The sequence below is a fragment of the Capricornis sumatraensis genome, chromosome 21 (genome assembly GCF_032405125.1).
Source record: "Capricornis sumatraensis isolate serow.1 chromosome 21, serow.2, whole genome shotgun sequence".
NCBI classification, from domain to species: Eukaryota; Metazoa; Chordata; class Mammalia; order Artiodactyla; family Bovidae; genus Capricornis; species Capricornis sumatraensis.
The window spans coordinates 33,195,033-33,339,211 of NC_091089.1; the positions used below are offsets into that span (position 1 = coordinate 33,195,033).

Sequence of the window (144,179 nt, forward strand, 5' to 3'; positions counted from 1 at the left end):
ACTCTTTTGGCTCTCCTCCCTCTGGCCTCTCTGCCATCCAGGTGGGTGAGTTTGAGAAACATGGGCAGCCAGGAAATGCAGCATGAACTTGACCTGGATCAGGCTCTCATACTCTAGATAGCAGCCCGGTCCTCCGTGTCAAACCACTGGTCCTGATTTTAAGTAGGAGACACGGCACCGTGGGACCACAGTGACCTTCCCTCTGCCCATCTGAATGGATGCTCTACTTGGAGACCTTCCTGGGAGTACTTCCTGTCCCACACTGAGGTGCAGAACCACCGCCTTTCCTCCTTCCTCTGTGTTTCGGAGCCTCTGACATGTGTGGTCTCTGAGTCCCTCCGCCAGCCTCACTCCTCCCCACCTCCCCCAGCCCCCACCACAACCTCCTGGCCCTCTTTGTAATTCAGGGCTTCCCTTCCAGCCTGGATGGCGTCAGCAGCATCAGCAGGGCTGCCTGGATCTCAGGGTACTCATCTCCCTCGCCCCTGGCCCCCATAAATGCACATCTGATCCCACATAACCCTCCTGGGGCTCAGTCAGCAGCCTACTGTGGTATCTGGGAGGGATTTCTTCTCTCAAAGTCTCCACAGTGGACAGACTAGGCTTCTAGGCCATGAATGAGTCCTCCCGCCCCACTCCTTCCAAAAGAGTGACCCGGGAGCCTGGGGCGGGTTAACGGGCCTCTAGTGGGAGCCCAGGGTCTCCACTTACGGATCGAAGGGCCCAGAAGTAAGACAGGTCCTCCCATTGTGATTGTGCAGCTGGAGGTGTCGTTCCCAGGACAACAGGGTGCGGAGAGGGGAAAACTCAGAGCTTCCCTCCTCAGTTCTTCCTTCTGAGAGGTAACGTCCAACCCCGTGAGGGAGAAATGGCTGGGACCCCACACGACCCCCGACGGGAGGAGGGGAAGGGGCGGTGAGAAGAGCCAGGTTTCTGTTACAGAACACGCCTGGAGGTGCTTAACCAGAGTCCTTGGCTTAAATGGCACAAGCGACCTGCTGGTGGCGGCTTCGAGGAAGTGACGTAAGAGGGTTCTGAACTCAGAGGACCCACCTAAGCCCGTGCAGGAAGAGCCCAGAACCGTGCCGTGCCCGTGACTCAGAGGTAGCGAGTGCTGCTGCCAACAGTCAGGAGAACCGCCCCAACACCCCGCCCACCACCCCGCCCAGCTAGTTTGCTCCTGCTGATTTCCAGAAATTCCATTCCAGGGGAGCTAAAAAGAAAAAAAAAGATCAAGTCCCTAATGACAGCATCTGTAGGCACTTCCTCCTCCAGGCTCAGGCTACTGGGCAGGCAGCTAGGAAGCTCCCCAGATCCCAGTGCCTGGCGAGGGGACCCCTGCTCTTGCTGAGCCCCACCCCCTCAGTCCCACCAGGGCTGACAAGCCCTGCCTTGAGCTTCATACCTCTAAAACCAGACCTGGGCGCCCCCCACCAAGTGAGGCCGCAGCAAAGGGGCCCCTTGCTTGCTTGTTCCCATGGCACAAGTCATGTGGGGCCCCCGTGGCCCCACCACACGTGAGGCCGTGTGCAGACAGCCCGGAGCTGTGTCCTCACCCATCCCCCGGTACCCTCACGGAGGAGGAGGGTGGGCATGGGGCAGAGGAGCCCCTGGAAGCAGGCTCCAGGGTCTGACGTGGCAGCGGCTTGGGCAGCTGGGTGGTGACTCACCCCCTGGCTGCTCTCTTGGTGGTGGTGCCAGGCAGGCAGGGCGGCCGTGAGGTGCTTTATCCTTAGTCCCGCTGCCATGACTGCTGTGTGGGTGTGAATGGTGGGCAAAGGCGGAGACTATGTGAAAGCTGAGCCTCTCTCATGCTTAAATTGCAGCAGGCCTTACCTCTCAGAAAGCCTGCGTGGGTACCATCAATGTGTCATCATTTAAAGGGCGTATATCGTGTATATCATTTACAGAGGCAAGGGCGTCTGGGATGTGTGCCCTGTGCAACCACCGGAGGGTTGATCCCATACTCCTCAGATGGCTTATGAAAGATGTCTGTCTGCACTTTCTCCTGATGTGCTCCAGCCTCAAGAATTGAATAAGTCCTCAAATAAAGATATGTCATGGACCTTTGCCTTTTGCCTGGACAACCTTCCTTCTCCTAGGACTCTAGGTAAAGTGAAAGTGAGAGTGTTAGTCACCCAGTTTTGTCTGACTCTTTGTGACCCCATGACCTATGGTCTGCCAGGATTCTGTCCTCGGGATTCTCCAGGCAAGAATACTGGAGTGGGTTGCCATTTTCTCCTCCAGGGGATCTTCCCAACCCAGGGGTCAAACCCGGATCTCCTGCATTGCACGCAGATTCTTTACCATCTGAGCCAGTAGGGAACTCCTGGGTAGCTCCTAAATTTCCCAAGTCTCTCCCGGAGCAGGCCCCCTCCCTGTGCACCCGACAGGGCCTTGCATGCCTCCCGTCCCAGTACTGAGCACACCCCATGCAGCTATTTGATGACAAGTTTGTCACCTGTCAAGGATATAGTTCACCTCTGTGTACCCATCACCTTGCTTGGGGACAAGGACATATGATAAAATAAAACCAGATATTACTATTCCTAGGTTGGGAAGATTCCCTAGAGAAGGAAATGGCAACCCACTCCAGTATTCTTGCCTAGAGAATTCCATGGACAGAGGAGCCTGGAGGGCTACAGTCCATGGGGTCATGAAGAGTTGGACACAACTGAGCAACTAAACCGGAGAAGGTGATGGCACCCCACTCCAGTACTCTTGCCTGGAAAATCCCATGGACGGAGGAGCTTGGTAGGCTGCGGTCCATGGGGTAGCAAAGAGTCAGACATGATTGAGCGACTTCCCTTTCACTTTTCACTTTCATGCATTGGAGAAGGAAATGGCAACCCACTCCAGTGTTCTTGCCTGGAGAATCCCAGGGATGGGGGAGCCTGGTGGGCTGCCGTCTATGGGGTCACACAGAGTTGGACACGACTGAAGCGACTCAGCAGAGCAACTAAACAATAAAAACAATGAATTACTATCCTTGAACTATTTGATATTTATTTGTTTTCAAGAAGGAAAAGAAACTGAAAGAAAAGACAGAAAGTGAAAGAAGTAGAGTTGATACAAACAAGGATGAAAGCCCTCCCACTGCACTGGGTTCACCCTGGGCCCTCTCCACACTGTGTTCCAGCCACTTGCCTCCCATATGTCTCATCTAGGCGCTCTAGGGGCAGAGCATGTGTCTCCTTCATCCTAGAATACTACTGTATGAGATGTAGTGCCTGGTACACAGTAGGCACCAAATAAATGTCTGCTGGATGTTTGGCAAAACCAGTGAATGCAAGAAATCCACAGACAGGAGCAGCAACTACATGTTGAGGGGGAATGGTGGAGTGCCTTGGGGTATATCCAGCCTACAACCAAGACACCTGTACACTTGGAAGCAAGAGCCACAGCTAAGACTGTTGCTGGGGATCGGGGTTAAGTATTTTGCCAGGCAGCTCAAGCAAATGCCCATGATGGCAGGCTCTCAGGCTCCCAAGGCCAAGTTCATGGCCAAAGGGGACACCCTACTAACTTGATAAATGATTCAAACCTCTGTCCCCCTGGGCACCAGTTGTCTGTTTTGCTACTGACCATTTATTGGCATTATTCTTATCTGTAAAAAGAGGTGCCTGTTCTAGGCTCTCAAACATCCCTTAGCCTGCTCCTGTGTATAATTTCACCCCCTCAAAAGCTCTGCAAAGGGGATATTCTGTAGCTAAATTTATTTATTTATGGCTGTGCTGAGTCTTCATTGCTGTGTGTGGGCTACTCTCTAGTTGCAGTGCATGAGCTTCTCATTGCAGTGGCTTCTCTTGTTGCTGAGCAACGGGCTCTAGGGTATGTGGGCTTCAGTAGTTGTGGCACATGGGCTTAGTTGCGGCAAAGCATGTGGGATCTTCCTGGGCCTGGTATCGAACCCATGTCTCAGATTGGCAGGCAGATTCTTAACCATTGGGCCACCAGGGAAGTCTTCCATAGCTAAATACTGAATGAACAGTGACCACTACAAAACCTTAGAAAAGTATTTTAGACCATAAGATCTATTTATGAGTGGAAAATTCATCAGGGAAAACAGGATTGCAATGGTACTTTTTTTAAGAGTCATACTATCAGAGCAACATACATAGTTCATTCATATAGTAGATCTGAAATGCTCTACTATTATTGCTACCAATGCCACTACTACAAATGCTTTTATTATCAAGGTGTCCATTTAGATCAAAGGCATTCTGATACAAATAAAAATGGAAATTTAAAATATAAAAGAGGTGGGAGAATTTCTTAGAAATGGGATAGATGTTAATAATCTCTCCTAGGAGGGTAAGACCAGATAGTGTGACTCTCCAAGCCAAGTGTTGGCCCCTGTAACTGGAAGCAGGGTGATGTTTCTCTTTGGCAGACAATCCTTCCAACTTCTCTCCAATCCTCCACTCACCCCTCTGAATGCAGTTCCTGTATGCAGTCAGGTAATTTGTCCATTGCTTTAATAAGTTTAGGCCCAGTTCTCACGTTCATCTGGATCTGAAACTGACTCAGTTATTGCTAGGTTGCATAAGAAGATAATTTTTAAAAATACTACCCGTATTTCTAGACAATTGTGCATCATTAAGTTCATTCTAGTACTGTGCCCTCAGGCAAACTAATTTCTAAAGGGTTTCAGTTTATCATCCTGAAATCTAACTGAATGGCTAAGGCTCAGTACGTCTTTAAAATCCTAAGCTTGGATCTTATCTGACCCACAGGGGTGTGCAGTTTTAAGCAAACTTGCATGCATGCGTGCTAAGTTGCTTTAGTTGTGTCCGACTCTTCATGACCCCATGGACTGTAACCCATCAGGCTCCTCTGTCCATGGGATTCTCCAGGCAAGAACACTGGAGTAGGCTGCCATGCCCTTCTCCAGGGGATGTTCCTGACCCAGGGATTGAACCTGTGTCCTGCACTGGCAAGCAGGTTCTCTACCGCAAGTGCCACCTTAATATGAGTTTGCACCTTAAGTGCAAACTTAATATTTAGAAAAATCCAAATTTACTAAAGATCAATGAAGGCAGTGATAGGTAGAGCAGTGCTTCTGAAACTTAGTTCAGTTCAGTTCAATTCAGTCCAGTTGCTCAGTCGTGTCCGACTCTTTGCGACCCCATGAATTGCAGCACACCAGGCCTCCCTGCCTATCACCAACTCCCGGAGTTCACTCAAACTCACATCCATCGAGTCGGTGATGCCATCCAGCCATCTCATCCTCTGTCGTCCCCTTCTCCTCCTGCCCCCAATCCCTCCCAGCATCAGAGTCTTTTCCAATGAGTCAACTCTTCTCATGAGGTGGCCAAAGTACTGGAGTTTCAGCTTTAGCATCATTCCTTCCAAAGAAATCCCAAGGCTGATCTCCTTTAGAATGGACTGGTTGGATCTCCTTGCAGTCCAAGGGACTCTCAAGAGTCTTCTCCAACACCACAGTTCAAAAGCATCAATTCTTCGGCGCTCAGCCTTCTTCAAAGTCCAACTCTCACATCCATACATGACCACAGGAAAAACCATAGCCTTGACTCGACGGACCTTTGTTGGCAAAGTAATGTCTCTGCTTTTGAATATGCTATCTAGGTTGGTCATAACTTTCCTTCCAAGGAGTAAGCGTCTTTTAATTTCATGGCTGCAGTCACCATCAGCAGTGATTTTGGAGCCCAAAAAGATAAAGTCTGACACTGTTTCCACTGTTTCCCCATCTATTTCCATGAAGTGATGGGACCGGATGCCATGATCTTCGTTTTTTGAATGTTGAGATTTAAGCCAACTTTTTCACTCTCCTCTTTCACTTTCATCAAGAGGCTTTTTAGTTCCTCTTCACTTTCTGCCATAAGGGTGGTGTCATCTGCATATCTGAGGTTATTGATATTTCTCCTGGCAATCTTGATTCCAGCTTGTGCTTCTTCCAGTCCAGCGTTTCTCATGATGTACTCTGCATATAAGTTAAATAAGCAGGGTGACCATATACAGCCTTGATGTACTCCTTTTCCTATTTGGAACTAGTCTGTTGTTCCATGTCCAGTTCTAACTGTTGCTTCCTGACCTGCATATAGGTTTCTCAAGAGGCAGGTCAGGTGGTCTGGTACACCCATCTCTCTCAGAATTTTCCACAGTTTATTGTGATCCACACAGTCAAAGGCTTTGGCACAGTCAATAAAGCAGAAATAGATGTTTTTCTGGAACTCTCTTGCTTTTTCGATGATCCAGCGGATGTTGGCAATTTGATCTCTGGTTCCTCTGCCAGAGAGGAAAATCCCCTGGGCATCTTGTTAAAATGTAGATTCTGACTGAGCAACTCAGGGGTGCGGCCAAGGTCCTGTATTTAACAAGCTCCTGGTGAGGCCTGTGCTGCAGGTCCCAGGACCACAGCTTGAGTGGCAAGGGTATAGCATGTCTGCTATGCTCAAGCCTTCCTGTAAACAACACTGCAATTGCCACTTCCTCACGCTCTTGTCTTGCGTTATACCTGTGACACAGCTTTCTGACCCAGGGACCAGCCCTGACCCCAGAGCAACCATCTATAGGCTGGCCAGTCACCTGTGGGATAGTTTAGCACAAAAACATTATCCAAAAGGTATGCATGTCCAAAAGGAAGAGCATTTATTTAATCCACCCACATGTTTCCTCTGTCTTGGGTGGTTTGAATGTGACACCCAGATGCACACGGGTGCAGGGAGGACACATTTGCAGGGAACAGAGAGCAAGACAGCAGCAGAAAGTCAGCAGGAGAGGCAGGGACTGGGATTCCAGAGAAAGGGGCTGAAGTCGAGGGGATAGGACGACAGGACTGCTAGAGGCTGTGCTGTATGGTGAGGACTTTTCATTCTCCCAGAAGCCTGGCCACAGGTGTGTGGTATTCTGGAGTATCCCGTAAGCTTTGATTAAAGCCCATGAACGCACATGCCTTGACCATTTCTCTGTACCTTGTGACCCTAGAAGTGATCCTGCCCTTTGAATCAATTCTTTATTTCATCTAGGTCGTTACCGGAGTAAACGGCCCAGAGGCATTTTAGTTAGCATCACCTAAGCCCATGTTTCTCACACAAACAGAAAGGTACCACTTCAGATCTTCTCACGGGAGCCAGATGACCACTTCTACCAAAAAGCCACGGCAGGGGCTTCCCTGGCGGTTCAGTGGTTAAGCATCTGATTGCGATGTGGGGGAACATCCTGGTAAGATCTGGTAAGATTTTACATGCCACAGGGTAACCAAGCCTGCGAGTCACAACAACTGACTCCATACACCCTAGAACCCATGCTCGACACCAAGAGAAGCCACTGCAATGAGATGCCTGCACATCGAAACTAGACAGTAACTTCCACTTGCTGCAACTGGAGAAAGCCTGTACAGCAATGAGAACCTAGCGCATCCAAAAAAAAAATAAAAATAAAGAAAATAGACTGATGTTTGAGGGCGGCAACCAGTTTCATGGTCTCAAAGCCAGCCCCATCTTGTTCGACACACTTCTGGGCAGATAGAATGAACACAGAAGGCACGCTGATGCAACGTGTAGGTGACACAAGGCTGAACAGGGTAGTGGGTCGCACAGTGGATTGAGTCACTTGAACTCAAATGTCTTCACTGAGTGACAATCAAATGTAAATGATTAGGACCTGCTAGAACAGGCCAAAACTAACAACACAAGGCAAGCAGCACGTAGTAAGGCTCTTCTTAGGTTGATAGAGGCAACTGACAGCCAAGTGCGTCTCCAACTGCAGTGAGGACGGGACACACCTGGGGTTCTCTCTAAAAGGCAGGTTCTGACTCAGCAGGTTTGCAGTGCGGGCTTCAAAGCCTGCTTTTTTGACAAGTTGCTGGGTGAAGAGGGTGCTGCGGGAGCACTGGCTACTCTCTGAGTGCTAAGTCAGTCATGTCCGACTCTTTGTGACCCCATGGACTGTAGCCCACCAGGCTCCTCTGTCCATGGGATTCTCCAGGTAAGAATACTGGAGCGGGGATGCCCTTCTTTCCGACCTGGGGATGAATAGCGAGGCTGAGAAAGCCCTGAGCGGTTTGTCAACGATATGCTCGCATGACCACCATTAGATTTCACACGAATGAATGGCCCTACTAACCTCTGATGCCCCAGCCCCTTCTGCTGTATTGCATTTAGGACAGAAAACCACGTTTTAATGTGGCCTTTAGGGGAGTAGAATGTGACCAAGAGAACAAATAAAATTCTGAGACATCTAGAATCTACGTGGTGAGAATGGGAAGAACTGGGATGCTTCAGCCGACAGAAGGGAACACCATGTGCAGGATATGATATAGTCGCTATCACTAGATATTTAAAATGCTGTGAAGAGCTCCAGAGCATTAGAAAAACAGACTGAAACGTGACACAACAACCAGGCTCCTCCATCCATGGGATTCTCCAGGCAAGAATACTGGAGTGGGTTGCCATGCCCTCCTCCAGGGGATCTTCCCCACCCAGGGGCCGAATCTGTGTCTCTTTAGTCTCCTGCCTTGACAGGGTGGTTCTTTACTACTAGCTCCACCTGGGAAAGCCCATATTACATATATAGTTATTAGCAATTAATTGCTATGATAGTTACATCATGTTAGTGATTTACACATTATATGTCTATTTCTCAGTTGTGAATAGTCTAAAATGGATGTTCTTGGGACTTCCTTGGTGGTCCAGTGGTTAAGACTCTGAGCTTCCAATGCAGGGGTTCAATCCCTGGTCAGGGAACTAAGATCCAACATTCCACATGGTGCGGCCAAGTAAATAAATAAATAAAATAGGTATCTTTGATTAGCAGTTAGCTTTGCTCCAATTGGCCACAATTCAGTGACCACTGCTCCTTCCATGTGGAGGCTCTGCCAACGTCATGAACCTTGCAGGGTCTTGATAGAAAGGAAAAGAGCAAGCAGGTCACGCACAGCAGGTTGTCAGGAGCCAGCTCTCACAGGTGACACATCGCTTCTGCCTGCACGTGACTGGCCAGACCTCAGAAACAAGGTCACATTCAGTGACAGGGAGACTCAGAAACGTGGTTAAGCCCAGGAAGAAACGGATGTGGTGAACAGCCAGCTACTCCCAGCTGCTTTCTCTCCTAAGGCTGCTCTGAGGGTGATGCTTTAAACACCGCAGAGAGAATGCTGAGTTTGGCTTAGTCCCTGTTACAGTTGTCGCTCAACAAATTGCTGTTATCATTTAACTTTAGAGAACAAATGTAGTTCCCAGATATTAAATTACAGGGAGACAGATTTCAGATTGAACCAAGACAAAACAAAGAAATAATAGTTCAATTATGGATTCTGTGATGACAGTAAGATTCCCATCACTGGAGCTATTCAAGTAGAGGACCTTGGCTTCAGGGAGGCCAAATGGAGTTTCTTTATTCATTGAATATTGGACCAGCTAACCTTTGAATAGCCTCAGAAATATCAAGAACCTTGGGCTGCAAATAAGTGTTTTGATTCTCAGCAGATTTGCACACAAATGTGGTAGATGGGACCACATCAACATCCTTGTTTTATGGACTCTCATCTTTGGAACCTAGCCTGCACCTCAGCAATGGATGTCACTCAGTAGCCTTGAAACAAGTGAAACCAGTTAAGAGGATCCAACACCCTACCTGCCGGGGTCCAGCCCCGGTGGTTCCAGGGAATTTGAAGGGGAGACAATGTGGTGAGGAAAAACTTATTTATTTAGAAATATAAAAGAAATTAGGAAAGAATAGTATAGTAGGAAAATTTAGTGAAGAAAAGAGGCTGAATAACTTGGGTTTATGTGGAAAGCCAATAAAGTTCCAGACAAGGTCCTCTTGAATAGTGGGGGGCGCCCCACCTTGGGCTCCCTCTCTCGTGGATCTTAAAAGCCAGGGCAAGTAAATAGACATGGTGAGCCTCCATGCCCCAGATGGGAATTCAGCCAGAAAAGGAGGGAGAGAGAGAGCCGACACGGGGGAAACCAGTCCAGTGACTGGCCCACCCTCTATTGTTGTAAAGGCTTTTTATACCTTTTTTTGTACATAGAGATCAATGGATAATATAAAATTATGCAGCATCAGCAGCCCTGACTCTTATCGAGACCAGGCTTTCTCTCTGCATACCTAGTTGTATACATAAGTATTAGGTGATTTACATCATCTTCTGGCCAGAAGGCCAATTAACATTTTACAGCCCTTTTCTGATAAGGGTTTGTCAACCAAAAGAGTTATTTGTGTTGTTCTTCCCAAAGTCTGGTGCCACTCTCAGAAAGCACTAAATAAAGTTATATTCTTACATAGCAAAGACGCAACAATTTATAACAATGAAAGAAGTACAGCGAGTACTTTTCTCTTATAACAAAGAGAAAAGTAATTAACTCAAATGTCTAGTGTTGCTAACATCAAAAACTACTATATTCCTATTTCTATATCCCAATTACATTGATTAATATCCTCCAGGTGCCTTTAAGATGAAGAATATGGAGGCCTGGCAGCAGTCATTGACTCAACAGTGAAACCCATCACCAGTATAATTTTTAGCTCTTTAGAAAAGGCTCTGTATCTTTAAGATGCTTTAAGCTTCGTGCCTCTCGCGGTTAGGGGGCTGTAAACAATTCACAAGTTGTAAAAGTCCCCAACTGTTAGGCAGGTTAGAGAGCCATCAAAGGAGTTTGAGCTGAAACATACTTTTCATATGCAGGAGACTGTTAACTGAAGCCCTGAGTTAACTTTTTCCAGAGAAAAGGTGGTAATGTCAGAAGAGTATGGTATAGCAGAGAGTAAACAGACAGATTTTGGTTTCGGGGTAGATGCTCAGACAGAGGACCCCTCAAGACCTGACTCGCCTTGCCCATCAGGCCTCTCCGCATGACCTTGTCATGGGTGGGATCTCCCGTGCTGGCTCCCGGCACCTACCCTTTGGCTTGACTTGATATCTTCTCCTTATCTCATGCCTGTGTCTGCATCTGTTAAAAAGATGGATTAAAATTTCATCCTTGGAACCTGAGATTTGAATCCTCCCTTGAGATAACTGCAGACTATGTCATGAAAACAAGTTTGAGAATCTGCTAGATGACTGATCCTACATTAACATTTCAGGCAGATCCTGCTGGTTTCTGACCTTTACAGATTACACTTGATAGATTTTTCTGTGGGGTTCTACCTAGAATATATGCAGATTTCTTCTAAGGGCCTTTCCCCCAAACCCCTAGCAACTGTTTTGCCTATTTAGTGAATCCATAAGAAGTAGACAGAAGCTGGCCTTTGAAAGCTTCAGTAGGCAAAGCACATTCTTTAACAAGTTAAACAAGGCATGCCTGTAATCTCTTGAAGTTCTTGCAGAAGGGGCCCAAGTGCACATTTATTAAAAAAAAATAAAGTCTAATACTTGACACCTGTTAGAATCTGCATTTCCACATGAAATAAACTTATGATTTGCTCACAGTATGGAAAATTTACATAAGAACAGTCAACATGTACATAACATGCAAAACGTCAAAAGGCTTCAGAAGACAGTCACTTGAAGATACTTCTGTAAACAGCAGAATGGCAGTCTACACCACATCAAAGACATGTTGCTCAGAACAGAGTCACCTACTAGAAACTTCTGAGCCTAAAGAGGAGAGACGCGGGAGAAGGGGAAGACAAGGGTCTTGACAGACCACCAGACTCTAATAAGTTACCTGTTCCAGGAGACACAAAATCAACCAATCCCTTTTCATTTTAACGACCATGACATTTTTTCATTACTCTTCAAGTCAGAGGCAGAAAATAAAGTATTAGGAATATAAATCATATACAGTATTCATCCTACACCCTGTAGTAGAGTGAATAGTGTCTCCCCTCCCAAATTCATGTCCACTTGGAGCCTCGGAATGGGACCTGATCTAGAAATAGGGTTTTTGTCTACTGTGGAGCATATGTTACGTGGCAGCCTGGATGGGAGGAGAGTTTGGGGGAGAATGGATACATGTGTATGTATGGCCGAGTCCCTTTGCTGTTCACCTGAAACTATCACATTGTTAACTGGTTATAGCCCAATACAAAATAAAAAGTTAAAAAATAAATAAAAATTACAAAAAAAAAAAAAAAAAACAGAAATAGGGTCTTTGCAGATGTTAGCTGAGGGTCAAGATGGGATCAGACCAGACTACAGTGGGCTCTGAATTCCATGCCTGGTGTCCTTATAAGCAGAGGCGAGGACACAGAGACCTGGTGAAGAGGGAAGCAGACTCTGGAGTTCTGCTGCCACAGCCAAGGCCAGCAGAAACCACCGGAGGTCAGAAGGGCAAAGGTTCTCCAAGAGCCTCTGGAGGGAGTGTGGGACTGCCGTGGGACCTTGATTTCAGACTTCTGGCCCCCAGAACTGTAAGAAAACTTCACTGTTTTTAGCCACCCAGTTGTGGTAATTTGTTATGGCAGCCGTGGGAACCTCATCCAGCTCAGGAGAGATGAAGAAGGGCACTTGAATGGTTCTTTGGTCGGGGTCTGTCCAGTACCACGTGCAACTTACACTTCTCGATAACAGCAGAAGACACAGAGAAGATAAGATGCACCATTTACTCAACTGTTCTCCTCGGCATTAACAGCAAACTGTCTACTCTGACAGGAATTAACACTCCCAGGAAGCATCCTGTGAGATACTCATATCTCCATCTGAAAGTTAAAAGGTTCCTTGGAGACCGCCTGGCACAACTTCACACCTCTATCTGGGGAAATGAAAACCTAAGACAGGCTTCCCAGGTGGTGTAGTGGTAAAGAATCTGTCTGCCAAGGCAGGAGAGGCAAGGGTCGTGGGTTTGATCCCTGGGTCAGAAAGATCCCCTGGAGAAGGAAAGAAGGAAACGGGAACCCACTCCAGTATTCTTGCCTAGAGAATTCCATGGACAGAGGAGCCTGGCGGGCTACAGTCCATGGGGTTACAAAGAGTCAGACACGACTGAACATGCATACACACGTGTAAACCCAAGTCAGGAGATTTCAAGAAATCAACCAGCAAATCTTTATCTTCCTCTCATCTTCAGGTAAAGCCTCCATTAAAATTACAAACCATAAAGTTATGAGTTCTACGGTCTAAATCTCATAGGTAACATTTCCGCACTAGCTTTGATTCTGCTCAGTAGTTTCTATGTAGAATTTTGGCAATTCTTCTCCTACATCACCTTCTCACATAGAGGCCCAATACAAATAACGAGACACCTCTCTTCAGGGAATATATGCTACTTCACATTATTAGTGTGTTTATGTATCTTGAGTCTGTATCTCTGACTAGAGAATCCCTCGAGGACATGGACTCTGTCTTATGCATCTTTGTTCCCATGCTTAGTCCCTCAGTCGTGTCCGACTCTTTGCGACCCCATGGACTCTAGCCTGCCAGCCTCCACTGTCTGAGAGGATTCTCCAGGCAAGAATACTGAAGTAGGTTGCCATGCCTCCTCCAGGGGATCTTCCCAACCCATGGATCGAACCCAGGTCTCCCACATTGCAGGCAGACTCTTAACTGTCTGAGCCACCAGGCAAGCCCTTGTTCCCCATAGTGCAGAATATTTTTACAAGTTTGCCAAATGAATATTTCGGGATCAAGCAATTCCTTCAGGGATCACTCCCGGGAACCCAAATTTAGATCATCCCTGTTAAGATCTCCCAGGTTCGATCCCTGGGTTGGGAAGATCTCCTGGAGAAGGAAATGGCAATCCACTCCATGGCTGTTGCCTGGAAAATCCCATGGACAGAGGAACCTGGTAGGCTACAGTCCATGGGGTCGCAAAGAGTCGGACACGACTGAGCGACTTGACTTTCTTTCTTTCACTTTCTATTAAGATCTACTTATTACCTTTAAATGAAGAATGTCAATCTTACAAAAAAAGAGGCTGGAGTGACCCTCAATTCAGGTTAACTTACAATCCTAGTGTTCATGGTGGGAGGGTCCTGTCAGTGAAACTTTATAACTGGTACACTCAGTTCTTAGCTTAAGTGATTTTTCCCCTTTCCTTCTCCCTACCTCCTGCCAGAGGAAACCTCTACTCCCCTTGCTGATTTTTTTCATGATGCCTGTTTGGTAGAGGAACATTGCTGACACACTCAGATAAGACTGGATTCTTCTAGTGAGAAAAGAAAATTTACTAAACAGTGAGAAAATCTGAGACTAAAATCCCTCAAGGAAAATTTCAGTGTAGTTTTCCCAAAGATTTGCATCAAGATTTTTCTAGGATTCCTGGCCTTGGACACAGTATAAACTGAATAAGAATAATGAGATTGTGAAAATGGCAATGGATAGATCAGTATGCTCCCATACGTAAATAAAGGAAGAATCCACAACTACATGCTTATGTGTATACAGACTATGTCTGGTGAGAGAGATATGAAACTGGAAAAAGTGGGTGAACCGAGGGAGGGGAGCACAGGACCTCTGCAGTCTGTTAGTAGAATTACTTTGGCATGCTCTGATATACGGTTTGATTGTTCACAATATCTATAATAGTTTCAATGAAAAATTTTAAAATAACAGGACGGCTTCATTACTACTTCCAACCCTACAAGAAACTTAACAGGCAATGCCATGGACATAAGAATTACTCTGCTTATTAGATGTAAACTGTGCTTAAATGTTTAAAAGAAAAAAAGCTGTTTCAGTGCAGCAAGGCATATGAAAATATCTGAAAAGAAAATGACATTAAAAACAAAAATTGGATACCAGGTCATATATAAACATAGGCTATATTATACTTTTATTTCCTGTAGAATCACTGACTCCTGCTAACATTAAAGTTTCACAAACACTTGGTTCATTGTACAAGTAGGTATGAAGTCCAACTCAATCATCCTGAGATCCTGGTTCCTTATTTTTCTAAAGAATATGCCCTAATACTGCTTGTGGGTTTTTGTTTATTGCTGCAACTATGACATAACTAGTATAAATGCTTTTAATTCTAAATAAAGTTCTGCCAAAATTCTAATGAAACAAAATTTACCTCAAAGCAGATTTCAAGAAATACAGGCTTTAATTTTTATTCAACATAATTTTGGAAATTCTAGCCACAGAATCATAAAAGAAATAAAAGGAATCTAGATTAAAGGAAGAAGTAAAACTGTCACTGTTTGTAGATGACACATTACGAAAAAGATGCTATCAGAAAACTAGAGCTCACCAATGAATTTGATAAATTTGCAGGACACAAAATTAATATACATAAATCTGTTGCATTTCTATACACTAACAATGAACTATCAGAAATTAAGGAACAAGCTCATTGACCACTGTATAAAAAACAATAAAACACCTAGGAATAAACCTACCTAAGAAGTAAAAGACCTGTACTTGGGAAACTATAAGACACTGATGAAAGAAACTGAAGATGACACCAACAAATGGAAAGATATACTATGTTCTTGAATTGGAAGAATTAATGTTGTTTAAATGACCATACTATTCAAGGCACTGACTCTACAGATTCAATGCAATCCCTATCAAAATACCTATGGCATTTTTCACAACTGCAAATAATCTTAAAATTTGTAAGGGAACACAAAAAATCCCAATAGCTACAACAATCCTGAGAAAAAATAACAAGAGCTGGATGAATCATACTCCTTGACTTCAGACTATACTACAAAGCTGCAATAATCAAAACAGTATGGTACTGGCACAAAAACAGACACACAGATCAACAGAACAGGAAATAAACACATACATGATGGTCAATTAATTTATGAAAAAGGCTGCAAGAATATACAATGGAGAAAAGACAGTCTCTTTAATAAATGGTGTTGGGAAAACCAGACAGCTACTTGTAAAAAAATTAAATTAGAAATTCTCTAACACCATTTACAAAGATAAACTTCAAAATGGATTAAAGACCTAAATGTAAGACTGAATACTATAAAACTCCTAGAGGAAAACACAGGCAGAATACCCTTTGACATAAATTGCAGCAATATTTTTTGGATCTGTCTCCTAAAGCAAAGGAAACAAAAGAAAAAATAAACAAATGGAACCTAATTAAATTTAAAAGCTTTTGCCCAGCAAAGGAAACCATCAATAAAATAAAAGGACAACCTGCTGAATGGGAGAAAATACTTGCAAATGATATGACTAATAAAATATCCAACATATATGAACAACTCATATAACTCAACATCAAAAAACAACAGAAACAACAAAAAACCCAATTAAAAAGTGGGCAGAAGAACATTTTTCCAAAGAGGAAATGCAGATGGCCAACAGGCATATGAAAATATGTTCAACATCACTAGTCATCAGGGAAATACAAACTAAAACCACAATGAGATATCACTTCACACCTGTCAGAATGGGTATCACCCAAAAAAACAAACCAACCAACCAACCCACAAGTAACAAATGTTGGTGAGGATATGGAGAAAAGGGAACCCTCATACACTGTTGGTGGGAATGTAAATTGGTGCAGCCAACTGTGGAAAAATGAAGGTTTTTCAAAAAGCTAAAACTAGAGCTTATCATATGACCCTGCAATTCCACTCTTGGGTATAGATTAAAAAAAAAAAAAAAACCCAAAATGCTAATTTAAAAAGATACATGCACCCCAATGTTCATAGCAGCATTATTTATAATTGCCAAGGTATGGAGGGAACCAAAATGTCCATCAACAGATGAAAGAATAGAGATGTGGTGTGTATATATATAGGTATATACACACAATGGAATACTACTTAGCCATAAAAAGAATGAAAATTTGCATTTGCAGTAACATGGATGGGAGGGCATTAAGCTAAGTGAAATAAGTCAGAGAAAGACAAATACCATATGATATTACTTACGAATGGAAATCTAACTAGTGAATAAAAACAAAAAAGAAGCAGCCTCATAGATATAGAGAGCAAACTAGTAGTTACCAGTAGAGAGAGGGAAGGGGACAAAAAAGGAGTAGGGAAAAAAGGGTTATTATAGAATTACATGAAGTCATATGTGTGAAACTTCTGAAAATTGTAAAACACTAAAGCACTATAGAATTGAAACTTCCAATTAAAAAAAGAAAAAGACAAATACAGGCTTTGAAAGAATGTTAAATTCACTTTTTTAAAAGAGACAAATCTTATAGATATCCGTGAAGAAATAATTTAAAAGGTTCATCAGTCATATTAAAATTAAACGAATAAAATGGTGAATTTTATATGTAAAACATGTTTCAATAAAGTTGCTTAAATACAGTAAATAGATGGAGAATTTCTGGCACTTTGGTCTTTTGGTTTTCATCACACAAAGTAAATCTATTATGAAGGCAGAGAGCCTGAAACGCCAGTGCTTAAAGGGATCAGGCAAGGGATTGTGAGCTCACGCCCTCACATCTGAAGTGGATGGCCAGTGGTTTGACTCCAGAAGGTCGTCACACAAACGGGTACAACGAATGACTCCAGATCATCTAATTTTTCAAAAGAACTGGAAATATTCTTTTGTGAAGTAAAATATTGGCAGCAACATGTGAGTTACAGAGAATTCACTTAAGAGATCAAATTGGCCCAAGGGCCACCATTCTGCAAACTGGAGGAATACCTTGGGTCCACTGTGTTTGTCCTTTTATGTGTAAGATCTACTCCATGACCCTAAGTTTAAAATGTATAATAAATATAAATTTGGAAAAAGGAATAGCTTTGTAAGAAAACTTTGACGGGTCAAGAAAAGCTTTTGTAATGAATATGCGTAGCTTTCATTGTGAGTCAAATACCATGCAAATTTACAATTATGTCAAAGAAAGTGATACAGGAGCTTGGATCTGAAGTGAGGTTCTAGAATGCTCATTCTCCAGAGTAACAATCCGAGCCAAGAAAGATTCACTGCCCAGCCCCCAGCTTCATGGGCAGAGTTCCAGAGATGTTGCCCAAGTCAGTGATTGTGCAACGTTATTCTTATAATAAAATAATTATTTTAATGAAGTATTTGCAATAATTTTAAACATCTGATCAAGAAGATTATACACAAATATGGGAGTGTGCTGCACTTTACCAAAAAATAAAGCTAAGCATTTAAATATACAAAAACAACTTTAGGTATAGATCTCTTCTTAAAGGACTTTTTTTAAACATATACATAATTTATAGCATTTTTACATAATAACTTGCTGAAACAGAAAATGTGGCCAATTTAAAACTTACTACAGTACAGAGTATGGCCATAACAGTCCCAGAGGGAAGAACAGGATGAAGAATAACATACTTGAGGTTTTTTTTTTTCCCCCTTAACTCTTTTTCTAAGAAGCACAGCTTCCTCCCCCACCCACTTATTTAAAAAACCTTCTTTGGAGGATTTACTAACTCTTTCTGTATGTGATTCTAACTACAGTTATTTTTTCACCAGCCACATGCCACAAAAGTTGAATTAAAAAAAAAAAAAAGGGCTTGCTTTGAAAAATGTCAGCCTCCTCTTCAGAGGAGTATACATGTAACATGCTTCTCATAATATATGCAGAGCCAAGATCTCCAGAGTAAGATGCTGACATTACCTTTTGTGTACAGAACCCAAAATGGAATCCATTGTTAAAAATTTCTAATCATCAATTAGGATTTTTTTTTTAAAGTGCAATAAGATGCTTAAAACTTAGGCTAAAAGAGTTTATAAAACTATCTTTCTTGAGATTTAAAGCAATACACAAAACAAAGAATAACTTCTTTCTTTTGAAATACTGTAATTTGAAAATGTTTGACACATTTTCCTTTTTGGTTGGGCTGTGATTTTTTTTTTTCCCCCTGTCAACAAAACATGTACTGGCTGCTTTGGAGTTCCAATTTGATCTGCTCCTCTTAGGTGTATAAAGCATATTTCCTGTTATGAGTCTATTTTCATTTTCCCTCCATCAGTTTGAAGGCAGTACCCCATCATTCCTTCGTATACTATCTTTTCCATTTTTCAATGAGGTGTACCAGCAGCTTCAATGTATAGCATCCTTCCCTGACAAGGATGTCCCCTTGGTATCAGAAGCAACACATAGTGACATGAACCAGGGAACCTCGGGCACAAACTATCACCATTGGTCAATGTTTTGACATCAATGGGTCTCAGCTGACCAAAGTCACCACTGGGCCTTTCCCTGTGGCTTGTCACCTTCAACCGCAGAAGGTGACTGTCATAGTTAGCTTAGCAACTTCTGATTCCAGCCCAGCAAACCTAACGCTTTGAGTCAGGTTCCATGTAGGATGAAATACATACAGTTTTCTGGTAAGTAAAGACTCCTCCTCTTGTCCCCCTGCATCTCAGTGCAGAATGTAACAGGGAGAGACACCTTACCTGTTAACAAGTGAAGCAGGCAGTAACAAACAAAGCTTTGCTGTAATTAAACACGTACGAAGGCAGAGGCCTACTACGGTGTAAACCATATGTCACAACCAATTTTCAGGAGACAAAGCTGAATCCTAGTCATTAAGAACCTCATGGGATATATAAGCACGATTTAGTAAAAGTTTGTAACTGTAAACAATGGTCTCCCCTACTGGTGATTATCTTCTAGAAACTGAAATGTGCAACAACGCTCTTGACGTCTTCTTTGGCAGTAAAGTAGCAAGGGTCTGGATGACGGGGCTGTGGTCACTTCAGGAGGGCCAGGTACAGAGCTCGGGAATACTTCATATCCCTCTCCTGCTCCATACAGAAGATCAGGTCCCTGAGGCAGATTCTTGTGATTCTTGGACGAACCAGCTGCTTGCTGGCTGCCAGACTGGACGTCCCAGAAGCAAACAGGTTGTCTTTTAAACCCTAAACAAAATAAAGGGAGAAGCAAGTTTAAAGTAAGCCATCTTTCAAAGAGAATCTGTCAGTTCAGCAAGAGGCTGCCCTCCGCTAGCTCATGAGTTGGGTGCTGGAGGTCACATCACGATGGAGCTCGACCTGGTCCTCCAGCAGTGCACGCTGTCAGGGGAGGCTGTGGCCGGCACACCTGCTTCATGCCCTCACTCTTTTTCTTACCTGGACCACAGCCGCAGCCTCTTAACTGACTTCTCCACTGCACTCTGTTCTTTGCCCACACAGCAGGGCTGACTGTTCTCTTTCAAGGTCCTACAAAACCTTTTGGGAGTGCTGGATGTGGTCATAACTCGACTGTGGCAATGATGTCACTGGTGTGTATTTGTGGAAGAAACTTTCAAATCACACACTTTAAATGTGTGCCATCTTTTGTATGTCAATTATAAAAGTAGTATATATACGTAGTAGGATATATACTGTGAGAGCTATACTTCTGCACAGGATCTCATCTTTCCAACAATGCTGTGGCAAGTTACATGGGCACTGTCACCACTAAGTAAATGAGAAACTTTAGCTTGGATAGATTGACACAACCTGTTTAAGGTCAGACAGCAACACTGAGCAGAGACTCAATTTTTAACTTGGTCTAAAGTGAATGCTCTTGGTCTGTTCTATGTTGTGTTGCTTAGTTACTTAGCTGTGTCCAATTCTGCAACCTCACGGACTCTAGTCTCCCAGGCTCTTCTGTCCATGGGACTTCCCAGGCAAGAATATTGGAGTGGGTTGCCAGTTCCTTCTCCAGGGATCTTCCCAGACCAATTATTGAACCTGCATCTCCTGCCTTGGCAGGTAGATTCTTTACCACTGTGTCACCTGGAATACCATATCAGGTACAAACTCATTACCTGCTTCCCTTTAGCCTTACTTCTCACTGCCAAGATCAGCAAAAGGCCATTCCAGGCCAATCTACTTATCCTTTAAGACTCACTTTAAATGGGTCTACTTGCCTTCTCCTTTCCTGCAAGAATTCTCTTTGTGGCAATTGCTTTACACTGTAATTTGTACATGCCATATCCACTAGATTGTAAGCTTTCTGAGGACAGGGACTATTACTTCTATGTCATCTAGGGCTTAGCCAAGTACACAGGACAACACAAATTATCAGCAATACTTTCTCAATTGAACGTACTGATTTAAAACAGAACAATCTCCAGTGTGAGTTCTAAATGTCACTCAAAATAGAATGAAATCTATAAATTCTCTTAGCAGTATGTCTATATATCACTATTTAAAAAAAGACTGGAAGAAGAAATAAAAATATAGAATACTCAGAATAATTTGGCAAAGATGAATCTTTTATTCTCTCATTATTTTCTTTATTTTTACTATACTTTGTTTCAAAACCATCTCAACTGGAATGGCAACTCTCCTTTCCCTACTCAAAAGACTTTCTTCTAAAGGAAAGCTATCTACCTAACATGGGAAGTGAATCTGATGGTTCCATTACTATATTTTTATAACCATCAAATTTTAATTATTCCCTCTTTCTGTTTTTTTTCTTCTTTATTTTGATGGAAGGTAAGGAAATTCCCTTGAAAGTCTCCAAAACACTATGGTCAAAGCAAGTCAACTTAATTCCATACATGTTCACAGAATGACTGGGAACATTTTATTTCACAAATAAACTTTCCTTCAAAGATACTATTCCCTTTCGAAGGCATATGATATCACAATCACATTTCTACACTCATTAGGTTAAACTTATTCAGAAGCATTCAGGAAACAAGTTTTGGAAAGTCCTGACTTTAAAAAAAGAACAAAAAGACTACTCTTGGCTACACAATTGTCTGGTTACTTCTCCTGGAGACCCTCTATGGTGTAGAGCCTGTTTCTCATCATCTTTGCAGGTGTCTTGGTATAAATCTGTACAAATATGAGTACCAGCCTCTGTAGCTCTGACTAAGCATGACAGTCAAGCACCAGCACATCACTCTTTCCTGCTTTTAGAGCACTGCTACTTAGAGGCCGTGTAACAAACATGAAATCTTAACTCTTGTAAATTATCACCATCAAATATTCTGGTAAGATTTTTACAGAATGGGCCCACCTACTCAGCTTTGAAATGCTGGATAAAAGTTCACATTAGGAAGAAAGTTAATAAAACACATGAGTGAGAGGCAATTTTGTTGTATATAGGAGTTATCTGTTTAAAACTACTGCACATTTAAGTAGAGGCATTTTTCAAAGCCAAAGATTAGACATGCTGAAGCTGAATCTATATGTTTACAAATATTTCCTAACAAGAATTCACCAAAAATCATCCACGCAGTGTTTGATGTGAAATTTAAATGGTTAGATGGATACACTAAGTCTTGGCAATTTCATTTCTATGTAAATATCCAGAAATATGTCATGTCTTTTTATCAAAAGACATGTATGAGCACATCTGCAGTACCATTCATAATGGCCCTAAACTAGAAACAATCCAAATGTCCATGAAGAACAGAATAAACTCGGGACTATGCACATAAATGGACTACTACACGGCAGGAATAAACAGATTGACATGGACAAGTCACAAAGATGTTCAATGAAAGGTTATAGGTGCAAAGGAATACACATGGTTTGATTCCATTTCTAGATTTAAAAAACAGGCAAAGCTGTAGAAGTCAGGATAATGATTCTCTTTAAGGGAGAAGAATGGTAACCAAAAAAGGGGACAGGAGAAGTTTGCTGGGATTCTGGTGATGTTCTCTTCCTTGTCCCGAGGACTGTCTGCATGGGTATGTTCATGCTGTGAAAATTCAGTGAGCTGACTTATGATCTGTGTACTTCTCTGCATTGATGGTATAGTTCAATAAAAGAACTTAAATTGCTACCCAAAGTCTTGTGTATGTAGGAAATAAAAAGGGAAGTGAAGAGGAAAAAGAGGACAGAAAATAAGGCAAAATTATTAAATAGAAAAAAAAATGAAGGAAAACTAATCATCTGGGTAAGGAACAAAGGGGTCACAGTTCATGTTGATCACGTGAGCAGCCTGAAGGATCCCCGGGAAAGAGCCACATTGCAGCTGCCAGCACAGGGTTGAAAAGGAGGTCATTCCAACAGGATGCCGCAGAAGGCCTGAGGCAATGTTATAAATGAAACAAACCCCAAGGGACATGCAGTAACCCAACAGAAATGTCTTTTATAATTCACAACTTTACGAAGGTGACAGCGTTCTCTTCTCCCAAACCAGTGGCTGGCTTGGAAAGCCAGTCTTTCTTGAACTTAGATACAAATATATAGCAATTTTATTCCTAGGCTGATGATGTGGGCAAATCCACAGTCTGACTTGTCAGCTTCCCACTGACCTGGCCAGAACAGTCAGCTACCTCTTAATTATCCATGGTAAGCAGGGTGGAACCCAGAGCTGTAAAAACTCAAAATCTGCCCTCACCATCAGTTTTCATTTTCTTCTTTCTCACCAAGTCTTTTTGCCCAAAGTTGTCTAGGACTGATTTCTGGTTATGCTATTCAGTCAGTGCCAAAGAACACAAATGTAGTTAGGAGACAAGAAGTTTTAAGAAGAAAACAAAACAAAACAAAACAAAAACCTCTTGGGACAATGTACTATTTGTTTCTGAAATAGAAGGTTTTCCCGATCGACTTTCTACATGAAGATACTCCTTAATTTGTATTCTTCATTTAGATGAAAAGAGGGGGAAAGAGAAGATGAAATTCAATGAAGATGAAAGAAATAATTCACTTACTAAGTGTACAACAGATGTTTTCAGAATCATAACCAAACCTAAATGTAAGCATTCTCTAAAACTGCCAGGTCAATTACGTTAGCCTTCATTCAGTTCAGTTCAGTTGCTCAGTCATGTCCGACTCTTTGCGACCAAGTGAATCACAGCACACCAGGCCTCCCTGTCCATCTCCAACTCCTGGAGTTCACTCAGACTGATGTGCATCGAGTCAGTGATGCCATCCAGCCATCTCATCCTCAGTTGTCCCCTTATCCTCCTGCCCCCAATCCCTCCCAGCATCAGGGTCTTTTCCAATGAGTCAACTCTTTGCATGAGGTGGCCAAAGTATTGGAGTTTCAGCCTTAGCATCAGTCCTTCCAATGAATAGCCTTAAGTTGTTCAATTATATCAGTAAACAAAGTTGCATATTTTTAGAGGAACTTTTTTGATCTTTTTTTGATCCTTTTTTGATAAGGAACACTTGAACAGTGTCAGTTATCAATAAGTAATTAAAAATAACCAATTATCCATATTTCTCAATACAGCAGGTAGGTGCTGTGAGGTAAACTTTTAAAAGAGTCTCTACCTATGTTTTCTTAAATTATGTTACTGCTATACTAGTGAATTCACGCTAGCCCATGTACTAATTCAATTCAAGTTATCTGTGGGACTTCCCGGGTGGTCTAGTGGTTAAGAATCCATCTGCCAATGCAGGGGACATGGTTTTGATCCCTGGTCTGGGAAGATTCAACATGCTATGGAGCAACTAAGTCTACATGCCACAACTATTGAGCCTGTGCATCCCTAGGGTCCATGCTCTGCAACAAGAGAAGCCACTGCAATGAGAAGCCCAGACCCTGCAACTATAGAGTAGCCACTGCTCACCACTAGAGAAAGCCTATATGCAGCAATGAAGCCTCAGCAGAGTCAAAAATAAATTAGTTTAATAAATAAACGAAAAAATTAAAATACAGAGGAAGATTGAATGGTGGTGCATATAGGTTGTCTCCTCCACAGTAACCTCAGAAAAATTACTTAACTTTTCTGTGCTTTAGTTTTCTAATCTGCAAAACACGAATAGTAACTGAGATTATAAGATTGGCCTAAGGACTAAATAGGAACAATGCCTGGCATACAGTATATTCTCTATAAATGTCATTTGTCAGATGGGAGGCGGTTTGTAAATCGGAAACAGTGTAACCCTAGTTCCAAGATCTTTCTTGCACCCCCTAGTTAAATCTAATTAAACGTTCCTGCCTAAGTCCTATTCTTCTAAGTCCTGGTTAGTTTAAAGAAATATTGATAATTTGTCCTGCCACCCCAACCATGTCCCTCTTTGTGAAAATTTTAAATTTAAGTTAAGCTTTGAATGCTTAAAGCTACAAAGGAAACTAATGGGTATTACAGACATACAGCAAGTGGATGAAGGATGTGTCCTGGGACAGGAGGTTTTCATGAGCTCCTCAAATCAAATAGTGGAGGAGTGGCAGTGCTGCCTTACAGAACCAACCAGGCGTATCAGCACTATCTCCATGAGCCAATGTCCATTCCTTCCATTCTAGTCTCTGAATCGTAAGACCAAGAAAAACACAAACATATCCTTGAATCTTAACAGTTAACCAGGAACAAAAGCTGGACATTCGTACCTCTAGAAGGCAAAGAGCCATTACATTTCTCAGACTCTCTTCATATTATTCTAACCCCATGTCACCATGGCAGCTCGTAAGGGATGTAGTCTTAAACTTTAAGGAAAAATAAGAACCAGACAGAGGGAACAGTGAGTGGAAAGCAGATCTGGCTCCAGAACAAAACCCAAACATCTTCTAAGTCTTGGAAGCAAGGATAGATAAAAGTGTCCTGGATGCCTGGCCTTCGTGTAAGAAGAACACCAAAAGTCTATACTAGAAGGCCTGAGCTTCCAGGCCTGAAGGGCAACACAGAGCAGAAGTTATGGATACTGAGCCGCGTTGTTGCCTGCCCTCTGCTGGTCAACAAGCAGAACTCTTGAAGTAATAGATCCTTCACCTCTATCACCTTTATTTCAGAACACAGACAACTCTGCATGGTAATTTCCACCCTAGAATTTTGTCACCTCTAGCTTTCTGTGTTTCAGCAGTCTTTTACAGAAGTAATATGTCTAAATGGACTGATGTGACACGTAATCCTGGGTTCTGAATTCTAACTCCAGGCTTCCATTGTGGCTCAGCTGGTAAAGCTGAATTCTAATTCTAGTGGTGCAATTATGAGAGCTATGAAGACAATACTGGTTGCCCTGTGCTAATAACCACTCTCATCTTTATCTCCAAAAGAACACCTTCTTCAGTTCTAGACCTCACTGTTCAACTTCCTAATAAAGAATGCGGCAAATCATTTTTGTTGTTTAGTCACTCAGTTGTGTCAGACTCTTCTGCGAGTGGCCCGCCAGGCTCCTCTGTCCATGGGATTTCCCAGGCAAGAATACTGGAGTATGTTGCCATTTCCTTCTCGAGGGGATCTTCCCAACCCAGGGATCAAACCTGTGTTTCCTGCATTAGCAGGTGGATTCTTTACCAGAGGCTGGGGAAGACAGCTGTAAGTCATTACTTCTGTTTTCCTCTTCTCTTTCTCACTTAAAGGAATGGTAAAACCATTCACCTCCAATGCCTAAGCCAGAAAACTGGGTGTCACCCTCAAACCTACCTTCTATATCCCAACTATCATTTATTAGTTCTATCTCCTTAATAGTTTCCAAATAATCCACATCTTTTTACATTTTCACTTCCATGCCTGAGATTACTTCATCAGCCTTCTAAGAAATCTTCCTATTTTCAGCATTAATAGCGTTCACACTGCAGTGAGAAGGATCTTTCTCAAATAAATAATCTGGTAATACCATTTTCCTATTTAAAACACTCCAGTGGCTAAAAATCTTCTCCAGGACCAGGTCCAAGTATCTAACCATGACACAGTCAACCACGAGCACGCCAAAGCCTCTCTCCACATTCTCATCTCTCGTTTCCTTCCTACTACTCAAACTATTGATCAGGCCATAGAATGTGTTTTCCAGTTTGTTCCGAGAGTTACTTCTCTCCTCCTGGGATTCCTTCTCCAGTCTCTGTCCTACCCTTGTATCACAGCACCTGACTAAGTTCTTCAAGACTCAACTCAGGTAACGTGTTTTTCCAATGTTACAAACACACTTAGCCCTGGCTGAGGTGAGGGGCATCTCCCGGGGACTTCAGTGCTCTCTACTTTACCATTACATGTGTTCAATGCAACACAACTACCTAATAACTTGCCCACTCACTGGAAAGGAAGGATTTTGGACTTGTGAATATTTTATATATATGGCACTTAGCTGCTATCCAATCAACATGTTGTACACTTCTGCACAAAGTATGACTCAATAATATCAGTTATGTGAATGACCAAAACAGTGAAAATGAGCCATACTAAGGGCTTTTAAATCAAGATCCTGCTGCTATTCTTACCTTTTAGCCAAATAAATCTGGGAGAAGACCTGAAAGGTAAAGTCTTTTGATGACTTGTTCTTCTACATTACTCATCCCCACAAAGCTGCCACCAGACGGTATTTACTCAAAAGGCTATTTTCTGTCACTTTCTCCAAACAGTCAGCAAGTCTTCAACCCACCAACTAATACAACATACAAGAACAGCAAGCAACCAAATAAATGTCAATTCTGGAAAGCAGTAACTTACTGCAAGCTGAAAAGCCTGTATCAGTAGGATTTTCCTCTTCATACTCTGGTTATTTTTTTTAACCTTTAATTAAGACACTTACAAAGTCCTCCAAAAACTCAAGTAAACTATGTCTAGAAACAAGTTTTATCTATTATTCTATGAGAATTTCTTTAAAGGATTGCCAGTAAAAGATTTTTCTTTCAGAGCCAGCTTTAATTTTATCCTTTCAGGATTGTAAATGTTTTAAAAAAAAACCAGCTACAGTATCTGTAAGGATTGCTGTGCCTCACAAGTAAAGGTAGGTTTACCAGTATATTTAAAGGTATTAATAGTAGCTTTGTCTAATTGAAACTCTGGTAATTCTAGTGTTGACTAATTGCATATAGACTGATGGAAAATGATACTAGAAAGAAATGAATTTATAGGGAAAATGAAAGAGCACTAGAAATGATAAATGTTAAAAAGCTGTTTTTATTTTCATAAGTTCTTTAAGTGATATATGATCAAGTAATAACAATGTACTATGGAGGTTAAAAACATACAGAAGTAAAACAGGTGAAGACAAGTAACACAAAGGATGGGAGGGATTTATATAATGGAATTCTACGCTAAAAGGTTTTTACATGGTATGTGAAGTGGCATTAATTCAAGATTGAGTGTAAGCAGTTAACAATACATACTGTACCTTTAGACAGATCTGTATAGCAACCATTAAAAAAAAATAAAAGAGGAATAGTTAAAAAGTTAAAAGAGGATATAGAATGGTATACTAAAACACTACTTGATTAACTCAAAAGATGAAAAGGAGAAATAATAACAGCAACAAAAATAAGGACAAACAAATTAGCAACATGGTAGACTCAAATCCAATCACAGTAATAACTTCATTAAATGTAAATGAACTCAATTGTCCAAATAAATTTTCATACTGGATACAAATCCAAAACTCAATTACATGCTACTTTAGGCGGCACTAGTGGTAAAGAACCCTGCTGCCAATGCAGGAGACGAAGAGATGCAGGTTTGATCCCTGGGAAGATGCCCTGGAGGAGGGCACAGCAGCCCACTCTAGCATTCTTGCCTGGAGAACCCCACGGACAGAGGACATGACTGAAAGGTCTATAGGGAGGCAAAGAGTCCATGACTGAAGTGACTTAGCCCTAGCCATAAGAAACCAGCTTTAAATAAAGACACAGATAGGTTGGAAGTAAAAGAACGGAGAAACGATAAATCATGCAAATACTAAGCATAAGACGTGCTGGTGTGGTATATGAATTTATCTCAACTAAAAATACAAACAACTGGCACAGTTTGATAAGTCAAATAAACAAGTTAAAGCAAATATTTCAATAACGACTTATATTTACTGTTTTTAATCTCTGGAAAATTTTAAAGATCCAACTAAAATTCAGATTTATGTTTAAGTCATTTATGAAAAAGAGGCAGATTTGTTAATGAAAGTGTGAGCAAAATTAAATGTGAAAAAATATACCTCAAAACATAAAAAGCTTCTTTATCTAAAATGACATGTTCTCAATTCTAATGTATCTACATGATATTTATAGAAACAAATCTGTTGAAATATCTAATTCTGTTTGTCCCCTAGTAGATTTTAAACTGCTGTGTTCCCCGAATCATTTCACGCTTAATATTTTAATTATAATCTACTTACACCCTCAAATCATGAAAACTAGTAAATATGGTAAACAAAATAACATCTATGTAAGATCGCGGAGAAGGCAATGGCAACCCACTCCAGTACTCTTGCCTGGAAAATCCCATGGATGGAGGAGCCTGGTAGGCTGCAGTCCATGGGGTCGCGAAGAGTCAGACACGACTGAGTGACTTCACTTTCACTTTTCACTTTCATGCATTGGAGAAGGAAATGGCAACCCACTCTAGTACTCTTGCCTGGAGAATCCCAGGGACGGAGGGCCTGGTGGGCTGCCGTCTATGGGGTCGCACGGAGTCAGACACGACTGAAGCAACTTAGCAGCAGCATGTAAGACAGATCATTCAAATACCCTTAAGAATTCAACTCGGTTGTCTGTTTCAAAATACACCCATTTCTAAGGTATGAAAAAAAGTGTCCATAAATAATTTTTAATGCTTAAATAAAATTTTAAAAACCCAAGTAATCTCCTTATAGGTTATCTTAGAGGTTGACACACTCATGCACCATGTTCCATACATAAATAGAACCTCAACCTTTGAAGAGGGCAGAGAGAAGTGGTATAGATACAATAAATGAAAAGTTGTAGAAACTGGAACATTTTGAAATGTCTGATCACATCTGTTACTAATAAAGGAATGGGAAAACAGGCATTCACGCAGTGGTGGAAACTGGCATAAACTTCTTGGAAAGTAACATGGAAATACCTATTAAATTTAAGATGTGAATATCCTTTGACCCAGAAGTCCCACTTCTAGAAATCGTCTGCAAAATAAATGGGTACATGATGACAGAGAATGCTAACTATTTATAATAAACAAATGAAAATATTTTAAATGTCTATCAGTGGATAACAGAATTATAGCACAAAAGTATGTAACCAGCACAGGAAAATGTCCATATACATTGTTTCACAAGTTGTAAAACAGTACTTTTAGGATGATCCCATTATAGTGGTTAAGAGTACAGAGAAACATCAAATTTTTTGATATGTATCTGGGGTTCTCCACTTACTAACTACAGAACTCTGGAAAAGTCATCTTCCTTAAACCTAAATTTTTTCATTTAGAGAAAATAATAGTAGAGGAGTTAACAAAAAGATAATACATTCTAAGTCCTTGATAAAGGTAAACTATAGTTATTAATATGCAATTGTGTGTGTGTGTGTATATATATATATATTTGATCGTAGGTGTGGAATTGCCAATACCTGTTAGATTTTCATCTATGAAAATGGCAAGTTGATAGGGTTTAACCTAATATAGGCATGGATATTTCTAGAAAGGGTAACCCAAGAAACATAAAGAGTTGTTTTTAATACTTTTATATCATTTTGACATTTTTCAACATGATCAGAGTTAACATTCCTTCTCCCAAATAAAAAGCTATTTACTCTAGCAGACACAGGAGACCTCTTTCTTACCCCCTCAATCAATAATCTACCTTTTGATTATACTCTTCTAGAAACTGTGTCCTCTTCATTTCATAAGAAACTTGTACGTACTGGAAAGGATCTTAAGAGATTACATATGTAAGTAAACTCATACTAGTTTAAACAATGGAAGAAAGTTACCACTGAAATCTGTCTAATATTATATTCCAAAGAGCTTTGGTTTTAATAATTCTATATAACTATCCTTATATAAAGGTGGGTGGGAATTGAGAAGAAAAGTTAAGAAATGAAAACAAAATAACATTTTCTGACAGGTACAAAGAAATCTGTGGGCACTCTGTGTTCGAGATCACAGGCCTAGTGCTTTGAAAGCCCTAGCCTGCTCCGTGTTGAAATGATTCTTTTATTTTAAATTTATTTATTTATTTGGCTATGCCAGGTCTTAGTTGTGGCATGTGGGATTTAGTTCCCTGACCAGAGACTGAACCCAAGCCCCCTGCACTGGAAGCTTGGAATCTTAGCTACTGGACTACCAAGGAAATCCCTGAAATGATTCTTAAAAAAGTAATAATTAGGAGAATTAGTAATATAATCCAGAAATTCTCTAACCATCTTCTCTGAAGAAGACAAAGAATGGAACCCATCTCACTCTGCCTGCTGATGTTTCCTCTTATGTGACAGACACACAAAACCACCATAGTTCCATTTGTTCTTGAATAGAACACTTTCTGGTACCATCATTACCTTTCCAGGATGTCCCACCTTTCCCAGACCTCATTTGTGGCTATGAGCAGGAAGTTGCTGCTGAGTCCTTGTTTTAAAAAACAGGTACATCATTACCTGGCACTTAACTAGCTAATTTTCACTTCCTTGAAGGGGCATACCAGCAAGGAACAGAAATAATGGGAGGGGGACAGGAAATACTGTTATTAGGATTAGCATGGAGGGAAAAAAATGGCTACCTACCACACAGATTTCTTCAGAAACTCAGAGATAGTTCTTGGACTCCACTAAGCTATTCTTTTATTGAATAGGTGCAGGCATTCTAAGACACTGAGGTGTTGTTATTTAGTGTTGCTAAGTCATGTTACTCCTTCCAATCACATGGACTGTAGCCCACCAGGCTCCTCTGTCTATGGGATTGTCCAGGCAAGAATACTGGAGTGGGTTGCTATTTCTTTCTCCAGGGGATCTTCCCAATCCAGGGATCGAACCTGCCTCTCCTACACTGGCAGGTGGATTCTATACCATTGAGCCACGTGGGAAGCTCAAGACACTAAGGATTTAATATCAAATCACGAGGAAAGGCAAATGTTTGTGCCACTATGGTAAATTTTTTCTCAGGTATATTCAAATCAGTATAATGCTCAAGTGATTTCAGCCTGTCTATGAAGTGACTATAATATTTTTTACTTTTCATAAGAATGAAAATTTCAAAACAGTAAGCACTTAATATAAATTTATGAAATTAATGCAAATTATTTCTTCTGAGTTATCTCAAACCTTGTCACATACTTATTATGTAACAGCTCTAGAACATTCTTTTCAAAATAAGGCATTTTATCACTTGTTACATTGCTTCAACCCTGCTTCATAGTACACTGTGATTTTTTTTCAAACAATTTCAGTTTCTTTTCTTAAAAAAGCTTTATTTCCCACTTGATTTTTAAAATTTTATACCAGGTGCCCAAAAAATAAACAGGTGAATTTTCAAGCCTTAAGATATCTTTACTTAAAACAGCTCGGGCCCTATTAATGTACGTTGCCCTTCAGAGGACTAGGCTTCTAGCAGAGTAGGGCCCCTCTATGTTAAGGGCAACCAGATACAGGCTAAAATAAAAGAAAACATACGGGAAAGATACCATCATTATTTATTTCTTTACCCTGAGTTTTTTCATTGCTATTTGCCCATAGTCTTCTGAAAATCCCCTTCCCTCTCCATACCCTGTTCCCCCTCAAATCAAAGTACTCTAATACTTTAAACATCCAATTGGAGCTAAAGAGAAAGGCAGGTTGCTACAACAGATACTATCACAAGACTCTCAAATTCTGTACAAAAAAGTTCTAATAATATCTACAGCAAACTGTTACAAAACACTATTTGAGGTATAGGATTTTTTCAAAAGTTCATCTCTAAATACACATAAAAATTAATACAACTTTCTCAGAAATCACACTTCTATAAGCTATGGCATGAAATATTCTTGCCAATGGAATTCAATACCCTATTTCTCTTTCCCTTTTAACTTTTTTACTTACTGTCATATTCCTAATGCTTAGAACAATTCCTGGCATATAAGCAGGCAAATATAGACTTCAATATTTCTCTTTTAAAAATTTTATTCATTTTTAATTGAAGCATAACTGGTATTGTCAACATACTATTCTAAAATGGTCCTTTCTCACCTTTTTTCCCCTATACATCTACTCACAAAATACTACAATGGGATGATTTCTATTATTAATGTTACAGAGAGGCCATTAACCAATAAAGGGCTAAGCATATAGATTTACAGTTCTGCTGCAGAATCATTTTATAGGTTCTGTCCAAATAAAATTTGCTTGGCTAATAATATTTAAAGAATCCTTGGTTTAATAATAGTTACAAGTCTGCTTAAATGATATGCCTTATTTTGAAGGTATACACCTTCAAAATAAAAGTGCAATAAAGAAGAAATTAATTTTAGGCATGTATCTTTAATAGCTGGGAGAAATAGCAAAACTGTTACATTCTCTGACATTCATTTCTGAATTAGAATTCAACTGTGGGGAAAAAAAATGTATTTGTCTAAAAGCAATTCTGATTCAATAAAATTTGTATTTATTACTAAGTAAAGTTTCAAAAAAGTCCCTTTTCTTCCCCTAAAATCTTCACAATTTTACAGGGCAGTAGTCTAACCAGTTTCTAGACAGAAAGAGTATACACTTATCTATGTGGCAATAATTTCTTTGCTTTGTTTAGCAAACAAACACTCTTTAAAGAAACACATACTAGGCATATAAATACTATAAGCACCATGTAGTTATCTGACACTGTAACCACTTAATCTTAAAAGGAATACCAGCATTTTCAAGCCAATGTGTTATAAGGTCAAACAAAATCTATCTTTATTTTCAACAAAATAAATACTGTTATGATGGCTGGATCATTAGTAAGTTAGGTAAACTATTTGAAATTATTGCTAATTGACAAATCAAGGAAGAAGTCAAAAAGGAAATCAAAGTATGCATAGAAACAAATGAAAATGAAAACACAACAACCCAAAACCTATGGAATTCAGTAAAAGCAGTGCTAAGGGGAAGGTTCATAGCAATACAAGCTTACCTCAAGAAACAAGAGAAAAATCAAATAAATAACCTAACTTTACACTTAAAGTAACTAGGAAAAGAAGAAATGAAGAACCCCAGGGTTAGTAGAAGGAAAGAAATCATAAAAATTAGAGCAGAAATAAATGAAAAAGAAATAAAGGAGACTAAAGCAAAAATCAACAAAACTGAAAACTGGTTCTTTGAGAAGATAAATAAGATACGCAAACCACTAGCCATACTCATCAAGAAAAAAAGGGAGAAGAATAAAATAAACAGATTTAGAAATGAAAATGGAGAAATCACAACTGACAACACAGAAATACAAAGGATCATAAGCAACTATATGCCACTAGAACGGACAATTTGGAAGAAATGGACGAATTCTTAGAAAAGTATAACCTTCCAAAACTGAACCAGAAAGAAACAGAAAATCTTAACAGACCTAACACAAGCATGGAAATTCAAACTGTAATCAAAAATCTTTCAACAAACAAAAGCCCAGGACCAGATGGCTTCACAGGTAAATTAGACCAAAAATTTAAAGAGCTAACACCTATCCTACTCAAACTCTTCGAGAAAATTGCAGAGGAAGATAAATGCCCAAACTCATTCTATGAGGCCACCATCACCCTAATACCAAAACCAGACAAAGATGCCACAAAAAAAGAAAACTACAGGCCAATATCACTGATGAACATAGATGTAAAAATCCTCAACAAAATTCTAGTAAACAGAATCTAACAACACATTAAAAAGATCATACATCATGATCAAGTGGGCTTAATCCCAGGGATGCAAGGATTCTTCAAGATTTGCAAAGCAATCAATGTGATATATACACCATATAAACAAATTGAAAGATAAAACCCAAATGAATACTTCAATAGACGCAGAGAAAGCCTTTAACAAAATTCAACATCCATTTATGATAAAAACTCTCCAGAAAGCAGGCATAGAAGGAACATACTTCAACATAATAAAAGTCATATATGATAAATCCACAGCAAACATTACCCTCAGTGGTGAAAATTTGAAAGCATTTCCCCTAAAATCAGGAAGAAGACAAGGGTGCCCACTCTCACCACTACTATTCAACATAGTTTTGGTAGTTTTAGCCGTAGTAATCAGAGAAGAAAAAGAAATAAAAGGAATCCAGATTGGAAAAGAAGTAAAACTCTCATTGTTTGCAGATGACATGATCCTCTACATAGAAAACCCTAAAGACAACACCAGAAAATTACTAGAGCTAATCAATGAATATAGTAAAGTTGCAGGATATAAAATTAATACAAAGAAATGCCTTGCATTCCTATACACTAACAATGAGAAACCAGAAAGCAAAATTAAGGAAGCAATCCCACTCACCATTGAGATGAAAAGAATAAAATACTTAGGAATAAATCTACTGAAAGAAACAAAAGACCTATATATAGAAAACTATAAAATACTGATGAAAGAAATCAAAGATGACACAAATTGATGGAGAAATATACCATGTTCATGGATCAGAAGAATCAATTTAGTGAAAATGAGTATACTACCCAAAGCAATCTACAGATTCAATGCAATCCCTATCAAGCTCCCAACGGTAGTTTTCAGAGAACTAGGACAAATAATTTCACAATTTGTATGGAAATACAAAAAACCTCGAATAGCCAAAGCAATCTTGAGAAAGAAGAATGGAACTAGAGGAATTAGCCTGCCTGACTTCAGGCTCTACTACAAAGCTATGATCATCAAGACAGTATGGTTCTGGCACAAAGACAGAAATAAAGATCAATGGAACAAAACAGAAAGCCCAGAGATAAATCCACGCACCTATGGACACCTTATCTTTGACAAAGGAGGCAAGAATATACAATGGAGAAAAGACAATCTCTTTAGGAAGTGGTGCTGGGAAAACTGGTCAACCACCTGTAAAAGAATGAAACTAGAACACTTTCTAACACCATACACAAAAATAAACTCAAAATGGATTAAAGATCTAAACCTAAGACCAGAAACTATAAAACTCCTAGAGGAAAACATAGGTAAAACACTTTCTGACATAAATTACAGCAAGTACCTCTATGACCCACCTCCCAGAATAATGGAAATAAAAGCAAAAATAAACAAATGGGACCGAATTAAACCTAAAAGCTTTTGCACAACAAAGGAAACCATAAGCAAGGTGAAAAGACAGCCTTCAGAATGGGAGAAAATAATAGCAAATGAAGCAACTGACAAATAATTAATCTCAAAAATATATGAGCAGCTTGTTCAGCTCAATACCAGAAAAATAAATGACCCAATCAAAAAATGGGCGAAAGAACTAAACAGATATTTCTTCAAAGAAGACATCTGTATAGATGGGTAACAAACATATGAAAAGCTACTCAACATCACTCATTATCAGAGAAATGCAAATCAAAACCACAATGAGGAACCATCTCACGCTGGTCAGAACAGCTGCTATCAAAAAGTCTACAAACAATAAATGCTGGAGAGGGTGTGGAGAAAAGGGAACCCTCTTGTACTGTTGTTGGGAATGCAAACTAGTACAGCCACTATGGAGAACAGTGTGGAGATTCCTTAAAAAACTGGAAATAGAACTGCCATACAACCCAGCAATCCCACTGCTGGGCATACACACGAAGGAAATCAGAATTGAAAGAGACACGTGTACCCCAATGTTCATCGCAGCACTGTTTATAATAGCTAGGACATGGAAGCAACCTAGATGTTTATTAGCAGATGAATGGATAAGAAAGCTGTGGTACATATACACAATGGAATATTAGTCAGCTATTAAAAAGAAAGCATTTGAATCAGTTCTAATGAGGTAGATGAAACTGGAGCCTATTAAACAGAGTGAAGTAGTCAGCAAGAAAAACACCAATACAGAATATTGACACCTATATATGGAATTTAGAAAGATGGCAATGATGACCCTATACGCAGGACAGCAAAAGAGACAGTGATATAAAGAACAGACTTTTGGACTCTGTTTGGAGAAAGCAAGGGTGGGATGATTTGAGAGAATAGCACTGAAACATTTATATTATCATATGTGAAATAGATGATCAGTCCAAGTTTGATGCATGAAACAGGGCACTCAAAGCTGGTGCACTGGGACAACCCAGAGGGATGGGATGGGGAGGGAGAAGGAAGAGGGGTTTGGGATGGGGGACACATGTACACCCATGGCTGATTCATGTCAATGTATGGCAAAAACCACCACAATACTGTAAAGTAATTAGCCTCCAACTAATATAAATAAATAATTTTTTTTTAAAGTATTGCTAATCCAAAAAAGAGATTCTTTCTAATCCAAGGACCTAAAATTAATGGAGGAAGAAAAGTTATTCATGACTTAACATTCCAAAGACATCACCTAAGCAATATACATACAAAACGCACACATGCAAACATTCTAAATCTTTAAGTAGGTTCTAGATTACTGCATAGGTATCCATACAATCTATATTAATCTAAGAACTAATTTCATACACTTATCTTCTTATATATAATTTCAATGCACAGAAGTAAATTAAGGAGAAACTAAATACTCCAAAGTAGCAAATTTTAACAGTTCCCCTCTCTTAGACACAATAGGCTTATGGAATAGTTGGTTCTAAATGATAATTGGTACTTGTTGCTTTTTGCCAGAGTAACACCTGGAGACAGTGGCTGATGCTATTCAACTTTAGCAAGACTTCTAAGAATATTAAATGTAAATCTACATAGAGGATAGTTATATAAATTATACAATTAGAAAGATTTTTGAAGGATAAGAGGGAGTTTGCATAACAGAAAAAAATTCTAAAGGAAGAAGGTCTAAAACAAATTTCTCCAAATTTATTTTTGTTGATTTGTTATCAGCAAAAATGATAAGCTATGAATGCTGAATGTTCTAAGTTTAATTCTCTGAAATTTATAGTTTTAAAAATTGCCACCACTTTATGCAGTGTTCCAAACTGAAAGCTCTCCTCTTCAGTACTAGAAAAACCTGCATTTGAGCCAAGGATTTACTCCTCAAAGAGCAAGACTCCACCTCACTCCCCTCTGGAATTTTATGCTTATTCCAGCAAATTCAGACCAAACAGGCAACATTTCAGGTTTCCATCTATAAAGAAAGAGGCAGACAATAAGTAGACCCTCAATTTTTAGGTACAGAGTAATAAAAATATAAATGGTTTAAAATATCAATTTTCTGATATTTGTGAGAATAAAAAATTCAAATTGTTAAAGGGTTTTTAACAATCTGATTCATGCAATTTAAGTGACTGGAGGGGCAAATCAATCAGCAGTTTATGTAAACACTGAAAGAGCATATAGGAGGGTTCTCTCCAGTTTCCCATTTTTCAAAGAAAATTGCCTTTAAAGTTAAAACACCATGAATACAAATCAACACAAAAAAAGAGGTTTTCAGCTAATTTCAAAATAAAGATTGTACTAAAATGTCACCAGCTCATTAAAGAAATGGACATTTTCAATTCAGGTTGGATTACTTAATGTACTGGCTGTTTATAGTTCAGAAAAAGTCTGACAACGATCTAAGTTAAAAATACAGGAATAAAGGGGAAAACATATATGCCTAAATTCTCAAAACTGAAGAAGCACCAAGCAAACAAATACTTCAATATATTTATAGCCAAGTTAGAACATATATCTGTTCTGAAATTTAAAAATTAAATTAAAATTTTAAATTTAATTTAAATTTCCATCAAATAAATAAAAATTAAATAAATTTCCATTTTAATACTGATATCTGTTCTGAAATTTAAAAATTAAATTAAAAATTTAAATTTAATTTAAATTTCCATCAAATAAATAAAAATTAAATAAATTTCCATTTTAATACTGATATAAACTGATTTTTTAAAAATCACCATTCTGAATATCAATAGTACATTTCATTTCTGCCCCCTGTAACCTACAGACTTTCTCAGATTTAAACATACAATAAATGAAAAGTAGTTTGTAATCTTTGATTATTAGAAACCAGGGAATCTTTAATGTTTCTGAGATTTGTGACAAACTCAAACGACACATAAAAATGAAGCTTTGAAAAAATTAATCAAAAAGTAGGGCAGGAACTCAGACATTCCTGTATCTTTCTCAAAGGAGTTATAATATTATAAAGAATAACTATGTGGATGAAGAAATTTACAAATAACTGTTCTGCCAAAAAGAAAAAAGTATGCTAATGAGGCCATATTTATAGGAATGTGCTTAATGATGAAATACCATGCCCCACTTTTAATAAAATATTTGCACACATTTATATACAAATAGATCAATAATAAAGGACAGTGGGTCATCCTGTGGTAGAGAAGTTGGAACATAAAAATTTCTACTGGACTAGTTTTACCATATTTTAAAAATATACTAGTATTTGGAACCTCGAGGTCACAAAAAGACAAATACTGTATGATTCATTCCACTTACATGAGGAATCTAAGTAGTCAAATTCACAGAATCAAAGCAGAGTATTGCTTACCAGGGTCTGGGAAAGGGGAAGATGGGGAGTTGTTAATGGGTATTGAGTTTCAGTTTTGCGAGATGAAAAAGTTCTGGGGGTGTGGGGCCCAGCAACGTGAATATGCTTAACATCACTGATCTGTGCACTTAAAAATGGTTGAGATGGTTAAGAAAAAAGATTCGGCAGCAATACATAAATAATCATAAACAGGTATAAATAATCTATAAACAGTAGACTGGTCCCATGCACTTATATGCAGCTACTAGTCACATGTGCCTATTAAAATTTACATTAACTTTTTAAAGTTAAAATTTCATTTCCTCAATCACAGTAGCCACAGCCCAACTGCTAAACAGCTGTTGGGTAGCTGTTGAGGGCAGCTCAGACTCGGTAAGTGTTCATCACAGGAAGTTCTATTAGATAGCACTGGGTCAGACTCAAATACATATGGGAATCTGTATTTGACACAAAACTGTCTGTGAGAAAGGTGGCACAACAAATTGGTGGGGAAAGAATTATTGAGGAAACAGTTGGTACAGTCTGCTCGTCTGGACAACGAGGAGGGAGAAAGGGAGTAAAGCTAACGGCAGATCTCACCTATTATTCCGAGCAAATTCTGAATGAGTCAGAGATTTATACTTTAAAGCTGAAATGATAAGAGGACTAACTTATAAGTCTAATTATTAAGAAAGGGCTTTCCAAACACAATGGAATTCAAGAAGGACAAAAGAAAACGACCGATTTTTTTTTTAATTTAACAAAATACAAACTTTCATATGAATAAAGCCCAGACAAACTGAAAGAAAAGTGAAGAGGGGTGTGGAGTGTTCCATTTTTAAAAATCTATTAAAGAACATAACATGAGGGGTAGAAAATAAATTGAAAGTGTCAATATACCCATGAAAAAATTGCTCAGTTTCACTTGGAATTTAAACACTATTAAAAATTGCACTTCCAATCATCAGATGGAAAAGATAATCCCCAGGGTTAATGACTGTGTGGAAAAACAGGCATGAATGGATGCAAAACTTCATACAAATCATTCAGGGGGCAATTTAAAAATATTTATCAAAAATGAAAAGCAACAAATAATTTATGGGTAAAATGATATTGAATCTAGGATTGTGTTGAAAATAACCAGAGGAGTAAAAATCTTACCTTCTTGGTGCAGATATAAATAAAACAAAATCTGGCATAAAATGATAGTAGTTGCATGGGCATGGTAAGTATGTAGGGGATTCATTATACTACTCTATCTTTGAATATGTTTGAATTTTTCCAAAGTTGTTCCTTTCAGGCACTCTTTAACCCAGGAATTTCATTTTTAGGAATTCAGCTTATAGATACCACTGAACAAGCACAACAGTGGAAGTACAAGGACACTCTCTGAGGTAATAGAAGCATCCGGAAACAACCTAAATTTCCATTAGAGAATCAGCTGAATAAATTGTTTATCTAAACACGGTGATGTAACATATCTTTAAAAAATATGGAGGTAAATTATATGAGAGAGATTATGGAAAAGGGGAAAAGTATCAAGAGCAAAACAATAGATACAATTTGATTGCATTTGGTAGAAACAAAATCAAATGTGAATCTGTGAAGGCACATGAGATACACGTCCATATGCATAATAAATTCTATAAGGATATGTGGAAATCTGAAAGGTGGGTATATCTGGTTGGGCAGGGGATGGGGGACTAGAAATCTGGGAGGAGGAAACTCATCTTTTCCAAACATTTTTATACTATGAATTTTTTTGCATGAGAACGTATTATTCCATTACATTTTTATTAATAAAAAGAACTAGACTTTTAAAATCTTTCCTCTATAGAGATGACTATCATTCATCAGGAACTGTTAATGTTTTGGGTCAGCTGGGAAGAGCTTGTCCCAGATCACATTTAAGTTTTATAGAGCAGAACAGAGGAGCCACAGTTTCTCTATTACTGACCCAACTCAGGGCTCTTTCTCACTCTTGTATCTTAGCCCCAATGACCAATCTGAAAATCTAGCATTATAGATTAATTAATCTAGAATAATTGCTCTAAAGATGTAGGTAAGATCCTTCCTTGGTGTTAATCAAATAATTAATGATATTTATTGAATATATATTAATATGTACCTGGTCCTGTGGAAGATTCAAAGGAAAAGGATTACAGTCTTGCTCAAGAAGTTCATAATCTCTCATAATAAACCAAAGAGAAAATATTCATGTGAGGAGCAGAGAACGGTTACTGCCATGCAAACACATTACATGCAGAGAAAAAGAGAAGTTAGTGTGGGTATGCAGAATCAGGGTCATGGTAGAAAAAAGAGGGCAGACTTGATCTTAACAGATGAGCTGGATTTAGACACCCAGCGAGGAGAAAATTATATTAAACTGCCTGGAAGAATGTACAGGAAAAAACCGAGATAGTGAAACTCAGTATGACCAGTGGTGGGGGACGGGAAGAAGTATAAAACAAGTAGTAAGTTGGAGGAAAGTTCAAGGTGATACATATTTTTAAGAACAAGCAAAAATTAAGATTTTATAAAATAGGCAAAGGAGAGCTTTAACAAGCATTTGGCAGCAACAGTGTGCACGGTAGAGTAAATTATCTGCATTCTCTGCTTCCTTTAGGCCTGCTTTTCTGACATGACAAATAAAAGGACAAACATTGTTTCCATACCTCACTTCCAGACCCGAACTCTAGTGGTCTCTTCTTTCTTGGTCCAATAGCTGCAAGAGCTGTGAGATTAGCATCTCTCTGCTGTATCTGTGCGAGCTCCAACTGTTGTAACTGGAAGACAGAATTAAAAAAAAAAAAAAATCGGTGTTTACACACAGCCATGCTCAGGGACAGGGGAGCCTGTTGGGCTGCCGTCTATGGGGTTCGCGCGGAGTCGGACACGACTGAAGCGACTTGGCAGCAGCAGCAGCAGCATGTTCAGAGAGGGGAAAGAAACTGACCACTAAGCCCACTTCTCTGTTCTTTCCCAAATACGTGACAGTGCAAAATAAATATCAGATCAAAATAAATAACAGATTCCCCTAACAGCCAAGTGTATATCATATTCTGATTCCTTTCCTCTGATAAACTCCTTAGTCCTGAATCTCTAAACAGAAGAGGCAGAATTTAGGTAAGGAAGAAGTATAGAATAGAACAGAAGAAAGACATCTTAGAGCTTAATCTCTCCTTAAGTTTAAGCACAGATAAGAAATGCCTATCGAGTAAGTTGAACCATAAATTGGACTGAAAGCGGCCAAACTACAGTCAAACTTTTCAGATTAAAAGTGAATTACAGTTGACCCTTGAACAATGAATGTGGGGTTAGAGGTGCTGACTACCTATGTGGCAGAAAATTTACATATAACTTATAGGTGGCGTTCCATATACTTTATAACTAACATATAACTAAATTAAGGAATCTGCCTGTGAGCAGGAGACGGGGTTCTAACTCTGGGTCAGGGAGACACCCTGGAGAAGGGAATGGCTCCCCACTCCAGTATTCTTGCCTGGAGAATTCCATGGACAGAGGAGTCTGGCAGGATACAGGCTATGGGGTTGCAAAGAGTTGGACATGACTGAGCAACTAATACACAACACATAATTAAATTTACATACAACTTATAGAGGTTTCTGCATATCTACGTATCCATTAACTCAATGAACTGCAAGTCATGTAGTACTAGGTAGTCAGTGAAAAAAATATACATTTAAGCATAGTTCAAATCTGTGTTGTTCAAAGGTCAACTGTACTTAAAAACAGTTTTATGTATTATAGGAAATAGTTCGTAAATATATGATTTACAAAGCACTTCCTTAAAATTAATTCATTTAACCCTTACAATCACATTGAAAGGTATATATTGTTTTAACAACATGAAAAGTATACACGTACTTTTTTTTTAAACTAAGGGAGACAGTGAGGCTTTAAAGAGGTTGGGAAAACATCATAAAGGTCACACAAATAATAAGTGATTAAAAACAGAACTCAGAGCCATAAAAACCTTTTTAATATATCACATTTTTTATGGATTTACTCTATATTTATCTTCATGTGAAAAATTGAAAGTGAGTCAGTACTGTTTTGATGTACTGCTATCACTATGGTTAAACCAGAATGATGAAATCTACAAGGTATAATTTTTTGATATTTGGGCACTAAGCCGTACCTATCAAAGATGTCCTATTAAGGTAAATAACTTTAATATACTAAAATTGAGAAATAAATGCATGAAAAACTGCATCATTTCACCAAGGCAAGTGCCAAACAGTATTCTTTTTTTTAAAAAAAAAAAAAAGGTGAAGAAATCAAAATAAAATATCACTACACAGATCCTTGGGCTTTTCCAGAGGAGAAATAATGTTCAATTCCTACCAAAAATCTTGTTACTGTGGAGAAAAAGGGAGAAAGAACTAGGTAGTGATTGCTAGATAAATATTCAAACAAGATCAGACTCCAAGATAGTCAACTGAAGTAACCTACTGGGGAACCATAAATATATCCTGAGAATATTCTTCTAAAAGAGAACTAACCAAATTTTTAACACTAAAAAAAAAAAAAGACCAGATGAAAGCAGGAAAGTTTGGGATGAAGTAGGCCATCTCAGAGAGAGCACTTCAGATTACTTTATAATATCAAAGGAAAGACAAAGAATAAGCCAGGAAGCTATAGGTAACTGAGTCTAACAAAGCAGAAAAGTTTGACTTAACTGAAGAAAGTGAACTAGGAACCACTTTCCTTTTACTCCACAAATTACAGGGCAGAAATCTGCCCTTTAAACTATGTATATACGTATATATAAACTGTTAGAAAACTATTTTGGGGAGTTGTAAACTATCTTTTATTGAGGCTGGTCTTTTAAATAAAATATACAGTTTTAGAGTCTGACGCTGTCACAATATAGAACTTCAGGGTAACAAAATACAATTTTAGCGAATCTACCCTGCAGCACAAATCAAACGACCAGCTATATTTTACAGTCTTTCCCTGTAGAGAAATGGTATCTGTAAGACAGTCACATCAGTTTTAAAATTGACCTCTGTCATCATATTCCTCTCCCTATAAAGTAAAATATTTTCTCTCTGCAAATTATACTTGTGGTTTTCAGAAATCTCACATACAATGTTTTAGAAAATTTTGCAAAACTCTTAACAAAAATAGAAACTGACCATAGTTTGGTGGGTCCTGTATTTACAATAAACTTTCTTAAACTCAATATATCTTGGCCAGCACAATACACTGTGGATGAAGACATGTAAACTTTCTGTGTGATAAAAGCAGTCACTGATTTAGAGGTTTCCTAGTGGAAACAAGATTGCAAATGACATGATTATTTACACAGAAAATTTCAAGGTAGTTATAAAAAACAAAATTAAAGAACTTCCTAGGACTAATAATGACTTTAAGCGAGGCTACAAGATGCAAGTCAATACATGCAATAATCACATTTCTAAATACCATTAAGGTAAAGTCAGAAACTTAAATTTTTTAAAAATGCCACTTAAAATAACTTTTCCCTGAATGAAATAAGTGTAAATCTAATACATACAGATACTTGTATGCTATAAACCACAAGATGCAGATGAAAGAAATAAAAGAAAAAAATAGATAAATGGAGAGATACACTGTGTTCATGGACTGTAAGATTTAACAATCCATGGATTGTAAGAAACAGTAAAGGTTCAATTCTCTCCAAACTGACCTTCAGACAACATAATTCCAATAAAAAAATTTTTTGTAGATATGTATAAGTTGATAGTAAAATTTATATGGAAAGTGAAGCCAGAAGCTAAATCAATTTTTTGGGGGGAAAAAAGGGAACAAAATTGGAAGAATTACACCATTCAATTTTAAGAATTACTTATATAAGGCTATAGTAACCAAAATAATGTGGCATTGACAAAGGAATGGGCACAGATTAATGAGACAGGATAGGGAATCGAGAAACAGATTCACATAAACATGGCCAGTTTATTTTTGACCAAGGTGAAAAACAACTCAATTGAGAAAGCAGTTATTTCAACAAATTGAGCGACTGACCATTCATAGGCAAAAAAAAAAAAAAAAAAAGAATCTTGAACCTCACACATTATACAAAAATTAACCTCAAAATGTAAGCTCTAAATTTTTAACAAAAAGCATAAGGAAAAGCTTTCATGACTTATGGCCCAGCAAAGAATTTTCGGCCATTGACGGTCTAGTTTTTTTTTTTTTTACATATTTGACTTCATAAAAATTAAAAACTTTTGCTTTGTAAAAGACAGTTAATAGAATGAAAGGACACACTACTTTTCTCTTCAATCTATATGCTTTTTCTTTTTTTGCCTTATTGTACTAGCAATATAATGTTTCCTAATCTTTAGAAGATAGCATTCAGACTTTTGATCATTAAGAATGGTATTAGTGGGAGGGTTTTAACAGAGGTCCTATATCAGACTGAGGAAGTCCCTTCTATTTCTAGATTGCTTAGAGTTTTATTAATAATGCATGGTGAAATCTGCAAACATAGTTCTGCCTCAGCTGATATGGTCACATGGTTTTTCTTTCTTAGACAATTACTATGTTCAGTTCAGTTGCTCAGTCATGTCCGACTCTTTGTGACCCCATGAACTGCAGCACACCAGGCCTCCCTGCCCATCACCAACTCCCAGAGTCCATCCAAACCCATGTCCATCGAGTTGGTGATGCCATCCAACCATCTCATTCTCTGTTGTCCCCTTCTCCTCCTGCCCTCAATCTTTCCCAGCATCAGGGTCTTTTCCAATGAGTCAACTCTTCGCATGAGGTGGCCAAAGTATTGGAGTTTCAGCTTTAGCATCATTCCTTCCAATGAACACCCAGGACTGATCTCCTTTAGAATGGACTGGTTGGATCTCCTTGCAGTCCAAGGGATTCTCAAGAACCTTCTTCAACACCACAGTTCAAAAGCATCAATTCTTTGGCGCTCAGCTTTCTTCACAGTCCAACTCTCACATCCATACATGATCACAGGAAAACCATAGCCTTGACTAGATGGACCTTGATTGGCAAAGGAATGTCTCTGCTTTTGAATATGCTGTCTAGGTTGGTCATAACTTTTCTTCCAAGGAGTAAGCGTCTTTTAATTTCATGGCTGCAGTCACCATCTGCAGTGATTTTGGAGCCCCCCAAAATAAAGTCGGCCACTCTTTCCACTGTTTCCCCATCTATTTCCCAGGAAGTGATGGGACTGGATGCCATGATCTTCATTTTCTGAATGTTGAGCTTTAAGCCAACTTTCTCACTCTCCTCTTTCACTTTCATCCAGAGGCTTTTTAGTTCTTCTGCACTTTCTGCCATAAGGGTGGTGTCATCTGCATATCTGAGGTTATTGATATTTCTCCCAGCAATCTTGATTCTAGCTTGTGCTTCCTCCAGACCAGCGTTTCTCATGATATACTCTGCATTTAAGTTAAATAAGCAAGGTGACAATATATAGCCTTGATGTACTCCTTTTCCTATTTGGAACCAGTCTGTTGTTCCATGTCCAGTTCTAACTGTTGCTTCCTGACCTGCATATAGGTTTCTCAAGAGGCAGGTCAGGTGGTGTGGTATTCCCATCTCTTTCAGAATTTTCCACAGTTTATTGTGATCCACACAGTCAAAGCCTTTGGCATACTAATTTTTGAATACTGAACCAGCTTTGCCTTCCTGGGATAAACTCTTCTTGGTCAAGATGTATTATTTTTAGGTATCACTGGATTTGACTTGCTAATATTTTGGTGAAGATGTTTACACTTAGGTTCATGAGGCATACTGATCTATACTGTTGGCTGGTATGCAGATTAGGTCAGGGTCACATATGATAAGTGTGTAGCTCGAGTGGGAACAAGAAATAAACAGAAGAATATGGGGTTGCTTTCCTGAGCTCCTCCCTTTCTACCTCCCCTTCCCAGTAATTCTTGGTTCCTTGGGGCTCACTCCTCTTTTTGCCTCTCTGGCTATAAGGCTGGGGCTTTAGTTACTCCTCTTGGCCATGTAGTTCTGTGACTGTGTCCAAGTCTAGGATCAAGCAGCAAGCATGAAAACAGAAACCGAATTAGAATTAGAGGAGCTATCTTGCTAGTTAGCCTTTATAATTCAACCTCACCCTTCAGGAAAATAGTATATTCCACATAATCTCAACTGGACACTTCCCCCCTTACACTCAAACACAGTTCTTTATATACTGTTGAAAAGAAATATAATGTACTATATTGATATGGACTTACAGAACTTTTTTCCCAGTTCTTACTCTTATATTCTTTTTTTATTCTCAACCTCTAAGAAACCACTCCCACAACACACACATACAAAATTGGTATGTTAGTTTTTGGAAACAGACATCCATGGTCAATCTCAGGCTTATATTTAAAAGCCTGATGGCATCTTTCTTAAAGGTCTCCATAGCTAATGTTTTTAAGCTACTGGTTTTCCCTCTAATACCTCACCTTTCCCTAAATGATGACAGTTCTGTAATACAAGCAGAGTATATATTGTTATATTCATTTTAAATACAAGAAAATGGGTAAGTTCAAAAAGGTCAAGTGATTTTCCCACAGAGAAATCGAGACAGTGGTAGACTGAATCTAGCATCTAAGACTCCTGACTCCTATCTCAATGCTCCCTCCGCTATAATACATACATTTTCCTACAAAAGGAAAACATGTCTCTCAAGACACACAGATCCCATATTCAAAATTAAAGATGCATACTCCCTTCTGAAGAAGCTCTAAATAAAAAAATGTCTTTTTTTTACGTACACCAATCCAGAGATACAACCAATAAAGGTCTCTTGTGAAAATATCCATTAAAAAACCTACTGTAGCTTTCCTGTGTCCAAAAAGAACTAAGTGAATGGTAACTGGATGGGGACTGAACTATGCCAATTCAAGATGCCAATTCTCAGATTCCCCAAATCATAGTATTTACTTTAACCTTCTGTAACTATATAGTCAATGGAAAAAGAAAAGTTATAGATTTCAAAGGTCACTTTCTTTCTCCTCCTGGACCAAGGATTATAAGTGTGGTCTCCAGAGCAGCAACAGCAATTGCAAAATCAGTGGAAATTGGTCAGAAATGTGAATTCTCATGCTTCACCCAGGCCTGCTGTATCATAGGTACCTGGGACCCAGCAATCTGTGTTTTAATGAGTCCTCCAGATAATTCTTATGTATACCTAAGTTTGAGAACCACTTAGACTACCAATGCTTTGAAACATGGCAATTCTGTTTCTCTGCTATGTATACAAGTTCTTTATAACTTGTCCTTTTAAGAACACCTTCTCCATACTACATTAATTTGATTGCTAGAATGTACTTTTAATGACAAATTTCATTTTGCCCTGTTCAGTGTTCCATGAATTTTTACTCCTGTAGAACTAGCATAAAGTTTAAACACAAGTTGCTATAATTTAACAGTTAGCCTTTACCATCACATTTCATTGACTCCATATCTTTTAAAATTTCATTATAAAAAAGTCCCTTACCCTTCTTATATCTAAATAATATATTTTCTAATCAGTAATGAGTCTTATGAGTCACTATTCTATTTATTGTACAATAATGTTTTATGGAGAATTATATTTCTTATAGTTCTTATATCTTATACAAACAAAAATCCCAAGTACTTCAGGCTACTGTTATGCATTTTAATCATTTAATACTTATTTTTGTAGTTTCTAGAGGTAGTACGGTAAAACTAATGTGCCAGTGGCTACATGTCTTGCATTCCTTTTTCTTTCTTCTACTGTCTGATAACAAATGAAAATGGGAATGCTAGGAATTGTTATAAAGAAAATGAGTTCTTTGTCTCACTCTGCACAGATGTACTGAATTCACATTCCCACAAGAGAAAGAAGATATTTAAAAGGAAATAAGGGTCACAATATATATAACAAATGTTTGAGGAGTCAGGGTGTTTGAACTCCAAGGTCAGATGGCGTGTTCCACAGAATTCTGGATAATGTGGTAAGAAAGGAAAACACTGAAGGCTAGATGGTAATATAGGACACACAGTACACACTTCAGACAAGTCTGCAGATGCACTGAACAAAACTGCCCCTGCTTGTTTGAAGTCACAATCTGGCAATTAGTAATCTATTTAAGACCTTTCACAAATGGACAGTGAAATGGAAGAATGTCAGTACTTACATTTTAGTAAAAGTATCTAAGGGAATAAAAAAGCCATCACAATTTAAAAGTGGCCATATTTAAAATATAAAGTTGCAATAAAGAGAGAAGACATGTATAATGATGTTTTTCTAGGAAAAAACAGAAAACAGGAAAAAGATGGCCCCAAAGTTGGAATCAGAATTCAAGAGGGAAGGGATATAGGGATATATGTATTCTTATGGCTGATTTGCATTGTTGTATGGCAGACACCCCCACAACACTGTAAAGCAACTATCCTCCAATAAAAATAAATTTAAAGAAAGTTTGATATCCACAGACATTTTAGCCAGACAACAAGGTTTTCAAATAGACAGATAACCTGTCAGGTCAATAAGAATAGAATGTATCAGGAGCTACTTCACTGGATGGAGATTAAGCTGAAGGCAAACCCAAAGGCAGCCTACTTTATATTTACTTGGCTGTACTGGATCTTACTTGGGGCATATGAGATCTAGTTTCCCCAACCAGGGATCGATCCCAGGCCCCTGGCAATGGGAGCGTAGGGTCTTAGCTACTGGACCACCAGGGAAGTACCCAGTTTACTTTTTTTTAACGTGCTGAATGAGAATGACAAAATTGGAAGACATCAACAGGAAGGATGAAAAGAAATTAGACATCTTTATAAAAACCTGCTCAATCGAACACAGTTTGTCAAGAAGGAATGCATAGATTCTAAAACAGTATTAGAGACAAGAAAACCAAGCGGAGAAATGACCAAGATCACAAGTCTAGCCCTTAACAACTAAAAGCAATCATGAAGTATGAGCCTATGTACAAAGGGGACTCAAGCTGTGATTTAATATTTATATGACAGACATCATTGCTAAAACATTTCTCAGGATCAATAAAGCCTACAGCCTCTTTAAATAGTTCTTTGGAGTTTTATATTTGTAAGATACGGTCATTAATATATTTCCTGTGCCCAGCTTGGTAGGTAGGTAATTACCTGGAAAAGGAGAGCAAACCAGTTTTAATTGAGAAATTGGAAGGCATCTGTACCAATTTTCGTGACTGGACAGTGAAAACTTCCTAAACAGCCAAATACCAAAACATTACAAACCAAAGCTTTATAGTTTATACCAATGTGATAACAATTAGCATATTCCAAGTGATAACCTTACAAATTACCATATAACAATTCAACTCTATCAGACAGGGTCAATGATTATTGCAACCAAACAAAATACGGTGTTTTGCTATATTTAAAATGGATAAACAACAAGGACCTAGTGAAGAGCACGTGGAACTCTGTTATGTGGCAGCCTTGATGCAAGGGGAGTTGGGGGAAAATGGATACATGTTTATGTATAGCTGAGTCCCTTTGCTGTCCACTGAAACTATCACAACATTGTTAACTGGTTATATCACCAATACAAAATGAAAGTTTTTTCTTAAAAAAATATGGTATATTTGATTCTAAACTAGAGGCCCTAAGAATATTAGTTATCAAGAGCTCTAGGGGGCAAAGGGATGATAAAAATGACAATATTTTACTTTCATTAAACACTTGCAATGAATACAGGGTGGCCCTGTTCTTGGAACTGAGCCAATGTATTTGATTCTTTTTTTAATCAAAGAGGATTTAGAATAGGAAGCAACCAGAAAACTTTCCAAATATTTTGGAAAGAAAATATATGGTCTTTTAAATCTTGCTAGGAAAAAGAAATAAATGGAGCTGCAAAAAGAGTGGGGAGAAAAAAGAACAGGTTTGCCACCACCTGCTCTCATGGAGAACTTTTTTCCCCTTCATATTTGCTTGTAGACTTTTTTTTGAAAAATCCTATCCAACTATTCATCCCTCAGGGAATTTAAAACACACACACACACACACACACACACACACACACACACACAATTAAAAGAAAAACCAACCAACCAACCAAAACCATTCCATACAAACCTGAAGGAAAATTTAATCTAATCATCCAGATGTTTGAAGGTTTATGAAGGAAGAATAGACAGGATAAGGCCTTTAATGATAAAAGGGTAAGCTTTCTGATACATATTTTCCAAAAGTGGCTGGAATTGGAAGCAAGATAAGCATCTAATCAGTCCTAATGAAAACAAAGAGGACCACTCATGATTCAAAGCAACCACAGAGTGCCCATCCCCACATAATCCACCATCAAGCCAGGCTTACTGAAAGGGTATAGGTATAGTTCTTGTGGTTCCTTTTCTCAGGTGATATTTTTAGGTTAATTTTCCACTGGAAAGAAATGAGTACCAGAAATCTTTCTGTTGTTGAAATAAAATGATTCTGGTTTCAAATCATTTTTAATGTCCTCCTTTTATAGTTCTCTTCACCCTAATCCGGAAACTCCTCCATCCAGAGTTCAGGTTTTCTTCCTTTTCTGTTTCAGTGAAAACACACCACATTGATTGTAAGGATCTTACTAGATTTCCATTTGTTTTGCCTCAGCTCCTACATTAATCCAAACAATAAGGGCCCTTAAAACATTCATAAATAACCTGCTGCTGCTGGCACCTAGGAGCCGAGTGCAGCAATGTTAAGCAACAACAAATTTCATAGTTCAAGAGGCACAGTTAAGGAAAAAGGTTGCTCAGGAAATCACTCTTATTTAGCACAAAGATCCTTAAAAATTGCATGAAATCAGTCAAGTAACTATAGAAACCAATTTCTTCAGCTCCATATCACACGTCTCACACCTCAATTGTCTTTATTATCGTCTGCTGTCAGATCCTTAATCAGAAATGTGAACAGGCTTGATGATTTATTCAGCAGGGAAAAGAATCTGTAGGTCAAGTGAAAAATTTCACACACACACACACCCACCCACCCTTCCACACACACTCCATCTTCAACCTTAGGTACTTTCATTTCCTTCTGTTCTCAGCAGCTCTGGGGGCAACTCCAGTGAGATCCAATATTAAGGCTCAATTAAAATAAGCTCCAATTAGTGGAGCTTTTTTCTCTGGGGCTAGAAAAGTCAGGAAATGGATATTGGGAAATGTAAAAAGTCAGCTACTGAGAGGAGGCTGCAGACATAAATGAACTTATTTGTTGATTTCTACAGTTGCTATGCAGAGGCCTCTGGGAGTAAAAGCTTAACCAGTCTAAGCTATAAACTAAAACCCCTGCAGCTAAACATGAACTGTGTGAAACAAGGGCTCCATTCCAGAACAGAAAACTGCTGGGCCCAGAAAATTAAAAGCCAGAGGCGTTTTCCATTTAAAACTAAATCCCAGTACCACCTCCCAGCCAAAGAATTATAAGCAGTATCAGATTTACAAAACGAACAATTACCCTGGAAAAATGTAGCCTATTGTACAGTCCCAGATGCTAAATCTCAGAAGTTTCTTTTTTTCTTTTTTTTTTTTTTAATCCCACATTATATTCCTCCAACTGGGCTGCTGGAGTTTACAAAGAGCCATTGCTAGACAGGCCTAAGCCTTGAAAATAAATTTTAAAAAGAGAGCACATAACTCATTGACCTCATTTGAAGCACTGCCCTTGCCTTAAGCAGTTCCTGTCCTTCCCCAAGGCTTCGGCAAATGGTATGCAACAGCAAAATAAACCCTGACCTAATTGCCAGGAGAGAGCTGCCAACCTTCCCTTCAACACAAAGACAAGCATGGTAACTTGAAAGTCCTACCTCTTTGGCTTTCTGCTTTAATCTCAGCTGTTCTGGATCTTCTTTATTGGAACGACTCTATCAAAGGAAAAGAAAATTTTAATAGAAATTACTAGCATCTAAACACCATAGTTGCCGTTAAATATTTAATAAATGACAATTTTCTCTTGTGATTGAAAACCTTAGCTCTGGGGGAAAATGCCTCAATCCAGTCCCGTGCTCCCCCTACCTCCTCCCACCTCTTCATCTGGGCTGGCTGCTGCAGTTCTAGCCTGGAGGAAGTTTATACAGAAAATGATGCTAACAATGTCGGTCAGGTCCAGTTGAGGCATGACGTTGTTCTTGTTGGAACACTAAAAACTGAAAAATGGATGGTACAGAGGAAGGAAAGCAAAGGAGGATAACTGTTGGCTTAAATGGATGAAAACAATCAACACTGGCTAATCCTCAGGTGAAGCCATTTTGGTAAAACATATAGTATTTCAAAGACTATTAAAATCAAGAAACTGACAGTCTTTGAACTGAATTTCTCTCTCTTCAAAAGTGTAATTTTTAAGAATTAAGGAAGAAATACATCCCAGTGTTTTCACTAGAGTATGTTATCTTCTTTGGATTCTCTGTTGCACTTAGTTGAATGCTGTGCCCAAGTAAAAGTTCAAAAACATTACTGAATGTTTCTTTCCATGCTAATTCAGTTCAACGCTCCAAAAATGAGTAATTTTGGAAGACTGCTCTAAGAAGAGAGCTACCTTCTACATGTAATGCTATGATGGATCAAAAGGTAAGGAAGGAATTTCATTTTTGACACCATGGACATTTGTCTGCTGAAAAAGATGCTATGGACAGGTGTATCCTTTTTCTCATTCTAACAAAATTACTTAATTCCTTATAAATCTGAATACTTATTCTATAAAATAAAACATTAGCTAACTAAAGGTAGGCTAACAAAATAAAAGCTAAATGTATTTTCCTAATTTGATAGAATTTTGTTAAAGGAAAACACCAGAAACTGTTTAGATTGAGTGCCTTCCAATTTTAAACACCTTAATACTTACATAAGATTCTATTCAAAGTAATTTTTTCTTCATTTTGTGTCCAGTCTAATAGAACAACTTCACTCCAACTGAAACTAAGAAAACTCCTTTATTATTATATTTACATTAGGAGAGAATGAGTATGTGTATGTATGTATTCATACAGAAACGTGTGTATATGTGTGCGTGTACATGTTTGTGTATATAATGCTTTGCCTCAGTATAAAACGGGCACATTTTGTTATCAAGTCTTTGTCAGTCAACCAACATTTACTGACTACCCATAGTATGTATCCTACTTGACTTGTCACTGTTCTAGGCCTCGGAGATACAGAAATGAGATGACAAGACAAAGTCCCTGCCTAAGAAGATAAAAATAATAAAATTTACAGAAATTAAACACAGCTGTGAAACATAAAAATATTTATGATGGAGAAAAATAAAAAATGACTGAGAATGGTAAGTGCTATAAAGAAAACAGGATCACGTGACTGAAGCGGGGGAGTACTTCTACAGCCAGAATGGGATGGAATCCATCGCTAAAGAGTGAAAACTGAGTAGAGATCTGAATGACAAGCCGGAGGCAGCCACACAAAGATCTGAGGGAAAACACCCCAAGCAGAAGGCAGAAGTCACTGCAGAAGCCAAACAATGGGAATCTGGTTGGCACACTTGAGGAACAAAGGAGGCTGCTGTGGCTGGATACCAGGGGCCGCCTTGCAGGCCACGGTAAGGAGTTGGGGTTTGAGTCTTCTTATAAGAAAAAGCAACTGGAGGATTTGAAGCACAGGTGTGACACGCCACCGACAAGACACTTTTGAAAGGCCGTGTACAGGGTGCACTGAAGGGACCCAAGACTAGAGGCACAGAAACACAGAGCAATTAGGAGGCTGTTCTAAGACAACCGTTGTGAATACAAGACTGGGACAGAGATGAGGATGATTTAAGCCGGCATCAGAGCAGAGAAGGTGACAATAAATAATTAGATTGAAACATATGTTGGGGGCAGAGCCAACCACATTTACAGGACTGGACACAGGATGTGAAGTAAAGAGAGGAGTCAGGGATGACGCCTAGGACTGTGGTCTAAGTAACTGGAAGGATAATAGTTCCAACTTTCGGAGGAGGTCAAAACTGCACTAGATCTGCGGAAGGGAACTCAGCGATCAGTTTTGGATGCCTCATCAGTAGTCTAGGATACAAACTTGGAGCGCAATGAAAGGTCACTGTGACAGGAGCTGAATGAGCCAAGAAGGGAAAATCACAAGGCAAGGTCAGAGAGGGAGGTGGGTGCCTCTTAAAATTTGGTAAGAAGTTTGGATTTTAATTTAAGTGCAAGGGGAAGCCACTGAAGGAATTTTATGCAACAGAGACACACACATGATTTGTTATGAAAACATTATCCTGACAACAGTATGAAAAATGGATTGTAGAAAGAAAAGGATGTTAGTTAGAAGATATTATAAGTGTTCAAGGGCAACATGACTTAGAGTGGTGACAACAGTGATAAAGAGAGGGTGATGGATACATTTTGGGAACTTAGTAGGAAGTGACTGGATGCAGGACAAGAAGAGAGGAAAGGAGTTGATGATGACATCCTAGGTTTCTTGGCTTGAACAGCTGGGTGAGTAACAATGTTGTTTACTGGGTAAGAAAACCTGCAAGACTACAAGGTGAAAAGAAGGGAAAGTGAGAATATAATATACTACATCCAATAAGAACTAAACAAGTATTTAATAGTTTATAACCTTGTTTACAGCACAGTAATTGGAAATAAAATCCCAATAAACCACCTCGTTACAGAGGCTGCATGTTTGCTTATGACACTCACGGGCTCAGGAAAGAGCATCTGCCTGTCCCAGCTGCCTTTCCCAGTGCAAGAGGGGTCAAGATGGGGACTGAGACTGTGGGCAGTGAGAAGCTGCTCAGTTACACGGCTCTGGTGCACCCTGACACATGAAGGTGCAGACCAGAGGTCAAGAAAGAAGGGAGATGAAGGGCTGCAGAGGCTCGCCAAGGCAAGGGCCAGCAGGCATGGCGGCCAATTACATGGGCCATGAAATGAGGGTAGGGATAACAGTGGTAGCAGACAGAAGAGTCAGTCAACATGGCTGCTTGAAAGATTAGTTACACTGATCAAATAAGTAAATAGCAAATATAAGTAAATATATCAAGGATAATGAGAGCCAAGTTTCTGACTACAGAGTAAATACTTATAAACATGGAAAGGTTAAGGCTAGGAAGAATCCTAAGATATAAAATAGAGTCAAAGGTATTCATATAAAAAATTATAGTTTTATAATATAAATTTATGGTTTTATAACATATACACACAGAAAAATATTGATCTATGTGTGTTTATATGCATATGTACACATATATACATACCATACATATACTTCCTAACTCTGTCTATTTGACAGGGTCTACATGTAATAATACCCTCTGAGCAAGGAGCACACAGTAGGCTCTAATCTTGTTTCTGGGTATCATCCTCAACCAAAAAAATACAGGGTTCCTGGGAGAAATGACTGATTCTATGGCTGGGGAGGATGAATGAAAGCTGGGCCTGGAGTATCTTGTGCCTGAAAGTAAGGACATGTTCAGTGAATGATGTTAATAAGACAAAAGCAGGTGCCAGCTGCAAGGGTCTCCCACTCAAGAGATCTCAGCATCAGAATAAATCATGACAGTACTAGGTTACAACCTGTTGAATCAAACAGAAATCTGAGAGGGCATACTGTTAAAAATGAGTGAATGAATGAATGAGAGAGAGAAAAGCTCTTCCATAGAAGACAGTACTAACAAATGTGGAAGAGGTGACAAGAATAAAGAATCACCACTTGGCAGCCATCGTAGATGTAGCTGATTCATAGGTATCATCTATAGATGCTAAAGTTGCTAAGTGGAGTTTGATAAGGTATGGGATTATTGGTACAATCCTATAATACCTTTCTACAAAAAACTAACTGATTACAAAGGGGAAAGGGGCAAGTTTAAAATAGAACTGATCAAGTTTGCCTTTTGAAAGAATCAGCTGAGAAGAATGCAGCATCATTTCTATGTATGTATAACCACCAAGAATGCATGACCTAAATCAAATCGCGAGGAAACACAAGATGAACTTCGGTTCAGTCACCTACAGAAGGAAAGGCCTGTACTCTTGAAACCTGTCAAAGACATGAAAGGAAAAGGGTGAGGAGATCTGAAAGAAGGAGTCTGAAAAGAGATGACAACTGAACAGACACATATAACTGAATGGGAAAATGGACCTTGAAGGAAAAAGATTTGGGACAGTTGGTGAAATCTGGCTGGGGTCTAAGGACTTAGATGGTCGTGTCATGTTAGTCACATCCTGACATGGAAGGTTATACAGGAGAATGTCCCTGATTTTCCAAACACATGCTAGAATGTTCAGGAGTGATGATGAGATGTCATGTCTAAAGCTTGCTTTCAAAGGTTCAGAGAAAGACTAGAGAAACCAGTACGAGAAACCTCTGAATTGAAAGAGAAAAAGAACAGAAGAAAAGAATAATGATGATGGGAGTGTGTACCTGTTTCCAGAAACAGTGGAGATGGAGCAAGTACACTAAAATCTTAAAAATGGGAACCTCAATGGAAAAGGAGATGTGTTGTTCTGGCAACCTTTCTATAAGCATGGATGATTTCAAAATAAATAAACTTTTAAAAACTATTCCATTTTAAGAAATCCTTCAGAGACAGCTAATGCCCTAACAAAACCAAGACAGTCAACCAATGATAAAGCTGATTCTGACCTCCTTGCCAAGCCATGTTCACTCATACATCACAAAGGATCTTACCTTGGCTGCTTTAAGTAACATTTCTCTTTCTTCTAAATCCTTTCTCTGCTTCTCCAGTTGATCTAGCTTTTCAAGAAATTTGAGCTGTGATCTGGTGTCATTAGACAGGATGTAATTTTCACTTGCCTGGGGAAAAAAAAGAGTCTTCTGATGATCTAAGGCAACACATTCTACATTAGGTCTTGTTATAAATCAACTAAAGACAGTTACACCAAGATACATAGGGAGGTAAATTTTCAGGAGGTAATGTTATTTCTGCTAAACAAAGCAAGTATGTTAATCATTCTTAAAATCTGAGAGGCAATTTAAAAAGAAGTTTGAAAGTCCCTCAGTCATGTCCAACTCTTTGCAATCCCATGGACTGTAGCCCTCCAGGCTCCTCTGTCTATGGAAGTCTCCAGGCAAGAATACTGGGGTGGGTTGCCATTCCCTCCTGCAGTGGATCTTCCTGACCCAGGGATGGAATCTGGGTCTCCTGAATTGCAGGCAGATTCTTTACTGCCTGAACCACTAGAGAAGCCCTCATTCTTAAAATGTGAGATGCGATTAAGCAAAAATTTCAAAGAGCTTTCCTAGTAAGCTTTGTCCAGAGGGGAGGAAAAAGGAATTAGCCCAGCAGATACTGATAATAGGAATAGAAAGCAAAACAGTGTATTGTTTACCTATCATCTAAATCTTTTTAGTTAAACTACTGTCAATCTCATCAGACTTTAATGATTAATTAAATCTGAGGCCCATAAAAGAAAAAAATAAATAATCACTTCCCTGAAAAATATACCAAAGATGAAAGTTATTACCTCTGCTTCTATTGTTGAATTGGTCTAACTTTGACAAACAAATGCAACTTCTATCAAAAGACAACATAAGACCAAATGGCAAACATTAAAATCCTAAACACTGTGCAACTTCTATCAAAAGACAACATAAGATCAAATGGCAAACATTAAAATCCTACACACTACTGTGAGGATTTCCTTAAGCTATGGACTTGGGCAGAAACTTGCATAAATCAGAGTCATAACAAGAAGTGTAATTATTCATCTTCAATGTTCCATAAAAGGATAAAGTTTACAGTTTCATTTATTCTGATATGCTAAACTATAAAACAGTGCTTTACAATCTAAATACATTGTTATTTTGTTCATCTGATATGACCACCCGTCTCTCTGAATATTAATACATATATGCTTGTGGGGGTGGGGAGTGACTTCCTGGCATCTATTCATCTCAGTAATTCAGACATCTAAGCTATAGGAGGGAGACTGTATAACAGGAAAACTGAATGTTTTTAAACATTTAGTCCAACAGTCAGTGCCTGGCTTGGAAATCTGGTTACAGTACCATTCCCATCTTTGTTTTATCCCATGCTCATGGATGATTCAATTAACTGGGACTGAGAGATTTCATATGCCCAAGATTCTTTTTAAATTAAATTTTTATTGTTGGTATTTAACCGGATCAAAGGAGTATTACATAGTATAACGAACAAGGATGTATTAGTGCTACTTATTTTACTTTGTGTTTAATACAAAGAAGAATTCTCAAATGTTTTTTAAAGTTAAATAAAATACAAGATAGAATATGGAATACATTATGGGCCAACCATACAGGCATAAACAAAATAACCAGTGGTTTCTTAAATACTTCATTTTTACCATTTTTGTGTTCACACACTCTGGAGATAGTTTACTGAGAGGATTTAATTTAAAAGGACAACAAATGCTAAATTAAAAAGGGGCACAGACTTTCTAAATTTGAACCCAATCTCATTTCCATGCTAAGATTTCTTCTCTCTCTCTCTCTTCCAGCTCAGTGAAACTACCTCTTGCTTAATGCATTCTTCCTTTACCCTTCCAGATCCTAAACAAATCAGTGTCTTCACTATTTCTACTGAGTCTCTAATTTTATCTAAATAACAGTAACCCCAATGTTATCATGATCTCTCCTGTCTGTCCAGCTGGCCTAACTGAAGTCTTCTTGGATCACAGAGGAGGGTGGTTTAGTAATGAAAATACAAGGATTCAGACCAAGTGATAACATCATCAAGTGAATCCCATCTAAAGAAAGCACTACAGCCCTTTTCAGCTGCAAAACACTGAAGCTTTTCCACAGCCACTGGCACTAGAAGACTCTAATATATCTTCAGTGGGGAAAAACCTGGCAGCAAGATCAGAAGCTTTGCATCACATGTGTTTTACTTTCCACTTCTTTATTTAAACTTCAACTTATGACTATGATTAGTTAGAGAATTATATCTAACCAGGTGAAAGATTATTGAAAGTAGATGGATTTCAAATCGAAAGAGATGGCGGGATTTTGCTTTTAATAAAAATAGCTCATTGTTATGAAATTCATGGAGTAAATTTTCCCACACAGATAAAAACAAATCCTATCAGGATGAACTGAAATATAAGGACAAGGCTCAATCTGTGACACAAAAGTTATTATAATCAGAGTCCACAAACTAAGTATAATTTTGAATTAGGATTCAAAAATAATTAAATGATTATCATTTGCATTTAAAGAAGGATGATCATGTAGCTGCCTTTCTATATGCATGAACTCACACAGTGGCATTAGGTATATTAAAGAGTAAGTGTGGAGAAAGGCAGAAGAGAGAAAAATCAATCAGGATAGACAATATTAAGGCAGAAAGTTAAGGCGGTATTAGCTTAAAGCTAAGTTACTGAGTTTCTAAGTGGAGTAGATACTATCCATTTTGCCTGGGGCAACTAAATCCTTGGAATATGTGCTGCTGACGTACCTTACAAGAACTGCTCCATCTGAAGGTTATATATAATAAGGCTTTGGATGGTATTTGGGATAGTAAACATTACACTGGAAATAAATGGAAACCATTCCATTACAATCAATCATTGGAAAAATTCTATCCCATACTAAATGTACATGCTACATTTTGTACAGAAACTGCCTGCTGTAAATGAAAGTACACTCATGTATCTCTGAAACAACAGGGTGAGGAAAAGGGGAGAATTCAGACAGAGACAGTTTTACAACAGTAGTTGAAGTCTTTAATACCTTACTTTCAATACTGGATTGAATAGTTAGACAGAATATCAATATGAAAACAGAGGACTAACACTATAAACCAACTAGATCTAGCAGACAAACTGAACAACTCCTCCCCAACAACAGCAGAATATACATTCTTCTTAAGTGTGCACGGAATAGCCTCTAGGAAAGGTCATATGTTAGGCCACAAAACAAGCCTCACTACATTTAAACTGACTGAATTGTGCTAAGAATATTCTCTGACAACAATGGGATGAAGCTAGAAATCAACAGAAAGAACACTGGAAATTTCACAAATACATGGAAATTAAACAACATACTTTTAAATAACCAACAGATAAAAGAAGTCTCAAGGGAAATTAGAAAATAACTAAAAGATAAATGAAAACAAAAACACAATGCACCAAAACTTTTTGAATGCAGCAAAAGCAGTGTTTAGAGGGAATTTTATAGCAATAAAGAAATGCCTACATTAAAAGAGGAGATTGTAAATAAGTAACCAACCTTATACCTTCAGGAAACAAAATGAGAAAAGAAAGTAGGATCATTATCACTGACCTTACAAAAATAAAAAGGATTACCAGAGAATATTATGAACAACGGTATGCCAATAAATTAAAAAACCCAAAAGAAATGGACAAATTCTGCAAGTACACAGAAATAAATACTGACATTAGGGGTCTTTTTTTTCATTTTTTTCTGAAGCAGAAAGGGGAGAAAATAGAATGACTTCCTCCAGGGAATTTACCATAAGCATAGCTGATATCTCCCTAGATTCCTTTTAACCTATGTCTAGGACATCATGACAATGACCATTCTTGCAAACTCAAAACCTTCTAAGGTTACCCATGTACCATGCTGTATAAAATCTAGCTGTGAACACTTCTTGATATGAGGGGAAAGGTTATCTTTTTCTTTTTTAACCCTCATCAACCAATATATTTGTTCTCCATCGAAACCATAATACAAATAAATCTAGTGCTTTCATCCTGATGATGGCAAGGGATTTGGTTCATACCACTAGGAATAAGACAAGGCTATTTGTGCATGTAATTTTTAAAATAAAAGTCCTCAATGCAATCACTTAACTCACTGAAAGAAAATGGGAGCTGCCAGCAGAGTACGGATCACTGAAGAGAACACAGCTACCCAATATATCCTTCTAACACATCCTCCCCTTTCCAGTCAAGAGCTTTAGGAAGAGAAGCCTCAGGCATAACAGATGCGTCTTTCAGTCTACACTAACACAGAAGCTTTGGATACTACTGAAACTCTATTTATTTGTCATGTAAACATATCTACATAAGGCACATTAGGAATGAGATTTTGATTTTCTACCAATATGAATTATGTCTCAACCACTTCCTTGAAAAATGTACCTAGAATATGAATTCATATCAAAAAGCTACCTTTAACAGAACAAAAAGGAGAGAGAAGAGTTTGGTCTTTGCTAATGGTTTCCTTTACCTTGTAAGTGGTCATTCGATGCTGAGCAATTGTCGTCAGCTTTTCTAGAAGGCCTCGTAATCGCTCCTGTGTTGCATGGGAGATCAAGTTCACAGCATCAGAATTAAGTTCCGTAATGTCATGCTTTTTACCTGTGGAAGCAGGGAAAATCCATTACGTGTTTTAGTAGAGGCTGATAATTGAAATAATTAGCACAGCAGGTATTCTGTTCCCCCTGGAAGTCATACCCATTATGAATAAAGGTTTGGAGATTATGATTTTCCTGGTAAAGTCACAACTTCAAAGATCTTAGACATTACATTAATAAAACCTAGCCTGGAGCCTCAGAAAATATAGACATTGTTTCACTTAGCCTCTAGAATCATTCTCCTTGCAAGGTCATTTATAGGACAAAGTTAATAAGAACACAAATCAAGTCTAGTGTTCAGGGAGGAAAATGGTAACTGCAGAAATTAGTGCTGTATTCTGCTAATTTTAGTAATTAAAAAAATAGAAAATTACATTTTGCCCTGTTTGACACTGTTAGCAATTTACAACATTTATTTCCATGAATTCAGATTGTGAGTCTATGTTAATAACTTGTCTACACGACACACCTATACTTTTTGTCCAATACCAATCATGCTTACTTTGCACTAACTCATGTTCTATAAATTGACTTGATAATTACAAGTTGAAAAGAATTCGAAGCCTCATCATTTTACTCATCAATTTTAAAAACTTCTCTTTCACTATATCTTTTTCTATAAATAAACCAAACTTCTCTTCTTCCTTCTGCTAACTAGGAAGAAAGTTTCAGGAAAACAATTTAGACTACATAGCCCAAAGCAGAAGCTCATTTATAAAACAACCTCATCAGTATTTAAATAGCAGTTCTCCAGCTCAGTGAAACCACCTGTCTCATCAGAGATGATAACCCTAAAGATACACGCAATTACGTAATCTCATCTAAATGAGTTTTCTAAGTGCTATTGTGCTATTGTGTTTGTTTTTAACATATGCATTTACACAAATTTAAAAATATAATATTTAATTTGCAATCTATCTGAAATGCATTCTTATATACTCAAAGTGTGAATAAGGATTGCAAAAAAATAAACTTTAATTTAAAAAGCCAACAAATCTTAAATATATTGTTTGATCATAAGAAATGCTGCCATAAGAAATGTTGAACTTTAGTTCAAAACATGGGCTATGTTAAATCAGACAGAAAAAGAATATAAAACGATTCAGCTTCATCTGTACCAAACATTCAACACGTAGTTCATTACTTCGTAGCAAAACTGAATTCATCACCAATACACGATTCAAGGAAGGGGAAAAAACTGGAAAGTCAAATCCACTTTACTAAAACGTCAGCATAAATAAATAGTGGGGCCTTGTATAGCAGCAATAATACAATTTCAAAACAACCCAGTGGTTAAAATTATAAGTAAACACGGGTATGTAGAGGATGATATGCCAGTTGATACTTTAAGAAAAATGAACATTTAATAATACAATGTCTGGGAAAAAACTTTGAAGATAACTTCATATGTATATAACAGAAGCCTAAGTTAAAGAAATAATCTGTATTTCTAAAATACTACAAATAAACAAGTGTTCAGAGTTGCCAACAATTTCAGGGCTTAGTGAACAATCAAATTTTCTAATATCCTCACTAAACTGATGATAAAACATGACAGAATTACAAAGTTAAAGTCTCACTTTAAAATAAAACACTCTCTTTGGTAAAGTCATCATTAACTGATTAAGGAGATCAAGTTGGTAGTCAAAAGCTTACTATGTGATTTTACAGAAAGTTTCTGTAATTTAACTTTGGTAATTGGCAAAAAAAGAAGAACACTGGCATGTTTACTCCCCTACCATATTCAAGTAAGAAAATCTTCCTCCCCAAATTCTTTGGGTTAATTTATAACTCCTGTTATTAAAAAATGATCTTGGTTCTGACCTGTTCTGTGAACATGGAATTTTATTATAAATGAAGAACATTCCTAGAAATATATAACTCCATTCACTCTATGGTTTTTGTTTTAAAAGCTTAGGTAATTAAAGGGAAGAAGTTTTGCAATTTTCCATCATATTAAATGACAAGTTTGTGTTTTATCACTAAGAACTGAAAATACAAAGACTTAACCCCACAATTCTCCCTGAAAGCAGAGGTTAGCAAACTAAATCTGGTCTCTATAGATAGTTTGATGGGAATACAGTCTTTCCTATTTGTTCATATATTGTCTACAGCTTCTTTTGTAATATAACAGTAGAGGTGAGCAGTTGCTACACAGACTATATTTGCCCACAAAGTAGCAAACATTTACTATCTGGTCCTCTGCAGGAAAAAAAAACAACCTGTCAATCTCTGTCCTAAAAGATCAAAAATGTTCTTTCAATACTAAAATTTCTCCTATCACACAGTCAAGGTCTAAATCAAGCTAGAAATAAAATTTAGAAGGGGGCAGGGTATTGATAAAATTAAGTACGAATCTACTTGTGCTCCACCAGAGTTATAAATAATTATGTGGCTAAAAGCTGTTAAAACACCAGCAAATTTCCCAAGCCATCACAGAAAGGTATGTGCTTAGGCTTAATCCCAAATTAAGGAACCGGCCCCTGCACAGTACAAAACAGAATGCAATGAAGAAAACGAAAGAGAAAGAAAGAGAAGGGGAGAAGAAAGAGGGAGAGGGAGGGCTGGAGAGGAGAGCAGTCAAAACACAAGCAAACTGCAAACAAACATTTTACAATTAGCTTTTCTGAATTCCAATCCTTTTAAACTAATGTAAATTCTGAAAGTGAAAGATGAGAGTGAAAAAAGTGTTGGCTTAAAGCTCAACATTCAGAAAACTAAGATTATGGCATCTGGTTCCATCACTTCATGGCAAATAGATGGGGAAACAGTGGAAACAGTGGCTGACTTTGTTTCTCTGGGCTCCAAAATCACTGCAGATGGTGACTGCAGCCATGAAATTAAAAGACGCTTACTCCTTGGAAGGAAAGTTATGACCAACCTACACAGCATATTCAAAAGCAGAGACATTACTTTGTCAACAAAGGTCCGTCTAGTCAAGGCTATGGTTTTTCCAGTGGTCATGTATGAATGTGAGAGTTGGACTATAAAGAAAGCTGAGCGCTGAAGAATTGGTGCTTTTGAACTGTGGTGTTGGAGAAGACTCTTGAGAGTCCCTTGGACTGCAAGGAGATCCAACCAGTCCATCCTAAAGGAGATCAGTCCTGGGTGTTCACTGGAAGGACTGAGGTTGAAGCTCAAACTCCAAAACTTTGGCCACCTGATGCAAAGAGCTGACTCACTGGAAAAGACCCTGATGCTGGGAAAGATTGAGGGCAGGAGGAGAAGGGGACAACAGAGAATGAGATGGTTGGATGGCATCGCCAACTCGATGGACATGGGTTTGGGTGGACCCCAGGAGTCGGTGATGGACAGGGAGGCCTGGCGTGCTGTGATTCATGGGATTGCAAAGAGTTGGACATGACTGAGCGACTGAACTGAACTGAACTGAAATTCTACTTTTTCAAAATAAAAGGACAGCATATACTGAGGTGAAACAAGTGATAATTTGTACAGCATACAGTAGGAGCTCAAATATTCACTGAGTAATTTTTAAGCAGACTTAGAATATGTAACAGCAATGCATTTTATAGTCCTTAAATATACCATGGATGTATCAAACATCTGAAACTTTCACAGTTTTGTGTGAAGCCTTCAACACAGAGTGCAAAGGTTCTTACTCAAGCATACTAAAAGGTCACTGGTGCTGGCCCCTCAAGTTGGACATGGGTGAAGGAGGAGAGTTAGTCTCTGGCAAGCCCCTGGGTCAGGACACAAGAAATGAGAAGACACACACACAACAATCTCTCTTGAATTTGTCTCTTTTCTCAGTTACCGCTGTGAGTCTGCTATTAACAACAAAAATGTTTGGCTCCAGAATATAACAGGTATGTTCTCTACCATTTCCTTTCATATACTTCAGGCCATCTAACAACTACTGGCCAGAGAGAACCCTGATATTCTAGTTTCACTCTTTTATCGTAAGGATGGATTTGAGTTTCAGGGTGGAGATGAGGAAAAAGGGACTTAATCTCATTGACTATTTCTTTGTTTCATAAACACAAATTTGTAACATAAATTACATGCCTAAAGGCCAACCAAGGAAGAAAAGCACAGAAAAAAAAATATAAGTATATCTATATACTTATGATATTAACTACTACCTATACCAGAAACCACAGGTTATATGATTTGTTACTTTAATAATTTTTAAAATAAAATACTTCTTCTGTAACACCCATGAAATCTTGATTACTTCCAGAGCTTTTGTTAAGCTTCAGAGTTTCCAGAAAAACCAACCCAGGCTATCTAACTCTTGGTAACATTTTCCTTGGATCAGACAGTCTTATCAATAATCACACTTACCAATGTCTAAAATTCGCTTTTGTAGAGCTCCAATGAAAAGGAACGGTTCATCTTTACAGGACTGAACGAGTGTGCCAACCAATTCAGAGTTTGTTGCTAAGATGCAGGCGTTTTCTTCACTGAGGTTGACCCCTGCCATGGAAGTCACATCATTGATGTCATCTTCATCTCTAATAGAAAAAAAAAAGGAAAGCTTTTTGGTGGTGGTGGTGGTATGTGAACGAGTGATTTCAAAGTGCAAGGAAGTGTTGATCTCTCCTTATAACTAAAGACATTATCTTACTTAATTTATCCAAGCTAGAGACGAAGTGAGGCATGGCTATCTCTCTCCATCAGTCTTTAAAATTAATTGGTATCTCTAACCACTAGTACATTTAATATCAGAAAGATGGATCACAGACACCTGTCTCCTGGTGCCCATTTCTCCCTCTCGTAGTTTAGTAAATAGGGTGCACTAAGAGGGATTTGGTCCAGTGCTCTGTGACAAACTTGAGGGGTGGGAGAGAGGCTTGCGGCAGGGACAGGATACCCATGGCCAATTCACGTTGATGTATGGCAGATGTCAATGCAATATTGTGGAAAAACTGTCCTCCAATTAAAATAAATAATTTTTTTCAAAAAACAGGGATTTGGAAGTTAGTCTAGGTTATCCACAAACTGCCTCCAATGAAAGACAATGAAATAAAAACAGGCTTCTTTTTTTTTCATCCAAGATGATTAAAAACCCCTGAAATATCCCCAGTGTCCTTCACTGGTCCACTGAGGAGGAGGAGAAACCCTTCGATCCTGAAAGGTCCATACCCATTAAAAGGCCCTTGAGAAGAATCTCTCTAGACTAGCTATTCTGAAATTGTATGGTTAAAACTAGCTTTGTTTTTCTGCTTCAGACTTTTGGTGTGCTCCATCCGTACCAACTGAATTCATTAAACCACCTCCTGAAGCAAATGGCTGCAAAGGGCTAATATTTAAGATATAAAATTATACACACATATGTAAAAGACATACATATAAGAACACAAAATATGTTTGTGCTCCTTGCATTGTACCACCAAAATTAAATAGTTGTTTTTATCTAATAGAATTGCTACATGGTTACGGTATACTAAGATGAGTATATTATGTTTAAGGAGAGAGAAGAGAAAGACCAAAGAAATACTAAAATTCTAATGGCATCCTTAACACCATACATAATAAGAGGCATGTCACTGACCATAACTCAGATACCAATGTATAACAATTTACGCAAACATGATTCTATAAAAAAGACATTGTTTCCATTTACTGCATGGGCCAAATGATCTGTCATGTGGTTTCATATCAATAGACTTGAACCTCCTTGTAGTAATGCATTTGTGTGCAAAAGAGGGAAATAAACTATACCAATTAAGTGTTTAAGATATGAAAGCCTCTGTTCAACTTTAAAAAGCAGCATGTTAAGGGTAAGAGAGGGAAAGAGACCCCACTCACATAGGTATAAGAGATTCAAACTAAATGAAAGAAAATTAAGTGCCAGACACAGCAGTTGCAAGTGAAGAGAAAGAAATATGGTTCCACAACCTGAACAGTATATTTAAAAGCCTAACCTTTAAAACTGTGTCTCTGTAATAAGGAAAAGAAAACTTTTAAAATTAGTATCTAAAATCAACCAAACAAAATATAAAGAAACTGTGTAAAAATGGTTGGTCTCCACCTTATCATAAGTCACAGAGGTACTGTCAGAGGTATGGGATGCTGAGAATGGTTCTAAGAACTAATGTACCACCTATGTAAACAAAGAAGTATTCCAGAAACATCTGAACACTTAAAGCTTAAATGTAAGTACAATAGAAACTGTAAACCTAAAGATGGACCAAGATCTGAGTTAAAAAAAAATATTTTAAAAGGTCTGAGTAAAAAATACTTTTTAAAAATAAAGTATCAAGAAAATGAAAAAACAAGCCATAGACTGGGAGAAAATATTGGCAAAACACATATCTGATTAAGGACTGTTATCCAAAATATATAGAGAACTCTTAGAACACAACAATAAGAATACAAACAGATTAAAAAATGGGCCAAAGACATAAAAGACAACTCACCAAAAAGATGGCAAGCATATGAAAAGATGCTCCAAATCCTATGTTATCAAGGAGATGCAAATTAAAACAATGAGATACCACTACACACCTATCAGAATGGCCAAAACCCTGAACACCAAATGCTGATGTGGGTGTGGAGAAACAGGACTCTCATTCGTTGCTGGTGGGAACGCAAAATGGTACAGCTACCATGAAAGACAGTTTGGCAGTTTATTGCAAAACTAAACATACTCTTACCATGCTGCTGCTGCTGCTGCTAAGTCGCTTCAGTCGTGTCTGACTCCCACCAGGCTCCCCCGTCCCTGGGATTCTCCAGGCAAGAACACTGGAGTGGGTTGCCATTTCCTCTCCAATGCATGAAAGTGAAAAGTGAAAGTGAAGTTGCTCAGTCGTGTCCGACTCTTCACGATCTCATGGACTGAGCCTACCAGGCTCCTCCGTCCATGGGATTTTCCAGGCAAGAGTACTGGAGTGGGGTGCCATTGCCTTCTCTGTGCTCTTACCATATGATACAGCAATTATACTCCTCTGTACTAACCCAAAGGAACTGAAAATTCACATCCATACAAAAACCTGTACATGGATGTTTCTAGAAGACTTACTCCTAATTGTCAAAACCTGAAAACAACTAAGATGTCCTTTGGCGGGTGATTGGACAAACTGTAGTAAATCCAGAAGTGGAATATTGTTGAGGACTAAAAAGAAATGGTACCATACCATGAAAAGATGTGGAGGAAACTTAAATGCATGTTACTAAGTGAAGAAGCCAAACTGAAAAAGCTATATACTGATGATTCCAACTATATGATATCTTGGCAAATGCAAATTATGGAGATAATAAGATGACCTGCAGTTGCCAAGGGTTAGCAGAAAGGGATCAGAGAAGGCACTGGCACCCCACTCCAGTACTCTTGCCTGGGAAATCCCATGGACAGAGGAGCCTCGTAGGCTACAGTCCATGGGGTCGCTAAAAGTCGGACCTGACTGAGCGACTTCACTTTCACTTTTCACTTTCATGCACTGGAGAAGGAAATGGCAACCCATGCCAGTGTTTCTGCCTGGAGAATCCCAAGGACAGAGGAGCCTGGTGGGCTTCCATCTTTGGAGTTGCACACGACTGACGCGACTCAGCAGCAGCAGCAGCAGAAAAGGATGACTAGGCAGAAAACAGAGGACTTTTTAGGACAGTGAAATATATAGTATCTGTATGACACTATCATGGGGGATATATGTCATCACATGAAAATGTAAAAACCCACAGAACGCACCACACAACAAGAGTGAATTGTAAGATAAATGATGAACTTTGGTTGATAATGATGTCTCAATGTAGCTTCATCAATCATAACAAATAGACCACTCTGGTGGGGATGTTGGCAATGACTGAGGTTGTGCATGTATTAGAATTTTCTACAACATACCAATCAATTTTCTTGTGAACCTAAAACTGCACTAAAAAACCATCTATTAAAAAAGAAAAAAGAGGCCAAGTACATTCAATTAAAAACTCTGTTCACTCCTAAACAGAATCTGTTCACTCTGAAATAGAATCCCAACCAGTTACTTAACACCTTTAGGACAAAATTTTCTTCCTCTAAATAATGAATAACTTTGATTAGGGTTCTTTCTAATGTCACTCTCAGCCACTTAAAAGAATAAGGGAGCTCTCTTTGGCCAGATAGAGAACAAATGCCAAGGTGTATTACGAAATGGGAAAAACTAAACAAAACAAGGTATAGGACAGACTGTACCCTGGGAAAAAAAATACACACTTACATGGGCATAACTTCTATGGGCATATCTCTGGATACACAAGAAATTCATCTCTGGAGGGGGAAATTGGGAAGCATGAGTAGGAAGAAGACATTTTATATTGAATCAAACTCTTTTTCTAAGGGCTTTCCAGGTGACACTAGTGGTAAAGAAACTGCCTGCCAATGCAGAAGACATTAAGAGATATGGGTTTGATCCCTGGGTCAGAAAGATCCCCTGGAGCAGGACATGGCAACCCACTCCAGTATTCTTGCCTGGAGAATCCCATGGGTAGAGGAGCCTGGCAGGCTACAGTCCATGGGGTCACAAAGAGTTGGACACAACTGAAGTGACTTAGCATGCAAACACATAATCTTTTCTACCCTTTGAAAGTTGTACTATATACATGGATTACTCAATCAAATGGTTAGTGATATTTTAAAAATAATATGTAAACAAACAGAGAAAGAAAACTGAAGACAGAAATATAATGAGGTTCAGAACATGGCCTCATCCTTCCCTTAACAAAATCCCCAGACTTATTTAAGGTATACAGCACATGGCCTTTACACACTTGGACACAACATGGCATGGTCACAATGTCAGCTGTGTGCCAGGTACACCAGCCCTGTATGCTGCACCTTGCTTCCACAGGTGAGTGTTCCCATTGAGCCCCTGCTGAAGTCTCACATATAGACTGGAGAGACCAGTACCAGGCCTCCTATTACTAGCAGTCCCATGCACAGTACTAGCGGAGAAGGCAATGGCAACCCACTCCAGTACTCTTGCCTGGAGAATCCCAGGGACGGAGGAGCCTGGTGGGCTGCAGTCCATGGGGTCGCACAGAGCTAGACACGACTGAAGCGACTTAGCAGCAGCAGCAAAGTACTAGAACGGAATGTAATTCATCAATGAAGAGACTGTCCCATGTCTTTCAGAATCTTCTTGCAGCTCTTCTCTGAAATCAGCAGGGAGCTAACCACCCAGAAAGATTTGTTCCTGCCTAGCCATCTCTGCCCCTTCTATTTAGACCCCAAGCTGAACACAGCTCCCTCTAGTTCAGCTATCAGCTGCTATGGTTACAGAGGGCAGCATGAAGAGAGGGAGACCCTACGGAGGGAAGAGGAAAGGGTACCACGATCAACAGTACCCGAACCATTTAAAACTTCCCCTAAGAGAGGAGGCAGACTAAAGGAAAGCAAAGACAACACAATGTCATAGCAGCATTGTTGATAAGGCTAAAAAAGATAGGCCAAGACAGTAACAAAGGCTTTGCTGCTGAGGTATATTTGTGATTCTGGGTTGGTTTAATTTTAGGGGCAAAGAAAGTGAGAATCTCTGAATCATGTCTTCAAGACCTCTGGTCTGATGCAGTATATTTTTTAATGAAGGTGTTGTGAAAGATATAAGCCTGTTTCATTCTAAAAGATATACAAGAAGGAAATTTAACAGTGAAAGGCTTCCAACCCAAGATTCTGTCGGGGCACTAGGTTACTATGCAAAAGTTAAAGAAGTATTACCAAATTACCTGGCTTGCATTCTGGCTTCTGAAACTGATCTAATTCTTCAGCTTTTTAATAAAGTTAACCATCGCTTGTGCCTACCTTTTAAAATCTCTTCTACCCTCTTAAGATCTATAATAGCATCAGACTAATTCTTCTCTAGTAGAAAAAAATCACATTACTTTCCTATTATAAAACATTTCATGATCCCACGAACTCAACCTGATATTCAAGGCCTTTCAGGTAATGACCCTAACTTAGCACACTCTTCCTTCCCATTTCTTACCATCACATAGCTCCTACCAACCCTGGCCTTTCTCAGGCTATTCTCCCTTTCTTGCTCTAGTCTTCAGCTCCTTTTGCTTTATTATCTTTCCGCTGTCAATGCCCGATCCATATTCCAGATCGACTTCAATTGCCTACTTTGGAAATGTTAGTTTGTTTTCATACTTTTACAGTGTCTGTCCAATTGCTACAACTTTTGAACTTCCAAGGGTACATTTCTTTTTATTTTAAGAAGATCAAGTTCTTCTTTTAGGTTACGAATCCCTGGTAAAATAAGTTTACCTTCAATATTCGTTTCATCACCTTTGAGCATAATCTCTGCATTACCTACTACAGCCAGTATATAAGCTCACACAACATCCTGCTTACTCTTTTATGCTTTTTTAAAGGTATTTTTTCCCATGGGAAATCTTTTTTCTTCTTTTTAAGAAACATAGCATAGGATATTGCAGTATTTCTCAAACTTTAGTGACTTTAGGAACTACTTCAAAGTATATTCCTTCCCAGTTCATTCTGCATGTAAGCATAAAGATAATTTTTCCTAAATAGCATTTCACTATAATAAAATCTGGCTAATAATTTTGAAAGCTTTCACAATCACATCTCTAAATCTTTATTCATGTAATTTCGCTGTGAGGAATATTTAAGAACTTAATGTATAACAAGATTTAGCATAAAGGCAACTACTCCAAGACTTTTTTGTTGAATTTAACCCTAGATTTAGAGTTAATCTGCACAGCTCAGAAGGGTGTTTCTTCCGTCTCCTATCCTTCCAAGATTTTATCACGAGAGACAGTTTTCTAAGTCTTTCCTTGGAATGATTAACCATCTGTTATTATGTTAAATACATAATAAAACAATTAATTACATATGAATCAAGATAGAGCACATGTTTAATCTACACTAGAGAATCTGATTCCTGCAATAAGAAGAAAATGGGACATTAAAGTTGATGGAGTAATATCTGTACAAACAGTATGTAACCTTGTCCTATGTTATTTTCTAAGTATCTTTCAAGGCAAATTAAAAAAAAAACCACTTAACCTCTAGCTGTTTTAATGCCTCCTAAGTTATACATGTATACATAAATATCTGCATATATATAATATGCATCCACAAATATTTTATTCTCTCTCTAAAATATAAGAATTCTAAAGAAAAACTTTAATCATAAGACACTATCACCTCTTCAAAAAAATCAACAATAACTCCTTATGATCATCAAATTTCCAGTTTCCAGTTTAAATAAAGTTAACTACACAAACATGCAGAGGTATTTGTCACCTCTGATTCTGAAATATAAAGAATAAAACACGAATCTCTGGCACCCTCTGGTGTTTAAACACTATATAGCTTCCCTTATTTATCCCAGATGTACTGACAAGCACAGTAGAAAATATGATTTACGCAGGGAAAAAGTCACAAAAATGTTCTTTTCACTTAAGCAAGTAGTTTTGAAAATACAGGCGGATATCACTGCTATTAACCTCATCCAGTTAAGTCAAGACAAGATCAAATGCCATACACTATTATCTCCTCTTACCTAAATAGAGTCACTTACCTAAACAGTAAATGAAGTGATATTAATACTAAGTATCTGAGAAAGAAACTTAACAAAAAGACATCACTATAAAAAGATATGCATAAAGTCACATATGACCAAATACTAGAACATATTGTACAAAAATGAAAAATGCATATTAGAACTAAAATAAAACTTATCTTAAAAATAGATTATATCTAAGATTATAGATATTCCTGTTCTTTTTCAAAATTAATTATTTCAACAAGTTTTTGAATGCTTACTATGAACAAGGCACTGTTCTACACATTAAGCGCACAATGGTAAAGTTACAACGAACTCTCAGAGAGATTGGGGAGTATAAAGAAGGGTCAACAAATAAGAGATAAGTGCTTCAAGACAGCAGATGTGACTGAAAAAGCTACTTTACAGGGTTGGCCAAGCAAAGACTCTTTGGTCAGATAACTTTTAAACTGAAATATTAATAATAACTGTATTTAAAGAAACTTTTAAACTGGATTGGTCCATATGAAGATGGGGAAAGAAAATGCAGGAAATAACCACATCTAAAAACTGTACAGTGGGGCCTGACTAGTGTGTATGAGGAACCGAAAGGAAGGGAGCAAAACTCCTCGGTCCCTAACACCAAGAGAATGCCATGCCTGTAACGGTCTGCCCACTTCCAGTTTTCCTAAATGTGGGAAAGAATCTTATCTTGCTTACGCCACTGTTCTTCAGTTTTTCTGTCAGCTTCAACCTTACTGAACTGTAACAAAGAGAACTATGGTTCAAGGTAATCTCAATAAAAAATTTTAAAACAACTGCCCTGCTGATTTTGAAATTTATGTGTAAAAGAAGAAAAAGTCAAGACATTTTTGATAAGAAAGGAATAGAGAATTTATCCAGATATAAAAATAATGAAAGTAAGATAACTGAAAATGCAAAAATATTGACACAGAAATAAAACAAAAACAACAGCAAAATGAAATTCTAGAAATATACCCTTGAACAACTGGGGATTTACTGAAAGGTAAAGTAGCATTTCAAATCAGAAAAGTAAAGATGATGAAATCTTCAGTAACTTGTTGACATAAGCAACCCAGCCAGGAAAAGGTTATTTCTGCTTCAGCTATTTATAAAGACAGAATCAAGCACTACTGATGATTCTGTGAAGGTCTATTACATATAAGGGGTGTGTATAGATATTTTGGAAGAAAATACAGAGGCTCCTCATTATGAGCTCAGGATAGGAAAAGATTTCTTAGAATAACGCAAAATTCAAAAGTTATAAAGGAGGAGACTGATAAAGCTAGTTTTCTGATTTAAAATCTGCAATTGGTGACACTTTTCCATCAGGCATTAAGTGGACTAGATGTACCCAGGAGAAATTATATGCCATTCTAATTTAGACAGGTTTAAGACTTTTTATTCCAATGATGGGTGCAGAGAAGTTAAGCACCCGAGCACACTCTCAAGGTAGAACTGCCTCAAGGGCAAATGCCTGAGGCTGACACTAGTTTTCTGGCCTCTGTTAAGAGTGAAGAAACTAAGTCAGGTTCACCAGAGCATGTGCTAGTTCAGTTCAGTCGCTCAGGCGTGTCCGACTCTGCGACCCCTGAACCGCAGCACGCCAGGCCTCCCTGTCCATCACCAACTCCCGGAGTACACTCAAACTCATGTCCATCGAGTCGGTGATGCCTTCCAGCCATCTCATCCTCTGTTGTCCCCTTCTCCTCCTGCCCCCAATCCCTCCCAGCATCAGAGTCTTTTCCAATGAGTCAACTCTTCGCATGAGGTGGCCAAAGTATTAGAGTTTCAGCTTTAGCATCAGTTCTTCCAAAGAACACCCAGGACTGATCTCCTTTAGAATGGACTGGTTGGATCTCCTTGCAGTCCAAGGGACTCTCAAGAGTCTTCTCCAACATCACAGTTCAAAAGCATCAATTCTTCGGGGCTCAGCCTTCTTCACAGTCCAACTCTCACATCCATACATGACCACAGGAAAAACCATACCCTTGACTAGATGGACCTCTGTTGGCAAAGTAATGTCTCTGCTTTTGAATATGCTGTGTAGGTTGGTCATAACTTTCCTTCCAAGGAGTAAGGATCTTTAATTTCATGGCTGCAGTCACCATCTGCAGTGATTTTGGAGCCCCCCAAAATAAAATCTGACACTGTTTCCACTGTTTCCCCATCTATTTCCCATGAAGTGATGGGAACAGATGCCATGATCTTCGTTTTCTGAATGTTGAGCTTTAAGCCAACTTTTTCACTCTCCTCTTTCACTTTCATCAAGAGGCTTTTTAGTTCCTCTTCACTTTCTGTCATAAGGGTGGTGTCATCTGTATATCTGAGGTTACTGATATTTCTGCCAGCAGTCTTGATGCCAGCTTGTGCTTCTTCCAGCCCAGCGTTTCTCATGATGTACTCTGCATAGAAGTTAAATAAGCAGGGTGACAATATACAGCCTTGACGTACTCCTTTTCCTATTTGGAACCAGTCTGTTATTCCATGTCCAGTTCTAACTGTTGCTTCCTGACCTGCATACAGGTTTCTCAAGAGGCAGGTCACGTGGTCTGGTACACCCATCTCTTTCAGAATTTTCCACAGTTTATTGTGATCCACACAGTCAAAGGCTTTGGCATAGTCAATAAAGCAGAAATAGATGTTTTTCTAGAACTCTCTTCCTTTTTCCATGATCCAGTGGATGTTGGCAATTTGATCTCTGGTTCCTCTGCCTTTTCTAAAACCAGCTTGAACATCTGGAAGTTCAGGGTTCACATACTGTTGAAGTCTGGCTTGGACAATTTTGAGCATTCCTTTACTAGCGTGTGCGATGAGTGCAACTGTGCGGTAGTTGGAGCATTCTTTGGCATTGTCTTTCTTTGGGATTGGAATGAAAATTGACCTTTTCCATTCCTGTGGCCACTGCTGAGTTTTCCAAATTTGCTGGCATATTGAGTGTAGCACTTTCACAGCATCATCTTTCAGGATTTGAAATCGCGCAACTGGAATTCCATCGCCTCCACTACCTTTGTTCGTAGTGATGCTTGACTTCACATTCCAGGATGTCTGGCTCTAGGTGAGTGATCACACCATCGTGATTATCTTGGTCGTGAAGCTCTTTTTTGTACAGTTCTTCTGTGTATTCTTGCCACCTCTTCTTAATATCTTCTGCTTCTGTTAGGTCCATACTATTTCTGTCCTTTATTGAGCCTACCTTTACATGAAATGTTTCCTTGGTATCTCTAATTTTCTTGAAAAGATCTCTAGTCTTTCCCATTCTGTTGCTTTCCTCTATTTCTTTCCGCTGATCGCTGAAGAAGTCTTTCTTATCTTTCCTTGAGATTCTTTGGAACTCTGCATTCAGATGCTCATATCTTTCCTTTTCTCCTTTGCTTTTCTTCTTTTCACAGCTATTTGTAAGGCCTCCCCAGACAGCCATTTTGCTTTTTTGCATTTCTTTTCCATAGGGATGGTCTAGATCCCTGTCTCCTGTACAATGTCACGAACCTCCGTCCATAGTTCATCAGGCACTCCATCTATCAGATCTAGTCCCTTAAATCTATTTCTCACTTCCACTGTATAATCATAAGGAATTTGATTTGGGTCATACCTGAATGGTCTAGTGGTTTTCCCTGCTTTCTTGAATTTAAGTCTGAATTTGGCAATAAGGAGTTCATGATCTGAGCCACAGTCAGCTCCCGGTCTTGTTTTTGCTAACGTAGTGCTAAATCCTCCCTGGTTCCTATGAGACACAGTCACAGATCTTTTCTGGAGTAAAGCAAACTCAGCTGGCCGTCAGGTTTAACCTGATTTACCTAACCACTGAGCAAGGATGCAGAACAACTAGAACAAATTCTTACACTTCGTGGTGGGACTGTAGCTGGTACAACCACATAGGAAACAGATTGGCAGCTTCTTATAAAGTTAAACATAAACCTACTAAATGATTCAGCAACTTTGCTCATATATTTACACAAGGGAAAACGTATGTCCATACAAAGACTTGGATACAGATGTTTCTAACAGCTTTACTCACAATAGCCAAAAACTCGAAACAACCTGAATATCTATCAGTGGCTAAAGAGATAAACAATTCAGTGCAAACAACCACAGTGCACCATACAGTGGAATACTACTCAGCAATGAAAGGCAACAAATCACTAATACATGCAACAACACTGGATGTATATCAAACACATTATGCGGAGCAAAGGAAACCAAGCAAAGAATACAAATTATACAGTTCTACTTATTTAAAACCCTAGGAAAGAAAAATCAACAACAATAAGAAGCCAGTCAGTGGTTGCCTAAAGTATAATGAGGGGACTGACTGGGAAGTATCACAAAGGAGGCTTTCAGGGTGTTGAAAATATTCTATGTATCTTGACTGAGGTACTTGGTACATGAATTTAGTCTTTTGTCAAAACTCACTGCATTAGAAGACAATGATGACTGCCTAGGTCACCATCTTCCAGCATTTACTTCCCCCAAGCAATACAGAACAACAAACACTACAGCCTCAGCACAACCTGAAGACAAAGAATATCCAAACTTCAAAACAAGAATAAATGAAAAAGCAAAACAACAATTTCCAGTGCACACTTTCTTGTCCAGTGGCAACTGATTCCTCAACTCACTCACCCTATCTCAAAAGGTTTTGGACAAAATCAGACTGAATAAAAATTGCAGGAGAGAGACCAGAGAACTAGTGGCAGAATAAAGGATGAAATATACCACTGGCAGGAAGACTAAGTACAACCCAAGTCAAAAAATACTAAAGAGGTGTCCTGGTCGATCAAAGCATGGACCACATTCAATTAATTTCATCCAAACAAGAGATGACTGAGAAAACTCCAGAGAACAGACTGAAGGTGAGCATTTTAATATAAAAGTAGAACTACAACTAAAGTATTGGTGGGGATAAGGAGGGGGGATTAATGTACAAATACTTACACACTGTGACAAATAATGCAACTAAAAATGGGAGCATATAAAGAAGAAAACAGGATATCCACACACAGATTTTTAAGTAAGCAACTGGTGAATTTTAAAAGTATCGATCCAAGAAGGACAAACATAAAACTGTAAAACTTCTAAAACAAAGAACAGGAGAAAATTTCTATAACCTGTGGTTATACAAGCATTTCTTATATAAAACATGAGAAGCATAATCTGCAAGAGAAAAAAATTAATGAACTGGGCTTCAGGAAAATTAAAAACTTTTGCTCTGTGAAAGACACTGGTAAGAGAATGACTTCGATCTTGAGTATATATAAAGAACTCTAAAAACACAATCACAGAAAAACAAACAACTCCAAAGAAAAATGGGCAAAAGATCACTTCACCAAAGAAGGTAGTGTTAAGGATAGCAAATAAGCACGAAAACAGATGTTCAACATCTTAAGTCTTTAGGAAAATATAAATTAAAATGACAGTGACAATAACCACTGTATACTTAGAATGGTAAAAGTCAAAAGAATTGGCAATAACAAGTACTAAAATTGGAGTGGAATTCTCATTGCTGGTGGAAATGAAAAATGGTACAGTCCCTCTCATAAACAGTGTGATAGTTTCTTAAATAGTAAAGCTAGTGACCCCACAATACTACTCTTAGATGTTAACTACAGAGAAATCCGTATGGAAATGTTTACAGCAACTTTATAGAATCATTTAAAAACTGGGAACAACTCAATGTCCATCAACAGGAAAACAAAGAACCAAACTTACATTCAGATAATGAGTACTGCTGACTAGAACAAAAGAGCAATCTTGTAATAATCAAAATGATGTAGATGAATATCAAACACATGTTGAGTGAAAAAAATCAAATGCAAAAGAGTAGATAATGTAATTTTCCATTTATGTAAAGTTCAAGAATGGACAAAAATGATCTACAGTGATGGACATAAGAATAGTGGCTGCCAGAGGCAAGGGGTGGAAGTAACTGATGTGAAAGGAGCATAAAGATGATGGATATGTTTAGCATCTTGGTCTGAATTAACATTACACAGGTATACGTTTGTCAAAATTCATTGAGCCCTACACTTCAGATCTGTGCACTTTACTACTTATAAACTATATTCAATAAAGCACTGTTAGCTTTTTCAAAAGGCATCATTAAATTTATTTTATATAAATATTATTTTGTCATCTTTTATGTTTTTAAAAAGAATATTAATTTCTTAAATCAGACAAAATTTTGATCATTTAATTTCTTTACCTGAAGGATATTGTTCCATTCTCTTTTATTTTGTTTTTCTGAACAGATGATTGAAGTGACAGAATTTTATTTCCTGGAAGGGTAATTTGCTTTAGAATGGAAGCTATAAAAACAAAAGAAGAAAGAAAAAGTAAAATGAAAAAAAGCAATCATACCACACTAGGAAAAAATTCAGGACAATAGCTATTTTCAATGCATACAGAATAATCAAAGAAAATTTCAAAGCTTTCTAGAACTATATTTAAATTCAAACATTACAATTAAATTTATTCCCTGCAAAAGAAATCACAAAATCAAGACCTCTCCATTTCTTTTTTGTATGTTCCCCAAATTGTCTAGAGAATTACCAGCATTACAAAAATACTATGAAGAAAAGGTGTTACTATGAAGAAAAGAAACATGTTAATACTATATCTTTTGTATTGGTAGATTTTAAAGACTCATAAATAAAGACTCACAAAGAATATATTAAAGCTATTTTTCAGTCTTCTCTCATAGGTCTCAACTTAAAAGAAATCTCTCTTCTCTGAATATAATGGTGAAAAAAAAAAAAGTACAGAAACCTATCATGTTCCAAACCCAACATGACGAGGCAGAGATTAGTTATTATCTACCTTGAGAAAACTGACTGGTAGGTATAGTAGTGCTCACTGTCAACTTCTTCTGTCCAGATTTCTGGATGGTCAATGCTGGGGAATGGGTAAGGGTGGTCACTTGTTTTGCAAGGCCTCCTGAAGGCTGCTGGACTACCTGAAACAATGAGAACTATTAACATAGTCCTTCAACTAGACCTGCTTTAGAAAAGAACAAACTTTCAACTGTAACAAGAGAACGAATGATTGTCCTCACTTAACCATACATACCTTTACCTTAGCATCACAAGAAAGCCTACTTAAAGTTTAAATTTGTATGTGGTAAATTTATCTAGCTCAAAAGTGAAAACCATGATGATCTCACACTGTAATTTTCAGAGTGGAATTCAAACTTATATACGATCAATTTAAATCTCCAAATAGATCTTATTTTCATGCTTTTAACTTACCATGGAAAATTTCAAATACAAAAGCAGAGGGAACAACAACAAAAAAGAAAACACCTATACCATTATTACCATTATTATAGCTTCAGCAATGATTAATTCTTGACCAATTTTATTTCATCTCTATCCCTACCCACTTCTCCCCACTCTCAATTATTTTAAAGCAAATCTCAGGTATATCTTTTAATCCATAAATATTTCAAAATATACCTCTAAAAGATAATGACTTTCAATCAGTTGTTTTTTAAAAGTATCTGAAAGACAGCAATGCTAAAAGTATTCTCCAAGATAACAGTTCAAGAAACCCACACGGTGAGGGTTGGGGATAGAAGGAGAGAAATTAAAGTAATAGCAGAGCCTTACTTTTAGCTACAAAGAAGAAAAAAACACAATAGGAGAGTTTCATTCTTTCACTTCAAAGAAAAAAATCAGTCACTATGTATTTGAGCCAGCTTTGATAGTGAACTATTTTCAAGTTCTCAAACTCATATATGGCTAATATAAGTCATCTAGTATCATAACAATTCTGGAGGTATTTAATTTATTCTATATGCTGGGCTTAATTTAATTGCTCAGTTGTGTCCGACTCTTGTGCAATCCCATGGACTGCAGCCCACCAGGCTCTTCTGTCTGTGGGGACTCTCCAGGCAAGAATACTGGAGTGGGTTGCCACGCCCTCCTCCAGGGGATCTTCCCAACCTGGGGACTGAACCCAGGTCTCCTGCATAGAAGGCGGATTCTTTACTGTCTGAGTCACCAGAGAAGCCCATAATTTATTCTATATTCTTTTACAAATAAAATTAAATCTAGTGCATATTACTAAACAAAACTTACAAGAAATCCAAAATGTCCCAGTAAATAATCATATAGGAACTAAGGCCCCTAGAGGAGAAATACAAGTTGGAATAATTCAATTGCCATGATTCTATGAGAACTGACTCTTGAAAGAGAGAAAGAACCCTTGAAAACAAAGATGTATTTCAGTTGAGATCATACTTCTCTATCCTCAAGTTCTAGGAATCAGATTTAAATTCTACAAAGTAATATACATTCAGAGTCCCACTTATGCATTCAGATAAAAACTCAAAACAAATACTCCTAACAACTCTGACTTATCTCCCTATTGTTTATTTTCTTCCCTGCTATCTTTTATTTGGTATTCTTTTCATATTTTGATTATGAAAGTGAAGTGAAGTCACACAGTCGTGTCTGACTCTTTGCAACCCCATGGACAGTAGCCTACCAGGCTCTGCTGTCCACGGGATTTTTCAGGCAAGAATACTGGAGTGGGCTACCATTTCCTTCTCCAGGGAATCTTCCCAACCCAGGGATCGAACCTGAGTCTCCTGCATTGCAGACAGAGAAAGGTAGTAATAAAACGTTATTAGAAATTTGAGTTAGTCTTCAAACCACTTTTGATACTTTCTCTCTCTCTCTCTCTCTCTATATATATATATATATATATATAAAATGATAATTACAACATAGAGGCTGGCCCCTAAGGTGAATGGAGGCTCCAGGCCTCTAGGGGACCAGCCAGGAGGCATGGGGTAGGAAGGCCAAAGGAACCCAGCATCAGCATGTGACCCTGGCACAGAATAAGTGGGGAGGTGAGCCTTCACGTGGACTCCAAGACCAGGGCTGTGCATGGACCAATCTAGGCCCAATCCAGTGCAAGTTCATGTATACGGCAGGAGGCAAATGCACCAACTGATTTAACAATCCTGGATCCCCATCATTCCTTGTTCTAATGACTGTAACACCTGGGAGCATATGTGCAGCATATTCCTGCACACTTGCTGAACAAAATAAAATACCACGAGTGAGAAAATATAAAACAATTCAGCAGTATTCTTTCAAAGAAAGTATAGTTTTAGACTCTAATATGAGGCATATAACAGAGACTGCTATTAAGAGAGATGGAAATTGGTCCAAGGATGATCGATCTGCTCCTCCTTGGCAAGCAAAAGAGCTATTATTAGAAGAGTCAGTGGTTCTGGAGGTAGGCAGGTAGAGAAAGACTGGGAAGGAAGAGAAGGAAACTTCAAGGTGATGGTAACACTCTATTCTTGAAAAGCAGATCTGAGTTACAGAGGTAAGCATCGTCAAGGGGCTTCCCTTGTGGCTCCGACGGTAAAGAATCTGCCTGCAATGTGGGAGACCTGGGTATGATCCCTGGGTCAGGAAGATCCCCTGGAGAAGGGAATGGCAACCCACCCCAGTATTCTTGTCTGGATGAACTGTAGCCCTCCAGGCTCCTCTGTCCATGGACTCTCAAAGAGTCAGACATGAACTAAGCCACTAAAGTAACACTTTCACTTTCTTTTAAGCATTGTCAGAATTTATCCAATGATAGATTTAAATTTGTGCATGTCACAGTATATACCTTTCAGCTAAAAACAAGAAAAGAGTAAAGAAATACTGATTGGCAGTTAATGATACGCACATTAATAAAAAAATATTTTAGGAAGAAGGCTTTGAAATGTATCGAAAATTAAGATAATTGATGAATGGATAAATCAAGTAGAGCAACTGTAAACAGTAGAATCTAGGTGGTTGGTATACAGTGTTCACAATAAACTTCAACTTTGCTATGTTTGGAATTTTTCATAATAAAACATTTTCCTGAATAAGGCAAAAGTAAGACAACATATACACTGTAAATATAGTTTCAAAAGTTTATTTTCCGTGAATTCTGATGCCCCCATATCAAAATAAAACCTAAAAAAATATATATTCTTCAAGTAAATTTAAATGAGCTGTCATTAATCAACCTATGTTAAGACTATTGTTATGTAAACTCTGACTTAATTATAGCCCATGAAGATTTTTCTATGCAATTTCTAATTATATATGGCAAATAAAAGGCAGTAGGCCTTACTTGGACTCAGTCTCTTCACCCAAACTTTCACTAGTCCTATCTTAGTGGGATTACAATCAACAACTGAATTCTACCTCTCCTCTCACTCTTTTAACAGCATGCAAGAAAAGGGGAGAAAAAAAAAAAAACCCACAAACTGATTACTTAAGCCTAGATCTAGGTCAGTCCAATAAGAAACTGAGAGTGAACCACCTGACTCAATAAAACAATAATCCTTGTTTTGTTTCCTATACATTATGGTTCTCCTTCAAAATAATTAGTTAGCTATGAGACAAAAATACTATTCAACAACAACACATCTTTCCTAATATTCTGGGTTCGTTTATTTTAGGAAATCAGTTTCACTTCAGTATAATAAAACTGAAAATTACCACATTAATAATGTACTAATTAGTTGTTTTTCTCTTATATCCACAAAACAATAGTAGTTGGACAATGATTTGTTGACTGTACTTGGCCACTTGTTTATCAAATGTCTACAATTCTGTAAGAAAGAAATGCAAGTAATACAGTCACCTGGGGAAATAACATCTGAAATAAGGGAAATATCTATGATAAAACTAAATCCTGCAATGGTAGGTTAAGAAGCTTCTTGTAACTTAAAAGTGTGACATTTAAAACATCTTATTAAGAAGGAAGAAAACCTATAGAATTCTTCAGAAAAATCTGTACAAGCTAGAAAAGGATAAAGTACTAATGGGAATTTTTAAATTCATGATTATTAAAGGAAATAAACCACACAAACATTTACACCTGACACTGAACAACACAGTCACATTTGCATTGTTCAGACCATCACTGGAGGCTGCATCCTGAGTTCTATGGACCACAGATTTGATCCAGCGTGGCACTCTCACACTTTAAATAATTATTCACCATGTTTCTTATAAGCTGCATTATTACCATCTTGTTTCTAGCTCCCTGAGTGTTTTCCTCCTCGCTTCAACCTAGGATTAAACTGGACTACGGTTTGTAATGAATTCACTGATGATATTCTTAAACTACCTGAGTAATACTATTTCAAACCTAAGTAATACTAATTTTCTAAATTAGTTGATTAGAAAGAGCATTCAAGTTCAATCCTCTCTGTGGCATTACCATATAGAACAGCTTATGCTGTTTTGTGCCCCAGGTAAAAATCTGCTGTAAAACAGGTTACAATGCATCTTCAGAGTCTAGCTGCTCTGGTTTTTGCTGTTTTAAACAGGAAGATAGGAATACTGACATTAAATCTGTTGACTAAAATGGAAACAAAGGCCAAACAAGAAAGCAGAATTCATAAGAAAACTAAATCATTCCCATTCTTTTAAGAATGAAAGTACAAGTTTAAAAATCCCTAAAATTTACCAATGGATTTTGCTACATTTTTCTTGATTGAAATAGTTTCTAGTGTATAATAAGTCAAGCTTATAAAGTGTAAATGCTGTCAAGATATTATTGTTGCTTAGTTGCTAAGTCATGTCCAACTTTTTGTGACCCCATGGACTGTAGCCTGCCAGGCTCCTCTGTCCATGGGATTTCCCAGGCAAAAATACTGGAGTGAGCTGTCATTTCCTTCTCCAAGAGGAGATCTTCCTGACTCGGGGATGGAACCTATGTCTTCAGCATAGCAGGTGGATTCTTTCCCACTGAGTCACCCTGCAGGCCACAAGATATTATTACCTGACAGTTTTCTGTTTCAAGACATTCTGGAAACCTAGAAGTTCTTGCCATGAGCACCATAATCTAATGGGAAAGACAATGGATTCTACTTTGACATCTACTGCTTGTTGAGTGCCAGTAGATTGTTCCTTAAAATTCTGGGATTCTTAGTTTTCTCCCTGTCTTACCTTCATCAAAATTATTTCAAAATCCATACTACATACAAGATATGTTTTTAAAACTCTATGTAGCCATGAAGTGTTATTTCACTCAGGGGTGAATATGCTAGAGATTTTCAATAAAGATGAGCACTGATTCAAGAATCAGCTATGACACATAGAGAGGATCCCCATTCTCTCCAGTGTTACCAAAAGTGACCTTCCACTGGGACATTTAGGGTTTCCATTCTCTCCGGTGTTACCAAAAGCAACCTTCCACTGGGGCATTTACAGTTCCAGCATCTCCCAAACCTGGCTGTTCAGACAGAGGTTTAAGAATCACTGCTTCTAAAGAAGCTTTTATCTCTTAAGATTAAATTCAGACACCCAAGAGAAACATAATGAGGCAGGTTCATTTTTCCACTTGAAAATCAGAGCCAGAGTAGGAAGGGATGAAAAAAAAAAAAAAGAGTCTGACTACTGTCCAAATTGATCTTTCCTCCTTCATTCTACACCTTCATTCTACACCCAAGATTTGCCCTCTGCCTCAAAGACCATCACCCACAGATACTAATGTTCTGTTCTGATCACATAAACAAGGCTGCGAAGTTTACTTAGATTTTACTACTCCAAAAAAGCAGAAAACACTAAAACAAAGAGACTCAAAACATAGCCGTTAACATGGAGGTTTATAAAGAACAAGTGCAATCACCAAAAATCAAAAAAGAACAGTTAGTTCTGTTATAGGACTAGGTATGTGAGAACTTTATTAAAAAAACATAATTTTCAATTAATTCACCATGTACTGTCTCCCACAGCTTAACAGTACTTTCAGTCTTCTGATAAAACTTGTCTTGAGTAAGGTTTATCTAAACACGAATACATAAACAGTGCAGATTTCACCCAAGTTCTTTTACCCAAGACCTTCCCAACTTACAGAGTTCAGGAGAAAACACCACTGCTTACTCATCTCCTCCCTTCATTGCCACCTTCTCTCCTTAGCAATTTTTAAAGGAAATGTTACCATAACATCACCTATGTATTAGTAACAAGCCTACCAAAAATATTTAATCTGAATCTAATCTTGAGGAAACGATAACACAAAAGGATATTTTGAAAAACAAGTAGCCCCAAGCACTTAAAATTATTACAACACAATGAACAACCACGAAAGGCTGAGAACTGTTCTAGATTAAGGGAGTATGAAAAAAAAAAAGACAAATAAGGGTAATAAGCAATTTTTTACTAGAAACAACATCAGGAAGCAAACTAGCTATAAAGGAACTTATTAGGACAACAAAGGAAATATTGTGCCTGTATTAACTTCCCATGCGTGATAGTACGTTGTAGTTAATGCAAAGAAAAAGAAACCCTTTTCCGTAAGAGGTACATGGTATTTAATGGTGCAAAGTCACAATTTCTGCAAACAACTCTTAAATGGTTCAGGAAAAAAATTATGTGTGTGTTTGCACCTGTGAATAAAGGGGAAAGAGACAAAGCCAACGTGTTCCGTTACCAACTGATCAGCCATGGTCAAGGGTACACAGGGGTTGATTTTACTAGTCTTGCCAGTATTCTGAATGTTGGACTTTTTCTAAAGAAACTGAGGAAGAAATGAAAAGTTACTCACTAGTTGTTTGACTTTAACTGCCTGTGGGATACCGGCTGGCTGTGCAAGCACGGGGCCTGGCTGCGCGAGTTTGATTTGGAGTGGACGGCCAAGGGCGGGCTTGTCGGACGTGGTCCCAGCGGAAGTAAGAATGGGTTTCACGGATGGAATGCAAACAGCTGCTGCTGAGGTTTTTCCAAAAGGTACCGAGGGGAGCGCCAGCGTCACTGCTGTCCCGGAGACAACCGGCTTTTCAGGCTGCAGAGAGACTGCTGTCACCGTGTTCTGCAGGGCTGTCACCGTGTTCTGCAGGGATGTCACCAGAGGTTTTGGAGTCTGCAGCACGACAGCTCCAGCTGTTGTCCCTCCAGGCACAGCAGCCGGACCCACAGAGTGAAGAGTCACGACTCCAGTTTTTGCTCCCCCTGGACCAGCAAGTGGTTTCAGAGTTTGTACGGACACAACTCCAGGCACCGCTGCTTCCGAACCACCACCAACAGGCTTCTCAGCCTGGATGGAGGAAGCTGCCGTTGTTACCACGGGAGAAGGCGTTGATGTTGTGGTACAGGTAGTAGTGACCACCTCGCTAGAAGTCTGCTGAACGCACTGCTGAATAAAGCTCTGGGCGTTGGGCATCAGTTGTCGTAAGGCAATCACACTTTTCTAGGAACAGGAAAGGAAAAAAACAACAACACTGATAACTGAGTAAGTGAGCTCTAGTAAAATAGAACTACTTTGTGTGTCATATCTCGACAACATAAAAAGTATAATGTTTCAGCTGAGGAAATCTGTTATCAATCATTTACCTTCTGTCAATATCCAGGATATAAATAAAGCTCCAAAGTGCCGCATTTTTCAAAAAGTATTATGTCTCAGTATTAAGCTTATAGACCATAGTTATCAATTTGGTATCAAATATTAGTATGGTAAAATAAAATACTTTATTCTACTTATTTGTATTTATCTAAACCCCATTAATAGATGACCCATAGCTTCAGTATCTACAAGTTTGTTTACAGGACAGCATCTTAAAAAAAACTGTTTGTTAAATAACTTTCAAACTTTGAAAAGAAACAGTCTTTACATGAAAATAAAACAGAAACAAGGTCAATTTTCTTAATTGAGCTAGAGTATTTTCTGACTGGACTTAAAGTTGGGGTCTCTTTGTATCTTGCTTAAAAAAATAAGAACAGCTTAAACTAAAAAGTAGAAGGTTCTCCCTTTTCATCCCTGGGATTTTTATTTGCTTTTGTTTTTAAGTTAGAAAAAAAGATAAGAAAGGAGAAGGCAAGTAGACTATCTTTTGGTGATTTCTTGAGCTGTTTTGGAAGATTTCCATGATTTGGTACTTAAATTCAGCCAGACCACATTTACTTAAGAAGCAAATGAGAACTATGGCTCCTCTTCCCTTCTTTTCCTTTTAGTTACTTCTTTTACTTTTTTTATTTAAAAAGATTGAAAAAATTTTAAACTGAAGATTTTCAATTATATATCTATAAATAGTATCAAAGGAAAGAAAGTCTCTCAACGTTATTTTCCCAAACTTTAAAAATGGTAGAAAATAAGCTGCTTTGAAAATACATGAACATCTGAAGCGATGTGACTAGTTAAATTTAAGTAAGAAATCAAAGATGGAGGAGACCTGGGAAAAACACAATTGGAAAGACATGTTAAAGTAATATGACTTAAAGAGATAGCAATAAAAATAGGCATGTTAAATAAATACAATATGTACGCTAAATTATCTCTTGATTATCTGGCCAGAGTTAAGCTTAAATGCCAAATCCCTCATCCCAGTGCACCATCCAACCGCCAGAGTGCTGAAGGATACAAAAAAAAAAAAAAAAAAGGCTTTGTTATACTTCTTAGAAAACTATGCAAAGTGCACATACTTAATGGTAATATTTGATAACTTCAAGGTAGTGTTTCATAGGCCATAGAGTCAGGCTAAATTCTAGGCCTGTGTGTTTACTCAAAAGTTAACTTGAACAATTTTCTCACCTCCAAAATGGAAAATTAAATCCAAACAATGCAAATTAAAAAAAAAAAAAAGAAGTAGCTAGCGAAGTACAGAACAATAGTAGGTACTTACTTGCCCCCCCTCTTCTTCCCTACAGTGTCTCCAATGAGTATGAAACATAGATTCATATTACACAGAGTTGTCAGTGTCACACAGAGCACCTAGAGTCACAGACCTTTTGCACTGAAAGCACCTAAGGAAGAACTGCTGCCAGCTTCTCAATCATGAGGGCCACCTGGAAATGTTATCTGATATTCAGCACTGTGCTGACTCTTTAATCTTCCCTTCCCAGACCAAGACTGCCCTGGCTAAAACACTTTCAGTTCAGATCAGATATCTGGCACCCTCCTAATTAACATGGTCAGCCTCCTGGTGACAATTTCCACTATCTTAATAGCCTTCGGACGGCCTGGTGCCCCAACCCCTTTCCCACTCTTCTTTCATCTCCACGAAGTCTCACTCCTCTCCCCTAGACAACCATGCCAAATTTTTCTAAAGGCAACTCTTCATTCTGTTATTTCAAAATGTATGGGAGGACTCTTGGTTTACTATAATCCCAGGTCTTTAATAAATTTATAACTTTCAAGTCAACTCTTTTCCAGCTACTAAATATACAAAAGGAACACAATTTTTCAGTCTGCCAAACAAAGCTCTTATTATCAAAGATATTGTTCTCCATCAAAATCTATTTAATTCAATAAATCTTATAGAAGAGAATGTCTAACATTATAAATTAATTTTTAAAGATAATAGCTTTCCCTAACCCAAAATATAACAGTTTTCCCACTAAATTTGGCACCACGAGGTTGACTATTTCTGACACTAAGAAACAGTAGGACAAAGAAGAGACCCTACTTTTTTTAAGTTAAGAATCTTTCAGGATACAAGCACTAAATAATATAATCATTAAGTTATATTGATGAAGATGTTACTTTTGTTTTCTCAGCATGTTCCAAGCCAAAGAATATGGATTATAAACGTGCTTTACAGATTGCAACAGCCCTAAGAGGTTTCTCCTACTGTTACTATCTTCATATTAAGTTGCTGTCATATTGAAATATTCAGATTTTAAATTACTTTTAAGTAATCCAATCCAAACAATTTCTTCAAAGTAACACGTAACTACCTTAAGGAAAGGAACTAGGTGAGGCTGAGGTGAAGACTTGAGTTCAACATACAGTTGTCTAGTAAACTCTTCTGCTTCAATTTTTGCATCCTGAAGAATAGAAAAAACACTTTTAGGTTTACAAATATTTTACAAGAGGAAAAGTGTGTAATTCATAACTGGAGATATAGCAAGCTTCCAACAGTGATAAAGTCAAAGTCTATCATTAAATACAGGTGGGTTTTTTTATGTCCCCTACAAAGTGAATAAACAGATGCTTTTTTAATATAGAATACAATGAAGCAATTATTATTATTTTTTAAGATCTCAGTAAGCAAAGTGAAAGCGAGATGAGAGCTGGCTAAATGGCAAGGTGACAGTATTAAGACCACAGTCTGTTAAGAACAAACTAAGAAGTAAAAACACAGGAGTCCTACATTACTTAGGGCAGAAAACTGAAAAGTTACCTGGTGTGGGGGCTTGGGATTTTGTTTTGTTTTGCCTTTCCAATTTTTAAATTACTTTAACTGTGACTAGACTGTGTTTTTAGAATGCTATTACAAGGCCACAATAATATACATGCTGTTGTTTCAAAGGGCTTAGGGACCCTTCCATGCCACTTTGGACTCTAAACATTGCAGGGGTCTATGAGGTCTAAATTATTCTCACATTAATAACTAACCATTTTTGGGCCTTTTTCACTGTGCTGAGATTTGCACCAATGGTACAAAAGCAACACTGAATAAAACTGCTGGCAGTTTTAAATAGCTGTCATATTCTACATTGCAAAGCAAGTACAGGAAAAAAACAAAAAACAGAACCAGTTCCACTCAGAAATGTCTTTGACCAAACAGTAACATTTAATTTTACCAAATCTCAACACTTTAGTAACCGTCTTTTAAAAATACTGCGTGTAACCTACTGGGAACCACACACAGAGCAGGCCAAAGTAAGATACTCAAGGAAAAGCACTTTTCCAATGAGCTGCTAGCTGAATTAGCTGTGTTTTGTTGGTTTTTTTTCTTTTGGTTTACCGGAAAGAATATCAAACCAGCTGTGGTTATTCACACTGGGGTATTTTGAGAGACATTCTCTCAAAAGGAAAAAAAAAAACCAAATGAACCAAACCTGTCACTGTAATGAAAACAACTGTCAGTTTTTGCTGCTAATGATAAAAATCAGAGCTCTCAAGCCAAAATTAAAATTTTGGAAAATGTGTAACCATAATCCTGAGTTTGATAGCTTCTCTGTACTGAAAAAATTTTCTGATGTGATTGTTAGATTATAAGTATGATTTTTTGATACTTTAAAAAACAGATCTGTCAACATTTGGAAGATCTATTCAACCCACTGAACCAGTTATTTTCCAGATGACCAAATGTGAGCTGTTACAAAAATCATACATGGGTGAAAAATCCATTCAAGGTACAAGATAAACCAGTGGACTATAAAGAATACCTATAATGATCTGGAGAAAAGCTCTCAAAGTACTTTCTCAACCACCTCTTCCCATGAGGCCAAATATTCCCTTTATCTGACCAAAAAACAAAGGAGTCAACCTTCTCTCCAAAGCTGTCTTTAGGCTAAGAGAAGCAAGACTAGCAAACAAAAAGTAATACACACACTGCCCTCTGGATCCCCGCGTGCCGTGTGCGCAGAATCGCATCCAGATTCAACCAGTTAAGGATGGGCTACTACAAGATTTACAACCCGTGACTGGTAGAATCCGGAGATGCGGAGCCCACAGACAGGGAGGGTCAACTATGGGACTTGAGCATCCGGGGATTTTGGCATCTACAGTGGCTCCTAAAACCAACCCCCATCGATATAGGGCAATGACCCGACAGACAAGGTTTACGACTCTAAGGTTTATATCATTACAGAGCTTTCAAGAAGCAAACGTAAAGTTTATCCAAAAATCCATTTAAGATAAACTTCATTTAAAAATATATATTTATTCCCCCCTTAAAACCAGTTGTATGGATTCTTACAGAGTTTTTATAGTTCGAACTTACCAAAAGTTGCTCTACCAACTTCTTCACATTCTGCCCCATCTCCGGGGACTGGGATCCACTACACGCTAGTTTTATTAACATTGCGAGGAAGTTCTTACATTTCTTCACATTTTCTAGCATCGTCTAAATACAGAAATATAAACACTCACAAATGTTGGCTAGAAAACAGGATTCAAGAAAACGTGTAGAGCGCTTGATTTACGTAAGGTGCAAGTGAGAGCTTACCGGAGAAAGGTTAGCCTGAGCAGAGGCCGAGTTCTCTGTTTTGAGATTGAGCTCATTTGAAGAGGCAGATGCTGTTCCCACACTTGAAGGCTTCAGGGTTGTTACAGTATTCACGGGCTTTACAGGAGTAACTGTGACCACGTTGGTTGGCACAGCCACAGACTGAAATTAAAAGCAGCAGACACTGAGATACGCGTTACTATGCTATGTATCACGTGGGTGCCTCATTTCACACTTAAGACTACAGATGCATCCACTTGACTGCCTTGCTAGTCTAAGGCATGGAGAAGGAAATGGCAACCCACTCCAGTGTTCTTGCCTGGAGAATTCCAGGGACGGAGGAGCCTGGTGGGCTGCCGTCTATGGGGTCGCACAGAGTCCAACAGGACTGAAGTGACATAGCAGCAGCAGTCTAAGGCAATGTAAAATCATTTACCAGATCTGGACTCTAGTACCTCTGGGTTTCATTCTCACCTATTTTTAGGTTTCATTTCTGGGTTTCATTAACTACCTATTTTTCATTGACACCCAAGCATCCACTTCAGGTAAGTTACTTAATCTTGCTAACCTTCTTGATTCCTGTCTGTAAGAAAACAAGGATAGCAACAGTACCTACTATCTTAGGATTGTTTTTAAAAAACAGTGCCAAGCGCACAGTCCTTAAACATATTAATATGTCTCCAAAAATGATCTGAAATAGTAAGTTTTTATATGAAAATACAGAATTTCCTATTCTGCAATATTCTGCTTTTTAGTAAGTACAAAGCTGTGAGATCTACTGATCATCTTATATTCAGATAAGCCATTTTTATGCAGACTTAATAGAGAAGTAATATTTTTGAAATTTGTAATAACAAATATTATGTGATTGTGTTATTTTCACATGGAAAAGAATCTCAGTTGTTTCTAGCCTCTATTAAATGAAGAGGAGTGATTACAGCACCACCTGCAGGATAAAAAGTTAAATACAAGAAATCACAAATTGGATAATAAATATTTGAGACAACCATATTGAGATAAAGTACTATGCAGTTTCCTCTGAATCCTGGAGATTTTCTAATAAACTTTTTTAGGTTTACAGACAGTAAATACATACTCCTTCTTCAGTGAATGTTTTGTACTCTGCCATTAATTCTCTGTACTACTATATTTAAGAAAGTGATGTTGAACTTCAGCTTTAGGACTGATGAGAGAAGTTCGTCGGGGTACTACTGTCCCTTTTCCTTATGAAGCAAAATAAGGAAAATCTCAGGAAGAGTCCTATTTTTTGTGAGTAGAAGCATTTATAGCGTTTCTACTTTCCTTGTCAATATTTTATCCTGTCTCCAGCACAAAATCTGTCCTTTGTAACTCTTTCTAATATAGCTACTATCTGTACCTCACCTGATACTTGCACCTCTTAAGAGGCATGGAGTTACATGATCCCTGCCTTATGCTATGTGTAATCACACTGCTCTAATGGATGAACTGTGTTAATCATTAACTTTGCATATGCTAGACCAGGCGGGAGAAGGCAATGGCAACCCACTCCAGTACTCTTGCCTGGAAAATCCCATGGACGGAGGAGCCTGGTAGGCTCCAGTCCATGGGGTCGCTAAGAGTTGGACATGACTGGGCCACTTCACTTTTACTTTTCACTTTCACGCATTGGAGAAAGAAATGGCAACCCACTCCAGTGTTCTTGCCTGGAGAATCCCAGGGATGGGGGAGCCTGGTGGGCTACCATCTATGGTGTCGCACAGAGTCGGACACAACTGAAGTGACTTAGCAGCAGCAGCAGCAGACCAGGCTATGCTATTGCCATGCTTTTCAAGACCACACTGGCACTGATAGGCATGTCTAGGAGACAGGAGAGAAAAAAGCTTGGGTATATGTAAAACAAATTGTGAAAAATCAGTTATACATAGTCAGTGAAATGAATTGTATGCAAATTTAACAGACTACAGAGAGTCATCCGGGTTCTAGACCCTCATTTCTAAAAAAATGCCAAAAACTGGGATCATAATAAACTGTGGGAAATTCTGAAAGAGATGGGAATACCAGACCACCTGACCTGCCTCTTGAGAAATCTGTATGCAGGTCAGGAAGCAACAGTTAAAACTGGACATGGAACAACAGACTGGTTCCAAATTGGGAAAGGAGTATGTCAAGGCTATATTGTCATCCTGCTTATTTACTTATATGCAGAGTACATTATGAGAATTGCTAGGTGGGAAGAAGCACAAGCTGGAATCAAGATTGCTGGGAGAAATATCAATAACAGATATGCAGATGACACCACCCTTATGGCACAAAGTGAAGAGGAACTAAAAAGCCTCTTGATGAAAGTGAAAGAGGAGAGTGAAAAAGTTGGTTTAAAGCTCAACATTCAGAAAACTAAGAACATGGCATCCGGTCTCGTCACTTCATGGCAAATAGATGGGGAAATGGGAAACAGTGGCTGACTATTTTTTTGGGCTCCAAAATCACTGCAGATGGTGACTGCAGCCATGAAATTAAAAAACGCTTAATCCTTGGAAGGAAAGTTATGACCAACCTACACAGCATATTAAAAAGAAGAGACATTATTTTGTCAACAAAGGTCCGTCTAGTCAAGGCTATGGTTTTTCCAGTAGTCATGTATGGATGTGAGAGTTGGACTATAAAGAAAGCTGAGTGTCAAAGAATTGATGCTTTTGAATTATGGTGTTGGAGAAGACTCTTGAGAGTCCCTTGGATTGCAAGGAGATCCAACCAATCCATCCTAAAGGAGATCAGTCCTGGGTGTTCACTGGAAGGACTGATGTTGAAGCTGAAACTCCAATACTTTGGCCACCTGATGCGAAGAGCTGACTCATTTGAAAAGACCCTGATGCTGGGAAAGATTGAGGGCAGGAGGAGAAGAGGACAACAGTGGATGAGATGGCTGGATGGCATCACCGACTCAATGGACATGAGTTTGGGTAAACTCTCAGAGTTGGTGATGGACAGGGAGGCCTGGCATGCTGTGGTTCACGGGGTCGCAAAGAGTCAGACATGACTGAATGACTGAACTGACTGACCTCTCAAAGTGGACACAGATATTATTCACTAATTCACTGATATTTCTACTGCTTTAGCCTACCACTAAGGAGTGACCCAGCTTAAAATATGCATCAGTCTAAATTAAGAAAAGTTATGCACACACTACATGGAAAGAGCAATGGTAGAAAAGAATGAAACAACACATATATATATCATTTTGGAACAACTACATGTACTAAATCTTTAAGAAATAGATACAATTTAAAAAACTGATAGGATTTCCCTGGTGGCTCAGTGGATAAGAATCCACCTGCTAATGCAAGGGACACAGGTTTGACTCCTAGTCCAGGAAGAATCCACCTGCTGTAGAGCAACTAAGGCCACATGCCACAACTGCTGAGCCCATGTGCCAAAACTGCTAAAGCCTGTGCTTCTAGGGCTGGTGCTCTGCAACAAGAGAAGCCTGCACACCGCAATGAAGAGTAGCCCCTGCTTGCCGCAACTAGAGAAGAGCCCACGCAGCAACGAAGACACACCCAGCATGTCCAAAATAAATAGATGAATATTTTTCAAAAAGATAAAAGAAATGATATACTCAAGTACTGCAGAAGAGAAAATCTTTCATAGAATAATCTTATAAATTCTTCAATTTCATATTTTCCTGATGTCTCAACGTCCCACAAACAGGCTGTGAACACCTCACCCAGGTGACCAGGTGACCCAGTGTGATAAGGCTGGTTCCTCCTACAAACTCTCTTTCTGCCCTCCTGACTGTGACCTAGTGCCATTCAAACACACCAGTGAAATTCAATCCATAGGAACTCTCAACAAAGCCACTTGCCCCCCAAGTCCTCATTCTCTCTCAGGATACCACCTGTTTGGTCGAGCCTGCCCCAGGCCTCCTCCCACACGCCCCCCTGCATGGCGTGCCATGTCCCCTCTTCTAAGCCTGTCAGTATAGTAAATCTCTTTTACTTTCATATACCTCCCTGTGGTGGTATTTGGTGTCCACATCTGACTGATCATCAAAACAAAATCTCCTTTTAAGAAACATAATTACTTCTTACAATACAGAGCAGACATCAATAGGCCTAAATTCATGCTCTTTGACCCAATGATCTCCTTAGAATAAATAACCTAAGTTTGGGGGGAACCTAGTAGTTTGGGACAATCAGCACAGAAGTAATAAAGAACAGTTTCCAGAGTCAGACGGAGACCTTGACTCAAATGGCCCTCTGCTACGTATTAGCAGAATCATGCAAATTTCCTAACTTCTCTAAACCTATTTTCACACACATAAAATGGAGATGATACTTCCTCATAGAGTCATCACAGGACGAATTGAAGTGAGGAGAAGGATGTAAAACACTTACAGTGGTCAACATATTAAGTGCTCAATAAATGGCAGCCATTATTGGGTAAAAGAAAAACTATGTTTAAAATCAGATTCACTGCTCATCATCTCTAATGTTAGAGGAACTAAGATGGTTAAACAATTTTGAAACCTTAAACACCATGTTTGATCTACAGCATGGGATTTCACATAACATGTTCCAGGAAGATGTACCTTCTATACAGCAAAGGAAGGACAACAGTGGTCCCATGACCATGGGATCCACTGATTGTGTCATATCTGTCTGGCAGGATCCAGAAGCTGCCTGCTTAGTTTAGAAAAGCCTGCAGAAACCAGGTGAAATGCGAACTCAAAGATAATACTCTAAGAAGACAGAATTCCATCCTCCATCTTCTAAGACTTAGGTGTACTCACTGAATAAAAAAATTTTATATGGACAAAAACATGAAAAACCAAAAAATCAAAGAGTAGAAGGATGACTGGATCTACTTACTATTACTCCCCAAACCCACTGGGGGTCTCTGTGCTTTCCATTCCTGCCCACAGTGTGCACGCTTTCACCAAAGAACGCAACAGGAGTCCCTAGGAAGCAGACACTACGGCTGCCTCATGGGACTTCAAGGTTGCATTATCTACCAACCAGCAGGAAAGAGAAGAATCGTTACCATGACGGGGGTAACAGACCTGACATCTGGAATAGGGTGGTTCCTTTTATACAGTGAAGGTCAAGGAGTTTATGCAGTGAATCCAGGTGATTCACTTACTGGCTCTTGGTTATTTCCTTGTCCAGTTACGGCGATAAATGGACAAGTGCCACAACTCTTGCCTAAAAAGGCTGTGGTGGGGCTTCCCTGGTGGCTCAGTGGTAAAGAATCCACCTGCCAATGCAGGAGACATGGGTTTGATTCCTGATCCAGGAAGATCCCACATGCTGTGGAACAACTAAGCCCGTGCACCACAACTACTGAGCTTGTGCTCTAGAGCCCAGGGATCCCACCTACTGAGCCCACGTGCCACGATTATTGAAGCCTACACACCCTAGAGCCTGTGCTCCACAGCAAGAGAAGCCACCACAATGAGAAGCCTGTCTGTGCCCAGCAACTAGAGAAGAGCCCACACACAGCAATGAAGACCCAGCACAACCATAAAGAAATAAGCAAACTTATTAAAAAAAATAAAAAAAGACTGCAGTTTGGACCTCAGATCCCTCAGGGATAAAAGTCTGATCACGCTACCAGTTAAGACCCAACAGAATTGGTAGTTAAGAGTGGGAGGAATCCAGAATGGATGGTGGAGGGAAATGATGATGTCAGCTGCAGCAGTGGGGACTTTAGTCCACCCTACTAACTTCCTCTTCTCTGCTTCCCCAAGGAAGAAACCTATTAGAATCCAAGGAGAGTTGGTTTCCAACATGTATGAGGACATAGGTCCCAATGCTTCAAGGAGATACCATCACAAAGAAAGATGTGTGTTATCCTAGCTGTTGGGGATGCTATTTAGAGAGATGACAGTTGTCAGTTCCTTCAGAATCTGTCTCAGCTACAGAGCATTACCTTGCCACGAACACAACTCTCCCTGGAGAGTCCACATCCAGTGACTGATCACAGATGGGGAATTGTGGTTCACCCAACCAAGGTGGCACTCAGTGAGACAACTCTTGACAGGCCACACTTGCTCCAGAGTTCCCCATCAGGGTGACCAAGGCATTATTGGGCCTGCATTTAGTTCAAACTCCTATTCTCCTTCCCTTCCACAGCTATCAATCCTTTATAAACATCCCAGACACCAAAATTCTGTCCCAGCACCTGTTTATAGACCCTGGGACACATAAACATTAGACACATCTTGTATTAATTTAATATTCAAATAAACATGATATTCCAAAAATATATACCATGTTCATCTTGTGTTTCCCATACTTTCAACAGTTCCCAGTTAAGTAAGTGTCCTCATGTATGAGTGGATTGTTCTCTTCAGGAAATAGCTAACAATAAATAATAACAAAATATGAGAATATAACCAGGGTTCACATGACCACAAGTCACAACTTACTTGCACTGGGGAAGGCTTTGGAACAGAGGTTACCACAGAAGTTCCTCCTTGTGCCAACTGTTTAACAGGTGCCACTGCCACTTTCTTGATTAACTGTGAACTAGAATTCTTGGGGGAAGGGGGAGATGATAGAGAGTTATCAATATTAGTAATTTAAAATCAATCAGTATTATAGCAAACATCCAAACAGTTTACCACAACAAACTTCTTTGTTATAACTTGCTATATAACCTTTTGAATTTTATGCATATTTTCTACTATTAACCTAACTAGTAAACTGTTACTAGAGCTTCCTGATGGCACAGCAGGTAAAGAGTTGACTTAAGATTCCTAAATATCACAGTATTTCAGCATTAAAATCTTGAATTTCACTCTTTGATTCTCACAGAAAACATAGATTCTTTTTTTCTGTCATTTCCATTGCTGATATCCTTTCAGTCTTTAAAAAAAATACTGCTAATTAAAATTTTTAAATTGTGATATAATAGAAATATAACATTGCATAAGTTTAAAGTGTGTGATATGTTGATTTGATACATTTATATAATGCTATATGATTCCCTAACATGAAAGGGACTTTATATAATGCAATGATTCTGTAACATTCACTAATATCTACATCGTATCACATAATTATCATTCCTTTTTTATTGAAGTATAGTTGAGGTACAATACTGTACCTCAATACAATAATGTAAGTCTTAGGCTTACAATATATTGACTCCCAACTTTTAAATGTTAAATTCCATTAATAACTATTTTAAACTATTGTCTATATTCCCTGTGTTGTACAATATATCCATGTAGCTTACTTACTTTATACATGGTAGTTTGTATCTCTTAAGTCTTCTACCACTATCCATGCCCCTCCCCTTTAGATTCTTATTTAATACGTGATTATAAACAAAAGTCTGCTAACCTATCTTCTCAACCCATAGCAACCAAGAAAAGGAAGGAGTAGCTGTCACTAATACAGAAATAGAGAAAATGACTGGTTGAGCACCTAGAATCAAATTAGGGGAGCACAGAACACAGCGGGTTGGGACAGACTGGCAGAGGTGATATTACCACAGACTACAATGAACCTTTTTATCAGGATGAACCTGATTCATGAAGAAATTACTATACTACATTCCGTATTTTCTGTTTAACCAAAGAAAGATGCCCATAAAATTTTTTTTATTAACTCTGACACACACAGGATAAGCTTTAGATACCTAGAAAGATAATCATGTATGTAAAATAAATCACCTTTTAACAATGCCAAGTTAGGGGGCAGTCCTAAGATGGCGGAGGAATAGGATGGGGAGACCACTTTCTCCCTCACAAATTCATCGAAAGAACATTTGAACGCTGAGTAAATTCCACAAAACAACTTCTGAATGCTGGCAGAGGACATCAGGCACCCAGAAAGGCAGCCCATTGTCTTTGAAAGGAGGTAGGGAAAAAAATATAAAAGATAAAAAGAGAGACAAATGAGGGAGGGACGGAGACCCATCCCACGAAGGGAATCTTAAAAAAGAGAGAAGTTTCCAAACACCAGGAAACACTCTCATTGGCGAATCTGTGGCGAGCCTTGGAACCTCAGAGGGCAACATAACCGGGAGGAAAAATAAATAAATAATTAAAACCCACAGATTACCTACGTGCCTAAGGCAACCCCCAATGGAGAAGCAGCGTAGACGCCTGCATCTGCCACTAGCAAGCGGGGGCTGGGCAGGGAGGCGCAGGCTGCATTGCTTAGAGTAAGGAAAGGGTCCGAATGGCCAGAGGGCAATCTGAGGGAACTAACTTGAGATAGCAAACCAGACTGTGGGATAGCTATCCTTCAAAAAGCCCTAACCTAAAACAATGCCAGGCCCGCTCACAGAACAAAGGACTGAGCAGAGCTAGCTGGCTGCGGACCGGCACACGGCCCCCCCACCGCCCCGTCCCAGACAGCAGGTGAGGGCAGCCGGAGCTGGAAGGGGGCAATTACAGCCCCAGAGAGGCATCATCTACCAAACTGCAAGCAGGCTTCGTTGGGATTCTGGAAGGTCGACATCCGTCGGGAGGGTCGCAGCCAATCAGCTCCCCAGAGGAGACATAGGGCACACCTGAGAAGGCGTGCCTGTTGTATACCCAGAAAACTGAGCAGCTGGGACGGGGAGGTGGTAAGTCGCAGCTCACCAAGCACCTGTCCACCTGAGCTGCATGGACCAGGGAAGGGTACAAAACACAGGCCTAATCAAGTCTGTGCCTTTGTGGAGTACCCAGGAACCTGAACCTGAGCGGCTTTGACCTAGGAGGTGCACTCAACCCAGGACTGGCCTGAGACAGTTCCTGGCAGAGCACCTAGAACCTGAGCAGTGTAGACTGGGAAAGCACTCATGCCGTGAGTGGGGCAAACCAGTGTGGCCGAGACACTGGGAGCACTCCCTACAATCACCAGTGATATTTGTTTGCCATGCTTCTCCCTCCCCGCAGCAGGACTGAACAAGTGAGCCTAAAAAAGGGACCACCACCGCCCCCTCGTGTCAGGGTGGAAATTAGACACTGAAGAGGCCAGCAAACAGAAGCTAAAATGAACAGAGGGAACCGCTTTGGAAGTGACAGTTGTAATAGATTAAAACCCTGCAGTTAGAACCGACTACGTAGGAATGGGCATATAGATATTGAGAAGTTAAGCTGGATCAAGGAACTATCTAAAAATGAACTGACCCTACACAGTCCACAACAACACCAGAGAAATTCCTAGACATATTTTTACTATTATCATTTTTTTAATTAAAAAAATTAAAAAAATTTCAAGTCCTCTATTATATCTTTAATTTTCATTTTTATAACCTACTATTACTTTGCAAAAAAAAGACCATATTTTTAAAGCAAACTTCATATATATACATTTTATAATTTTTGTGACTTTGTTCTTTTCTTTAATATTGTATTTTTGAGAATCTAATCTCTACTCTAGATTTTTAATCTTTACTTTTTGGTATTTGTTATCAATTTTGTACCTTTAAGAACCCAATCTTCAGTACTCATTTTTACTTGGGAGCGAGATTACTGTCTGGATTGCTCTCTCCCTCTTTGGACTCTCCTTTTTCTCCACCAGGTTGCCTCTATCTCCTTCCTCCCCCTTCTCTTTTCTACCCAACTCTGTGAATCTCTTCGTATGTTCCAGACTGTGGAGAACACTTAGGGAACAGATTACTGGCTGGATCCATCTCTCTCCTTCTGATTCCCCCCTTTATCCTTCTGGCCTCCTCTGTCTCCTTCCTCCCTCTTCTCTTCTCTGTGTAACTATGTGAACATCTCTGAGGGATCTAGACTGTGGAGAGCACATAGGGAAGTGATTATTGGCTAGCTTGCTCTCTCCCCTTTTGATTCCCCCTCTTCTCCTCCTGGTCACCTCTATCTCCCTCCTCCCTCTTCTCTTCTCCATGTAACTCTGTGTACCTCTCCAGGTGTCCCTCACTGTAGAGAAACTTTACATCATTAACCTAGATGTTTTATCATCGGTGTTGTATAGATGGAGAAGTCTTGATGCCACTGAAAGAATACGACTGAAAACCAAAGGCAGGAGACTTAAGTCCAAATCCTGAGAACACCAGGGAACTCCTGACTCCAGGGAAACATTAATCGACAGGAGCTCATCAAACGCCTCCATACCTACACTGAAACCAAGCACCACCCAAGGGCCAACAAGTTCCAGAGCAAGACATACCACACAAATTCTCCAGCAACACAGGAACATAGCCTTGAGCTTCAATATACAGGCTGCCCAAAGTCACTCCAAACCCACTGACATCTCATAACTCATTACTGGACACTTCAATGCACTCCAGAGAGAAGAATCCAGCTCCACCCACCAGAACACAAGCTTCCCTAACCAGGAAACCTTGACAAGCCACACGTCCAACCCCACCCACAGTGAGGAAACTCCACAATAAAGAGAACTCCACAAACTGCCAGATTACAGAAAGGCCACCCCAAACACGGCAATATAAACAGGATGAGGAGACAGAGGAATACCCAGTAGGTAAAGGAACAGGATAAATGCCCACCAAACCAAATAAAAGAGGAAGAGATAGGGAATCTACCTGATAAACAATTCCAAATAATGATAGTGAAAATGACCCAAAATCTTGAAAACAAAATGGAGTTACAGATAAATAGCCAGGAGACAAAGATCGAGAAGATGCAAGAAATGTTTAACAAGGACCTAGAAGAAATAAAAAAGAGTCAATATATAATGAATAATGCAATAAATGAGATAAAAAACACTCTGGAGGGAACCAGCAGTAGAATAAGTGAGGCAGAAGATAGGATTAGTGAGGTAGAAGATAGAATGGTAGAAATAAATGAAACAGAGAGGAAAAAAGAAAAAAGAATTAAAAGAAATGACAGCCTCAGAGACCTCTGGGACAATGTTAAACACCCCAACATTTGAATCATAGGAGTCCCAGAAGAAGAAGACAAAAAGGAAAGGCCATAAGAAAATCCTTGAGGAGATAATAGTTGAAAACTTCCCTAAAATGCAGAAGGAAATAATCACCCAAGTCCAAGAAACCCAGAGAATCCCAACAGGATAAACCCAAGGTGAAACACCCCAAGACACATATTAATAAAATTAACACAGATCAAACACAAACAACAAATATTAAAAGCAGCAAGAGAAAAACAACAAATAACACATAAGGGGATTCCCATAAGGATAACAGCTTATCTTTCAACAGAAATGCTTCAGGCCAGAAGGGAATGGCAAGACATACTTAAAGTGATGAAAGAAAATAACCTAAAGCCCAGATTACTGTACCCAGCAAGGATCTCATTCAAATATGATGGAGAAATCAAAAGCTTTACAAGCAAAAGCTGAGAGAATTCAGCACCACCAAACCAGCTTTCCAACAATTGCTAAAGGATCTTCTCTAGACAGGAAACACAGAAAGGGTATATAAACTTGAACCCAAAACAAGTAAATGGCAACAGGATTATACTTACGAATAATTACCTTAAATGTAAATGGCTTGAATGCCCCAACCAAAAGACAAAGACTGGCTGAATGGATACAAAAACGAGACCCCTATACATGTTGTCTACAAGAGACCCACCTCAAAACAAGGGACATATACAGACCGAAAGTGAAGGGCTGGAAAAAGATATTCCAAGCAAATAGAGACCAAAAGAAAGCAGGGGTAGCAATACTCATATCAGATAAAATAGACTTTAAAATAAAGGCTGTGAAAAGAGGCAAAGAGGGACACTACATAATGATCAAAGGATCAATCCAAGAAGAAGATATAACAATTATAAATATATATGCACCCAACACAGGAGCACCGCAATATGTAAGACAAATGCTAATAAGTATGAAAGGGGAAATTAACAATAACACAATAATAGTGGGAGACTTTAATACCCCACTCACACCTATCAACTAAATGGAAAATTAACAAGGAAACACAAACTTTAAATGATACAATAGACAGTTAGATCTAATGGATATCTATAGGACATTTCACCCAAAACAATCAATTTCACCTTTTTCTCAAGCGCACATGGAACCTTCTCCAGGACAGATCACATCCTGGGCCATAAATCTAGCCTTGGTAAATGCAAAAAAATTGAAATCATTCCAGGCATCTTTTCTGATCACAATGCAGTAAGATTAGATCTCAATTACAGGAGAAAAACTATTAAAAATCCCAACATATGGAGGCTGAAAAACACGCCGCTGAATAACCAACAAATCACAGAAGAAATCAAAAAAGAAATCAAATACGCATAGAAATGAATGAAAATGAAAACACAATAACCCAAAACCTGTGGGACACTGTAAAAGGAGTGCTAAGGAGAAGGTTCATAGCAATACAGGCATACCTCAAGAAACAAGAAAAAAGTCAAATAAATAACCTAACTCTACACCTGAAGCAACGAGAAAAGGAAGAAATGAAGAACCCCAGGGTTAGTAGAAGGAAAGAAATCTTAAAAATTAGGGCAGAAATAAATGCAAAAGAAACAAAAGAGACCATAGCAAAAATCAACAAAGCCAAAAGCTGGTTTTTTGAGAAGCTGAATAAAATTGACAAACCATTAGCTAGACTCATCAAGAAACAAAGGGAGAAAAATCAAATCAAGAAAATTAGAAATGAAAATAGAGAGATCACAACAGACAACACAGAAATACAAAGGATCGTAAGAGACTGCCATCAGTAACTACATGCCAATAAAATGGACAACTTGGAAGAAATGGACAAATTCTTAGAAAAGTACAACTTTCCAAAACTGAACCAGGAAGAAATGGAAAATCTTAACAGACCCATCACAACCACGGAAATTCAAACTGTAATCAGAAATCTTCCAGCAAACAAAAGCCCAGGACCAGATGGCTTCATAGCTGAATTCTACCAAAAATTTAGAGAAGAGCTAATACCTATCCTACTCAAACTCTTCCAGAAAATTGCAGAGGAAGGGAAACTTCCAAACTCATTCTATGAGGCCAACATCACCCTAATACCAAAACCTGACAAAGATGCCACAAAAAAAGAAAACTACAGGCCAATATCACTGATGAACATAGATGCAAAAATCCTTAACAAAATTCTAGCAAACAGAATCCAACAACACATTAAAAAGATCATACATCATGATCAAGCGGGCTTTATCCTAGGGATGCAAGGATTCTTCAATATCCACCAATCAATGAATGTAATACACCACATTAACAAATTGAAAAATAAAAGCCATATGATTATGTCAATAGATGCAGAGAAAGCCTTTGACAAAATTCAACATCCATTTATGATAAAAACCCTCCGGAAAGCAGGAATAAAAGGAACATACCTCAACATAATAAAAGCTATATATGACAAACCCACAGCAAACATTATTCTCAATGGTGAAAAACTGAAAGCATTTCCCCTAAAGTCAGTAACAAGACAAGGATGCCCACTCTCACCACTACAATTCAACATAGTTTTGGAAGTTTTGGCCACAGCAATCAGAGTAGAAAAAGAAATAAGAGGAATCCAGATTGGAAAAGAAGAAGTAAAATTCTCACTGTTTGTAGATAACATGATCCTCTACATAGAAAATCCTAAAGACTCCACCAGAAAATTACTAGACCTAATTAATGAATATAGTAATGTTGCAGGATATAAAATCAACACACAGAAATCCCTTGCATTTCTATACACTAACAATGAGAAAACAGAAAGAGAAATTAAGGAAACAATTCCATTCACCTTTGCAACAAAAATAATAAAATATCTAGGAATATATCTACTTAAAGAAACAAAAGACCTATATATAGAAAACTATAAAACACTGGTGAAAGAAATCAAAGAGGACACAAATAGATGGAGAAATATACCATGTTCATGGATCAGAAGAATCAATATAGTGAAAACGAGTATACCACCCAAAGCAATCTATAGATTCAACGCAATCCCTATCAAGCTACCAACGGTATTTTTCACAGAACTAGATCAAATAATTTCACAATTTGTATACAAATACAAAAAACCTCGAATAGCCAAAGCAATCTTGAGAAAGAAGAATGGAACTGGAGGAATCAACCTGCCTGACTTCAGGCTCTACGACAAAGCCACAGTCATCAAGACAGTATGGTACTGGCACAAAGAAAGAAATACAGATCAATGAAACAAAATAGAAAGCCCAGAGATAAATCCACGCACCTATGGACACCTTATCTTTGACAAAGGAGGCAAGAATATACAATGGAGAAAAGACAATCTCTTTAACAAGTGGTGCTGGGAAAACTGGTGAACCACTCGTAAAAAAATGAAACTAGAACACTTTCTAACACCATACACAAAAATAAACTCAAAATGGATTAAAGATCTAAACATAAGACCAGAAACTATAAAAAATGCTAGAGGAAGACACAGGCAAAACACACTCCGACATAAATCACAGCAGAATCCTCTATGACCCACCTCCCAGAATATTGGAAATAAAAGCAAAAATAAACAAATGGGACCTAATTAAAATTAAAAGCTTCTGCACAACAAAGGAAACTATAAGCAAGGTGAAAAGACAGCCTTCAGAATGGGAGAAAATAATAGCAAATGAAGCAACTGACAAACAAGTAATCTCAAAAATATACAAACAACTCCTACAGCTCAATTCCACAAAAATAAACGACCCAATCAAAAAATGGGCCAAAGAACTAACAGACATTTCTCCAAAGAAGACATACAGATGGCTAACAAACACATGAAAAGATGCTCAGCATCACTCATTATCAGAGAAATGCAAATCAAAACCACAATGAGGTACCATTTCATGCCAGTCAGAATGGCTGTGATCCCAAAGTCTACAAGCAATAAATGCTGGAGAGAATGTGGAGAAAACGGAACCCTCTTACAATGTTGGTGGGAATGCAAACTAGTACAGCCACTATGGAGAACAGTGTGGAGATACCTTAAAAACTGGAAATAGACTGCCATATGACCCAGCGATCCCACTGCTGGGCATACACACTGAGGAAACCAGAACTGAAAGAGACACGTGTACCCCAATGTTCATCGCAGCACTGTTTATAATAGCCAGGACATGGAAGCAACCTAGATGTCCATCAGCAGATGAATGAATAAGAAAGCTGCGGTACATATACACAATGGAGTATTACTCAGCCATTAAAAAGAATACATCTGAATCAGTTCTAATGAGGTGGATGAAACTGGAGCCTATTATACAGAGTGAAGTAAGCCAGAAAGAAAAACACCAATACAGTATACTAACACATATATATGGAATTTAGAAAGATGGTAACGATAACCCTGTATGAGAGACAGCAAAAGAGACAAATGTATAGAACAGTCTTTTGGACTCTGTGGGAGAAGGCGAGGGTGGGATGGTTTGGGAGAATTGCATTGAAACATGTATAATATCATATGTGAAATGGATCGCGAGTCCAGGTTCGATGCATGATACAGGGTGCTCGGGGCTGGTGCACTGGGATGACCCAGACGGATGGGATGAGGAGGGAGGTAGGAGTGGGGTTCAGGATGGGGAACACATGCACACCCGTGGTGGATTCAGGTTAATGTATGGCAAAACCAATACAATATTGTAAAGTAAAAAAAAAAAAAAAAAATCCATGTTAATGAAATATTACAGTAGATTTCTAATTTTTTAAAGATAACTCCTATATGATATAGATAAAAATGAATACTGTAAACTGTAGTGTTAATGTCTTACCACAAATTAAAAATTGAAGCAGAATGGTTATTTTCTTCCCATTTAGAGATGCAAATAGCCCTTTGAACATTCCCTTGAGGACAACAAAATCTGAGTATGAAGATTAAATTTTTAATTTTACCAAATGACAAAACCAAACATCTTGATAAAATTAACATATTCAAGGAAAGTAGCTTAATTCAAAAAGTTGAGCAGAATCATTTTTTCTATTATTTTTACTGGCAAATACATACACACTTATATGAAGATAATTGCTAGAAAACTAAGGAGGATGAGAAAACATTAATGTATACTACCGGCATGGTACAGATTTTGACGGTTTGCGTATTTGCTGGTACAGCTGGCCTTGAAGTTATGTTACTTGCGGTCTCAGTTCTTGTTACAGCTTGCTGAGGAGATACCAACATCAGCTGACCACTGTTACTTTTGATCAAAACGGTTCCTATAGGTAACAGAAAACAAAATGTCAGCTAATAAATGAAGCATAATCTTCATATATTTTGTTCTCCCATTTCTTTCAACGCTGTAAAATGCTCTGATTAAGTGAATAGTTAGTACATACTGAATTCCATGTCTACTAATTACAATATATAACACAGAAAAATGTTGTTACTCAAAGCTATATATTAAAAGTCTAAACGTATGGATGAGATACTCCTGAAAAAGGCGAAACACTTTTCCTCATGACCTCAAACTATTTATAAAGCTACAGTTAAGACAGTACGGTAACAACACAAGACTATGCAAACTGACCAATGGGATAGAAAATACCAAATAGCCTCCATATATGTCATATGAAATTTTTCCAAGGGTACTGCAGATCAGTGAGACAAAGAGCTACTATATAATTAGTTACTTATATGGAAAAGATGAAATGTTCCACACCATGCACAAAAACCCAAGGACATCAAGGATACAGGAATAAAAACTTTTAACCTCTTAAACAATCTAGAAAACTGTCATTCTGAACTTGGAACAGGGAAGAATTTCTTACTAAATAAAGCTTGATACATACCTCTATATTTTTAAAACTTTTGCTTAGCCAAAGATACCATGAGGTAAAAAGACAAAGTACAAAATTGGAAAAAATTTTAGTTCACATATATTCGAAGAATGAACATCCAAAATGCACAAAAGAAACACAGATACCAATGACAGGGAAAGGTAAATTAAGACCACAGTGAGATGTTAAAGCATCTGCCTGCAATGTGGGAGACCTGGGTTCAATCACTGGGTCAGGAAGATCCCCTGGAGAAAGAAATGGCAATCCACTCCAGTATTCTTGCCTGGAGAATCCCATGGACAGAGGAGCCTGGTGGGCCACAGTCCATGGGGTCATAAAGAGTCAGACACAACTCAGCGACTTCACTTCACTTTACTTCAGGCAGACAAAAATTAAGAAGTCCATTGACAATATTAAGTGCTACAGAGATATGTAGCAACAAAAACTCTTAAAATCTTGAAGCTGGTAGTATAGTTTGGTACAACTGTTTCATTTAACTCTACATGACTGTGCCAAACTGGTTCCCATTTGCATACCTTCTAACCCAGTATTTCTATTGTAAAGAAATTCTTGTCCATGTAAGTAGTAGGGACAAGCAAGAATAGTCATAGCTGGAGTTCCATTCCTGGAATGGCAGCACAAAGAGCTCCATAAAGCCATTCCCCAGCAAAATAAGCATAACTGGTGAAAATTATTTTTAAAAACAACTATTTAAAGTCTTCAGAAATTGCCCAAAGGCATACAGAAAATGACTAGACAATTTATCAAAGAGAATCTACTAAAACTCAGTAAGAACAACAAGAATCTGTGGCATCTGAACCATGACCCACCCCTCTCTCTTCTCAGTTTAGGCAACGTGGCCAATGTAGGGTGTCCCTCTCTCCCAAGCTTCCAGTTGAGGGCTATGTTACTTTTCAGGGACAGTATCTTGCATCTCTGCCACCGCAAGCTGAATACAGAAGAGAATAAATTGGAGACAAGTGCATCCAAGGGTTTCCAGGCTTCTTGTTTTACTCATGCCTACTCATAAAGGGAAGGCTTGACTTAGAATACTTGGGCCCCCATCACCCTCACCCCAGCTCTTTCATGGGGTGGGAGTTCCATGATGGAAGAGATAAGCAGAGCAGACTAGAGGTCACCACCCAAGCCCAGTACCCCACTTCTAAAGCAAAGACATCACTTAGAAAGAAGCATGCCACTGTCCTGAGTACCTGCTCCAAACGTCTCCCAAGAGAAACTGACTTAATTTCACAGTGTGGGAAAGGTCAAACTAAGGGCATTCTCAAATACAATGAACAATTAAAAGAAAGGGTTCTGGTATCTTCCTAACAGATACAAGCTATGCTAAGTCACAGGTCTATCTCTGGTCTACCACAGAGAGCAAGATAAAGAAACAACTAAGAAGGGCCCTACTAGGGTCAGAACCTCAAGTAACGACCTCAAAAACTACTTCCTGTAGATGAGTCCATGTTTAATTGAATTAGACTGTGAAGCTAGTCAGGCCTTCGGGTACTGCTGAAAACAAGAAAGTACTGGCAGTGAGTGGAGTCTAGGCATGATACCAGCAGAGGCAGAAAGCTTAACAGAGCTATCAGAGAAAGAAACAGTCAAAAAGAGCCCTGCTGAAACCTCTGTCATCCCAGGGAGGCTGTGCTTATGCCTAAAGCTGTGTCCTCTGAGGGAAACAGATCTCATTAAAATAGTTCAGCCAGACACTTAAAAAACAAACAACAGTAATCCACTCAAGGGAGTAAAGACCAATACCTCAAGTCACTCTGTTAATTTTTAAAAAATATTTATTTATTTGCCTGTGCTGAGTCTTAGTTGCAGCATGTGGAATCTAGTTCCCTGATCAGAGACTGAACTCAGGCCCCCTGCATTGGAAGCACGGAACTTTAGTCACTGGAAGTTTCAATATATTAATTTAAAAATTATAGGACATGCAAAGAAAAAAGAATGACACACAGAGAAAGGCAGGCAACAGAAACCACCTAAGAGTGAAACCAGATGTTAGATTTAACAAAGACTTCAAAGTAACTGTTATAAATATGTCAAAAGACTAAGGAAAATCATGCTTAGAGAAGTAAAGGAAGATATGATGATGATTCTTTCATTAAGCAGAGAATACCATTAGAGAAACAGATTTTACCAAAAAAAAAAAAGAAATTCTGTAATTATAAGGTACAAAAACTCAAAGAAAAATTTCACTAGAGAGGATCAACAGCAAATTTGAATGAGCAGAAGATAAGTCAGTGAACTTGAAGATGGTTCAATAGAGATTACGCAATCCAAAGAATGAAGAGAAAAAAGAATGAAGAAAAATGAACAGAGCCTCACAGAAACCTGGCAGTGACAGGCACATCAACACAGGCCTAATGTGAATACCAGAAGGAGAGGAGGAACAGAAGCAGGGAGCGAGAGAGGGAGAGAAAGGAGCCGAAAAATATCCAAAGAGATAATGGCTAAAAACGTCCCAAATCTGGTGAAAAATAATCTAAACATCAAAGTAGCTCAACAAACTCTTAAGTCTTGAATTGGCCAAATGGTTCATTTGAGTTTTCATAACATGGAAAAACCTGAACAAACTTTTCGGTCAACCCAATAAGATAAATGCAAAGACACATCATGATAAAAATATACAAAGACAAAACCTTGAGAACAGTAAGAGAAAAATATACAAGAGAACTGCGTTAACAGGATTAACAGCTAACTTCTGATCAGAAACAACGGAGGCCAGACATCAGGAGTATGACATATTCTACTTGCTGGGGAAAAAGAAAAAGAAAAACAATTATCAACCAACAATCAGATATTCACTGAACGTATCTTTCAAAAAAAGGAGACAAAGACATCCTGGATTGGAACTGACATATACACACTACTATATATAAAATAGATAACTAATGAGGACCTACTGTATACACAAGGAGCTCTACTCGATACTTTGTAATGGCCTATATGGGAAAAGAATCTAGAATCTGGACATATGTGTATGTATAACAGATTTACTCTGCTGTACACCTGAAACTTACACAACATTGCAAATCAACTATACCCCAATAAACAGTTTAAAAAAAAAAAAAAAGAAAAGACATCCTCAGATAAAAACAGAGGACTGGGTGCTAGCATCAGACAGAAAATACTAAATTAAGTTCTTCAGGCTGAAAACAGACTACAAAAAGTAAATCCCTGTATTTTAAGAGAAGGATAATTTAAAGTAATAGCTTTATAACTTTCTATCTTAAGACACTGGGAAAAAACTAAACAAAAATGACAGCAAGCAGATGAAAGAAAATTAAATAAAGATTAGAGCAGGGTCAGGAGAATTCAGAATAGAGAAACAACTGAGGGAAAAAAAATCAAACGCTGGTTCTTTGAATAGATCAAAAAACTGACAAATCTTGACCTAGATTAATAAAGAAAAAAAAGGAGAAAAGGCTCAAATTGCTAAAATTAGGAATGAAAGAGGGGATATTACCACTAATCTTACAGAAAGAAGGATTCTAGTTGAATGTTATCACCAACTATGAACCAATAAATTAGATAAATTATATGAAATGGACAAATTCCTAGAAACATAATAAACTACTAAAACTAATTTAAGAGAATGGGCAACCTGAATAGACCTCTAACAAACAGATTGAATGAATAATCTAAAATAGCATCCACAAGATAAGCTCAGTTCCCCGTGGCTTCCATGATGAATTCTATCAAATATCTAAGGAAAAATAAATGCTAGGTCTTCATAAATTCTTCTAAAAACAGAATAGAAAACGTGTGTCAATTCATTCTGTAAGGTCTGTACCCTCATATGTATACCAATGCAAAAATTTACAACAAAGTACTAGCAAGCTAAATTCAGCAATATATAAAATGTATTATACCCCATGATCAAGTGATACTTATCTCAATATGCAAGGTTGGTTTAAAACTCATAGCTAACACCATACTTAACAGTGAAAGACTAAACTCTTTTACCCTAAGATCAGGATTCCTGAGATGAGGAACGCGACAAGGATGCCTACAATCACTACCACTTAACATTATACTGAGAGTTCTAACCAGGGCAATGATACAAGAAAATAAAAGGCATCCAAAAGAGACAGTAAAACTATCTATTCACATATATCATGATCTTGTATATAAAAATCCAAACATCTATAAAAAAAAATCCAAACATCTATGAAAAAAAACTATTAAAACTAATAAATGAGTTCAGCTAGGAAGCAGGATACAAGATCAATAAACAAGAATGCTGTATTTCTATACATTTTCAATGAATAATTGTAAACAGAATTAAGAAAAAATTCCACCTACAATAAGATAAATAATAATACACTTTAGGAATAAATTTAACCAAAAAAGTACAAAAGCAATATCTGGAAACTATAAAATGTCATTTAAAGAAATTAAAGATCTAAAATAAATGGAAAGACATCTCATGTTTGTGGACTGAGAGACACACCTACTTTGCAAGATTGTTAAAGAGATCAAATGAGACAATACTTCTGAGCAAATTTGTGAATTTTAAAGTTGTCAGTAGTAGTTGTTATTAATGCTGTAAGGGTAAATGTGAGTCAAAGCCCTTGGATTTCACAGCCCTTGAAATCCAAACTGTGGCTGGTACATATGGTGAGCAGTGAAGGTGAAAGTTTCTCAGTTGTGTCAGATTCTTTGCAACCCAATGAACCATACAGTCCATGGAATTCTCCAGGCCAGAATACTGGAGTGGGTAGCCATTCCCTTCTCCAGGGGATCTTCCCAACCCAGGGATCGAACCCAGGTCTCCCACAGCGTGGGCAGATTCTTTACCAGATGAGCCACCGGGTCACTGGTGACCACTGAAGACAACTGCCAACTCTTTCCATGGTGTCCAGGAGTACTGGGACAACCATAGCAGCAGATGATCATGTAATATCCCTCTGATAAAGCTGGGGTAAAAACAAGAGCCACAAGTTTATCCAGGTACTGATTCAGAGTTCGAGAAAGATGCAAAACCTACACCATGTCTCACATGAAGGAGTTGATATAAAAGGACCTGATCCATTTCACCAGCAACTTTCACAAACTTCTGTACAGTAAGATGATGGAAGCAGAATTTATGAAACACAGTTCATAAAAGAACTGTGACATAAAAAAAGCAATCAAGTCCTTCCTCATCACTCTCAAATACATGATAGAAGAGGCACAGGATACCAAAAACACAAAGAGCCACAGTCTGGTCTGAATCCCACAAATTCATAAAAGAGAAAAGACTGAAGAGATTACCAAAAATATTCCACAGAATAATCTTCAGGGCTTTGCTACAGTTTCTTTCATTTCCTCACAATGCCCCTCTTTTTGTTTCCAGCTCCTGCTCCCAAGAAAAACCTGTGGTACATATGTACATTTAAAAAAAATAGTTCAGTTCACAGAGGACATTTTGAAGTAAACAGAAAGCAAACAAAGAATTCATTACCTTGGAAAAATCACAGCTGACTCCTATGTAATTTAAGTATCTTTGAGTAATCCTCTGCTAATCCTTGGCCTATAAAAGAACTAGTACAAGACTGATTAACTCTTTAAAACATTAATCAGTGTCGAAATGTTATTTTAATCAGTGTTTCTATGTCCTACGAGAGTGCAAACCTGAGTATGCTATACTTGAGCAGAAATTCCAAAAGCTGCCCCTCAAAGTACCATCCTATCTCTTCTCTAAATAACTCCTAAAGACAATTTATCTCCTCTCTTTTGTGGATGTTTCTCCCACAGCATGGGCTTCCCTGGTGGCTCAGCAGGTAAAGAATTCGCCTGCAATGTGGGAGATCTGGGTTCGATCCCTGGGTTGGGAAGATCCCCTGGAGGATGGCATAGCAACCCACTCCAGTATTCTTGTCTGGAGGCTCCCATGAACAGAGGAGCCTGGCAGGCTGCAGTCCATGGATTCGCTAAGAGCCGGACACGACTGAGTGACTAAGCACAGCACTCCCACGGCAAAACAAGTGTTAGCGTGGTGCATACTTAAGCTGTGGTCCTGGCTTGCTGCTCTTTTGCTCTAGCAAGTTTCAGTTTTGGTTTCTCTGTGTAATAAAAAGATTAGGCTCTAAAATTCTATGCTGCTGCTGCTGCTGCTAAGTTGCTTCAGTTGTGTCCGTCTCTGTGCGACCCCATAGACAGCAGCGAACCAGGATCCCCCGTCCCTGGGATTCTCCAGGCAAGAACACTGGAGTGGGTTGCCATTTCCTTCTCCAATGCATGAAAGTGAAAAGTGAAACTCAAGGCACTCAGTCGTGTCCAACTCTTGGCAACCCCATGGACTGCAGCCTACCAGGCTCCTCCGCCCATGGGATTTTCCAGGCAAGAGTACTGGAGTGGGGTGCCATTGCCTTCTCTGCTAAAATTCTATAAATCATCTTTTAACATTGCTACTCAGGAGGCATATCATACATGCACATCAAATGGTAAGCACAGTGCTGTGGAAAGAGGCAAACAAAGCTGGATTCAATTTTCCTCTGATATCTATGAGTTGTCTGGCACTGGACAAATTATTTACACTTAGAGAACTTTTTCCTTATTTGCTATCTATTTTGACCAACAAACAAAATAATGTAAATGCATAAGAAGAGGCCAGCGACATAATATTGTATGTCAACTTTACCTCAATTTTCATAGCACTGTATGTTCTCAATAAGTGATCGGGTCCCTCTCACCAGCAAGTTCCCACTTTTGAAAGTTTTCCTCTCAATACTTTTTGGTCATTTCTAAACAAACTTTGGTGACTAGATAGGAATTTCATTTGTAACAAATGAGGAGTACTTAATCTAAAAAAATTCATAGCTACTTTATAAGAGGGTATGTAGGGTGATAATTTAGAACCAGCAGAAAATATATTCAGTGGAACTGCTTGACTGAAATGTACAGGAGCTGCCAGGACATCCTGGCACAGCAGAAAGCCACATCAACGAGTCTGTGAGTCCCAGCATTCAGAAGGCCAGTACTGTCTTCCAGAGATGACTCCTAAGCCACAGAGGTAGGCTTATTTTATTTTAAACCTCCAAGCGGACACAGTCCTAGGAACCAGTATGGATGAGGTGGATCGCACAGCCATAGAGTATGTGACTAGAAACCTAACTTACTGTGTGATATTGATCAAAGTATTAATGTATATTTTAATGTTCCTCTTGTAAGATTTTGTTTATTTTACCAATTGAGGGGAGACCTCGAAACTATATGTGAGTAGCAACGTTGACTAAGAGCACTTTGTGAGCACGCTTGGGTTTACTTTTTGTTGGAATTTGTAGACAGTGGGAAACTGACATCAGCTTTTGAGAAAGATAATTTTTCCAACTGCACAGTAACCCTGTATAGACGTTAAGAAAGAAAAAAAGCAAGCCCTGGAGGGACTGGTTAGCAGGAAGCAATGTCCTACGAAAGACTATAGTCTCTGTCCACCTAGCTCCTGTGTTCTGTACAGGGTTAATTTATGATGATTCTCTTAATAGATGATGTCCTTTCAAAACATTAAAAAAAAAAAAAGTATCCAGTGGAGCACACAGTCTTAAGTGTAAGTACCTCCTGTACCATACAGAACTAAAACACAAGTTCATCAGAAGTTAAGAACTAATCTTTCCACAATGTTCTGACCAAACAGAACATCAGTTACAAAAGAGGCCTCCTCACTCTGCTTAGGGGAAACTGACATCCTGTGAACCAAAAGGTTTCCATTTCTTTACCACCTCTGCTGGTCAGAGCTCCCACTACTGCTAAGCAAAACACAGAATACAATAAAATTACTAGCAGAATTTTTTCCCAAAGAGAAAATGTGACTTTTCCTTCCACAGAAATTCCAAGCGACTTTCACTGGAGGCAAGAAAACAAGATAAAATACTTACACACCTTCCAGCATATTTACAATACGTAAGTCATCACAAAGCAAAAACTTTGCCTCAGTCAAGAAAAACAGCCCTACAGAGTAAACTTTAGTATAAAAAGTAGTCACAGGCTCATTAACTGCAGAATTCACACACTGCTTCACAAATAACCTTCTGGCTCTGACCTGTCAACTCTGGCAGGTTACAATCATCACACCTCTTTCTAGTAAACGTATTTAGGCTTGCTTCAGTTAAAATTCTCTTTCGGTCTTAACACACAAGAACCTTTTAAAAACACTTAAAAACACACACACACACACACAGTAATCTAAGTGTGTGGATATAAAAACTGATCTTTTCTCCATACGAAATAAAACTTGAACGAATCTCTATCTTCCCGAATCTAAGAGCGAGCGAGTGCCTGGAAGGCCCTCTGGAACATGCTGCTCCAGCTTTTACTGTGGCCCCTTAGGTGAAAAATGCTTTCCTTACACATGAAAAGAAAAACTATGCAGTAAGGACTCAAAGAGGTTATCTCCACTGTCAAGCCAAATCACTGCCCCGCAAAGTCGAGACGTTGAAAGGTTCTCTGGGCTGAGTGTTTTGGAACTCCCAGCGACAAGCCGCGATCGGGGGCTGCGACGTTTCCCCCTGTCACAGCCGGCTGGCCCGCTAAAGCTATCAAGGTGAGCCACGTACCTGGAGGAAGCTGAAGATTAGCAGGCAACTGGATTGTGGTGGTGTTGGGGGCTTTCACGGCGACGATCTGAGGAGATGGTAGACGAGGGCCGTTGCTGAGTTTAGGAAGGGCACTGACAGGGGCCACTTTGGTCACCAGGGTCCCTACGGGGGACCGCAGCGGCTGGGACACCGAGGACTCTACGCAGACACTGACAGGAGCCTTAGTCACGGCGCCCAAGGCCACCGGAGTGCTCTCCACCCGGACGGGCAGAGCCGCGGAGGGGGCCATGGTCACGGTCCCGGAGGCGCCCACACCGGCGGGGGGAGCGGCGCCGGCCGGCTCCGTGAGGCCCGCGGGCATCCCCTCAGGTGGATCAGCGGCAGCCGCGGCGCTGCCGTTCCGGGAGCAGAGGCGAGGGGAGGCTTGACAAGCGGCCGCCGACTCCGGTGCAGTTCCAGCTCCACAGCATCGCTAGGGAGAGGCGCCGGGGCCACGACACAGGAGTCAGTGACCGACGCCGCGCTGGACAGCGGGACCCCGGCGTCCTGGACCTTTCTCCCGTCCGCGCGGCCCCGCCGGCTGCCACACCTGCTCGGCCGCTTCCTCGGCGGCGCTCACACGTGCGCCGGCTCAACCCGGCGCCTCAGCCCCGGGACCAGATGCAGCGGAGTCCGGCTGCGCGGCTCCCGGAAGGGCGTCACGTCGGCTCCCACCTCCCACCGAAACTCGGCGCGGCGGATCCCCCGCCAGAAATTTCAAACCTGCGAACCCAGAGCGCCCCGAAGCCCCCTACGCGCGCTCCGCACGGCCCCGCCGCGCGGCCACGCCAGCCATGTTTATATAGCCACGCGGAGACCTCGCGCACGCGCACAGGCCGCCGCCGCCGCCCCGGGCTTCCCCCGGAATCCGGCCGCGCGATTGGCCGCAGACTGGAATCGCGCTCGTGACGTCACTAGGGACGGCTCCACAGGGCGTTAGACTCTTCCCCGGAATCCGGAGGAAGGTGGGGAGAGTTGCCAAAAATCCACCACGTGGGAAGGGCCGACCGCACTTGGAAAACTGCGGCATCCGCGTTCTGCTTTCTCCTTGGAGTCTCCAGTTGCGTGTTCCTTGAGGAACGAAGACTGTGTTTTCCACAAGCGTCTTTTTAAGGAAACGATGTGGAGGACCGATTCCAGAGAGCAGTAACAGTAAGAACTCAGTCACGCTTCCTCAGTGTTTTTCTGCGGGTTTAGCTCCAAAAGCATGGCTAGAATGAGCTTTACGTTTGACACTTCGGGGGTGGGGGGAAACTTGATGTCCCTTTTCTTTTTTTTAATGTTTAAGCGTGGCGTATAATTTTACAGTTGGTAAAATGTGTTTATTTTCGTATAATTAAAGTTAAACTGACCCAAGAAAAAAATCTTTTTCTTCTCGGAGCTGCTCTACCTGACTCTTTATCACCTCTGCTGCTGCTAAGTCGCTTCAGTCGTGTCCGACTCTGTGCGACCCCATAGACAGCAGCCAACTAGGCTCTCCCGTCCCTGGGATTCTCCAGGCAAGAACACCAGAGTGGGTTGCCATTTCCTTCTCTAGTGCATGAAAGTGGAAAGTGAAAGTGAAGTCGCTCAGTCGTGTCCGACTCTTAGCGACCCCATGGACTGCAGCCCACCAGGCTCCTCCGTCCATGGGATTTTCCAGGCAAGCGTACTGGAGTGGGGTGCCATTGCCTTCTCCGCTTTATCACCTCTAAACATATTTAAATTGTTTATGTGTCTGCCTGCTTCAAAACTGGGACAGTGTCTTTTGATTCCTACATCGTCAGATTCTAGTGTTTAGATTTTCAGTGCTGTGTTATTCTTTGAATAAATCCACAGTGTGTGGTGAATGAATCAATAATACAATCAAATACGGAAAAACTTTCCCCTTACATCTAATCAGAGAAGATGCCTTGATTTCACGCTACTGTCCTCATAATTTTGTGTTTTTAGGAACCTGTTCTATACTGAATGAGATTATAAAAGGCATCCTGACTTTTGCAGCTTCCAGTTCTCACCCTCCTAGTCTGTTCCAGAGAACAGGATCTACTTCCAGTCCAAACACATCAATCGCTGAGTTTGTCTTCTCCCATTATCTCAATCAGTCCAAATCAAGAACCCTTCTTAAGACCCAAGTCAATTACACCCTTCCCCATTTTATGAAGGCTTACTTGATCACTTACCTTATATAAAACTCCTCCAAGTGGAGTTGAAGAGAGGAAAACCGGATTTATTGAGCACTTCTTGTGTCCTGGTCACAGATATTTACATTTCCTTCTTGCTTTCTTCCTTTCCTCTTCCTTTAAAAAAAAAAAAAAGCAAAAAACTTCATTTTACTGGCTTAAAAACTGCAAAGGAGTAATTTATCCATGAAGCTGAGAATTTAACCAGTCTGATCCCAAAGCACATCTCTTCCCACTACTCCACTAGTGATTCTTGTATCCCATACACATAACTCTTGGCAAAATACATTACACTAAAAAGGTATTTAGTAAATATTTGCTAAGTAAATTAATTAAATGGAGCCATGCAATATTTTCTGGAAAAGGAAATGGCAACCTACTTCACTATTCTGGCCTGGGAAATCCCATGGGCAGGGGAGCCCATGGGAAGAGTTGGACACGACTAAGTCACTAAGAGGGGGTTGGAAGAGTGGGACACGACTTAGTGACTAAACAACAAAAATGCAACATTTTCAGGGAAGCAAAACCACCTAGTGGATATCAGTCTTAGACCTGCTCTTTCCACGCTGGACAAATTGTTCAGCTGAAGAAAGAGGGTCCGTTTACTCTGAGAACTACCCTTTTCTAAAACTCCATTCCCCACCCTCAACTCACATACTGTATTTAGGTATGTAAATAACTTCTATCAAGTTACAAAGAGACCTGACTGAGGAAGTATACTTTCTCTTTAAGGTGACCTTGGACATTTCTTTTTTAATTGTTTACATTTGCTTAGTAATTTGCTGCGCTAATGAGAGCTTTAATTTTCTACTCAAAAATTTATTGCTCTTTACCCATTCTAGTAACTACAATACTTGTCCTGAATTTGGAGTTTAGCAATAATTTGTGTTTATTACATTTCCTTTCTACAGAAGTTTATCATAATAAAACAGTACAGATAGGGAGGCAAAATGCATTCTATGTAAGAAAAGAAAAATGTAGGGGGAAGATTATATCTTAATTTTATTAGATATGATTGAGTACTAACACTTTATTAGATTTAGCTGTTAAAATATTTGTGAAATTAAAGATGTTCAAATTCAAATTAAAGATGAACAAATCCTTGTTCATTTACCTTAGTCCAGTGTACTAATCCGGAGAAGGCAATGGCAACCCACTCCAGTACTCTTGCCTGGAAAATCCCATGGATGGAGGAGCCTGGTAGGCTGCAGTCCATGGGGTCGCTAAGAGTCGGACACGACTGAGCGACTTCACTTTCACTTTTCACTTTCATGCATTGGAGAAGGAAATGGCAACCCACTCCAGTGTTCTTGCCTGGAGAATCCCGGGGACGGCAGAGCTTGGTGGGCTGCCGTCTATGGGGTCGCACAGAGTCGACACGACTGGAGCAACTTAGCAGCAGCAGCAGCAGTGTACTAATCCCATTCATGAGGGTTCCACCTTCATGATTTAACACCTACCCAAAGCCCCGCCTTACTAATACCATCACCTTTGGGCATTAGGATTTCAAGATATGAGTTTTGGGGAGGTACAAACATTCAGATCATGTGTGTATGTGCCCAGTCACTCAGTTCTATCCAACTCTTTACCACCCCGTGGACTATAGCTTGCCGGACTCCTCTGTCCATGGAATTCTCCAGGCAAGAGTACTGAAGTGGGTTGCTGTTTCCTTCTCCAGGTGATCTTTCCAACCAAGGGATCAAACCCATGTCTCTTCTGTCACTTGATTTTGCAAGTGGATTGTTTACCAGTGCACCACCTGGGAAGCCCTTGAGTGTGCGTGAATGTTTAGTCACTCAGTCATGTCTGACTCTGCAACCCAGGGACTGCAGCCCACCAGGCTCTTCTGTCCATGGAATTCTCCAGGTAAGCATACTGGAGTGGGTTGCCCTTTCTTCTCCAGAGGAACTTCCCAACCCATGAATCAAACCCAGGTCTCCTGCATTGCAGGCAGATTCTTTACCTGCTGAGCCATCAGGAAAGCCCTTAGCACCTTCTAAATGAGGGATTAAGTCATTTATTGTCCAGATATTCTGCTTATTAACTCAGGTGATAAAACTGAACAAATATAAAATCTATGTTCTGAATATTTTACTATTTTACATACCGCATGCATGCTTAGTTACTCATTATGTCGAACCTTTCGTGATGCTATGGACTGTAGCCTGCCAGGCTCCTCTGTTCATGGGATTTTCCAGGTAAAAGTACTGGAGTTGGTTGCCATTTCCTCCTCCAGAGGATCTTCCTACCCAGGGATCATACCTGTGTCTCCTTCATTGGCAGCCATATTTTTTACCACTGAGCCATCTAGGAAGCCCTTTTTTACACACAGACACAAACAATTTAACTAGGTATAGTTATGCCCTGGAGTAGCAAATGGCAACCCAGTCCAGTATTCTTGCCTGGAAAATTCCATGGACAGAGTGGCTTGGCAGGCTACAAGTTCATGGGGTCACAAAGAGTCAGACATGACTGGGCGCACGTGTGCACATACACACACACACACACACAGTTACAAGTAGAAGGTGTCAATTATTCTTATTGGCCATTGGATTTTCCAAGTACCTACAGTTTCCACAAAATGAGTAGAAATTTACTACTCTTTAGGATTTAAATAGGAAACCTTCTTTATTTGTGAAATGAGATCAGCTGAAAAATCTGCCTAAGAAAACATAACTATTTGACTAAAATGGCTATGGCCTCACCTTCAAAGTGTGCCAGAGATGACTGTGTCCCTTCAAGTTCTGTACCTTGAGCCTAGTCCAGTATCTGTGTTTTGCATCAGATCGTTTAAATACTTTCTGCAACAGAGCACCACTGTGTCATTCCTTTCCTCTTAAAGGAATGTGGCTCACTCTCTTTCTGTTTTGGTCTTGCCATATGGCTTGCGGGATCCTGCCCCCCACTCCACCACTCCAAGACCTAACCACTAGACCACAAGGGAATTCCTGCTCAAACTTTTCAAGAGTTTTGACTTCATGAATGATTTCAATTTTGGGTGGCTTTATTAAAGGTTAATGAAGTCTGAGCCACTCTTTAAAATTTTTAGTATTTGAAAGTCAAGCTCCTCGAAAAATTGGATACAGCTGAATGATCCTAACATAAGAAACCTATTCACACTATGGAATATTAATCAGCATTAAGATATATACTTTAGAGGTGCATTTATGAGAAAAATAATCATGGCATGTAGTTAAATGAAAAAGAGGTTAGTATACAAAGTATGACTCAATTTTTTTGTAAATTAAAAAATATTTGTAACCAATAAACAGATATATGCTCAGAAGAAAAATCTGGATTATACACCAAGCTTGTTAACAGAGGACATCTCTATTTAGGGATAGTCCAAGTGATCTTTTTTAAAGAAATTTCTCCTGTATGCTCTAATTTTTTTAAACAACAAATGAATAATATTTACATAGTCAAAAATTAACAAAACCTTTGTCTTAAAATATGTATTCTTAGTAACACTTGAAATCTGTAAACACAGTTAAGTTCTCCCTCATCTCCTGTCTGTAATATCCAGGAAACTTCACTGAATTCACAAAGCTGGGCACCTTCCACTAGCCACATATACAACTACAGGAGCTTCCCAGATGTCCTAAACTTTCTCTCAGCCTTTCTCTCATACCTCATTGGTATGAAAACCAATGGCTTTTCATACAGTGGTTCACCTCCCTTTAAAAGCCTTCCCCGTCTGAAACATACTCTACCTGGTCAGTTCCAGTATACCCTTCAACAGGCTGCAGCCTACGCTGGATGAATTCAGTGCCTCTTCTTTGCCACAGCACCTTACTGTCATACATACTCCGTTATTGTACCCGAGTTATTTTTTCTATGTTCTGTCTCTAAATTGTGAACTTCCTGGTAGCTGTGACTTTGTCATGTTCATTTCAGAACTAGAAGAGAGTATCGACAAAGATTATTTCTCTGATTCCTATCCCTAGACTGGCTACTAGGGGCAGAAATTCCATCTTGTCTGTGTCTTCCTGGTGTCTAATCGGGTAATACTTCAGCTCTCTGTACTCAGGCTATACTATCTTTGCGTGCACGTGTGCTAAGTTGCTTCATTTGTATCTGACTCTTTGCAACTCTTATGGACTGTAGCCCGCCAGGTGCTTCTGTCCATGGGATTCTCTAGGCAAGAATAGTGGAGTGGGTTGCCATGCTCTTCTCCAGGGGATCTTCCCAACCCAGGGGTCAAACCTGCATCTCTTTGGTCTCCTGCATTGGCAGGCAGGTTCTTTGCCACTAGCGCCACTTGGGAAGCCCATACTTTCCTTGGCTTAATTTCTGTCTTTGTATGACTTCCAGATCTATCTATCTTTGGCCCAGTTTCTCCCTTTTCCAGACTTGTGTAGACAGCTGCCTACTGTCTTCACCTGGATGTCCCACAGGTTCAAAGTAAATTTATTATGCCATCCTCAAACCTGCCTTTTCTCCTATGATCCCTATTGCAATGAACCAGTGAATTGCTTTCCTAAGATTTAAAATTAGGAACTGACCTTGAGTTTTCCCTCTTTTTTCACCCTGTTAATTAGTCTTAGATCTTGTCAATCCTGGCATATCTGTAATATCTCTGTAATCCATCGACTTGTCTCATTCGCACCATCACTCTTTTAGTTCAAACCCAAGTGTGTTCATTTAAATTATGCTAACTGGTCTCGCTCCATGCCTCCAACCTTGGCTTTCCATTCTGTTCTCTGGTCTGTAGATATTTTTTTCAAACTATTCCTGACATTGTAGTTATTATCATCATCCTTTGATTTAGAACTATTTTTCTTTCTTACTAAAAGGAACCAAAAAAAAACAATATCTATTTTTAACTGCTTATAATTCCATCATTCTAGGTGAATTCTCATTTTTGCATATTACTTTCTAATCCTTATCCATTGTATGCTTGCTCCTATGTGATGGACAAGTATGATTTTTGTACATGATCTAGAACTTATCTTTGCCTCAATAATTTTCCATGCCTAAACATTTAAATCAAGTCACTTGCATAATTCCATACTTGTAAAATGTCTTAATAATGATTGTTTTACACATAATATTTATTAAACAAGAACACATCATTGTTTGTAAGTACAAATTATGATAAAGGTTGTGGAAAAAAAAGAACAAGGTGCTTCCAAAGAGGATTAATGGACAGGATCTAATTTAGCTCAGGAGTTAGAGAAAGAAGTGCTCCAGGAATTAAAGAATGCCTATGAGACTGAACTGGACTTCACTGATGGCTCAGACAGTAAAGCATTTGTCTACAATGTGGGAGACCCAGGTTCAATCGCTGGGTCGGGAAGATCCACTGGAGAAGGAAATGGCAACCCACTCCAGTACTATTGCCTGGAAAATCCCATGGATGGAGGAGCCTAGTGGGCTACAGTCCACAGGATCACAAAGAGTCAGACACAACTGAGCGACTTCACTTTACTTCATGAGGCTGAACTAGAGGAATAGTGGCCTAGATGACCTTTGGATAGGCCAAAAGGGGCTTAACCACCTTCAGGGCTTACAGGTCATGTGATGTGCAAATGAAAGCAATTGAAATATTTTAAGCAAAGGAGTAAAATTAATTAATTTACATTTGAAAAATTTTTATTTGGCAGTAATTTCAAATTTAGAGGAGTTGTAAGAAACAGTATTTGCAACTCCCATATCCTTTCCATATGGAGATTCACCAGTTTTAATATTTTGATTTGTTCACCATTTGTTCAATCTCATTAACATACATATATAGTAAACATACACACTCAATCCTCATTACTCACACATTCTGTATTTGCAGATTCGCCTACTTGCTACAATTTATTTGTACCCCCATGGTACTTTCGAGGTCTACTGAAGACATTTGCAGAGCAGGGAAAATTTTAGTTGCCAAATGTGCACATTCCCAGTTGAGCTCAAACACGGTGGTGCTCTGCCTTCTTGTTTCAGCACTCATACTGTAAGCAGGTATCCTTTTTGCAGTCTTTTTAGTGCCATGTTTTTCATATTTTTGTCCTTTCCCTTGATGATGTCACTGTTTAAAATGCCCAGGCACAGTACTAAACTGCTGCCTAGTGTCCCTGAGCACAGGAAGGCTGTGAGATGCCTTTCAGAGGGAATTTATGTGTTAGAGATGCTTCATTCAGGCATGAGTAATAGTGCTGTTGTTTATGAGTTCAGTGTTAATGAATCAACAATATATATTAAATATATATTAAATAAGGTACCTTTAAATAGAAACATGGGCTTCCCTTGTGCTTCAGACGGTAAAGAATCTGCCTGCAATGCGGAAGACCTGGGTTCGATCCCTAAGTTGGGAATATGCCCTGGAGAAGGGAAAGGCTACCCACTCCAGTATTCTGGCCTGGAGAATTCCATGGACTGTATAGTCCATGAGGTCACAAAAAGTCCAACATGACTGAGCGCTGTTGGTTTTGAGTTCAGTGTTAATGAGTCAACAGTATATATTAAATAAGGTATCTTTAAACATGGGCTTCCCAGGAGGCGCTAGTAGTAAAGAACCTACCAGCCAATGCAGGAGATGCAAGAGAGGCAGATTCAGTCTCTCAGTTGGGAAGATCCCCTGAAGAAGGGTATGGCAACCCACTCTAGTATTCTTGCCTGGAGAATCCCATGGACAGAGGAGCCTGGGAGTCTACAGTCCACAGGGTCACAGTCAGACATGACTGAAGTGACTTAGCATGCAGACACGCACAAACAGAAACACACATAAAATAAGTGTATTTATACAAGTGTCATTAAATACAAGCCTATTAAATGAGTGTCAATAAAACGTATTGACAGGTGGGGAGAAAAAAACATAACTAGAGTCTTACAGGAACTTAACTCTGTGTTTCCCCAAGGCACAATTTTTGTGAGTATTTGCTAATTCAGTGCTCTGCAACTTAATAGAACATAATCACCACAAATAATGAAGATCAACTCTATATACACTTTTCCCCTGAACTACTTGAAATTAAGTTGAAGATGCCCCATTGCCCCCAAAACACTTCAATTTATAGTTCCTAAAAACAAGGATTCATATAACCACAGTACAATTAACAAAATTAGGAAATTTAACATGGATACCTTTTTCAATTTTTGCCAATTTCCCAATATTGTTCTTTTATAGCAAGTTTTTTTCTAACCCAGGATTCAATCCAGAATCATTGACTGTGTACAGTTTTATATCTCTTTAGTCTCTTTCAATCTAGAGCAGTTCTTTTGCCTTTCTTTTTCATGATTTTGCCATTTTTTAAGAGAACAGGCCATTTATTTTGTAGAGTGCCCGCAGTTGGGTTTGTTTGTTGTTTCCTCATAAGCAGATTCAGGTTATGCATTTTGTCTGAAATACTGCATAAGTGAGGTTATACCCTCTGTGTCATATTAGGAGACATGTTATGTTAGTTTGTAATAATATAATAACAATTACTCTGCATATGAAGCACAAGCTGGAATCAAGACTGCCGGAAAAAATATCAATAACCTCAGATATGCAGATGACACCACCCATATGGCAGAAAGTTAAGAACTTAAAAGCCTCTTGATGAAAGTGAAAGAGGAGAATGAAAAAGTTGGCTTAAAGTTCAACATTCAGAAAAATAAGATCATGGCATCTGGTCCCATCACTTCATGGGAAATAGATGGAAACAGTGGCAGATTTTATGTTTTTGGGCTCCAGGATGACTACAGATGGTGACTGCAGCCATGAAATTAAAAGATGCTTACTCCTTGGAAGAAAAGTTATGACCAACCTAGACAGCATATTAAAAAGCAGAGATATTACTTTACCATCAAAGGTCCATCTAGTCAAACCTATGGTTTTTCCAGTGGTCATGTATAGATGTGAGAGTTGGTCTATAAAGAAAGCTGAGTGCTGAACAATTGATGCTTTTGAACTGTGGTGTTGGAGAAGACTCTTGAGAGTCCCTGGGACTTCAAGGAGATCCAGCCAGTCCATCCTAAAGGAGATCAGTCCTGAGTATTCATTGGAAGGACTGATGTTGCAGCTGAAACTCCAATACTTTGGCCACCTGATGCAAAGAGCTGATTCATCTGGAAAGACCCTGACGCTGGGAAAGATTAAGAGCAGGAGGAGAAGGGGATGACAGAGGATGAGATGGTTGGATGGTATCACCAACTCAATGGACATATGTTTGGGCAAACTCCAGGAGTTGGTGATGAACAGGGAGAACTGGTGTGTTGCAGTCCATGGGGTCGCAAAGAGTCAGACACGAACTGAACTGAACTGAACAATGATTACAGTTTACCTTAAATTTGATCACTTGCTTAAATGAGTATATGCCAAGTTTCTCACTGTAAAGTTAACTGTTTTTCCTCTTTGTAATTAATAAGCAGTGTAGTGGAACAAATTTTGAGGCTGTATGGGCTTGATAAAGGACAGAAATGGTACGGACCTAACAGAAGCAGAAGATATTAAAAAGAGGTGGCAAGAATACACAGAAGAACTGTACAAAAAAGAGCTTCACGACCCAGATAATCATGATGGTGTGATCACTAATCTAGAGCCAGACATCCTGGAATGTGAAGTCAAGTGGGCCTTAGAAAGCATCACTATGAACAAAGCTAGTGGAGGTGATAGAATTCCAGTGGAGCTATTTCAAATCCTGAAAGATAATGCTGTGAAAGTGCTGCACTCAATATGCCAGCAAAATTGGAAAACTCAGCAGTGGCCACAGGACTGGAAAAGGTCAGTTTTCATTCCAATCCCAAAGAAAGGCAATGCCAAAGAATGCTCAACTACCGCACAATTGCACTCATCGCACATGCTAGTAAAGTAATGCTCAAAATTCTCCAAGCCAGACTTCAGCGATATGTGAACCGCGACCTTCCTGATGTTCAAGCTGGTTTTAGAAAAGGCAGAGGAGCCAGAGATCAAATTGCCAATATCCGCTGGATCATGGAAAAAGCAAGAGAGTTCCAGAAAAACATCTATTTCTGCTTTATTGACAATGCCAAAGCCTTTGACTGTGTGGATCACAATAAACTGTGGAAAATTCTGAGAGAGCTGGGAATACCAGACCACCTGACCTGCCTCTTGAGAAATCTGTATGTCAAGAAGCATTGCCTTTTTCTCCTTCTGCCTTCAATCTTCCCTAGCAACAGAGTCTTTTCCAATGAGTCAGCTCTTCGCATCAGGTGGCCAAAGTATCGGAGCTTCAGCATCAGTCCTTCCAATGAATAGTCAGGACTGATTTCCTTTAGGATTGACTGGTTGGATCTCCTTGCAGTCCAAGGGACTCTGAAGAGTCTTCTCCAGCACCACAGTTCAGAAGCACCAATTCTTAAGCACTCTGCCTTCTTTACGGTCCAGCTGTCACAACCATACGTGACTACTGAAAAAACCATAGCCTTGATTATATGGACCTTTGTTGGCAAAGTGTTGTCTTTGCTTTTTAACACACTGTCTAGGTTTGTCATAGCTTTCCTCCCAAGCAGCAGTCGTCTTCTAATTTCATGGCTGCAGTCACCATCTGCAGTGATTTTAGAGCCCAAGAAGAGGGAATCTGTCATTACTTCCACTTTTCCCCCCTCTGTTTGTCATAAAGTGATGGGGCCAGATGCCATGATCTTAGTTTTTTTTAATACTTAATTTTAAGCTGGCTTTTTCACTCTCTTCCTCCACCCTCATCGAGAGGTTCTTTAGTTCCTCTTAGCTTTCTGCCATTAGAGTGGTATCATCCATAGTGATTTTTAAAAACTCACTTCTTCTACATTATTGTTTGACATTCTGTTGAAAAAAGTAGTTTTTCTATTTTACTTAAGTATGTATCAGCACAGATTTATGCATTCCTTTTTAGTCAATGGGCTGTGATCTGTGTCATGAGTTTCTTTGATTCTCAAATTGTCCCAGATTTGGACAGTAAGAATTCCTTTTTAAGATGATTCATGTATCCTTTTGAGGTATCTCCATCATTTTCTGAGTAATGTACATTCCTAAAAGACCAGTGAAGTTCTTGTGTGGAAATAAACTTAGAAAAGGCAAACAAGGCAACAGAGAAACTTGTTGAGTGGCTTTTGCAGGTGAGAGTTGATGGTGGCTTGAAATAGGGTAGTGGCAGTGGGCAGATTTGAAATATATGTTGATGGTAAAAATCTGTGGGTGTTAGTGGCAAATTGAGCCAAGTAGCTTAGGGAGTAAAAAGTGTAAAGAGTGACTCTCACGTTTATAGCTTGAGATCCTGGGTGGGTAGTGATTGCATTCACAATAATGGGGAAGATTGGAGATGGCAAAGATCAAGAGTTCAAGAAAGATTGAATAGAACTTGAAAGTGAAACAAAAACTAGGTTTTATAATGCCTTTCTGCCTGCACTTCATAACACAGTATAGGACTGGATGTTAGCATGGAAGGAAAGCAAGTACGGTAAAGAGAGAAGAGCCCATATCAAACATCAGCATTTCATGGTAGCACAGGGTAAAAAAGGCCAATAAAGTGGAACTGGGGAAGGAGGAGAGAGGCTGGAGAGATAAGGGGAGAAAACAAAAAGTGTGAAGTCAGGATGCCAAGGCCAAAAAAAAAAAAAAAAAAAAAAATCAAAAGAGGTGAAGTCGAGAACCAAGGGTTGAACTACGTGAAACGCTGAGAGGTCAGATTTCAGTTTGTCTCTTCTAGAATGAGGCTTGATGAAATCAAGGCTCTTTTGTTGTTGTTCACTGCTGTATCCTTAAATATGGGCCAATGCCTGACCCATAGTAGGTGTTTCATAAATATTTTCAACTGAATGAATGGATTTGTAGATCGTGTGTTTTGTAGTCTTATTGCATTGGTTAGATATGACCTCCAAGGGAGTGTCGAATAATAACAATGATATCCTTCCTAGTCTTGTTCTCGATGTAGTATTTCCTCATGTGGTTTGTTTGATGTTTGCCTCTACAAAACAAAAATTTGTGGTTTCCTGCTTACTTAAAAATGTTCCATGCCCTCCTCCCACCCACCATATGGCCCTCCTTTCCCTCAGTGTCCCCAGAATAAAACATAGACATGAACTATTTGGCATCACTAGATGCCACCACTGGTTGGCATCACTTCTGGCTACCACCTTCCTTTTCCCACACCTGACTTCTTGTGATGCCAGGCAAAGAGGTGGGGGAGGAACTTTCCCAGAGTCTTTTATGACCCTCTCCCCAACAAATATCCCCACATCCTCTTGGTTGATCCTCCTGCTAGATTCTCCTGGTATCTTCCTTACTTCCCAGTCTCCCGTGTGGACTCTAAGTTTCTTTCAGCCGTTCAACCTGCAGTTTAACTTGCAGTTTCTGACACAGTATCATGAGATTTTTGTTGTAGGAAGGAAGGAAGTCAGGACCTCAAGCAAAACTGAGCTTTCACCCACCACCTCTCAGTTTGTTTCCAGATATCCTTCCCAGAGAGTGTTTTCTGCTTTCTGCTGCTGCTGCTGCTAAGTCGCTTCAGTCATGTCCACCAGCCCACCAGGCTCCACTGTCCCTGGGATTCTCCAGGAAAGAACACTGGAGTGGGTTCTTTGCCTTCTAAGTTTCACCAAATCCTTCCTTATAGCTTCCTTATCCTGTCAAGTAATCCCAGCTGATGTATTTCATTTTAATTACATTTTTAACTGGGCTTCCCAGGAGACTCGGGGGTAAAGAATCTAGCTGCCAAGCAGGAGGTGAGGGTTTTGATCCCTGGGCAGGGAAAATCCCTTGGAGAAGGGAATGGCAACCAGTATTTTTGCCTGGAAAATCCCATGGACAGAGAAGCCTGGCAGGCTACAGTCCATGGGGTTGCAAAGAATTGGACACGGCTGAGCAACTAAACCACTGCTGCCACATTGTTAACTGTTAAGGAGTGATCTCTTTTTTAAATTTTTTAAAAGAAAGTTCTGAATAAGAAAAAAAGGTTTCAAGTTTTCAAGACTTAAAAATTTTGTCAGCCTCACCTACAGCTTTATATACATTAGATCTGGGTTTAAATTCAGATATGCAATGTGCATTAGTATGGCAAAACACTGAGAAGGGACTTCCCTGGTGGTCCAGTGGTTAAGAATCCACCTGCCAATGCAGGGGACCTGGGTTCGACCCCTCATCGGGGAAGATTCCACATGCTGCGGTGCAACTAAACCCGTGCACCACAACTACTAAAGCCCATGGGCCCTTGAGCCTGGGCTCCCCAACAAGAAAATTCACCACAATGAGAAACCCACTCATCACAACTAGAGAGTAGCTGCAAAGACTGAGGACAGCCATAAAAATAAATAAATATTGAGGAAAAAAACCCAAAACACTGAGAAGACTTAAAGCAGCTGTTTTCAAACATTTTTATCTCAGGAAACATTTATACTATTAAAACTTTTTGAGAACCCCCTAAAACCTTTTCTCTGTATGGATTATATCTGTCAATATTTACCATGTTAGAAGTTAAAATGGAGAAAATTATGTTATTTATTTATGGGTCTACTTAAAACCACCGTAAAAGCCTCTTTACATGTTATGTTAGCCAGGGTCCATTCAGAGGACAGCTATTACACAGCTAGTTGAAGAGGGAGAATGTAATGTAAAGAATTTTTAGCTTCTGGAAGGTGGTTTACTACTGAAAGAAGTAGAACTCTAAGCAGTGATCCCCCAACCTTTTTGGCACCAGGGACCAGATTCGTGGAAGACAATTTTTCCATGGACTAGGGGTGAGAGGGATGCTTTCAAGATGATTCAGGGCATTATATTTATTAATAGTGCCCTTTGTTATTATTATATCAGCTCCATCTCAGATCATTAGGCATTAGGTTCCTAGAGGTAGGGGACCTGTGCTCTAAGGCATCCTTAAAATAACAGGTGCAAAAAAAGCATCTATTTCCTCCAGCTAGAGCAAGAGTGGACATTGAAAGACCCAGAGATTACCAGAGGAAACTCCCCATGGCTGAGATTCAGAACTCCTCAGAGAGGGCATGGAGCACACATCCTGGTAGTGATGAAGCAGCTTGCCAGAGGAAAGGGCCACTGTTGATCTGTGTGTACGTGCTCAGTCAAGTCTGACTCTCTGCGGCCGCATGGACTGTAGCCCACCAGACTCCTATGTCCATGGGATTCTCCAGGCTAGAGCACTGAAGTGAGTTGCCGGTTCCTCCTCCAGGGGATCTTCCTGACCCAGGGATCAAACCTGAGACTCCTGCATTGGCAGGTGGATTCTTTACCACCTGGGAAGCCCACCAGAATCCACAAACCTTTTGCTGTGGCTCTGCAGTGTGTCTTCTGCGCCCTCTATTGGTGAAGTTTGGCATTTCATAGCTGGCAAAGGAGAGGTGTTTCCAGGGACCAGCTCTACTATCATGAAAAGGAGCAAAGAAAGGTGGATGTGTAAGAGGCAAGAAATTGATTATTATCACCAATTACCATAAATATTTGATATTTCATAAATATTTTAAATGAAAAACAAGTACAGTTTTCTTAGCCAGAGATGCTCACACTAAAGTGGAAGGTACAAGTATGAAACACTTGTTAGACAGTATGAGACAGGTCCCAACAAAAAGCTTCTCACAGAGGTTGGGCTTCTAATCAGCCTGAGGAAAGGCTTCTTGGACGGGGTGAGTCATAAGAAATTTCCAGAGTCAGCTCCATCAGTGAAAAGGAAAAGGAAAAAGGTTTGAGGAAGCATGTGGGTACTCCCCCACCTCAGTCAGACATGCAGCCCCTCAAAAGAGAACTGCTTTACTAATACAAAGGTCATCACAGGGTGGAACCACTTGTCCCCACTGGAACCACTGGCCACTCCTGACTGGACAAGCAGCAGGAAGCTGGCCCAAAGGCAGCCATCCTACTCAGGCCAGATGCAAAAATATCAGCTGGTGCAAACCCATTTACTCATGCAGAATTACTGTTGGGAGCCTGAAAAGAGAAGGAAAGTTAACTATGGGAGCTGAAACTACACGATCATAATGGAAAGAGAGGCGAGATGGGCCATAATGCATATGTATAAGCCAGAAGGTTATAAAGGAAAAGAAGCCATGAGTTAGCATAAGCAGTGTGTTAAAGAAAGAAAACGAGGCTGAGAAAGTCAGACAGCAAAGAGAAGAACAGATGTGCTGAAAGAAACTGATCATATTCCTGCTTCAACATTAGAATTAAGATCCAAAAGCTCCTGACGCTGAGGTTTCTAGCACTGCCATCCCTACGAGGGAAAATGGTGCTCTTGTTCCCAGTTTTATACTTCCCAGCAAGAGCCTTTTTTCCCTTGAATCCTTGCTGGAGTCAATCCTTGTTTCTTTTAGCCAAGAGATCTTAACTGACGTGGGCATACAGAACACATGGCACAGTCAGCAGATTCCAAATACCGTGTCTGGAAAAAGGTGGCCCTCAATTGTCCTTGAATTCCTAGTGGAGGTGGGCCAGCCTCATATATGTAATCCACTCGCATGCTGTATGCATTTCGAAGCTGGAATGATAACTCACCAAACACATCATTTGGAGAACTTTTCAAAGCTTCTTTTCTATAACTTTATCCCATTATCGACAAATACAATATTATACTAAAATAAATAAAAAACAATCTAATCTTAGCCAGCAATTGTAAACGTGGAGATAACCGGTATCTGATTTTGGATTTTTAAGTTGTAATATAACTAAATGGCTATCTAATATTCACTCAAATTAGTATGTGTTAACTACCTACTATAAGCTCAGACTGTTCTTGGCACTGGCCATACACTAATGAATAAAATAGACATGGAATTTAAACTTAAAATTTGAATGGGGGACAGTCAGTAAACACAAACATATTTCAGGTGTTAGGTCTGGGGGTAGCGGGAGTCCTGTTTTATAAATGATGGTCAGAGAAAATCTGCCCATACAGTGACATTTGTGCAGCAAATGGAAGTATAGGTGCAAGGTGGGCTTCCCCACTGGCTCAGCGGTAAAGAATCTGCCTACAGTGTAGTAGTCAGGAGACACAGGTTCTGACTCAACCTCAGACCGATTGAGTCAGAACCTGTGTTTTAACAAGATCCTAAATTTATAAATTCATTAAAGTGTGAGAAATACTAGTTGGATTATGTTAGTTAACAAAGACTCTTTGCAGCCCCAAGGACCATGGTCTGCCAGGCTCCTCTGTCTATGGGATTCTCCAGGCAAGAATACTGGAGTGGGTTGCTGTTCCCTTCTTCAGGGGATCTTCCCAATCCAGGGATCAAACCTGCATCTCCTCTTTGGCAGGTGGGTTCTTTACCTCTCAGCCACCTGGGGAGTCTTTCATGAAAACATAGGAAACCATGATTAGCGCTTGAATTTTCAGTGTAGGGTGGATTTTTCTACTTCTGCAAAAAAAACATCACCAGGATTTGGATAGAGATTGCATTGCCTCTGTAGATGGCTTTGCATACTATTGATATCTTAACAATATTAAGTCTTCCAGTCTATGAACACATTCTTTTTGATGCTATTGTAAATGGAACTTCTTAATTTTCTTTTTGAATTGTTCATTGTCAGTGTATAAAATGTATCTAACTCGGGACTTTCCCTCGTCATCCAGTGGAAGACTTCGCCTTCCAATGCAGGGAGTGCGGGTTCAATCTCTAGTAAGTGAGCCAAGATCCCATATATTTGGAAGCCAAAACATAAAACAGAAGCCATATTGTAACAGATTTGATAAAAACTTTAGAAATGGTCCATGTCCAAAAAAAAAAAAATCTTTAAGAAAATGCATCTAACTTTTGGGTTGATTTTTTTTTTTTTAATCCTGTGTCTTTTTTTTCCACTCCAAAGATTCCATTTGAAAAATGTTAGAACTAATAAGCATCTGTCAACAAAATTGATATTACATCTTCTTTTCCAATGTAGATATCTTTTAATTCTTTTTCTTGCCCAGTTGTTCTGACTAGAACGTCCTATAGAAGTGGTGAAAGTGGGCAGTCTTGTCTTATTCCTGATCTTAGAGGAAAAGCTTTCGGTCTTTGGCCATTGAGTATGATGTTAGCTTTGGGTCCTTTAAAAATGCCCTTTATCATGTGGAAGAAGTTCTCTTCTGTTTCTAGTATACCAAGTTTTTTTTTTTTTAATCACAATTGATATTCCAAATTCTTTCCCCATTTGCTAGCTTAAATCTAGATGGACACAAAAGTCTTGGGAGTATTTGAAAATGGCATGTTGAAGATGCCAGAGCCACAAAATGGGAGGAATCTTGGTTCCGAGATTTTTGCTTGGAGGATTGCAAGCAGCAATGGGGTTTGTTATTGAGAAACTTCTGTGTGTGGTCATCTACTGTAGCAACTAGCATTGCTTTAACGTATAAGCAAAACGTAATTTCCCAAATATAGTAAAAGCTCATACATATTGATGTGGAAAAAGCCAAAACCTATTGGAAAAATTAGGCAAAGGATATGAAGGATCAATGAGAGGAAAATTCAAAGGCTTTTTTGCTATTTAGTTGCTAAGTTGTGTTTGACTGTACTGTGACCCCATGAACTGTAGCCCACAAGCTCCTCTGTCCATGGGATTTCCCAGGCAAGAGTACTGGAGGGGGCTGCCATTTGCTTCTCCAGGGGAGATTTCCGATCCAGGGATCCAAACTACAGTCTCCTGCATTGTGGTATGATTCTTTACTGCAGAGCCATCAGGGGAAGCCCTCAAAAGGGATTTAGACAAACATAAAGATGTTCAAGCTGGTTTTAGAAAAGGCAGAGGAACCAGAGATCAAATTGTCAACATCCGCTGGATCATCGAAAAAGCAAGAGAATAAAGCAGAAAAATATCTATTTCTGCTTTATTGATTATGCCAAAGCCATTGACTGTGTGGATCACAATAAACTGGAAAATTCTGAAAGAGATGGGAATACCAGACCACCTGACCTGCCTCTTGAGAAACCTATATGCAGGTCAGGAAGCAACAGTTAGAACTGGACATGGAACAACAGACTGGTTCCAAATAGGAAAAGGAGTACGTCAAGGCTGTATATTGTCACTCTGCTTATTTAACTTCTATGCAGAGTACATCATGAGAAACGCTGGACTGGAAGAAACACAAGCTGGAATCAAGATTGCCGGGAGAAATATCAATCACCTCAGATATGCAGATGACACCAGCCTTATGGCAGAAACTGAAGAGGAACTAAAAAGCCTCTTGATGAAAGTGAAAGAGGAGAGCAAAAAAGTTGGCTTAAAACTCAACATTCAGAAAACGAAGATCATGGCATCTGGTCCCATCACTTCATGGGAAATAGATGGGGAAACAGTGGAAACAGTGTCAGACTTTATTTTGGGGGACTCCAAAATCAGTGCAGATGGTGGTTGCAGCCATGAAATTAAAAGACGCTTACTCCTTGGAAGAAAAGTTATGACCAACCTAGATAGTATATTCAAAAGCAGAGACATTACTTTGCCAACAAAGGTCCATCTAGTCAAGGCTATGGTTTTTCTTGTGGTCATGTATGGATGTGAGAGTTGGACTGTGAAGAAAGCTGAGCCCCGAAGAATTGATGCTTTTGAACTGTGGTGTTGGAGACTCTTGAAAGTCCCCTGGACTGCAAGGAGATCCAACCAATCCATTCTGAAGGAGATCAGCCCTGGGATTTCTTTGGAGGGAATGATGCTAAAGCTGAAACTCCAGTACTTTGGCCACCTCATGCGAAGAGTTGACTCATTGGAAAAGACTCTGATGCTGGGAGGGATTGAGGGCAGGAGGAGAAGGGGGTGACAGAGGATGAGATGGCTGGATGGCATCACTGACTCGATGGATGTGAGTCTGAGTGAACTCCGGGAGTTGGTGATGGACAGGGAGGCCTGGCGTGCTGGGATTCATGGGATCGCAAAGAGTCGGACATGACTGAGCGACTGAACTGAACTGAAAGATGTTCTCCCTGGAGGAGGAAATGGAAACCCACTCCAGGACTCTTGCCTGGAGAATTCCAAGGACAGAGGAGCCTGGCAGGCTACAGTCCATGGGATCACAGAGTAGGACACAACTGTGCAACTAACTTTCAACTTTTCAAAGATGTTCTACATCATTCATAAGAGAAATGCGAACCAAAATTATTTGGGGAAATTTTTAAAAATAAAAAATATATGGACATTGAGATTCACCTCAGTTAGCAAAAAAGTTTGAAGCACATTGTTATCAGTTTGAGTTCAGTTAGAGAAGCAAAGTCACTGTGATAACGAATAAGCAATTTTCTAGAGGAAGTAGATCTCACAGGACTGTGGGAGTTGAGGGAGAGGTCTGTGCAAAGCTGCTGCCTCTGCAGTCAGCTCATTCTGGAAGTCAGGAAGATAAGCTGGATGTGAAATGGGGAGGATGAGAACAAGCTGTAACCCATGAGGACAAGAAGTGCCCTTGTGTATTCACCCTCTGCAGGCTTGATGCTGCTGGTAACCTGCAGGAAAAGCTGGGGTCCTTTGCCATCAAGCTGCAAGCAAAGAATCTGTGAGCGAAGAATGTGAAGGAGGAGATTTGGCAGGATCTGGAGGAGCTAAGGTAGCTATGAGCCTGGATGCCTCCCTGCACCAGTAAGGTGAGCCAGCAAACCAGCATGCCTTGCAAGCTGCCCTAGTACCAGTGCACGATCCTGAGCTCCTTTTCATCTGCCTTCAAATACTGTGCAAATTTTCCTACAGGAAATAAAAATTGGGAAGTCATTCCAAGGTTGGCTGAGTTGACACCATACAAAGCCAGCACAACTAACAATGGGAAAGGTGTAGTGGAGGGACCCTCACTCACTGTTAGGAGAAACACACATTTGTTTAACTGTGCAAAACACTTTTAACCCTGCAATTCTAATTCTAGTGATTTACCCTGAAAATATACATCTAATATGGGGAATGACAAACCAAAGTTCATTCTTTGCAACATTATTTGCAGTAGCAGCACCATGAACAGTTATGTTCATCAGTAGAAGATTGGTTAAGAATCTTAACTTTACATCTGTACATTGGAAAGAACGTTCTTCTCATGGGAAGACATTAAAGACATGTTAAGTGAAAAAAGTCAAAATACAGAACAGTATATACAGGGTCATACCATTTTCATTGAAAGAGGTATTCATGTTTGTATATGTATGGAATATCAATATACTTCCATATGTATGGAAGTATACTGAAGCTATCAGTGGGAACACACTGATAACATGGTTTGCCTCCAAGAAGAGAAACTTTGTTACTGGGGGACAAAAATTGGATAGAGTATTTGACTATACAATTAAAAAAAATTATGTATCATGTGAAAGTGAAAGTCACTCATTCGTGTCTGACTCTTTGCAACCCCTTGGACTATACAGTCCATGGAATTCTCCAGGCCAGAATATTGGAGTGGGTAGCCTTTCCCTTCTCCAGGGGATCTTCCCAACCCAGGAATCGATCCCAGGTCTCCCACATTGCAGGCGGCTTCTTTACCAACTGAGCCACAAATATATTATTATTAAAACTAAGAGTTAATAGTATAAACATTTTCACTCAATGAGACTATTACATGAATTTCTTATGTTGTCTATTTCTGATATATGCCTCTTGAAAGAAAATCTTGTTATCTCTTTTCTCCACTTTATGTAAAGCACAATGTACATTTAAAACTGTCCATTAAAAATACAGTGGAAAGCCTTCTTTTAATTTTTAATTAGATGAGACATTTTTATGACCTGGTCAATAACCACTGAAGATGTACGTGGAGTCATGATAAATTGTTTAATTTGTCTAAAGGAATCTTAATATATAATTTATATATATATTCCATTAAATTACATACAGCATGGGAATACTTGGAATGAAGGAAATATGAAATATGAGGGTTTTTTTCAAACTTAAGAGAGTATTTATTTCGATCACATCCTTTTTCAAAGATCAAGTAGAAATTTACTAGATGCTTCCCTGGTGGCTCAGATGGTAAAGAATCTGACTGCAATGCAGGAGAACTGGGGTTTGATCCCTGGGTTGGGAAGATCCCCTGAAGGAGGGCATGGCTACCCACTCCAGGATTCTTGCCTGGAAAAACCCAAGGACAGAGGAGCCTGGAGGGTTATAGTTCATGGGGTTGCAAAGAGTTAGACATGACTGAGCGACTGACACGTTCAAATGTCTTTTGAAGCTTACTATGCAAACTGAGGATCTGCTCATAAGAGAATTAGTAATGATTTCACTTGAGATGATGGTGACATTGTCATGTCTTTGATTACTTCACTCTCTTGATCATTTTCCTCAAGATAACCAGGAATGAGGGGGAACGAAATATTTAGAAAGGACTAAGTGCTAACCTTAGTAAAGAAGCAAAGTTGTCTCTGGAATATTGTAATCAACTCTTATTCCATCCACTATTCAAGAAATAAAGAAATATGATGTATCAAATACAGTTGAAGCCCTTTGTGTTCCCTTCTCGTCCAACCTTCCTGATTTTGCTTTTTATTTTTACTACCTATGGATACACAGACAACACAATATGTTATAGTTATGCATGCTTTCCATTTTTTCTTAAACAGTGTTTCTGTTTAAGTATGTGTGTTTAAAGGCAAGGTATGCATGTTTAAACTTCCTTAAACTTTTTCTGCATTGAATGTTCTTTGGATTTACAATTGTGAGACACATAATAAGTACAGATGGTTGACATGTACAGTTCAGAGAATAATGAAGTGAACACACGCATGCTCTCTACCAAGCTTTGCAAAAGCCTCACAGTTCTTGTGTATTCCTCTCCCAGGATCCCAACAGAAGGACTCACTGTCTTGTCTTTTGCAACAACTCTTCCTTTGCTTTTCGTCAGTTTTACCTCACTGTGTCTGTTAAACACTATCTTTAGTTTTGTAGCTCTTTCTTCAGCAATCAATGCAAAGAAATAGAGGAAAACAACAGATTGGGAAAGACTAGAGATCTCTTCAAGAAAATTAGAGATACCAAGGGAACATTTCATGCAAGGATGGGCTCAATAAAGGACAGAAATGGTACGGACCTAACAGAAGCAGAAGATATTAAGAAGAGGTGGCAAGAATACATGGAAGAACTGTACAAAAAAGATCTTCACAACCCAGGTAATCATGATGATGTGATCACTAATCTAGAGCCAGACATCTTGGAATGTGAAGTGAAGTGGGCCTTAGAAAGCATCACTACGAACAAAGCTAGTGGAGGTGATGGAATTCCAGTGGAGCTGTTTCAAATCCTGAAAGATGATGCTGTGAAAGTGCTGCACTCAATATGCCAGGAAATTTGGAAAACTCAGCAGTGGCCACAGGACTGGAAAAGGTCAGTTTTCATTCCAATTCCAAAGAAAGGAAACGCAAAAGAATGCTCAAACTGCCGCATAATTGCACTCATCTCACATGCTAGTAAAGTAATGCTCAAAATTCTCCACGCCAGGCTTCAGCAGTAGGTGAACCGTGAACTTCCTGATGTTCAAGCTGGTTTTAGAAAAGGCAGAGGAACCAGAGATCAAATTGTCAACATCCGCTGGATCATCGAAAAAGCGAGAGTTCCAGAAAAACATCTATTTCTGCTTTATTGACTATGCCAAAGCCTTTGACTGTGTGGACCACAATAAACTGTGGAAAATTCTGAAAGAGATGGGAATACCAGACCACCTGACCTGCCTCTTGAGAAATCTGTATGCAGGTCAGGAAGCAACAGTTAGAACTGGACATGGAACAACAGACTGGTTCCAAATAGGAAGAGGAGTACGTCAAGGGTGTATATTGTCCCCCTGCTTATTTAACTTCTATGCAGAGTACATCATGAGAAAGGCTGGACTGGAAGAAACACAAGCTGGAATCAAGATTGCCGGGAGAAATATCAATAACCTCAGATACGCAGATGACACTACCCTTATGGCAAAAAGTGAAGAGGAGCTAAAAAGCCTCTTGATGAAAGTGAAAGAGGAGAGCCAAAAAGTTGGCTTAAAGCTCAACATTCAGAAAACGAAGATCATGGCATCTAGTCCCATCACTTCATGGCAAGTAGATGGGGAAACAGTGGAAACAGTGTCAGACTTTATTTTTTTGGGCTCCAAAATCACTGCAGATGGTGATTGCAGCCATGAAATTAAAAGACGCTTACTCCTTGGAAGAAAAGTTATGACCAACCTAGATAGTATATTCAAAAGCAGAGACATTACTTTGCCGACTAAGGTCCATCTAGTCAAGGCTGTGGTTTTTCCTGTGGTCATGTATGGATGTGAGAGTTGGACTGTGAAGAAGGCTGAGCGCTGAAGAATTGATGCTTTTGAACTGTGGTGTTGGAGAAGACTCTTGAGAGTCCCTTGGACTGCAAGGAGATCCAACCAGTCCATTCTGAAGGAGATCAGCCCTGGGATTTCTTTGGAAGGAATGATGCTGAAGCTGAAACTCCAGTACTTTGGCCACCTCATGCGAAGAGTTGACTCTTTGGAAAAGACTCTGATGCTGGGAGGGATTGGGGGCAGGAGGAGAAGGGGACGACTGTGGATGAGATGGCTGGATGGCATCACTGACTTGATGGACGTGAGTCTGAGTGAACTCCGGGAGTTGGTGATGGACAGGGAGGCCTGGCGTGCTGCTGTTCATGGGGTTGCAAAGAGTCGGACACGACTGAGCGACTGAACTGAACTGAAAGCTTTCTATAAACATCCCATTCTGTGTACTCTGTCACAATTGGCTTTAGTTTTAACTCAGTATTTTAGAGACATGTCTTTGTTGATACACGTAATGGTAATGCCTTCTTTTTCCCTGCTGTTTGCTATGTTCCTGTATGAATCGATCATGATTTATTCAGTCATTCTCCTGTTGATGAGTATTCAGTTATTTCTAATTCTTTTTCTGTCACAAGCAATGCCTTTGTCTGTGATTGTCTTTATGCACTTCTAGTGGAGTTTTCTATAGGCTGCATATTTCAGAGTGGAATTACTGGCTGAAGGACACATGCCTCTTTGACTTTCTAGATCTCACTACCTTGCTACCCAAAGCAGGTGTAGTAGTCCGAAGTCCAGTAGCAGTATACTGGAGTTTCTTGGGCTCTAAATGGTCGTTGACATTTTATACAGTGTTCGTTTTTGCCAGGTTGATGATGGCTGTGAAATAGTGTCTCATCACAGTTACAATATGTATTTCCTGGATTAGGGTAGAGCTTCATTTAACAAGCTCCTCATGAAGAGAAAATCATTCAGGTGTCCTCTTCTGGAAAACGTTTGTTTAAATGGTCCATCCATTTTTCTGTTGCATGGTGTTCTTCATTCCTTTGAAACAGTCCTGTATAAACTCTAGATACACACCTTTTATCAATTACATGTTATGAACATCTTGCCCCATCTTCCCCCATGGGGCCAGTCTTTTCACATTCTTTTTTTTTTAATTTGCTTTTTAATTGAAGGATAATTGCTTTACAGACTTTTCTTGTTTTCTGTCAAACCTCAACATGAATCAGTCAGTTATACGTATATCCTCTCCCTTTTGAGCCTCCCTCTCATGTCCCTCCCCATCCCACCCCTCTAGGTTGATACAGAGACCCTATTTGAGTTTCCTGAGCCATATAGCAAATTCCCGTTGGCTATCTATTTTACATATGGTAATGGAAGTTTCCGTGTTACTCTCTCCATACATCTCACCCTCTCCCCTCCTCTCCCCATGTCCATAAGTCTATTCTTTATGTTTGTTTTGCCATTGCTGTCCTGTAAATAAAATTTTCAGTACAATTTTTCTAGATTCCATGTATATGCATTAGAATGATATGTATCTTTCTCCTTCTGACTTACTTCACTCTGTATATATACTAGGCTCTAGGTTCATCCACCTCATTACAACTGACTCAAATGTGTTCCTTTTTATGGGTGAGTAATATTCCATGTGTATATGTACCATAACTTCTTTATCCATTCATCTGTCGATGGACATCTAGATTGCTTCTGTGTTTCAGCTATTGTATATAGTGCTGCAGTGAACAATGGGATACATGTGTCTTTTTCAATTTTGGGTTTTCTCAGGGTATATGCCTAGGAGTGGGATTGCTGGGTCATATGGTGGCTTTATTCCTAGTATTTTAAGGTTTTTATCTTATTTTATATATTTTCATTTTTTTTATATTTTATTCCTAGTTTTCCACATTCTTTATGGTTATCTTTCGATGTAGAGAAGCTTACTTTTTCAGGTAGTTGAATTATCCATCTCTTCCCTAAGTGTTAGTACTTTTTGTATCTTGTTTAGAAACAAGGTCTCATCTTTTCCTGGATTCTAAAAGTTTTATGTGTAGGTCTTTAATTCATCTGACATTGATTTGTTTAAACGGTGTCAAGTAGAGATTCCACTGTCTTTCTCTCCAAATGGATGACTGATTGTCCTGTCACCATTTATTGAAGAGCTTATTCTGTGCCCACTGAGATGCAGTGCTTGCTGCCATAACCCAAGTAACCCGGTGAGGATAGGTGGTTTTT

General features: G+C 39.2%; 1 protein-coding gene across 2 annotated transcripts; it reads right to left on the minus strand.

The window, feature by feature from the left end:
* Positions 1–19,504: 19,504 nt before the first annotated feature.
* Positions 19,505–118,019, minus strand: TAF4B (TATA-box binding protein associated factor 4b). Of its 2 annotated transcripts, none has more exons than XM_068993965.1 (15): positions 117,677–118,019; positions 108,421–108,566; positions 98,918–99,025; positions 92,509–92,670; positions 92,284–92,406; positions 90,290–90,379; positions 87,165–87,806; positions 80,430–80,565; positions 79,816–79,918; positions 66,451–66,620; positions 62,019–62,149; positions 57,519–57,644; positions 52,685–52,741; positions 41,583–41,693; positions 19,505–19,672 (listed from the first exon to the last, which is right to left on the minus strand). In XM_068993965.1, exons 1-15 carry the CDS (start codon positions 118,017–118,019, stop codon positions 19,505–19,507), a joined length of 2,616 nt encoding a protein of 871 aa, XP_068850066.1. The 2 variants fall into 2 exon arrangements, with proteins under 2 accessions (XP_068850066.1, XP_068850065.1); XM_068993964.1 differs by having other exon boundaries at positions 80,430–80,580.
* Positions 118,020–144,179: the final 26,160 nt, after the last annotated feature.

What these genes read in the sequence shown, in the direction of transcription:
- TAF4B (XM_068993964.1), bottom strand. Translation starts at nt 118,019, where the DNA reads ATGCCCGCGGGCCTCACGGAGCCGGCCGGCGCCGCTCCCCCCGCCGGT. An exon ending in AGTTGGTAGAGCAACTTTTG is followed by an intron (nt 90,380 to 92,283) that starts GTAAGTTCGAAC and finishes TCTATTCTTCAG; the next exon opens with GATGCAAAAATTGAAGCAGA. An exon ending in AATGGAACAATATCCTTCAG is followed by an intron (nt 66,621 to 79,815) that starts GTAAAGAAATTA and finishes TTTTTCTATTAG; the next exon opens with AGATGAAGATGACATCAATG.